The sequence below is a fragment of the Ictidomys tridecemlineatus genome, chromosome 2, assembly GCF_052094955.1.
Source record: "Ictidomys tridecemlineatus isolate mIctTri1 chromosome 2, mIctTri1.hap1, whole genome shotgun sequence".
NCBI lineage: Eukaryota > Metazoa > Chordata > Mammalia > Rodentia > Sciuridae > Ictidomys > Ictidomys tridecemlineatus.
Window position 1 is genome coordinate 183,158,886 of NC_135478.1, and position 144,179 is coordinate 183,303,064.

A 144,179-nucleotide genomic window follows, 5' to 3' on the forward strand; every position below is an offset into this window, starting at 1 on the left:
AGTAACTGATGCAAAAGGAACAATGGTGTCAAACCAAACAAGACCTTAGGTGAGCAATCTTCTTTAACTGCTTGGTTCACAGGAGATCTGGCTGAGTCTTGGGAGAGAAATTCATTCAGACAGGAAGCTAGAGTACTGAGGAATCTCACTGGTGATTTTCTTTGGGGTAGAAACAATAAATATATGGGTGAGAAATTCAAAAAAAGGCCTTGACAAGATGAAAAGTCTGATTGGAGTCTGAAAGAGTTAGTTCCAGGCTGGAGAATTAAAACTAGTTTAGAATGGACTTCTAAATCTCAACGGGGAGCAGTGTAACAGTGGATGCTCTTGTATTTTGTTTAATAGAGAAAGTTAGGATGTCTCTCTGGTTTGTTGATTCTCCTGGATTTGTGCATTGGTATCCATATCATCTGCCTGGATGCTCTGTTCTTTACCAACCATTATGAACTCAAAGTGTTCAAGTGCTGAGTTTCATGAGTTTGGGGGACCCATTTAAATCACAGCAGTGACTTTGCATCAGTCAGATCGGTAGATTTATTTACTTGGACACAGAATAAATATTTCATTACAAATAAAAATACCTCAAAAGGTCTATTTTGCTTTTAATGACAAAGAAAGAAAGCTGGACATATTTCTGCAAAAAGCTAGTAGGAAAACATAAGATTGCCGTCTCTTATTTTCTTATGATAGATCTGCAAAGCCTTTTGCTTCACAGAAAGCTTTTACTAGCCCTTAGGGCAGCACAGATTGTGGGGAGGAAAATTTCTCCCCTTGGTTTTGCGGTGATGACAAGAAATAGAATTGGGGCTGAGACAAAGGCCGCTCTTCATTTTCTCTTGTTTTTGTTGTTTTGATGGTGGTGGGGTTGGTGTCAAGGAAGAATGAAGGTGTGGGAAGAAGGAAGGCATTTTTTTTATTCCAAAATAAATTACTAATTAAAATAAAGTGGCCTTTTGACATTGTGAAGTAGGTCAATGTAAGAGAGGAAAAAAAAATCATTTGTTTTCCTTTTGCTTTTGGCATTGTAAATGAATACCCCTTTAGGAAAATTGTATATGGAGTCTCACAAAATTCATTGCTCTATTTATTCAACGTGACAGGAATGAAAATGAATCTACAGAAAATAAAGCAGAATGAATTGACTTTATTTTTAAATGTTTATATCAATTTTTTTCAATGCCAGCCTGTATTTATTACAAATATTTATTAGCAAATATTTATTTAGCCCTCATTGTGTTTTGTGCTTAAAGAAAGGATGGCGGGGGGTGGGGTGGGGGTGGGGGAGAGGTAGAACTAGTAAGACCTGTTTGTTATCTAAGATTAATGTGTGTTTCTACCTAACTGGAGAGTATATGGCAGTACCTTTTTTTTCTAGAATCTGGTATTGACCATCAAAGAGACAGCTAATCGCACAATAAAAACAACAACAACAAAAAATACAGGAGGAATACAAACATATGATATACATGTATGGATGTTTCTAGACAATAGCACATGTGAATGATGACAGATATGTGGACCTTCCTGTACTGTCTGTCCCCAGTATACCTGTCCTCACCATACCATTCCCAAGATAATTTGTGCAAAGAATTTACTTATATATATAGGCATGCAAAGACAGTTACCCATTATAGGAATACCAGTGAGTAAATAGCAATTAGCAATTGCTGATTGTAGAATTAATTAATAATTTGGCATTATAATTGATGCTGGATAATAAAATTATAAGAAATATTATGTTCTCACCAGCTGTTTAGCATTTATATATTTAAAACCAATTTGGGAAAGGAAGGGAACAGTGCTATTAAATTGGACTTTTGGGAAATGACATGCTAGAGTGAAATTACTCTCTGGTTTTAAGTGAGAAAACACAGAACTATGGTGGTCCTAGCACAAATATTACAGCATCTCCTTTAACTCTCAAAAATTTGGATTAAAAATCCATCCCTACTGAAACAGTATTGATTTGCAAAAAGTGGATTATTTGCATTCCAACTGAGTTGTGTTTACTGTGTAACCACTATCAACTTGTTAATAATAATAACAATGAGTCATTTTAACTGGTAATTTTTATTTTGTGATTACTATGTTCTAGTAATCAAATCTATTATGTAATATATTGAGCATTTTACTGCATTAGTTCATTTAATTTTCACATTCTTACAGGGTAAATACTTTCATTATTGCCATTATGTAAACTTATTTAAGAAGAAGGAAAAAAACTGGGAATACAGAGTTGTTAAGTAACTTGACAAAGGACACACAGTACGTGCTGAAATCAGTGTTCAAACAGAAACATTTTTATGCCAGCTTATTTTGTTCTATGATCAAAAATCTTATAGATGAGGAAGTAGAACATAAGCACATGAGTTGATAACATAGTATAATTATTAAGAAAAAAATAAATTACATTACTTATTCTTGGTGTCCCCCCCCATCTGTTGTACATAGTTATAACAAAGAGTTCAAAAAGTTATGTAAAGGGTCTGAGGGTGTGGTTCAGTGGTAGAACATGAGGCACTGGGTTCCATCCTCAGCACCACATTTAAAAAAAAATAAAATAAAGGTATTGTGTCCACCTACAACTAAAAAAATATAAAAAATAGTTATGTAAAATATAAAACATTGTCTATATGTTGAATGATATGTTTTCTATCCCTTCTTCTGCTATACTTTTGTAATTAAATTATACCTTAAATCAAAGGAGTAGAGAATTAAAAGCAGTTTCTTTTCCCAATCCAAAGATATTTTTCTTGAAACCCCGTGACTTTCAAGTTTCATTTTGTGGCCATAGGCAAGGAAAATACCAGGAAATCAATAAAAGCTAGGAAAATGAATTGCAAAGCAGCAGCAAGATCCCAGTTGAGGTTGGGAAGAGATGAGCAAATGTATATATAATTCTGCATAGGGCTTTAGGTCTTCCCAGCTGATGGATGATTTCTCAGTAGCACTCTGGGCTAGAAGATAGAAGCAGACAGGGCTGGCAGTGCATGATTAAGGGCTGGAATACCAGAAGTGTGGTGAGTGTGGTATGATGCTGAGAACAGCATTGGAGAAGCCAACCGTGGAGGAATACATCCACAGGGAGTGGGTAAAGTTAAAATATGAGTGGATAGAAGGATGAAGAGATTGAAAATGCAGACTCACAAATATGTTAAGGAAAAAAAAAACTAGATAAAGATTTAATGGCAGCCCAAGTGGGGAAACTGTCAAATTCAGGAATGAAACTGGCAGGATGTAACACTTAGCTGGAGTGGCAAATGGTGGATGTAGCAACTTTATACTATCCAGAGGCAGTAAGTGGTATTGCTTCATAGTGGTACTGGGGAATCAAATACCTGGAAGTATTTAGCATGGGATCAGACACATAGTAAATGTTTAATAACGTGTAAGTATTTAATACAGTCTTAGAAACTTAGTAAGTGCTTAATACGTGATTGTTCAACAAATGTTCCTGCAAATTGTTATACTCGTTAATATTAGGGTGTTAGATTTGATGATTAATTTTACATGTAAAATTGACTGGGCTAGTTGTTTCTTGGAGAGCTGATAAAACTATTTCTGGGTCTGTCTGTGTGGGTGTTTCTGGAAGACTTCATCTTTTGAATCAGTGAACTGAGTAAAGAAGATCTACCCTGGCCAACATGGACAGGCATCATTCCATCTGTTAAAGGCCCAAATGAGACAAAAAAGACTGAGGAAGAGCAAATTCTCCCTTCTCCGGTGGAGCTGGGACATCCAGCTTCTCTAATCCTTGGACGTCTGAGATCCTGGTTCTTGAGCCTTTGGACTGCAAAACTTACACCAGCATCTCCTTCCCAGCCCAGTGGTTCTCGGGTCTTTGGCATCAGAAGGGAGTGACATCATTGGCACCCCTGGCTCACAGACCTTTGGACTCAGAATAAATTGCACCAATGGCCTTTCTGGTTCCCTTACTTCGGGAAAACCTAAATAAGCCATGTAGCTTCACTTACTTTTTGTTGAGTTAAAAATCACTAATTTTGGAGATCACACAGCTGAGTGATATACATTATTAGTCTCCCACTAGCTTTGCTGTAGGTAACACTCTGCCATCTGGGTTTAGGGATAACAGTTGCTAGGTTACATTTAAGGGACTTGAAGGTTGAACACACTCACTCTTCTCTCAGGTCTGCAGATGGCTAATGGGTGGTTGGAATGGAATGGAAAGGTTTGGCATCTCTCCTTGATATTGTGTCTGTTCCCTTGCTGCCTTTAGCCTTTGGGTCAGACTTTACAGAGCTTTGGATGTAAACATGTTGATCATTTAAACTTTGTCCAGAATCGTAACAAGGGGTTAACTTAACCTGGACTTGCCTCATCACTCTCCCCACCTTCAAGTCTACCAGAATCATGACCAGAAATACCAGACCCTGAAAGGAATAGAAAGAGGTGACACGTGAGTTCCTGGAAGATCTCCAGCTGCCTCCAGAGAAGACATGAACATTACCTCCTGTTGTTGGTCTCTTTCTCCCTCAATATTCCTATACTGTATCTATAACTTCTCAGCTGCCTGGGAGTTGGAAAGATATTTGTGAGCAGAGCTCCCATTTTTCCATTCTTTAGCCACTGAATAGAGCATCCCCCCTGTTATTACTTTGCCTTTGGCTTTATTAAGTGGCAGCAAAATTGGACTTTTTCTCATTTACAGTTCTTCAGCTTGCAGGTGACATTCTGGGAGATTCTTGGCTTCTGTAATCAAGTAAGCCAATTTCCATAATAGATTGCTTCTTATACATCTCTATCTAAATATTTATCTCTCTATCTATAGATAGATCTTCTGGTTCTGTTTCTCTGAATAACCTTGACTAAGGCAGCATGAAGCTAGGCAAGTAATTCCAGTGACTTGGGTGTATAAGGGTAGGGGGATGGCAAGTTCAAGGTCAACTTGGGCAACTTAATGAGACCCTTTCAAAAATTAAAAATTTAAAAAATGTAGGCATGGTTCTGGAAGTGTAGGTCAGTGGTAGAGTTAAAACTTTGTCCAGAATCCAAAGAGTTCCATTCTTATTCCAACAAGAACATTAATTGTTCTATTCTTGCATTGTATCTAGTGCTACATTGTATCTAGTGCTATGGGTTCAATCTACGATACCACTACAAAACAAACAACAACAACAACAACAAAAAGAAAAAATAGAGCATGGAACTTAGAGGTGTGATAGTGAATTGGGAAGGTAAAGAGGAAAAATATACATGAGGGGTTTTTGTTTGGTTGGTTGCTATTTTTTTTTTTTTTTTTTTTTTTAGTGCTGGGGATTGAACTCAGGAGCACTCAACCATTGAACCACATCCCCAGCCCTATTTTGTATTTTGTTTAGATACAGGGTCTTACTGAGTTGCTTAGTGCCTTGCTTTTGTTGGGAATGTCTTTGAACTTTTCCTGCCTCAGCCTCTGGAGCTGCTAGGATTACAGACATGCACCACCACCGTTCCTGGCCATGTTTTTGAAGTATCATAGAAGACATAAGTAGGTCTAGCAGCACAGAGTAGCAGAGCTGGAAGGAAAGAGGAAATGGTGTGATAGTAGCAATTAGGAAGGAAGAATTAAAACAAGTAGTTGCTTAAAAAAGAGAGCAAACCCCTCCCAAGCTCTCACGGGATCTTTTACGTAGTTTCCTTCCTTCTTTTCTGCTATTGTTGCAATTTATTCTCACATTCGTTCATTTAAAGCCAAGTTTTCTATGTGTGGAATTATATATACTAAAAGACAAATTATGAGAGCATTTATAATTCAGTCTAAGAAGGAGGTGGTTTTCATTCATACATATTCTTCATCGATTTCTGAATGCTTATGCTCATTCTCTGTTCTCTTTGCCACATCCTTAATTATCATCAGAATGAAGAAGGAGTTTCATATCACAGGTGTTGACAGCAAACAAATCTGCAGCTTCGGAGAAGGAAGTCCTAGTCTGAAAGCAAACAAATGTTTGCAAAAACAGAGTAGATATTGCATTTATAGACAGAATAGCTTGTCAAAGCTCTGGAGTCTAGGTTCAGCACATTTGATACAAGGGATGGCTTCCATTCTTATTCCAACAAGAACATTAATTGTTCTATTCTAGCATTGTATCTAGTGCTACAGCACAAACCTCACTCCCTTAATTAGCTTTCCAAGGATTCAGAAAAGGGTCCACTCCTTATCTGAATTGTTTCCCTTGGTGATATTATTAAGTTTCATTTCAGCACCTTGGAGGCAAAACCCATCAACCAATCAGCAAGTTTATAAGGCATCCCTACTATGAGGTTGGCTTTGTGTTAGAAGCCCTCTAGGAGCGTGCTCTTGAATTGAGGAGGCAAAACCTATACACATGCAATGGTAAGAGAATAATGAGGGCCAAACTGGGCAGAACTGACTCTAAGACAATAGAAATTCAGAGAAAGGAAAAATCAGTGTGGGCTAAATAGCCAACATTTATAAATTGTTATTATCAATTACTATCATTATAACAACAATGGCCAGCATTTATTGAGTATTAAGTGCTCTCCATATGCCAAGGTACTGTGCAAAGCGCTTTGTGAGCCTCCTCTGATTTAATCCTCATAATAACTCTCCTATTATTCCTACTTATAAAGAGAAAACAATATACTCCTATTATCCCCATTTTATAAATGAGGATACTGAGTCTTAAAGTGGTTATATAATTCAACAATAGTTACAAAGTCAGCAAAACCAGAATTCATATTTTAACATAGGTTTGTCTGACTCCAAATAACTGTGAACATAACACATATAAAACCTTACATCCAATCAGGTGGCCCAGAGCCTGAGGATCACAGGAGTCAGAGCAATGGAATGAGTTTAAGCATAGCAGGTCATGCATTTATTCACTTCCTCTTTCATCCATTCGGAATGGTGTTTGAGCATCTACTACATTCAAAACATCACACTAGGAGATGTGAGGACTATAGAAAAAACACAGCATTCCTTCTCTCAAGCTGTGTGCAGCCTAGTCAGAGGTGACTTGAGCTGGGGTGAGAACGTATGAGAAGCAGGAGAAGGTGGAGAGTGGGAAGTTCTTTGAAGAAAGAACTTCTATGTGGATTTAAGGCTCCAAGTGCACTAAAAGCCTTAGGTCATAATTTCTTCATGAATTGATTCAGTTACTTTTGCACACAGTTTTGCTAGGAGCCCAGGAAAAATGGAGATTCCTCAGAAAACTTAGTTGTGGGCTAAAGATACTAATATGGAAATGAATTGAGATTGTGGAAGAAATAGGAATTAACCAGATGTCCCAGCAAGCAAAATAAAAGGAATTCCTGAAAGTTGTGTTTGGGGTAAAGGCTGGTACCTATAAAGAACTGAAGACCAGTCAGGTAAAATGTAGGTGTTTTTTCCTTGACATCTTCCTCTTCCTAACTCCTATATCCAATGTGTTACCAAGTCTTTCTGGTTTTATTTACTAGTGAATATTTGTTGATCTGTTTAGATCTCTAAACTAGTAACACTCAGCACCATTCTATCTTAAACCAGCACTAGGCTTTCCCTGCTTGTTGGGCTTTCTGGATTCACTTTTGCAGCTTCCCATTCTTTCTTTACATTATTGCAAATCTGATCCATCTCTGCCCTCTCTCCCTCTTGACTGGCTTTCCCTTGCCCCAAATGTTAAAGCACAGTGATGGGTGTGTAGCAGAGCACTGTGAGGAAGATAAGCACCCGTCCATCCAGCTGCCACTGGACAAAGCATCCTGAGGTATGGAGGTGCTGCTCGTCCAGCTGGTCACCACTCATAATTCTGGCAAAGCACCAAAGGCACCAGGAGAAATGGAAGTGCTACTTGTTGAATCCACTGCCACTGGACATTCCTCATAAGCATTTTTTCAATAAACCTATGTCTCAGCCCATTTTGGGGTGTCTTCTTTTGGTCTCTTAGCAACCCATCCCACTGCCGTAGCACAATTGGGCTGTGGATGATACAAGTGTTCAACACTATGAGGTGGTTGTCCTTTCATTTAATTATATTCTACACTAGGTACTTACAGTTTCTGAATCTGGATTAAAGGATAAAACAGATAGAGAACCTTCAAACAAAGGCATCTATGAACATGAAGGTGATATAGAAAGCAGTTATATATTTAAATTAGCACAATGAAAAATAATACAGTTCTTTATGGGTCAAATAACATTAAACAATATAGGTCAGGTTGTAGTCTAAGCACATTAAGTCACCGAGTTCTTGCAATGAACTACAAATTAAGAAAAACTGTCATATTTATTTTTGACTGCAAAGGTGAATGACCTGTCTGAGGTCATATGAGCATAATTGGATGGACTAGAAAGTGAACCCAAGAAATTCAAAGTAAAGATCTGACCTTTACTCACGGCTGCAATACACCGTACACTTGTGGTACCTCTGACCTGTGCACCAGGAGTCACACAGGTGTGAATGCCTACTAGGTACAGAAGCCAAACAACTTGAAAAGAGTGACAATGGAAAACAAAGAAGGAACTGATAGAGGTAAACCAAGCAGGAAATCCAGTGTGGCTTCCACATCTGGGAAGTGAGCAGAGAGGGAGACAGAGGTGGCAAAAGATGGGGATTCTCTTCCATGTTTTTCAGGTAGGGGGATATGAAAAGGCAATAGTGAAAAGATAAGATTGTCAGGGGATAAGGAAGAAGTGGAAACTGAGAAATAAGAGAGTAAAAATACTGTTCTGAGACGTTTGAGAACAATATAATGTTAATGTGAAAGTTTACTGAATGGAGACTTGATTTAACTACCCTGATTTGATCATTATAGACTGTATACATGCATTGAATTATTCCACCGTACCCCCTAAATATGTATAATTAAAATAATAAAGAATAAAAATGTAAAAATAGATTTATTTTTCTCACATTGGGATACTGTGCCATTTACATACTTTTGCCTTTAAAATATTCTTCCTTATTCCATCCTTTAAAAAGCACATATAGGCTTTTCTCTAAATTAATTGAGCAGCCTAATACCTAGCATCTCCCTCTCTTTTTCCCTTTAGAGTTGGGCATTTTACTGACTTCATTACTCTTTCCCATTCACCTTTTAACTCACTGAAGTCCAAATTCTACCTGTACTTCCCCAGGAAAATTCTCTCTCATGAGGTCACTCATGACCTCCATCCAAGGACTAGTTCTTTTGTAATTCACCCCTTCCTTGAGCCTGTTCTCTCTAGATGAATCTTCTCTTATTTTTCTGATGGACTCATATCATTTTCACTCACAAGCTCTTATTCCATCTGCCTGGTGAAAACTACTGTCCCCTGGGGTTCTCTTACAGATCATGACCTGAAACATTCTGTATATATTAGATACATAATCCAAAAGAACTGAGCTTGAAGATTCTGAATATGTGATCAGGAAATAAATGTCAAAGAAGAGAGTTGAGATGGTACAAATTCGGAGAATTCTAAATCAAATGAGTTATGTTTAAACTGAATGGCCATGAGGGATAAAATTGTAACATTAAGACAGAGGGAGGCAGGATGACTCATGATCACTGTGTGACTGAAGTGAGACTGTGCTGAGAGTGCTAGGTCTACTTAGTCTGGATCAGAAGACCAAGCATGTACTTGGTTCACATCAGGCTGACAATACCACAAAGTTTAATAGGGGCCACAAACTCCCTGTAGTAGTGACTCTTTTTTTGAAAATGGATTTGTGAAAGATTGATGAAATTTATGCGCTGTCCTCCCTAGGAAAAGGTATATATTCACATAAATATGAGTTCAACAGGTTTATATAACCCTACTCTAAAACATGGAAAGCTCCAATCTTTTGCAAGCCAGCAGAACACCCCATGCGTTAAACAATTAATTCATACTTTGTCCCAAAGTCCATACTGATTAAAGCAGGGTGGTTCTTGGCAAATAATTTTTGGGTGAACTGCACTTTTTTTTTCTCTATCTCCTGTCTTATTTTGTGGATCTATATTGGGTATTTAAAAGAAGACACAATGATTGTTCTACTAACATATGTTTGTCTTTTTTGTGAAACTCTTGTACATGTCAGTTTCCATTCATAATAGGCCTGAATCCAATTACTCTCTTCCAACCAAATACTGTTGGAAAACTCTGTATATGATTGAAATATATGTTATTATCCAAGAGGCAACAAGTCGTCTTGAATTTTGTCAATAATCAATCACTATATATTTTTCTCTCTCAATAGAGAATCCCTTCATGTCATAGTTGGATCATGGCCTTCATTAAGGCATTCCTTTATCACCAATATCTGAGGGAAAAGTCACTTGATATTGACCTGTTCTCTCCGTATAACAAACACCCGCCTACCCACTCATTCAAAACATTTCATGAATACTCACCAAAATGCTTAGTTCTATGCCAGATCCAGAGGGCAGGCCAATGAACAAGTCTTTGCAATCAAAGAGTTGGTCTCCTGGCAGAGATAGAATGTAAATTTGATGAAGATATATAGTACAATGTACTCAGTGGTTCTTAACCCTGGCTTTTAGCAGCACCACCAGAAAGATTCTTTTAAAAGATTATATGCAGCACTCCAACCAAGAATGTCTAGTTTGCCTGCTCTGGTGTTGTTCCGGTACTTATTAAGAAAACCCAGGTAAATCTGTTAGCCTCTGTAATGGAGGAAAATTCAAGGCACTATAATGGCATTTAAGAGTTACCTAGGACCTGAAAGAATGTCTGGTGGAAGGGAGATCTGAATTAATTCATTCAGGAAAGAAGAAATACCTAGTTGAAGCAGCGAGAAGCTTCTTCCAATGAAATCTATTGGCATATGCAAAAATATGAAAGTATACAGCAAACGAAATTACTTTACTCCACAAATACTTATTGAATGTCTTCCATAATCCAGGCTCTGAACAAAGACCTGTGAGCAAGATTGTAATCATCAGACAAAAATCACACCTGATCTTATAGAAATTATATTGGTAAATACTGATATTATACCACTAATTATAGAAATGATTGCTTAATTACAATTCTGATAAATACTATACAGCAAAATATACAGCAAAAATACCAAAACTATGAGGATCTACTTGGATCTATATCACTCATGGGTTAGAAGGTTTATCCAAAGAGTGGATAGATGCTGAGATTTGAAGGAGGGACAAGAGGTCGTCAGCAGGCATAGGAGTAGAATATAGAGAGTTGCTGCCAGAGAGACCCGATTTGCAAAGTCTTGATGTGGAGTGCATGTCCAGTGGAAGCCAATCACAGTGACTTAGGGAAGGGTGAAGGAGGGAGAAGGAACAGCGTTTCCTCAGGGTTGAGAGAAACTCAGGACCTCATAGGCAAGCTGGGCCTGAGTATATCACTTTCTTTTTATTCCTATGCTGCATCTATGATGCATCTGTTGGTGCATCTCTTAGAAATTAATAGTATTTCCACCAACATCTCAATGTCCTCAATACAGTCCTGTGTTTTAGATAATGCACAATTGCTAATTATCTCTCCTAATTTAGAGTCTAAAATCAATCAGCAGAGTGAAGATTAGAGCTCAAGACTGATGTTTTAGTCAGTCTTTTCACTGCTGTGACTAAAAGACCTGACAAGAACAATTTTAGGGGAAGAAAAGTTTATGTAGGTCTCATGGTTTCAGAGGTCTTGGTCCACGGATAGCAGTTTCCATTGCTCAGGGCTCCAGGTGCAGCAGAACATGATGGCAAAAGAGTGCAGTGGAGGGAAGTGGCTCACATGATGATCAGGAAGCAGAGAGAGACTTCATTAGATTCAAAATATATACCCCAAAGGCATTCCCCCAATGATTCACCTCCAGCCACATCCTACCTGCCTTCAGTTACTGCTCAGTTAATCCAGTCGGCAGATTAATCCACTGATTTAGTTAAGACTGTCATAAACCCAATCATTTCTCCTCTAAAGCTTCTTGCATTTTCCCACACATGAGCTTTTGGGGGACACCTCACATCCAAACCATAACAATTGACAACACCACGCCAGAGCCTCTTTCCATTGCATCAGAGCTAATATGTCTGTTTATTAGATCATTTATGTCATATGCACCTAAATAAAGATTTCTCTGAAAAATCCAGAATCACTTGTCTATGTTTTATGACAGTACAAAGGTGTCTGGAGCACTTTGTGATTTATTGTTTGTTTTTAGAAGAATGACAGAATCAAAAGATGAAGAGAAGATTTTTAGGCTATATAACAGTAGCTAGGCAGAGATGCTTAGATAAAAAGAATCCATTAAGACAGATCCGGAGGAACCTTATTTATTCGATAACTGCTTTGGAGAGAATATGAGCACTTACATTTCCTAGACCTAAATATAAAGAAAGATTTGTCACTGCCCCAAATCCACTGATGAAAAAAGAGTTAGGTCCCGTCAAACAAAGGTCTTAAGGAACTTGTGAGAGTGGTGAGGAAGTAGGATTATATAGAAAGGACTTGCTCTGCTCCAGGGCCTGCTTCTGTGTATTTGACTGGGGGGGGGGGGCTGGGGAGGCTATGCCTACCAATTAAAGCTACATGCCTCTACATGGCCCAGCACCAAGTTTTCCAGCTGCCAAATTTATGGTGGGGATATATCAGGCCCACTACTGCCTCTCTTTGATACCCCAAGAAATTTAAATAGGCCCTAATTGAGGGGAAAAGATTCATGGTAGGATGGGATGAAAAGCAATTCATCCTTTCGGTATTTTAGACCACAGTTCCACTGGTTTGATTGTAATAGCTATCTATCATCACTCAACAATATAGGGAGAAGTGTTCCCTATAGATACTACATAGGGACACAAACTATGTATTTAAAAAAGTAAGCCACTGAACTGTTGAGTCAGCCATTAACTAGACAGGACTAACTGCCAGGAAAAGTAACATCTCAGGACTTGCTGAAAAGCTCAACTCTAATATTTTTTTGCATGAACATTTCAATTCCTTGAATACAACCAAGTGCTTTATAAATTCAAGATCATTTCACTCGATCAGTGTTGTTGGAAGACAAAAGAGTCAAAAAGCAAATTTCTTCATCATGAAAAGCAAATCTTTTAAAAGCCTCCATTCCCATTTTTTTTAAAAAAGTCTCCATCCTTTAACATAATCACTTTATTTTTTCCCAGTTCCAGTAAGATTCTCCCTGTCCCTCAAGATAGGCCCACAATCCCATTTTTTCTCAAGAACTCTTATCAAATATTTCGTCTGTTCCATAGACTCCACCTCCTGAACGTTCAGATGTTGATGTCTCTTCTCCAGTCCCACTGTTGGCTTCAGAGTTCACACTTCACCTGAATTATTGCAGAATGTTTTGAACTCTTCTCAGGTTAGCCTGCCATTAGCTCCATTGCCAGGTGAGTTGCCGTCTGCCATAACAGTGCAGCACTTTGGGGCTATATGTACTATCTCTTGGAAAGATTTTGACACATGAACCACTCTGCCTTTCTAGGGTAGAAACCAGATATCTATGGGCTCTGGCTTGTGCCCATTTTCCCTTCTAGTAAGGGCCCAATCATGAGACCTGGATTCAATCGATGATGCTACTCATGCAGCATTTAGATTCAGAAGTGAGGTGATAGAGGAAGCAGACTCCTTGTGGACCTACCTTGTTGGTGACTGTTGTAGAAGGTTTCATAATCTGGTATTTATAAGCCATCCTCCTTCAGGTTCCATGGACTTCACCAACCTCTCCCTAGAGCATTCATCCATAGAGAGACTATAATCCAAGCATGATGAGCAACACATGAAACCCTGTATGTGGCTTTTTTTTTTTTTATCTTTTGCTTGGATTACCTGTAACTCTACTCCCATCCACCCAGTAAGATGCCCACTTCTTCATGTCTCAGATTAAGCCTGACCTTTATTCTCTACCTGCCCTGTGGCAGAGTGATGCAATTTTCCCTCTAGATTCTCACAATGTGTCCTGCAAGTCACTGTTTTGATACCTATCACATTGTGGGAATAAGATTTGTTTATACTGCCCACACCCAGCTGTGAGTTTCTCAGAGGTAAGCACTATGTATTCTTCATCTTTGTAGTCCCTAGTACAGTTCCTGGTGCTAGGTATAAACTGTATACCTCATGAACAAATGCCTTTACCTTTTAAAAAATTCATCCAGCCTCACTTCTTTCAGTTTATCACTCTAACCCCCACCTACTTCAGCAAATGCTTCTTTAATCACCCTATGAATCCCCCGACCTGGGTCTACCCTTGGCTGTAAACGCCTTCCTCCAGGTGTTCACCTGGAAATATCTACTTGGATAATAAGTTTTAATTACCTCCTTTGCTTTGAGCATTTGCCCTCCATGGTCTTACACCTGTTGTAAATACCAAAGTGCCGCAAGAAATCAGACACGTGTTCACAAGTGGGTGAGCAAAGCAAACTTTTACTTCTGACAGAAGGGCAGTGCTGCAGAACATGGTTAGCCAGAGTGCCTGGACTGGCCGACCGCCTGTTTGTATCTCCAATACAGCGCTGCCCTTTGCCCTGATTGGAGGACTCAGGGGTACAATCTATGCGATTGGCTAATTTTAAAATTTGGGTTAGCAAAGGGGAGGGCTGTCATTAAAATGGCTACAATTAGATTCGATTAAGGCTGAATACTATCTCCTGAAAATGTCCCTACAGCCTTTCTGTTTCTCATACACCAGTATATTTAACCATCCCTTTTTTGTGTCCAAACTCTCCCCTAAATGGTTTAGATCAATCTCTCAGTTTCTTTTTTCTTGTTCACATATTGTTTTTCTTTACTATATCACAAACTTTTTGAGGGTGGTGATCATGTCTTAAAATCCTTCTTATATCCCTAGCACTAAACCAACACATAATAAATTAAATTTAAAATATTATAAATTATTTGAATGTAACTATCACCTGTATTTCTGGTGAAAGCAGTAACTTGGACTTTTTTTTTCTGGTCTTCCATCTCTTCCTCTCCTCTTATCCCTTCCCCTAACTATTCTTTTACTAAAAGGGAATATTTTCAAAGGAAGTGAGATTTAAAATTCAGGTTTTTAAAGGGAATGAGGTGGATGTTATTGGGATAAACACAAGTTGGAGCCTAGGAAGATTTCTTGTTCCTGGTGTGAGATAAGAGGTACTCTAAGGAATGTGAAACACAGGATAAGGAAATAGGCTACTTCCCTGTCTCTATAATCTTTAGGTGGAGATCAAAGCAGAGTGATTTTGGTTGTAAAATAAAGGAATGTGCTCATAAGAAATCCATCTGGCCAGGCACATGGTGCATGCCTGTAATCCCAGTGACTCGGGAGGCTGATGCAGGAGGATTGCAAGTTTAAACTTAGCCTCAGCTACTTGGCGAGGCCTTGAACAACTCAGAAAGACCCTGTCTCTAATAAAATATAAAAAGGAGTTGGGGATCTGGCTCAGTGGTTAAGCGCTTCTGAGTTCAATCCCTGGTTTTAAAAAAAGAAAAGAAAAGAAAAGGGGAAAAAAAAAAAGAAAGCAAGAAATTCATCTACACAGAATTTCTACCCGTTTGTAGGCACCATGTGGCTCTCATTGCAGCCTGGCCTATCTCTGCCAAGGGACATGTGAGTAATAAAATGTCCAAACACTCTCTGTTGAGTCCTCCAAGTTTTTCTGTAGGATCAGTAAACAATATGCTGGGGCTTTTGCTGCTCTGGGGATGAACAGATGGCTGGATAAATGATAGATTTATAGATGAGATTAAAAAATAAATGATATAATAAAACAAAATACTACTTTAAAAATTATGAGGAAGACTGTAAACTGATGCAGCCATATGGAAAACAGTCAAAGTTTCCTCAGCAAATTAAAAATCAAACTCCTGTGTGATCCAGCAATCCCATTTCTGTTTATGTATTTGTCCCTTTTGTTACTATATTAAAATACCTGAGGCAGGCTATTTTTTTATAAATAAAAGAGTTCTATTCAATGTATAGATTCAGAGGTTCAAAAATCTGAGAATGGAAAGGCCTCATTGGTTTTGTTTCTGATGAACTCATCATGGTGGGAAAGTGTGTGAGAAAGAAACAAAACAGGGAACCAGACAACAATTCAGGGGTTGGGCAACAACTTGCTCTTGTGAGAGTTCAGGAGGCCTAGGAGATTTACCTTCATTCTTTCCAAGGGCACATCCACTACGGCCTAAGGACATCCTATGAGGCCCCGCTCCTAAAAGGTTCTACCACTTCCCACATTGCCATATTGGGGACCACACATGATTTTAATTCAGATAGCTTATTAAAATCCACTTACTGGAGCAATGGTTCTCTCAAGTTTAAATGTATGAGAATTATTTTAAACCCTTGTTAAACCAGAATTTCCTAGTCTCCTGCTCTCTCCTCCATCTCTGATTTAATATGATTCATGGGTCTTCTAATTTACCTTTTTGACAAGTTCCCAGGTGACACTGATGCCACTGGTCCTAGGGCCATACCTAGAAAACAAGTGATCCTACAAAATCATCATTAATCATCCTCCTTAAAGGGATTAAATATCGATTGACAAACATTGAGCTTCCTTTTGTTCTTTGAATTTGCTGCAGTTCTAGCTTATGTTATTAGGGCAAATGCTAAAAAGAAAGGCAGTCCTGAGGCACAGCAGGCAGCTTGTAGCTTGTAGCTAATGCTTTCCAGGTATAAGATTGTACTGACATGATATTTCATTTAATTGATAAAGCACTGTGGCCTTCTAGAAGTCACTGCTGATCCCCATCAATACTTTCTTTCCAATCACAAAAGGGACTACGTATAGATAATTCCTGTAGGTATTTCATCATCTCATTACAAAAGGTTTTGAAAGATGAAAACAAAATTTATCAAGGGCCAAGTCTTAGAAGAGTGTCCAAAGCAGAATGAAAATCAGATGGAGAAGCTTGTAGGTAAAGAGCACGAGTTTTGGATTGGTTTGGCTTGATCTGGTCTTTTGGAGGGATGGAAGCTATTTTATAGAAAAGAATCTATATTAGCCTGTGAGGCAGGCTAATTTGGGAAGAAGAGGCTGAAGACATAGGCTCGCTTTGAATTCCATAGAACTTTGGAAAATATGTGTGGAGATTGGACTCTCTTCTTTCCAGAGTGGAAATCCATTGCTAGGTATGCACAGGGAAACAAAATGTTCAGTTTTATTTGGGAAGATGCTTATGGTGGCACTGGGGAACATGTGGCTTTGTGCAAGGTGTCAGGAATGGATACAGAGACTTAGTTCATAGTTCCGATAATCATGAGCAATGGTGAGAGTCTGAACGAGAACAGTGGTCAAGGAGTTGAGGAGGCAAGAAAACTTGAGAGCACTGTAGAAGGTAAAATCGAGAGTCCTTGAGGATGATAGAGTGAGCTGTATGATTGAAAGGAAAGCGTCAACATTATCTCCACCTCTTTGGTTAACAGAGGCTGGAAACCTGCTCAATGCTCTGCCAGGCTGACCGTACATTCTGGTTTGCCTGATAATATCCTAATTTTAAATTCAAAGTTCTATGTCCCAGAAATCTCTCCATGCTTATTATACTAGTTCATTCGGTCACCCTGGCCATGACATTGATATCCTGGTCCGTGAGGTGACTACCAAATACTTCCATGGTCACTAACTGCCACCTGCCTCATCTCTGCTAGATTTTCCAAATTACTACACCAGCCTGTTACTGATCCAAGAACAGACTACCCACCTGGTTAGGAACAAGTGCTATGTTCAGGGTGCCATGTAGCATCACCCGACAGGGGCTGCATCTTATCCTCCACATCCTGGCCAGAAACACCAAATTAGACAGGATTTAGAAGTAACTCTAGCCCCTTCTGACTTTAAGTATCCTTAGCATGGGAGTCTGTGTCCTTCTCACTGTTGGCACCTAACTAATGATAGAGTTCACATGAGGTCACAATTAGTAGCTTTAGAGTCCAGCAGGTCTGAATCAGAACTTAAAAGAACTCAAGCAAGGTGCTTAACTACCCCAAGCCTCATCTATAATCATGAGATTGTTGGAGATCACTGATATGACAGATGCAAAAATCTTGATAGCAGTAATTTGAATTTTTTCTCTTTGGGTGTCCATAATTTTAGATAATACCTCCTTCTCCTCAGAGGAGCAATCAGAGCTCAGTTTACTCTCTCTCTCTCTCTCTCTCTCTCTCTCTCTCTCTCTCTCTCTCTCTCTCTCTGACTTTGCCTTTCCCAGTTCTTGCTCTCTGACTCCAGTGGTCTCTACTGAGTTCCCTGAGTGGCTGTTGCTGATACCACCCAGGATATCACATTTCCACAAGAGAAAAAACACAGAACATTGGCCAGGAGGAATACATTAGCATTTCCAGTATTTCCAGGGCAGCTACATATTCAGGTATATTTAGTACTGACAATGTTTCCTTTCTAGAGAATATGTACATTTCTAATTTTAAAAATATTTATTAGATGATAATCCTTCTTTCTTTGGAGATATCAGTGATAAAATCAGAATAATCACTAACTCTTCTTACCCAAACACATATTTAAAAGTACTGAGAAAAAATTAGTTGGTGAAGTTGAGTATAAGTTTTGCCTTAAGGAGGGGAAAAAGGACTATGTCCCTTTAGTATTCTGATGAATGACAAAAATCATGGCAATTTAAAACGTGTACAAATCTAACAAGACAAAGGAAAATTTTGCTATATTTATTTCTATGACAAAATATAGATCACCTAGCTGTCACACATAGAAAAATATTTTGAATATGCATTGGATAGTAAGGTTAAAATGTTTTCTCAATGCAAGGGGGAAATATCAAAAAATTGATTCAATTTAGCTTACATGGCTATGAAAACCATGAACCAGGCAGGTGAGATTCTAGTCCTGGTCCTCACTAACAAACAATCTGAAATAGGACATTTCTGTTCAGGAACCAGAGTGTAAACATAGGGTTGTGGGGTGGGAGGGACTAATGCATGTTCTTCCTCAAAGATGAGTACCAGGATAGTGAAGAGACTTAAAATTTGAGACCTAAGGATTAGTTGAAGCAAATTTAAAAGGTAAAACTTCGTATACATAAAAGATGTCTCATGGAAGATGAGCTGAAGTCTTTCCCCAGTGATCTCAAGTAGAATTAAAACAGTAGCTAAAGGGAGGAGAGGAGATGTTATATCTGGAAGAAAAAATGAGTCATCCATCATTAGAGGAATTCAAGGGTGCCTGGGAAAAAATGATATATGTGTGTGTGTGTGTGTGTGTGTGTGTGTGTGTGTGTGTGTGTGTGTTTGGCATGGATGTTTCACAGGGGCCTAGAACAATTTTTCAAATCAAAAGTATTAGACTCTCAAAAAATCCAGAAAACTGTAGTAGATTAAGGCTTTTGTTATGAGAATTTATAATTAATTGTTTTAGAGACTATGAAAATGGAGATTATGATGCAAAATAACAGAGCAGGTAGAATCAATTGCTCTTCAATACACTCATCTTATGCTCCACCAAACCACTCAGAGTGCTTTGCCAAGTCAGGCTGTCTTCCCTCTGGTAGGCACCAGATCCTATGCACATCAATTCACTTACTAAGAAGACTTAGTTGTGTCCATTTTATATCCTCTGCTATCTGTTGTTATGACAAAATACCTGAGGCCAGGTATTATTTGAAGAGAACAGGTTTATGTTGATGCATAGTTTTGAAGTTCTGCTTGGATTCTGATGAGGGGCTTTTGGTGGGTGGATACTAAGTTCTTGTAGAAGAGAGGTCACATGGCAAGAGAGAGACATAGGAGGGCTGACCTACTTAATAGAAAGCCATTCTCACAGTAACTAATCCAGTCCTGAAGTACCTAAATCCCAGGAGAACTAATCCAGTCTTGAGAGCACTAACATAACCTCATGAGACATTAATCATTCACAAAGGTGGAGCTGCAATGACTTAATCTTCTCCCTCTGAGCACTACTGCCCCTCAATACTGCTACATTGGGGACTAAGCTTTTAGCACTTGAACTTTTGAGGGAAAAACTGGATCTAACATATAGCAGCCTAATTTCTTTTAAAACCTACCCGAATTCAAACTACACCTTACCACAATCATTTGTTCATCCAGGCCAAAAGTATATGTTGAGCTGCAACCTTATGGTCTGTCGATTGATGTGGTTTAACTGCACTATGATAGAAGTTGAAAAGAAAGTGTTATCCTGAAAATGTACCTCTGTGAATCCATTAAAATGAAATTTGTCAACAACTCCAAATAATAAAAGAAGCCAAGTGGTGGAGAGCAGAGAAGGCTGTAGCTATGCCAACAGAAAATTACTGAAAAGAGGGCAGCCTGGCTAACTTCCCACCTTCATGTTAATAACATACTGTGAAATATTCTACACTTAGGTAAAATTTGCTAAAAGAAGACAGGTCAACTTGACAGTAAACTGGATCGGGTCATTGCCATTTATTATACTTAAAATCACCGTTAGGAACTATGTTAATATTTTATCTTTTTATTGTCATTAGAGTAGGAGATATTTCAAAGGGACAGTATTTTTGGTGAAAATATAGTGGTGGAAAATACCAGGGTTTTATATTTTTTTCCCCAAGAGAGAAAAATGGACACATTCGACTTGGAGCAACAATATCTTTATAGCAGAACTGAGACCACCAAGGGAAAGGTTGACCTAACCCACTTCTTTAGATAAGTCTCTCCAGCTCTACTGTGCTAGTCTGCCATTCATTGCTGTGATCAAAATACCCAACTAAAACATGTAGAGGAATAAATGTTTATATTAGCTCACCGTTTCAGAGTCTAGTCCACTGACAGCCGACTCCATTGCCCTGATCCTCAGGAGAGGCAGAACATATGGCAGAAGGATATGGAAGAGAAAAGATATTCAGCTTATAGTGGCTAGGGAGCAGAGAGGGTGAGGAGCCAGGAACAAAATATAAAGTCTACAAGGCACACTCCCAGGGACTTACTTTCTCCAGCCAGATGACCCACTTTCCTACAGTCACTATCTGGATTAACCCAGTAAGTGAATTAACCCACTGATGAGGTTAGGACTCTCATAGTCTATTCATTTTACCTCCTGCATTAAGAAAAGAGTTTGGAGGGGGGGACACCTCATGTCTAACCATAACATATACTCAAAGGCCGTGTCTGACTGACTGAATTTAACTATATAGAAAAGAACCTCTTCAACAAATGGTGCTGGGAAAACTGGAAGTCTATATGCAACAAAATGAAATTAGACCCCTATCTCTCACCATGCACCAAACTCAACTCAAAGTGGATCAAGGACTTAGAATAAAACCAGAGACCCTGCATCTAATAGAAGAAAAAGTAGGCCCTAATCTCCATCATGTGGGATTAGGCCCCAGCCTCCTTGGGCACAAGAATTAAAATCAAGAATCAATAAATGGGATGGACTCAAACTATATAGAGAAGACTTTTGACTTTGCAGGAGGAGTAAATGCAAAGTCAAAAGGCTTCTCTATATGGTTAATCAGATCAGGTGGGATTATGTGGTAGTGACTCTGCATTTCTGAGAGTCCTGGAATCACAGCTGTGTTCTCAGAGCACCTTGACCTCTGTGTGCATTTCCACCCAGGTGCTAATTTAATTTATGCTTCACTCAGGAATCCTGGATACATCTAGGAATGGCCTAAAAGCTTTCACGAGGATTACAATACCGATGCATGTATTAGGAATGGGGGAACACAACTATCAGGAGAGGTGGCTGGCAGGAGAGGAGAGAGTAGCCAGTGCTTGTGTTTACTCAACTTCCTCTTTCTCTCTAATTTCTTTTTCTTTAAGTATTTTAGAATTCTTTTATTTTTTATCATGTCTTTTCCTCTTCATTCACTTACTTATATGTTAGATGTTATTAAATTCCTACTATATGAAAAGTACCCACCCAAAAATGTTTACATTATGTTACTCCTCACAAAAAAGAAAAGCAAACTGGGTAATTGTAAAAGTTCAATATTAAAAAGTCAATTGAAGTTGGGCATGCTGGTGGTGCACACCTGCAATCCCAGTGGCTCAGGAGGCTGAGGCAGAAGGACTGCAAGTTCAAAGCCAGCCTCAGCAACTTAACCAGGCCCTAAGCAACTTAGCAAGACTCTGTCTCATATATATATATGACTGGGAATGTGACTTCGTGTTAAGTGCTCCTGGATTCAATCTTTGCTACCCCCCCCAGAAAAAAAGTTGGTTGAACACAAAATAGGCATTTTTTTCCTATACCAGGAAATAAATCTTACCATAATAAGTAGAAATAAGCACATCATCAGACCACAGACAGTAACCATTCTCTCTCATCCAATTTATAAAAGAAATTGATATTTATTATAATAGACGTCAGAGGTCATTTTGCTTTACCATGCATACTCTTTGGGAGAAAACAGCCTTTTGTAATACTAAACCGTTAGCAAGGATGACATCTCCTGTTTCATGTCAAGTTAGCTCTATAGATGATCTTAATTCTTCAAAGATTAGGTGTGACCCATTGGCATTATTAAATAGCAACACTACAGACTTAGGTAAGTAATAATTAATTGTGTTCATCTGCAAGTCATAAAACCAGAGACCCCAGGGAGAAAATATCACCCTCTATAAATTATGCATACACTTATTTTTACTTATTCTCTAACACAATGGGTTTATAAACTAGCATATTGTTTATTCCCTCTTCTAACAGTGTGCTAATGTTCTGGATTGTTCCTTCTCTTCTTCCTTTTCTCTACACATCTTCACCTCACTCTTTTCCATCCCTGAATATCTGCCTTTCATCTCCTAGAGGACCCAAGTTAAAAATGAACCCAGACGTGGGCAAGAGAAACCATTCCTCCCTTCCCTGGTGACCTGCCGCGCTTTGGTTCAAGTGCAGAGACTCTGGCAGGGCTGTCTTTTCAAGAGCTGGGCCCTCCTCCTCCTCTTTTGGAATTTGCTTTGCTTCTGGCTTCTCGGTTCACAGAAGAACAGGCCCTGGCCTCTGAGGACACAGTTCAATCTTTATCTGTTCAGTCAGTCATTGACTTTATGACACTGGAAGAATGATTATTGAAGCCATGGTTAATAAATGATGCCCATTTAAGTATTTGGGGACTTGTGTCTGAATTTAGAGACTCCAGGGTAGATTATGCTACCTTAGGTAACTAGGTTTTATTTTAGGAAATGAAAAGACAAACTCATAGCTAATTGACCTGGGCCTGGAAAATTTCACGACATACAATTTATCTCTATGTTTTCTTTTCTTTGAGAGGGTTAATCAGCTCTTTCAAGAATAGAGAGATGAATGAACATGAAGAAACTGAGAACATTAAAAAGAGCCCAAGCAAATGGTTACTAGATGCTAGTGAGGCGAAAATAAATCTTCTTGATTTGAATGGTATCTGAAAAACACGGAGGGCTCAGCTCACAAATGGAACTCTGGTATGTATTGTCTAAAGTCTTTGAAATTTATTAATCTAGAGTATATAAATAGAAATTCACCAATAGTGAGTTTCAGAATTAGGAGTTAGTTAAGACTTAACAACCAGTGAATGTCAGGAGAAATCTTGGTTTGCATTCCTTGACCAATAGTCTCAACAATGACAATTAACTATAACTGGCATGTACTTCAAACTCCAAATGCTCTAAGAAGAAAGAACATGGGAATACATGACAGAAGCAAATGCATTGTCCTTTTATACATGAATACACTCAGTTGTTTCTACCAACAAGAAAATCATGTTGACTTTCGTTGTGTGTGTGTGTTTTTTTTTCCTCCTAATAAAAGTGTAAGCCTGACATGGTGGTGCATACCTGTAATCCCAGGGGGTGGGGAGGCTGAGACAGGAGGATTATGAGTTCAAAGACAGCCGTAGCAAAAGCAAGGCACTAAGCAACTCAGTGAGACCCTGTTTTTAAATAAAGTACAAAATAGGGCTGGAAAGTGGCTCAGTGGTTGTGTGCCCCTGAGTTCAATACCTGGTACTCCCCCCCCAAAAAAAAGTATATACTGAGTATACACAATTTTTTAAAAAAAATCTCAGGATGTATGGGGATATTTGCAATGCTGCAAATGTTCCCTGCTGTGAAGCTATATCTTTTTGCAAACCTAAGCATTCTATTGACAGGTTTCTCTTGTAAACCATACCATTTAAGCAATGAAGCTAATTGGTTTCCATGTATTTATACTCATGAGTAAGTTTAGAGAAACTATCCTCTAAGTATTTACTGTTACCCAGAACTTTTCTAAGGATACTAGGATACAAAAGAAGTAAATGAATGGCCTCTGTACTCAAAGAATTAACAATCTTATTAAGGATTTAAGATTTACATGAATTATTAAAATAGTAAATAATGTAAGTCATTCTACTTCCAGGCAAAAATGTATCTTATAGACACAAAATCAATGATTCTCAAGTTTAAGTGTACATAGATATTAGGTAGGAGCCAACTAAACATGAAGATTCCCAAGCCTCATTTTGTCGCAAGTATCTGCATTTTTGTCCAGCATTCTAGGATATTCAGATGCAGTTGGACCAAGGACACCCTGGGTGGGTACATGCAAAGTCAGGGACTAGGAACTTGGGCAAAGAATGGAATTGTCAGGATGATTTATAGAGAGCAGCAGATTTGAGATGAGCCTGGAAAATCAAACTTCAAGGATGAGAGAGAGAAGGGAATTGTATTCTTGGAAGAGGGAGACACTTGAAAAAAAATCACAAATTTGAGAATAAATATGACATAAGAAAGAAACAACCAGAAATGGTTCTGAGAAAAGAATGTGGAATGGGGAATTTCATTCCCCATATGCTGATTGTCTGCGCAACCCAAGCACAGAAGATGATCCAGCTTCTTTAATAAAGATAAGGAACTCTTCTTTCCTTTGTGCCTTAACCAGAGTTTCATACAATTTATGTCCATTCATAATAGTCAATGGCAAACCTCAGAACTGCATCCCTAAATTTATCAATGAGGTGCCTACATACAAATTTCAGATTTGATGATTAGAGTTTAGTATCAAATGAGTAGGCATTATTGTAGACACATAACATAGTACAAAACCTATTTATTTAGGAACCAGAAAGAACTGTATTCAAATCATTATGCTACTTAGTAGTTGGAATATTTTACTTGACCTCTTTGAATTTTGTTTCCAAATGGACAAAATATAAATAGTAATAATACAGATATACAGAACTTATATTGGGTTTTGAATATTAAATGAGGTGGCAAATGTAAACTTTCTGGCACAGAGCAAATAATAATAAATACATCAACAGTATTTGTAATTCTTTATTTTCTTTTTGCAGTATTGGTGATTGAGCCTAGGGTGTTGTGCAAGCAAGGAAGTGCTTTCCCACTGAGCTACAGTCCCAGCAACATATATATACACACGTGCGTATGTGTGTGTGTGTGTGTGTGTGTGTGTGTGTATTTTTTTTTTTTTTTGTAGGTAGGGTCTTGTTAAGTTGCTAAGGCTGGCCTTGAACTTGCACTCCTGCTGCCTCATCCTCCTGAGTAGATGGGATTACAGGCATGTGCCAACACACTGTTTTGTTTTTTTTTTATATTTGTAAAGAATATGTTTTAAATGGTGTAATCCATGATCGTGCAATGGTGTGGTTCAATTTGGATTAAACATAACATAATTTGATATATTAAGAGATTCATGTTTTCTGTAGAAAGAACACATAAAGATTGACAATTGTATCTGATCTGGATTTGGCCTGGAACTGACCAATCACATGACGAAATTTAAAGGAAGTCTGAAGATATGTGCCCAAGAAGCCCCAAGATCTCCTGGAGCTTTATTTCCTAATTAGTGTTGCAGACATCCAACTCCTATTGATCACTCATATTTAATGGAATTATTGTGTCAGTGCTTTTCTCTCTGTGACAGCAGAGAGAAGAAAATCACTGAGGAACAAGAGAATGGCTGGACATTAAACAGAAAGTAGAACCATTCTGTAATCATGGATAGCCACGGAAGACCAAGCTGGTAATTTAACTTCAGTCTCCATAGGAGGGTCCTGAGTCTTCCTCTAGTGAGAAATGGGCACCAGAAGAGAGGCACAGAACAGAGTCGCTAATAAATGTCAAGTGCTTTTCCTTTAGCCTCTGCCTGGTTTAAGTGCCACAGTTCCCTGCATGTATGTATGGGCCTTAATTTCCCTTAAATGTCACAAAAATGCCTTTTTATTTTTTGGTGTCATCTCACTAGGTAAAATCATCTAAGATAAGAAAGTGAAGTTCAAATGGTCTCACCAGGTGGCCTAAAGAAATCTGAGAACAGAAGTGGTTTCTTCAGAATATAGACCAAAAAAAAGCATGCAATGAACAGGACAGGGTGATAATGAAAAAAAAAAAAAAGTATCACAACTCATTTGAGCAATTCAGTTCTTCTAATGTGTTTTTTAAACATTATATTGTTACTATTTATTTATTATTGCTCACTATTTATTACTAGTAAATGTCGTTTCTTTCATCTGAGACATCTGTGATATAATACACCTTTCTGATTTGGAAAGTTATCTTTCTGTTTACTAGTCTGATTTTCCTGAACCACTGCATGTAATTTGTCTAGAAATTTATATTTTTTTAAGAAAGAAAAATGCTGTTTATTTTATATTAATATGGTGAGTGCTGGTAAAGGAAATTATTTCCTTGACAGGAAAAGAAATCAGAGTTACATTCGTGTAGAATTAGAAATAAGGTCTAAATGCTAGTCATAGATTACATAGGACTAAGGTTATTTGTGTCAAGAAAAACTAATGATAAATTAGAGGAGGGCTTGGAGTGTGTTTTCTTTATACCCAAGGCTGAGTGCATAGTAGTTACTTAGTAGAAGTTTAATGCATAATTAATTCACATCACAATGAGAAACTAACTAGAGCCCCTATCTCTAAGGAGTTTCAAAACATAGTTTGGAACAGCTCCTATCTTCACACATACTCACATGCCTGTGTATGCATGTATGTGTATTTGCACACACACAATATATACACCTTGGAATAATCCTAGCATCTCTTCTCTGCAGATTTCCTGATAATTACAAGGTCAACATCAGCAGTGTGTATCAATTCAAGCCTAAGAAGGTCTAAAATCAGAAAGCTTGTGTAAGATTTTATGGTTACTTTTGGTTTCCTAACAAAATGACAATAGGCTCTAAGAGATACACAGAACTTTTCATTCAACCTAGAGAGGAAATTTGCCATTGATTTGTTTATTAGTTTGTATTAATCATATAGATGAGGAGGCTTCATTGTGTCATATTTGTAAATGTATATAACAGGCTTTCATCATTTGCACCCCAATCCTACCCACCCTCCTTTCTCTCTCCTCCTGAGGCTGTCCCCTTCATCTTCACAAAGAAACATAGTAGTGTATGGTTCTTCCATTATTTTTGCAGGAGGCTGCCTCAGTACACAATCTGCAAAGCACCTGGAAAATTCCTCAACACCCAAACTTTCCTTTTTCCACTGACATACACTGAGATACTTACTACTGGAGTTGCCATTTCAATTCAGAAATGGATAATAGACTTTCTTAGAAAGGACACTGGAGACTCCTGTGGAGATGGGCTCATACACCACCACAGTGCGGTGATGACTCCTGTTAGGAGACACTGAGACATCAAAAGGGCAGAGGGGACAGGATGCAGTGTGGGCAAAGGCAGCCAACTTCTCCATTCTGCCTTCCCTGGGCTTCTCAGTCTAGAGTTAACTTGTACGAAGAAAGAAAGGGAAGCACAGTTTTCCTTTTGATTTCTTGCAAACGCTATTGGGCGTATCTCTCTATTCTAATTGTGATAGTAAAACAATAAAAAAGGAGATTTAATTTTAACTAATGTTAGTCTGACTAGGGCAGTGAATGAAGGTGGTGTGCTGGAAAAATATTAATCCAGGTTGGTTATTTAACACCTGCCTTAATTTGAGGAAGATGCTTTCCAACCCACCTGCTCCAGACAATGAAACTCCTCAGTTATATTTTGGCTTATCGACAACTTCTCCTTGTGGTGTTCAGTGTGCTGGTTCTACTGCCGCTTCCTCTCGTCCTCCACGCTAAGGTAAGTAAACCTGGAGACTGCTGGTGGGTTTCCTGATTTATATTAATTGTCCTTTATTCCTGTTGCTTACTTGCTTGGCGCAGAGCGGAATGAGTGGTGATACTTTATGCTTGAAGTCAGGATGGTTTTTCATTGTGTTTGGTCCTTTTCCTCCTTTTTAATGGTTAGGGTTAGTTGATTCTCAGTATGATTAACCAGAGTCATTGAATATCCCAGTCAGTTGGAATTTTTCTCTGTCAACTAGATGAGAAGAAAAACAGATGAAGTTCAGCCCTTGAGATCTTCTGGTTCAAGTTACCCACTCCCAGGGAACATCCCAGCAATGTGACGCTGGAGTAGAGAGCGAGAGGAATAATGGGGAATCTCAGAGTCCAGCTCTGTAGCTTGGTGCAGGTCATAGAACGTCCTGGAAATTTAGTTTCCTTGTGGCATAAGGAGATAGTGAAAGCATGAGGTAATTTTCCTTGTCTAATCAGAAACTTTAATAAATCATTGTATCATGTTATGGTGATTTTAAATTTTATTTTATTATTGCTGCTCTTGGAAGCATTTGTCTTTTTGCTTTAGAAAATAATCAGTGTACTAAGTCCAGAATAATAAACTCAATGCATTTTAATCTCATGGTGAAGTGATTTGAATTAAAAAAAAAAAAAACTTAGTGAGTGAGCACCTTCTCTATGCCAGCCACAAGTGTCACCTAGTGGCAAGAAAACAGGCTTTGGAGCCAGCATCTTTGCCTCAGGTCCCAGATTTAGCACTTGCATGCTGTGTGACAGGAATAAGTTCCATGATTTCTCTGTTCTTCTGTTTTGTTTTATCATATGTAAGTTGGAATGATGGCAGGCTTACTCTGAGGGTCATATGGTAAATGTTCATCAAGCACTTACTTGAAGCAGCTTCTGGCTCTCAGTAAGTGCAGTATCCTGGGCCTCCCAGTTGTTGACTCCACAGCTGGGGCAAGTCCCACCATGCCACGATGTACAACCGCTTCTCTTAGTGGAAGAGAACATTACTGATGTTCTTCTCTAGCAAGCATTATTCAAGATTAACAAAATAAAATCATATTAATTGTAATACCATGCCCCCCCCCCTGTCAGAAGTCTTTGCCTCCTATCTGGGAATCTCTAAGGGAAATCCTTGTGAAGTTATAGAAAGATCTTTTAGACTCTGCTAAGGTCTATTCCACCTACAATGCTGGCAAAGGGACTAGGCCCTGCTTCACAGTGGGAGGTTGCCTGACAGGAGACAACCTACCAGCTGTAGCACCCCAGGGGGAGATCCCTTTTCCTGGGAATAGGCCCCAGTATATACTGGCAGCCACAGCATATGGCAAAACAGAGGCACCAACCCAAGGCTATAGTCTGAATTCCCCCTGCACTCCACAGAGAACTTGATATTCCATCTAATAGGCATGATGCCTTCCCTTTCTATTCCACCCCACCAGGGTCCCATGGTTTTCCCTAGACCTGGGGAAATGAATGAATCATGAATCCTATCATGATTACATCTTTGGTTCATACCTGGCCCCTGCTATAGTTGAATATTTCTGCATTAGTCCAGGCATAAGGTCTTTGCTCGGCAGAGAACACAGGAAATTAAATAATCAAGGCAAATTTAGATCCTGATGGCACATTAACTGTGCTTCTCCTTTGACATATGAACACATGACATTCTATCACCCATAATTTTCAAAAAAAAGTGAATGTAAATTCATTGAAACAAAGAACAAGTAAATAAATAAAAAGCAATGGTTTGAGAGTATGATTTGTTAGCTGGAAAGTACACCATTGCTAAGAAATGCAGCCAGTGATTTCTTTGTTCCAGGATGCTATGGCAAAAATACATTAGGTCTGTGCAAACCCAGGAGCATTAAGATGCATTTGTGAACATGCTCCTCTTTTCTGTCCTTCTAATCAACTCATTTGTTAAAACTCAGTGGATGTTAATAGGAGTTTTTCCCAGTATGATAATATGATTTCAGTTTTTTGGCCACTTTAAATACATATTTAATCATTCCATCAGCTGCTATTTAAACTTCAAGAATATTATTTTAACTCTTTCCTACAATGAAAGCAGTACATCTTTTCCAGGGTATTTGGACCTTTTAAAGGTATGAAATTTAAGTAGAGGTTTACTTTGACTTGGATGCAAATCAATTTACTATTAACTTTTAGGTTACTAACTAGAGAAATCTGTTTGTAGAGACAGTGTAACATGAAGAATTTGAACAAAGCAAAAGCGAAGATTGCCTTTCAAACCCACGATAAATCTACATAATACAGAACCAATGAACAATGAATTATTGACTGATATTTTCATTTTCCTACTCACTGGCCATTGAGTAATTTTTATAGATGGTTCTCCTATCTTAATTCCGCCTCCTGTCAAAAGTGTGTCATTAGTAGAGACCCTGGGAAGATTTTCAAGGTGATGTTGAAAAGGAAGGAGAAAGGACTGGCTTTGCAAAAGAGTGGACTTCTGTTCAGACATTCTGACAACCAAGTTGCCCAAATTGTCTTATTGACCCTTCACTGCAAACCAACAAGTGATTACCTATGTGCTATCATTCTTATTTCACATTGGAAGGCCTCAGTAAAGGCCATCAAGATGCTATAGAAAATGGTTTTGAACTTGGGTTTTGTCAAAACTCAGAAGTCATGGATTAACAGTGATTTTGTTTTAGACTTTTCTATATATTTTGTTTTTGAAGGTTTACTCTCAGTGGTTTTTTAATCATTTATCAGCAACTCAGGTAGTTCTCTTTATCATAGAGTTCCTGACAGGCAGAACAGCAGGAGATCTATCTTAGCCACTTCCTCAATTGACATGATGCCAATCAAAGTCTTTAAGCTAGAGCATTGTAGTGATTCTAATCACTGGAGAGAGGTCTTTGAAAACTGAAGCAAGGGACTACTCAGAAATGTGACAACTGCTCATTGTTCCAGAGTCCCAGCTATACAAGCTGGGCATGTCGGTGCATCAAGATATGATACCACTTACCTTCATACCTGTGTCTAAATGCTTACACCATTAGTTGTGCTATTGGGCTAGTATACTAATTTCTCTAGCTGGCAGGGACCCTGGGACTGTGTTTTTCAGTGTTTTCATGGGAATGATATTTTCTGGCAAAGGAGAACATGCTTCACCCCAGGAGCTTATGGACATAAGTCAAATAGAAGCTCAAATTTAATCTTTATGAATTCTGTATTATTATTATGATCCAAAATGTGCTAATTAGAAAGAAGAGACAAAATCATGTAAGTTGGCTATGCAGAAGTTTTCAATCAACATCTGTCTGACCAGAGCCAGCAATCTTAATTACAACTGAATATGTGTGTCTTTTCAGCTTCCAGGGTAGTAACAAGGGCATTCCTATTGCACTGGCATGGATGTACCTTTCCTAAGGAACTTTTGTTTCCTTATTTATTTATACTGATGCACCACAAATATTTTATAATTGTCACCTAAATATAAAAGTACCCAGTTCTTCCCCTATTAGTAGTTAATGATCAGTAAACAAGCTTATAATATAACTCCTATTTGTTTGTTTAAATGAAATATTTACACTGAACTTTCTCATTTTGGAAAGGAAAGTCCTTAAGAATTTCACAATAAGTTGTAAAAACCAGTCTCAGCTACATGCCATAGTTCTAATGAGGTTCCCTACACAATTGTGATCTTCTATGACTATTTCTATCATTTTGTAAATTTTAGTACTATTTTATTACTTATTTTTCCAGAGCTTGGTTTTTCTCTATATTTCTATTCCTGAAACAAAAAGATGAGACGTAAGGAGAAAATTGAATGACATATTGTATCTGTAAGTGCCTGTCTTCTAGTTATGCCTCACTCCATTCAGTTTATCTACTAATTAGGACTCCTTGCTACAAGGAAAAGACAAGCAGTATTCTCTAGTTGATGGGTTGTAAAATTCAGGAAAGATTTCTGTTTTTCCTCAGGTACTTCTTATGACTTTCTGTAGAAAATATTTTATAACCTAGAAGGACATAAAGAGAGAAGAATTCAAGAATGAGAGAGGAGACATGGAAGGGCATCAGTGCCTGAGACAGCAGGAGCCAGGAGTGTGGACTTGGCTGAGAGGGCCAGCTCCATTTCTGCCCCTAATCTGTGCTGCCTGAATCTCCTTCATGATGTGGTCACTTGAGGCATTGTGACTTTCGATTGGCATATAATGAGCCTTAGTGCTAAATTAAAAAAAAAAACACAATTGATAGATGAGCGAAATATAATGATTATAAGGAAATATAAACCTTAAAGGGACAAAGGGTCTACTAGCAGGGGAGGAAGGAGGTTAGGAGGGCTGTTAAGAAAATGAAAATGAGTGGGAGAGAACTGTAAAAAAGACTAAGTGAAAGGGGAGGTAGGGGAGAAATTACAGGAAATCATAAAGAACTTTTAAAGTGCCAAATTGAACAATTACATATGTTACTAGAACAACTAACATTGTTTTAAATGTTCATTTAAAATGTATGGGTTTAAGACACAGGACATTATGCTATAAACGTAAAGGAAGTGGACATTTTAGATACTAAAGAACATAGAAATGATGTGGGGAAAAAATAGGAAAAACATCATGCTAATAATGATGTGACAGATGAACAAAACCAGAATATCCAAATTTGATATTTTTTATATCATGAATATTTTACATAAACTTTGATCTCCAACTGTTGGGTCAATTAATGGTGTAATATAAGCAAAAATTTAAATTAATATTTCTGCCTTTGAGTACCTTGCAGAATATTGCTGAAAAGTCAACATATACAATTACAAACATTAATCATAAAATAAGGCGATATATAAACACTTGCCAAATTATTAAAAAATAATTTGTGCTGTGAATGTGTAATTGACAGGTGAATAGACTCATCTCTCACCAGCTCCTCCATTTCCCTAACCACTCACAATAGAATTTTTTCTATTCCAGAGACAGCTGCTTCCTTTCACCCTGTTCTCAGGCCTGAAACCTTTATGTCACTTCCATTATCCATTAGTCCCATCACTCAGATTGTGCTTTATCTCCTGCATCTGAATCCTCCTAAATCTCCTCTCTGCCTCACCTGCTCTCTACTCTTCCTTCCTATTGGCACTGCCCTCCTGGAGGATTTCTGCATCTCTATTTTGCATGCATCACATTGCACACTCTCTCCTTCAAAGTCTCCTGCCAGAGTAGTACTTTCAAAATGCCAACCTGGTCCTATTGTATCTCTGGTTAAACTTCTTTGGTGACTTTCTTTCACCATCAGAGGGAAAAATATCTACAGGAAGCACATATACACTGATGGATATTCGAGATTTTGTCATTCATTCTAACAACTTCCCTCAAACCCCCATGCTCAAGTTTCCATGTTAGCATTTGCAGTTCCTAGTATGCCCACAACTCTTTCTACCCTCTGCTTTTGCTCATGTGTGTCTTCCTGCTAGAACATCCTCTCCTTTTGCCCTGTCCTTCTTGGGAAGTTTCAGGCTGTGCTGTGAACTGAGAATGATTCCTCCAGGTCTCAGTGCATGGTAGCTACATCGCCCTTCATTATGGTATGCATTCCATTTGGCTGTTACCTTTGCCTCCCCCTCCAAATGGCAAATAACTAAAGGGCATGGAACGTATTTTACAATTTCTGTCTCTCCAAGTACCAAACTATCTCCCAAAGGAGATAGTCAATAACTAGACTGGATGGATGGATGATTCCCCGTGGCAGAATGACTGCAACTTAAGCTAGAACTTGAGGGAAGGATAGGATGTAGGAGAAAGAAGGCGATGAAAGGAAAAAGCTTCTAACAGATTGAAGAGTGACCCAGAGGCAGAACAAGAATGTAGGTGTAATGAGGAGGTGTCTCTTTCACAAAGCTTAATTTTTCTCCCATTATGGGTTTATTTTTTTTTCATCTTGTTTGGCAACAATAATAAATGTGAATGGTCACAATTATCCTCATAACAACTATTAGAAATAGCAACTATTATATCTATTTTACAGTTCAACAATTATGTTGAGAAATTTATCCAAAGCCCCACAGTCCATAAAGGTAGCAAGAACATTTGAACATAAGTCTGATCTGTGGCCATACTACCCTGAAAGCACCTGGTCTCATCTGAACACAAGTCTGTCTGACTCCCAAGCGCATCAATGACATTGCTCTTTCACAGTGATCTGATCTGTTCATTTCAGATTCTTAAGAGTCATTCTCAGTTTGCCCTACTACCTTGTTCCTGCATTTGCAATCACAAAACACACACTGAGTTGAAGCCTCTCTCAGACTAGAGTACAGAGTAAACTTGACCGTGATGGCAAAGAGACTGAGGGAGTCTCACCACACCATAGCCCCATCTGTCTTTGACTTACCTTATTATGAATATTCAGAATATTAGCATATTCTTGAGTTTTCCAGGTGATTCTGACATATACGTCTGGTGCCCATTTTCTCATCCTTCGAATGAACAAGACTGTCATTTAAGTCTCAAATATCTGTATATCAACTGTCCCAGACTTACCTGAGGTATTTGTGTAACATTTCAAACTCTGGATTTCGGAAGCACAGGAAACTGCATATTTAGAAAAGTCCCTAGATGATTTGAAAATTAATTCATAGACTTCATTTTGGTCCCACCAAAGACACAATCAGTTTGGAGAACTAGATGATCTCTATGGTTATTTCCAGCTCCACTGTGTGTGGGTTTAAAAACCACAGCTGGTGTTGGGTAGGTGCAGAGGTTGAGTGCAAAACAGGTGATTGGCATAGTGGAGCCACCAATTCTTTTCTGCTACCCCATTTGTATAAAAATAAATAAAAAAAAATACTAGCTATTTTTCTTCGACTTTGTAGTTGAGCTCCTTCACACTCTCCATGTCCCAAGATGAGGACATTTCAACATTTTAAGCTTTATAATTAGTATGGATTGAATCTTGAGAAATCACTACCACAGTAGGGGTAAGTATATCATGAACTGTGTAAAGCCTTTCACAGGCTCTGTTAGATAATAATAGTGTTTTTCTTGTAACACAGAGACTTAGAATGCATGGTTTTCATGGTTTCTTAATTGCTTTGTGTTCCCTTTAGAAAACCAATTGCAGTGATTGAGACTTGTGATTGGTCCTGCTTTTTTCAAGCTGTGCTGAGAGAAGATTGTACCCACATAAGTACTAATTCATCAGCCAAATTTCTCCCAGATATTATTAGTAAGTGCATCATTAAAAAAAAGAGAAAAGGAAGAAAAAAAGATTTTTTTAAAGCAGAATTTATATTTTAATCCCATCTGAGGCTATGATTTAAAAGAAAATCAAGGTGATATTTAAATACAAACAGCCTCATTTCCCAAGATAATTTTACAGTCTGAAATTTGTGAGAGGAAAAAAAAATAAAGTTATTACCCCAATTTCCTAGTCAGGACTTTATTTGCCTTTCCTATGTCTTCAGGAAGTCCCCTGGCTCCAGTTAGTTGAGGTAGTTAAGACAAGATATAACTATGACCTGGTTAATGGGGCCCTGGGAAGTGGGAGCATGACAGCTATGGGAATTCGCATCTTTGAGTAAACGTTTTAGCTGCAGTTCTGTTTGTTGGAAAGAAAGATGACAGCTCTGGGAAAAACGGAAAGCCAACCTGCCCACTAGAGTGAGGGTCAAGGTATCCGGTGCCAGGCGAGGAGGGGACAGAAAAAGAAGAGGAACAAAGCAAAGAGAAAGAGGTTCCTATACTACAGAATCTTACACCTCGGATGGATTTAGTGTTTTCTATTGGGATCAAGACATGTGATGACACAGAATAGTAGAACACAGATGAGAAAGTGCGAACCTGTGGTATAAAGTTGCTCCAAATCATTCTGGGGTCAGAATCAATTCAGTGCCAAACTAGAGAATGGTTTTCTTGAAGCTATAAAAGAAAAAAAAAAAGAGTTGGATAAGCACATCATATGGCATTTCATGAGAAGCAGACAAACTGGCCACGCAGCCAGAAGGGGCCTCACCCCAGCTTCCTGTCCCAGACAGAGACCTGTGTCTAGGTTGTCCTGGCAGAAAGGGAACCCCAGCTGGAAAGGAAGACCCAGTCTGGACTGAGAACTAAGAACTGATAGGAGGCAACTGTAAAGCTTCTGGATAAAGAAGGATGAGTACAGAAAGAGAAAGCCCCCAAATAAAACAACTACCACCCAGGATAAATCCAAAAATAAAATTTTAAGATATAATAGGACAGGGCTGGGGATATGGCTCAAGTGGTGGCGAATTCACCTGGCATGCTTGAGGCCCGGGTTCAATCCTCAGCACCACATACAAACAAAGATGTTGTGCCCGCTGAAAACTAAAAAATAAATATTAAAATTCTCTCTCTCTCTCTCTCTCTCTCTCTCTCTCTCTCTCTCTCTCTCTTTAAAAAAAAGATATAAAAGGACAATTAAAAAATTCCAAGTAAACAATAGGGAAATCAGTAAATGAGGAAAGGAAAAAAACCCACAAAAAATAATGTTTTAAAAATGGAAGAATAAAGCAAGAATAGGTGACTATAAAAAGAGTTAGAAATTAAAATAGTAACTGTGAGAGTTAATTTAAAAAAACACACAGAGATGTGCTGTGTTTAGGGTTCCATGTGGTTCTAGTTAACCAGTTTACCCTGGGGCAACTTCTCTATTTTGGTTCAATTCTCAACAAAGATGAATCTTAGATACCAACGAATGCTCCAGCAGTTTCTTCTGATAGCATTCATGTATGAATGGGTTGAACGGCAGCAGCAGGCCATAGCATGGGCCAGACACAGATGATCACTGACCAAGAAGATTATTTTTAGTCTGGGCAATTTTTACCCCTTCTTCATACATCAATTCAGCCTGTGTCAGTTTCCAGTTTCATAAAGGAAGTTTTAAGTTATTCTTGTAAGAGAAAAGTTTGTTCTAACCTGTGCTGAGGTGGCCTTGTCTCTTGAAAACTACAGATTCAGGATTGAAAAGCTCTGGTCTAGGTTCCACTATACTTCCAAGTCACACAAAATATCAGCTTGAAAGATGCCTACATTGGCCTTATGTCTGCCATTAATTTTAGAGTCTCTTGTGTTTTATTACACTCAGGACCCTGACAATGTAGTGGTCAATAATTTAGAGAGTGCCAGGCTTGAAAGTATACCCCATGGTCAGTCAGATGTTAACAAGTAGATCTTCTGAAGGAGGATGAGGAGGAGTCAAATCCAAAGGAATGCAAAGAAGAATAATGGAAGGCCATGGAGAGTTAAATAAGGAGAGTTAAGTGTCCTGGAGGTTGTGGAAGTCAACCAGAAGAATAATCAAAGGACAGAGGAATTTCTTGAATGTGGGTAATGATCTGAGTAATATTGATCTGGGTTTGTTTAAAGTCACAGAGCACCTGAGCTATCTAACGAACAACATCTACCCATCATCTACAGCATTTATTGAACAGGGAACAAAATCTTTCCTGGGAAGCCAAAAGATAGTTGAGAGCAATGGTATTGTCTAAGACCATGGCCCCCAACAGCCAAGGGAGGCAGCAAGAATCTCAAGACCATTGGTTTTCAATTGTAGCTGGTAGTATAGTTCCTTGGCCATGACTAACTGGGCCTCCTGTAGCTGATGTTGACTTTTTTCCCACATAAGAAACATCTACTGCACCAAAATAGCTGCCACAATTGTCCTGCCCCACACTTGTTAAGGGAGGTGGAGGAGGTGTGAACCTGGAACACTAGTGGGATCTCAAGCCACACTAAGGTGCCTATAGAGAATCCAGGGGGTATATAAGTAGACCATAGACGGGGTAAAGGGGATTTACTGGAAAGGGCCACCATGATCCCTCAGGGATGATTGGGTCAGAGGTGCCCATCAAGCCAGTCTAGAGGCTTCAATCAGCATAAAGTTAACCAGTAGAAGAGAATAGTCTATTGAGAGTAAGATGGGAATTGGTTCCATCTTCAGAACAATATGATGGGAATTTAACTCTGTGGTTCACAGGAAAAGATATAGCGGGTCCAGGGTCCTGTTGAGTAATTAGGGGAGATAATGAGAGGGAGGCTCAGCTTTGGATCTGCAACAGACTTGCCAATGATGAAGGAAGTTTGGCTAACAGGTGCTATGATTTGGATATGGTTTTGGTATAACCTGAAGAGTTCATGTAGTGGAAGCTTGGTCCCCAGTGTAATGATGTTTAAAGGTTTTGAAACCTTTAAGACATGGGGCTTAGTAGGATGTAATTAGGTCATTGAAGATGCTGCTTTCTGAAGGGGACTAAAGTATTCTTCTGAGACCCTAATTAGTTTCCATAATAGTTAATTATTATAAAAAGATCCAAGAGTGATCCCTTCCTGATCTCTGGCTTCCTGTTTCACCATGTGACTCCTCTCGCATGCACTCCCTATTCGGATGCCATTCACCATGAGGCCCACATCAGAAGCCAAAGAAAAGGGCCCAATTTGTCTCCAAAGAAAAGGGCCCAATCAGTCTCCAAAACTCTGGGCAACATATACCTCTTTGCATATTATCCATCTCAATATTTTGTTATAGCAATGTAAAACAGACTAATATACTGGGGCATGACTGTAAAGAGGAGGCCAAGGACCAAAGGTCAGGAAGGCATTCCCAGCATAAAAGTTTGATCTTAATTGTTAAAAAAAAAAAAAAGAATAAAAGCTTAAAACTAACAGGGCAAGTTTCAAAGAAATGTAAGATAAGCAACTTGTCATACAAATTATAAACCTTATTGAAGAGCTATATAAATTTAAGAAGTGATAGTATTACAATAAATTATTTTTAAAGAGTAGAAACAGGGGAGGAGGGAGGACCTTTTCATATCATTAGTGCTGATACAAATTAGTACAACTGTCTTGGATAGAAAATGGGCAATAACTAAGAAAGTTCAAATGGATGCTTCCACCACTAAATTTTGCTATTTGCTGTCTATGCCAGCATAGAATATCTCTTTCCTATATCCATGTGGAGCTAAACACTAAGATGCTCAGAACAACTTTCTTGAAAAATTGGGGAGGGGTGGCAAACAGTCACCAGCAGAAACACAAGCAAATAAATGCCTAATATAGTCATAAAAAGGTATGCTATATCCACTTAAAATGAATTGACAATAGTTACACATTTATCAACATGAATTCATTTGAGCCAAATAAATGAATAAAAAGAAACAAAGTTACAAAATGCTATCTAACTATTAAATCAAAATAAATATATAAAATGTATCTTAAAATTATATCAAAATAAGTATATCATATTATCATTAATTCTAAATCCATATGTTGCTTATTAAGATATTAATCTCTACATGTACCAAAATAACACAAGCATGGACAAAAAGGACAAAGTCTACTACCTTCCACACAGTGATTGACATTGTCACGCCCAGAGAAGAAGGTCAGGAGGAGGTGGCACTCATCAGTCTTCTTTCACTGAAATGTTTTGTTTATTTTGAAAAATTCAAGCTAATGTGGAGAAATGTCAATGATTGTTAACTATGATAAGGTATACAAATACATATTACTCTCCATCTGTTTTGAATGTTTTGTAAGTTTTAAAACTCTTTTGAAACTTACAGCTAAAAACCTTTTACTTCTTTGATATTTTAATGTAAAGTAATAGGACCTTCCTGTGACTGATTATCACTCTTACTGTGGCAGAAGCTCCTTGCAGTAGGAAGGATGGAGACGGCTGTGAAAAAGCCAGGGAGGGCCAGAGCACACCCAGAGCAGGCAACAGGGGTTAAGTGGCATTGCCCTGTCTGTGAGCTAATGGAATCTGTGACATCTGTACTCCACACAGCTGCCTGTGCCTGGCTGAACCTGGTTTGTCTGCTGAACTTCTTGATGTAAAATTTTGGAATGGCTAAGGTTTATAGAGGGTTTTGAGCAGACAGACAATGGTCATTTTTATTTTTGAACAAGTTTCCTAAAGATTTTCCTTTGTCCTCTTTCTCCTCCTCTTCCTTCTATTCCTCCTCTTGTTTGTTTCATATATAGGATTTTGAAAAGGAATTATGATTTTAAAAGGTTTTTTTGGTAAGAATTCCAAATCATTTTCATTTATGTGTATTTCTTCACAAGATGAAAGCAGACATTACTTTTGTTTCTGCCACTCGGTTCAAGAATTCATAATACTAAAGTACTTTGCTATCTCTGGGACAAAATTTGATTAAAATGTGTACTTGTTCTGGTTGTAGAGTTAATTATAATAATGATATCAGCTGTATCAGTGACTTCCACTAGACTTGAGTTGAGCAGGGGGATAAAAGATTCACTTTCTCTTTTGTTTGACAATTGGTTCTTTTATTGCTGCTTCAGTATTTTCTCATTGTTCTTTTTTCCCCTTTAATTTTTATTGTGAGAAAACACATGTGACATAAAATTTAGCATTTTAACCATTTCTGAGTGTACACATTTCAGTAATTTCTCATTGCTCTTTTGTGGTAGTAGTGGTGCTGGTAATGGGCATTGGCATTGACAGTGTGTGTTGTTTCTGATCTGGGAGTAAGGGGCCTCTTAAAAAGGTAGAGAGAGAGAAGTAACAACAAAGAAACAAAAAACCCTCCGAACTCTAGAAGAGATCAACAGGAAAAAAAGGATGTTGTAGCTTGAGATAATGGATAAATCTATGAATTTCTAATGACAAAATGGAGCCATTGTATTTTCTACCTCAAAGATGATTCTATGAATTGAATTGCCAGGACCCTTTCTGAGTTGTAACATAGATAACTTCTGAGTTTTCTTCTTCATCAGAAGAATCTGTTTACCCTCATAACAGAAAAAGATAAAATGTTTGCTCTCCTCTGTATTTTGTACTTTTCTTATTCCTGAATGAAAAAACATTCAGAGATCTTTTTTTATTTCAAAGCATACCAATAACCCCATAAATTTTATTTTTATATTATCTTAAGAAAACGTTTGGGATTATTCTTGGATTAGTCTTATGTTATTGAATGCCTAGGGAATATTGAAGAGAAAAGATGCTTTCTTGCCCCCAACTCCAAGAAAAATCATAGAATAAAGAAAGCGAACTGGGTACTGGGGTTGTGGCTCAGTGGTAGAGTGCTTTCCTAGCATGTGTGAAGCACTGGGTTTGATTCTCAGCAACCCCATATAAATAAATAATACAATAAAGGTCCATGACAACAACAACAAGAAATTTTTTTTTTAAAGAAGAAAGAAAGGGAACTGGAGAAAGGAGGAATTCCCGGGGTAGACCCATCAATGGAATGTGTGCATAATTTATCAGCTAAAGAGGGAAACTTTTGAGAATGAAAGGGGATGCTAATAAGAATCACCTGTACAACAGGTATAAACTAGCACTGTCCTGAGAAAACTGGGGCAGATGATCATCCTGCTCATTAAAGATCACTCAAACAATTCTAAAATTTATATGTATCTCTAAAAGACCCTGAATAGCCAATGTAATCTTCAGCAAAAAGAAGAAAGCTAGAGACATCATACTATCTGACTTCAAAATATACTATAAAGCTTTAGTAACCCAAACAGCATGATACTGGCATAAAAATAGACACATAGAGCAATGGAGTGAAAAAGAGATCCAGAAATAAATCCCTGCATTTACAACAAATTTTTTTTCAACCATGGTGCCGAACCCACACGGGAAATGATAGTCTCTTCAATAAATAGTATTGGAAAAACTGGATATCCACATGCAGAAGAATAAAATTAGACCTTTATCTCACATCATGCACAAAAATCAATTCAAAATGGATTAAAGACTTAAAAATACCTGAAACTAATTAAGTCCTAGAAGAAAACATAAGACAAATGCTTCAAGACATTGGAATTGTCAATGATTTTTTTTGGACAAAAAGCATAGGAAACAATAGCAAAACTAGGCAAATGGGATTGTATCAAATTAAAAAGATTCTGCACAACAAAGGAAACAATCCATAGAGTGAAAAGACAACCTAATTAATGGGAGAAAATATTTGCAAACTATGCATCTTATAAAGCATTAATATTCAAAATACATATGAGCTCAAACAACTCATTAGTAAGAAAAAATGAACCAGTAACCAGGGTTTATTATCCTAAGCTCTTTATTAATTAGGGCTTATTATTATTTGTAAGGAGTTGATATCCAAAGTATTTAAAGAGTTCAAAAGATCCAATAGTAAGAAAATAAAGAAATCAGGGCAAAGAGCCTGAATGGACAGTTCTCAAAAGAAGACATACATATGGCCAAAAGATATACTAAAAGTGCTCAGTACTACTAATCATTAGGGAAATGCAAGTTAAAACCACAGCGAGACATCATTTCACTTCTTTTAGACTATTATCAAAAAGACAAAAGATAACAAGCTCTGGATGTAGAGATTAGGGAACTCTTGCACACTATTGGTGGAAATATGACTTAGTGCAGCCACCAGAGAAAACACTATGAAGATTACTCAACAAATTAAAAACAGGACTACAAAATGATGCAGTAATCTTGGCACTGGGTATATATCCAAAGGAAATGGAACTTGTTTATAGAAAAGCTATTTGCATTCTCTTATTTATTACAGCACAATATGCAAGATTAGTAATCAACCTAATATTCAATGAATAAAAACATAAAGAAAATATGATTCTTGGGCTGGGATTGTGGCTCGGTGGTAGAGTGCTTGCCTAGCACGTGTGAGGAGCTGGGGTCGATCCTCAGCACTGCATAAAAATAAACAAATAAAATAAAGGTATTGTGCCCAACTATATCTAAAAATATACTTTAAAAAAGAAAAATATGGTTCATATATACAATAGAATACATCCATTCACAAAAGGGAATTAAATCCTCTTATTTATGAAAATCTGGATGGATCTGGAGGAAATTATGTTAAATGCATTTGATTTAACAATGAAAAAGACCAACACTGCATGATCTCACTCATATATGGAATCTAAAAAAAGTTAATCTCTCATAGAAGTAGAGAAGACTGGGGTGGTTGTTGTAGGGGGGTTGAGACAATGTTGCTCAAAAGATAGGAGGAATAAGGTCAATAGATCTATTGTGCAATATATTGGCTACTGTTAATAACATGCTGTATTTTTGAAAAATGTTATTACAGCATAAGTAAAGTGATCTCATCACAGAAATGATAGTAATGTGAGGTAATGCATATGTTATTTAGCTATATTTAGCCATTCCACTACACACACACACACACACACACACACACACACATCTACATAAAGAAATATACTTCAAAACATCATGGACATAATGAATGCATAGAATTTATGTGTTAATTTAAAAAATAAAAAATAGAGTACTCCCAGGTAACTCTGCTTTCCTCCTTTCTTAGACATTCAGTTTCCTTCAGATATGGAAAAATGGAGTAATTCCCACAATTGTAGGATGATGTAAATACAGTGCTTTAGCCAGATGCCATTATGGTCTCATAGAACTTATATGTAAAGACATGAAATGTGCACCTATGCCTGAGGGAAGCTCTACAGACAGGCATAAATCTGAGCTGCATGTTGAAAGATGGACACATTTTCCAGATGGGTTATATAAATCTAGATATTCAGCTTGGGAAGAAGGGTACTACCTGGAAGCAAGATTCTGGACCCAGAATTAAAGATGAGAGGGAAGACTAGATAAGCATGTAGCCCCGTGCTTCTCAAACTTTAACATAGACAAAAATCACATGGGGAATTGACATGCTGATCTTGGTTCCATACTTGTAGGAAAGGGCCCGATACTCTGTATTTGTCAAGCTCCTGGATCAGGCTGATGTTGCTGATTCATGAACCACATAAGCATTACTCAAGGTACCTAGTGAGCAATAAGTGTTGATTCTGGGATGGTGAGATAAGGTTTTACAGGAAGAGCAGAGATTTCACTCCTGTGCTGACAAAAGCCAAGAAGGGAAGAGAATGTATGAAGTGGCGTGGTGCTGCTCTGTAAAACTGGAGAACACTGCCAGCCTCTCAGGAGTAAGCTCTCCTTGGGTCAGGAGAATTGTCACCATGGAAGAAGATGATCTCGGTGTTAACTGAATCTCTCCATTTCTAAAAAGAAGCCATAAATTCACCTTATTCTTAATATAAAATCTACTGGTTTGTAAATACATACACACATATACAAATAAAACATTCTGAGTCAAACAAATATAATTTTCTTGCTATATTTACAACTACTTTATCCAAGTAGTAAGAAAAGGTCAAAGGGTTTAGAATATGGGCAGAAACCAGCAGAAGCTAGCATAGAAGGGAATCTGAAGGTTTACTGTATAGTTGAACATTTGAGTTAGAGTTCGAAGTTTGCATGACAAAGAGCAGGAATCAGAACCCAAGTATAAAAAAAGGTGTGTAAAGAACTCAAAAAGCTAAACAACAAAAAAATAAAAAGAAAAGAAAACCCAATCAATAAATAGGCCAAGGACCTGAACAGACACTTCTCAGAAGATGATATACAGTCAATCAACAAATATATGAAAAAAAATGTTCATCATCGCTAGCAATTAGAGAAATGCAAAGTAAATCAAAACTAATATTTCATCTCACTTCAGTCAGAATGGCTGCTATTAGGAATACAAACAACAATAAGTGTTGACGAGGATGAGGGGGGAAGGTACATTAATACACTGCTGGTGGGACTGCAAATTGGTTCAGCCAATATGGAAAGCAGTATGGAGATTCCTTGGAAAATTGGGAATGGAACCACCATTTGACCCAACTATCCCTCTCTTCAGTATATTTCCAAAGGACTTAAAAACAGCATACTACAGGGACACAGCCACATCCATGTTTATTTTATAGCAGCACGATTCACAATAGTTAAACTGTGGAACCAACCTAGATACCCTTCAATAGATGAATGGATTAAAAAATATGGCATATATACACAATGGAATATTACTCAGCAATAAAAGAGAATAAAATCGTGGCATTTGCCAGTAAATGGATGAAGTTAGAGAAGACAATGCTAAGTGAAGTTAGTCAATCCCAAAAACCCAAATGCTGAATGTTTTCTCTGATATAAAGAGGCTGATTCATAGTGGTAGTTGGATGGGGAGCATGATAGGAATAGAGGAACTCTAGATAGGGCAGAGGGGTGGGAGGGGAAGAGAAGGGGCATGGGGTTAAAAATGATGGTGGAATGTGATGGACATCATTATTCAAAGTACATGCATGAAGACACTAATTGGTGTGAATATACTTTGTATGCAACCAGAGATCTGAAAAATTCATGCTTTATATTTGTAATAAAAATTGTAATGCATTCTGTTGTCATATGTAAGTAAAAAATTAATAAAAATATAAGCATAGGAAAATAAAAGAAGGCTCCTTAGAAATAGAGTGTTGGTGTTGATAAGTATTGATATAAGTCTTGTTAGAGTAGAGAAGACTGAATGCAAGATGAGGATTTTGAATTGTTTTCAAAAATAACTGAAAGTCACAGACTATGTTTTTATGTCAGCTCTGTGCTAGCTAAAATCTAAAGTAGTCCAGGATAGCTAATAATTTAATGATTTTAATTTTGCTTTTTATTCTGTCATTAAGCTGTCCCATCACAGCATTTGAGGACTTCCTTGCTGAAGGAAACGCAGGTTGACATGAAGTTTCAACCCCTATTGTAGAGGTTATATGTGGGATCAGAATTAGCTAGTCTTATGTGTTCTGTTTATTTCTCTGATATTATGGCAAACCTGTAGAGACTGGTGTTCCAGAGAGTGAGTGGTATGGTCAGTCCTTAATCTGGCTGTATGTAAGGGAATGACAAAGTCAAAATGGATCCTTGCAGAATGATCCCATTTCAGAACAGCATTGCTCAGGGTGCAGGAATTGGATGGAGGTGGAGGTTCAGATTTAATACATAAAATAACAGGGGAATAACTACTTATTATTAATAATACTTATTATTAATAACTACTTATTAGTAGTACCAGGGGGCTGGTTCATTGTAATGAGGGAGCAAGACAGTAAAAGGGTCAATTTTATCTTTGAAATCCAAGTTCTTTGCAAGTATGATAGAAAACAAAGTTGTAAGAACCAATTTTGGGTTATCTATGAGTTCTCATTACAAGAAAATGCACAGCCTTTCTTCTACACAGGCATTTAAAATCAAACTAGCATTCACAAATTCTTTTAAGAGCATCTTAGGAAGACACAGTCAAGGCTCAGTGTTGCTTTGCTGTTTTATTGTTTGTCAAGACGATAGACGCTGACTCTGTAAGAAACTGTCAACATCAAAACACTTTTATTCTTTCTTTAAAAAGATAGCACAATAAAGAAATGACACAATCCTGGCTTATTAAGAATCTCTTAGAAACCCACTGGAAGTGTAGGAATGTTGGGGGGGATTAACACCAAGCCCAAAGGACTCAGACTGAGGTAGGTGAAACAGAGGGCATCAGAGCTAGAAATTGTATAAGCTTTAAATAAAAGACCTTGTTAAACCCATGTAACATTTTTTTTTTGTAAATTTTTCAAATGCAACTCAGAATTTTCAGAGAGCAAGCAGTGTAAGAGCAAAACAAAGCCATATAATAGATATCAGCTTTTATGGATCCCTTAGTACATTCCAAGTGATTGTTTATCAAAATTATATAAGTCAAACATGATGATGAATTTTAACCACTTCTTATCAGTGCCCTAAAACAGAAACGTACAGTTATATACCAACCAAAGCAACCGATTCTATTAAGTCACATTCCTGTTGAGTCTCTCTAGGATGATGGGTGTCTTTCTCAAAAAGCAGAATAGAAAGTTCTTTGCCTCTAGGTTCATGTCACTTAGAAGATGGTTTCAGGCTTATCCATATCACCATTCATTATCATTGTTCTTCCTTTGAGATCAAGTACAGCAAAAAATTTCCCTAGGATGTTTTCCCTCTTTTAGTTAGAAAGGGCGAGGGGTACGGGTACATCAGTCCTACCTGAGCATGAACCAGGCATGCAATTAAGAGGCAGGTGTCCTGCCCCAAGGGAAAGGGTATTACATGGCTATTGCTCAGCAGTATTGAGAATGCATTTTAGAGGCCAAAGGAAGGTGAGTACAAATATCCAAATGCACAAACATGAACCCAGAAAATTAACCAGATGGTGTTCTGTTCTGATGGAAAAATGAAAGAAATGAGGGTTATTTTTTCTGTCTTTATTTTTTCATGTATATTAAATGCTGTCCCTTGAAACCCCTAAAAATTATTTTCTGGTAACTCTAAGATGCAGAGATCTTCCGAGAGTCTTACTTTTTCTGTGATTTGGCAAATGTGGTTTTGGTTTGAATGATGATTTCTCCAGGCTGGTGATTTCATTTTGGGTTTTGCCTCTGTTCTTTCCAGGAAGCAGAATGTGCCTACGTACTCTTCGTTGTAGCCATATTTTGGATCACAGAAGCTCTACCTCTGTCAGTCACAGCTTTGCTGCCTGGTTTAATGTTCCCCATGTTTGGGATCATGCGTTCTACACACGTAAGTTCTTCTGCAAATGTTGTCATGATTAGATTCCTTATTTTGTGCTTTTTTTTTTTTTTTTTAGAAAAGTTGCTTTTAAAGGGAGCAGTAATTCTGTTGATAAAGTTTCCCTGTAAGTCCCTTCAAACTTCCAGTTGTTCCTTTCCTCTGGGATTCTGCCTATGTGTCCCTCCCTAGGGAACAAACATAAGTTTCAAATTCTGGAATCACATGTATCTGTAGGAAAATTGTAAGTCTCATCTTCTCTTTAGGACATCTATTCTTGGCGCCTCCCTCCCAACAAAAGGGGAGACTCATTCACATCCTGCAGGAGTTAGTTGTTCTATTCACCAGAATTTGGTCTCACCGTGTTGGAGAATAATTTTTGTTTTTAATGAAGAGAAAGCTTCCTCATTTTCTTTCTCTGAAAACTGCCATTTCAAAAGATAAAGGCAAATCAACTTTCATGTGTATTTATTTCTATTTTGTTCTTGCTGAGAAGAGTTTACTCATGCTGAGAGCTGTTTCTTACCTTTATACAATCTAAGGGTACCCATCTGAAGAAAATGGATTCAGTTTTGCATTAAAAGCATGAATCGCACTGAAACCAGAACATCTATCTCCATGCTGTCTTCTGACACCCAGAAAACAACTGTGTAAACCACAGCTGAGGGGCTGAGGATATAGCTCAGTTGGTTAAGAGCTTGCCTCGCTTGTACAAGGCCCTGGGTTCAATCTCAGAACCACAAAAATAAAATAAAATAATAAAAATAAACCACAGCTGAAACATTCTCAGGTAAAAGGTCAAGTTCAAGTTGCCAGTCAGTGCAATTTATCACCTTTGGACTTTTGTCTTCTTCCTGGGTTCAACACTGCTCTCTTGAGGCAAGCTTGTGTTTAATGTGGGTGAAGATTTTTTTTTTTTTTTAACTAACCCTGATTACAGTTTTTCTGGAGAGACAATCTGTTCCCTTCTTGATTGATTGATTGATTCCCTTCTTGTCATTCTTCTCCATTTTCGACTCCAAACCATTTTGCATTTCTGATCCTTCCTGCTCTTCTTTTCCTACTGTGTTTCTTCCTCCTTCTAACCACGGCTCTTTTCTTTCTAATTAACATTGGTTAGGAGGACAGCATGGCTAGGACTGTACTTCAGTTTCTCTTATCCCCATATTGACATTCTGCTACCATAGAATCAGATAAAAAAAAAATGAGTGTCTTAAATGTTCCAATGTGCTGCCTCTTTGTGGTATTCAAGGGCCACAGACTTCAAACTTACAGGTACCAATATTAGTTATATCTCTGTAGCTGAGGAAACCTGCCCAAGAGTCCTTTATCACCAAAGATGCCAGCCAGCCTCATACTAACTTAACAGTCCCAGAATCTTAGATCTGGGAGAGAATTCTGGATCCACTATCACCTGTGGCAGGGATCTCTTCCACAATATCTCTTATAGATCCTTCAGTTTTTAAAAGTTATCTGAGTCATGGGCCTCAACTAACCCATATCACTTTTAATAATCATATCATTTTTAAATAATTTTAACTTTGAAACAATTTCGCTTTATTGATCTCAAGTCTGAAATTTAGTCACTTTCATTTGTTAAATTATGTACCATCTAAGAGTCTACAAATAAACCTTATCTTTTGTTTGCATGACAATATTGCTTAGATTTTTAAAATTAATATGATTTCCTCTATACATTCCACCTCTAGTCTTTAAGATTTCTAGACCACAACTTCCATCCTCAAATTGAACACCCCCAACTAAATCACCACCATCATTTTATTTCCCAGAACTAACTCTAGTTTGTCAACCATACTTCAGACTTAAATTAGTCAATAAATGTGAAGTTTTTACAAAATAAGTGTTCACTATATATTTGCAAATATTTAGATACTGGAGAAAAAAATGAATAGATCACTCTGAAAACATTCAGATTGCTGTAAAAGTAAATTATCATCTCCACTCTGATATTTCAGCCTAAGTTTGTTTTAAACTTTATGTGACTTTCTGTACCTAGAAAGCTTAACAGTGATCAAAACAGTTAGGAATTTTAGTGGAGAAGGCAGTTTTTCAGTCTTGTGATCCTTTATCAAGACAGGTCAATGACGTTAATTCATTAATAGTTGACCAAAGCTTCAGGGTATTCTGGGAAGAGCTAGAGATTAAGTTTAAAGGCCTTAGCTTAAAACTCAATATTTGTTCTAATTACTGTACAATCCTTAACATGTCATTTTAATCATCTAAAAGTGGGACATGATAAAGCAACACAACTCCACCATTTTTGTAACATATGTGAAACAATGATACCCCATGGTTGTATCAGTCTCAACAGTTGTTGTAAATTGATGGGAAACAATGATACAAACAATATCATGAGCATTATTAACAATTTTAATATTCAGTTTTGAGAGTATTGAACTATCATTGCATCCTATTTCAGCATCTTTGAATATCAAACCTGTCATTGAATAGGACAATGTGTCATTAATGTCCTCCTCTAAGTTCAGAATCCTAAATACCTCTCTCTTTGGCCACCATAGTTCTAACCCTAGTTTACCGATTTAGCAAGCCAATGTTAAACACTTATATCTCATTGAGCACATCACTCTAGTTGAAGAATATCGACCAATACTGAACTCTTCTCATATCTGTTGAATTAAACCTGAAATTCAAAGCATTTGTGGTGTGCCCAATTTGATATTCCATAAGAAGTATCAATATTATTATTATTATTGAAAATACGTTTATAGATAAATTGTATATATAAATGTGAAATATGTACACATTTGTATATGTAAATATGAGTAATGATATACATATAAATGTTATGTTACATATTTACTTAGTAAATATTTATGTGGTAGAAATTTCCAGCCACTTGGAAAAAACATCAACAAGTAGAAACAGACAAAAGATCCCTAACTTTTTAGGGGGACAAAAAGAAAAACAAGATATCTGATTAATAGATGAATTAAACATTGAGTTAGAAAGATAGTTAATGCTAAGTAAAAATGCAAAATATTACTGAAGAACAGAGGGAATAGCCGTTTTATATTGGCTGGGGTGGATCTCATGGAGATGGTGACACTGGACAAAGATTTACAGGAGATGAAGAAGTTAGCCATTTGAGTATCTGGAGAAAGACCACTGCAGAAGGGGGGACATCCAGGGCAAAGGGCTTCAGGCAGGTCAAGTCTGCAGTATGACTGGAGCAGAATGAGTAAAGGTAGGAATGAGAGAAGATGTCAAGGAGGTAATGTGAGGAGGGACTGGACCAAATAGGGCCAAAGGAAGTCATTGTTAGGTTTTTACCTCTTAATGAAGTGAAACCTTCAGGGGAGTTTGAGAGAAAAATGACATGATTACTCAGACTTTGATTTTTTTCCTCATATTTATTATTGTTGCATAATAATTACACATAATGTGGGATTTATTGTTAAATATTCATACATGCACACAATAATTTGGCCATTGTCATTTCTCAGTATTTCCCTTTCCCTCCTCTCACCCTTCCCTCTGGTCCCTTTTCTCTCTTCTACTTATCTCCCTTCAGTGTTCATGAGATCCCCCATCTTCCTTTTTCCTTTTTCCTCAGTAGCTTTCACCTCTGAGTGAAAACATACAACCCTTGACTTTCTGAGTTTAGTTTGTTTCACTTAACATAATGTTCTTAAGTTCCATTCGGTTTCTTGCAAATGGCAAAATTTCATTCTTCTTTATGGTTGAATAAAACTCCATTGTGTATATGCACCACATTTTCTTAACTAATTCATCCATTGACAGACACCTAGTCTGGTTTCATAGTTTGGCAATTGTGTGAGTTGTGCCGCTATAAACTTGGGTATGCATGTATGGCTAGGATATAACAACCTAAATTCTTTAAAGTTAATGAGGAGTGATATATCTGGGTCGTATTGGTGTTTCTATTCCCAGTCTTTTTTTAAATATCTTTATTTATTTTTATGTGGTTCTGAGTATCGAACCCAGCACCTCATACATGTGAGGCAGGTGCTCTACCACTGAGCTATAGCCACAGCCCTATTCCCAGTCTTCTGAGGAAAATGAATACTGATTTCCATAGTGGTTGTACTAATATATATATTCCCTCCAAAATGTGTAAGTGTTCCTTTTTTTCCTACATCTTCTTTAGCATTTATTATTGTTTGTATTCTTGATGACTGCCATTCTGACTGGAGCTAATTTCATTGTAGGTTTCATTTGCATTTCCTTAATAACTAACCATGTTGAACATTTTTTTTTTCATATATTTGTTGGCCACGTGTATTTATTCTTTTGTTAGTTCATTTGCCCACTGATTAATTGGGCTCTTTGGTTTTTAGTGTTATAGTTGTTGAGTTCTTTATGTATTCTAGACATTAATCCTCTATCAGAAAAGTAGCTAGCAGCCAGCTACACCTGTAATCTTGGAGGCTCAGCAGGCTGAGGCCTGATGATATGATAGGATTATATCATCCTGATCACAAGTTTAAAGCCAGCTTTAAGCAAGTTAATAATGCCCTGAGCAACATCATAGCAAAACCCAGTCTCAAGATAAAAATAAAACAAACAAAAAGGGCTGGGGATGTGAGTTACTGATTAAGTGACCCTGGGTTCAATCCCTATATCAAAAGAAGAGTAGCTAGCAAAGATTTTCTCCCACATTTCTTTACATTTTCAATTGTTTTCTTTGCTATGCAGAAGCTTTTTAATTTGATGCCATCCCATTTCTCAATTTTTGATATTATTTCCTGAGCTTTAGGAGTTCTCTTGAAAAAGTTATTACCTGTACCTATATATTGGAGTGTTGACCTTACATTTTCTTCCAAGAGTTATACAGTTTCTGTTCTAATTTCTAGGTGTTTGATCAATATTGAGTCGATTTTTGTGCAGGGTGAGAGATGAGGATTTAGTGTCATTCTACGTATGGATAACAGTTTTCCAAGCACCATTTGTTAAAAGTGCTGCCTTTTTTTGTAGAGTATGATTTTGGCCCTATTGTCTAGGTTCAGATGATTGTAACTGTAGAGTTTCTTTTTGTGTCTTCTATTCTGTTCTATCGGTCAATGTGTTTGTTTTATAACACTACCATGAAGTTTTTGTTACTTTAGGTCTATAGTGAAATTTGAAGTAAGGTATTGTGATATCTCTAGCATTGATTTTTTTTTTTTTTGCTTAGAATTGCTTTGGTTATTCTGGGACTTTTATACTTTCCAATGAATTTTAGGACTTTTTTTTTTCTAGTTCTGTGAGGAATGTTTGGTACATTGGTAGGGATTGCATTGAATCTGTATGTTGCTTTTGGCAGTATAGCCATATAAACAATATTAATCCTGCCTATCTATGAACATTGGAGGTTTTTCCATCTTCTTGTGTCTTTTTCTATTTCATTCTTCAAACTTTTCACCTCCTTGGTAAGATTTATTCTTAGTTATATTTTTGAGGATTTCATGAATAGGATTATTTTCCTAATTTCTTTCTCAGCAGATTTATTGGTGTTTAGAAAAGATATTTGAATTTTGGATGTTTATTGTGTAATATGCTATTTTGATAAATCTGTTTTTTATTAGTTATAGCAGTCTTCTAGTGGAGCTTTTTGGATTGTCTTAGTATAGGATCATATCGTCTGTAAACAATGATAAGTTGACTTCTTCCTTTCCTATTTTTATTCTTCTTATTTCCTTTTTGTGTCTAATTGCTCTGGCTATAATTTATAGTACTATATTGAATAGGAGTTGTGAGAGTGAACATCCTTGTCTTTAGATTTCCCTCATTCACTATGATGTCAGCTTTGGGTTTATAATAGATAGCCTTTATAACATTGATATAAGCTCCTTTTATCACTCATTTCTTCAGTGTTTTTATAATTAATAAATGCTGAATTTTGTTGATGTATTCTCTGCATCTATTGAGATGACTATGTGATTTTGTCTTTAATTGTCTTCATGTGGTGAATTAGATTTATCAATTTGTGTATGCCTAACCATCCTGGCAACCCTACAATAATATATACTCTATCATGATGTACAATCTTAATATTTTGTTGAATATAATTTACTAATATTTTATTAAGAATTTTGACATCTAATTTCATCAGGAATATTGGACTGTGGTTTTCTTTACTTGATGTGCCCTTATCTGGTTTTTGTATCTAGGTGATGCTGGCTTCATAGAATGAATTTGGAAGTGTTTTACCCCTTTCTATTTCACGAAATAATTTGAGGAACATTGAAATTAACTCTTCTTTAAAGCTCTTGTAGACATCAGAAATTGTAAAAATCAGTTGACAATCAATCTGGTCTAGGTTTTTCTTTGTTGGAAGACTTTTTATTATTGATTCCATCTCAATGCTAGTTATTAGTCTGTTTAGATTTTCCACATCCTCTTGCGTCAATTTAGGCAGGACAGGTCATATCTATGGAGAGCAATGTACCCATTTCTTTTAAGTTTTGCAATTTATTGGAGAACAAATTTTCAAAGTAGTGCCTAATGATCCTCTGCATTTCTGTGATGTCTGTGGTGATTTCTTCTTCTTCATCTCTAATTATACTAACTTCAGGCTTGTCTCACTCTCTCTGCTGCTCCCGCCCCTGTTATTTTGGATAAGGGCTTATCAATCTTGTTTATCTTTTCAAAGAGCCAACCCTTCATTTCACTGATCCTTTGTATTATTGTTATTAAGTTCTCAATTGCATTGATTTTGACTCTGATTTTAGTTATTTTCTTCCTTCAACTGGTTTTGTAATTGTTTTATTTTTCTTTTTCAATTTTCTTGAGTTGCATCATTAGTTTGTGTATTTGGAATATTTCTGATTTTCTTATATAGACACTCACAAATATAAAATTTCCTCTTAGAATGGCCTTCATAGTGCCAAAGAGTGTATCTCTATTTCCATTTGATTCTAAAAAATTTAAATTTCTCCCCTGATTTCTTCTATTACCCATTCATCATTCAAAAGTATATTGTTCAATCTCCATATGATTATATAATTTCTGTGGAGTATTTTGATGCTGATCTCTAATTTCTTTTCATTATGATCTGATAAGATACAAGGAATTATATTATTATTTTGTATTTTATAAAAGTTGTTTTGTAGTCTAAAATATAATCTATTTTGGTAAAAGTTCCATTTTTGGTAAAACTTTTAGCAAAGAAGAAAGTATACTCAGCCATTGAATAAAATATTCTATAGATGCCTGTTAAGTACATTTTATTTATAATATTTTCATATCTGAAAAGTCTTTACTGATTTTATGTCTGAATTACCTATCTGATGGAAAAAAATGTGTGTTGAAATTATCCAATATTGGTCTGGGATTGTGGTTCAGTGGTAGAGCACTTCCCTAGCATGGGTGGGACCCGGGTTCGATCCTCAGAACCACATAAAAATAAAGGCATTGTGGTGTGTCCATCTACACCTAAAAATAAATAAATATTTTAAAAAAGGAAATCACCCAGTATCATTGTACTAGTCTATCTGAAGCTTTAGTTCAAGTGGCGTCTTTTTTTGTGGTTAGGTATGCCAATGTTTAGGGCGTAATTATGATTGTTACAACTTCTTGTTGGATATTTTTTCCCTTAGACTATGACATGACCTTTTGATCTCTTCTGATTAATTGTGGCTTGTGTTCTGCTTTGTTGGATATAACAGTAGCTACTCCTTGTTTTTAACCTCCATTTACATTTCTTTTAATTCACTAACTTGATATAAGATGCTATTTAATGTTTACAACTTATTGATTTGTACAAAGGTTGCCCAACTGATAAGTTATGTGACTAAGAGAAGCCAGGTGCTATGATTGCAAAAGTCCATGTTTGTTTTATAAAATACCATTTGAGGATAAAAATATAACCATGTCAATCTTGCAAATAGATTTCAAATATCATGTATTTTACTTGACATGTCAATTTTGTCCTGAAAATAGTTTTATTTATCAGTGTCATTTATGAATCAACAGCATCTTCTTCTATTAACTCCTGGAAAATACAAACACACACATCTGTCTGTAGTTTATGTTCTTCCTCAAATATTCTGACTCTGTTGAAAACTAAAAAGAATGGTTAATACAATGGAAAAGAGAATATTCTTCCTTAGGCTTAACTACTGATTTCATTTGGTTTAGGTTATATTTGTTTACATGGTCTATCAAGGAAAATATAGGGAATATATAGGCCTGAGGACCAAATCAAGCCTGGTGACTAATTTTAATTTAAGAAAAAATAGTCTTATTAAACATATTCAAGACCATTTATTTATTTATTGTCTTTGGCTCTTTGCTGTTATATGAGAAAATTGACTAATTGCAATAGAAACCATAAAGTCTAAAATATTTACTATCTATGGGGTCTGGCTTGTGGCTCAACGGTGGAGCACTCACCTAGCACACACCATGCACTGGGTTGGATCCTCAGCACCTCATAAAAATAAATAAATAAAATAAAGATATTGTGTCTAACTAAAGCTAAAAAAAAATAAAATAAAAAAGTGATTCTGCATTTATTCTTTCATTAAATTCTGGACATTTTACAATGTCTGATCATTCTCATATAGGCTAAATAGATTACCAGATGTTATGGTTTAGATGGGAGGTGTCCCCCAAAAGCTCATGGTATGAGGCAATGCAAGATTAGAGGAGAAATGATTGGGTTGTGAGAGTCTTAACACAATCAGTGAATTAATCCCCTGATAGTATTAACTGAGTGGTAATGGAAGTCGTAGAGTGTGGCTGGAGGAAGTGGGAATTGGGCTTTCAGGTATATATTTGTATGTGGCAAGTGGAGACTGCTCTCTCTGCTTTCTGATCATTATATGAGGGGCTTCCCTCTGCCACATGCTTCCGCCATGACTTTCTGCCTCACAACTAGCCCCAAGGAGCAGAGCAGGTCTTCTATGGACTAAAATCTCTGAAACTGTGAGCCCTCGAATGAACTTTTCCTCTTCTACAATTGTGCTCATCAGGTCTTTTAGTTACAGCAGCAAAAAAATATGACCAAAACACCAGAGGAATATCACATGGCCCTTAAGTTAGTCCTATGTTTAATCACTTACTGATACAATAGTTACCCCTTATCTGCTGGGAAAATATATACAATATTTGTAATAAATGCCTGAAATTGCAGATAGTAGTGAAACCAATACGTAATTATATATATATATATATATATATATATATGTGTGTGTGTGTGTGTGTGTGTGTGTGTGTGTGTGTTTCCTTATTTGCTCTATATTGTTGCCACATAGTTCCAAAGTTAAACTGTTCTTCCATGTTTTATGCCCTGGAGTATGCAGTACACTCATGCTTTGGGGCAATAATTAAGTAACAGAAGGATTACTGGAACAGAATCACAGTGACATCATAACAGTTGATCTGGTAACTGAGAAAGCTACCAAGTGACTAACATTCAGGTAATATATAAGGCATGGATACACTGGATAAATTAACAATTTAAATCCTGGGCAAAATAGAGTGAGACAGTATGAGATTTCATCAAACAACTCATAATAGTGTGCAATTTTAAAATTATGAATTATTTATATCTGAAATTTTCCATTTAATATTACAGTTGACAATACTTTCTGAAATTACAGTAAGTGAAACTATAGATATGGAGGGACCAGTGGTTTGCTTCTCAGTGTTCCTTTGTATTTTTAAAAGTGATTCTGCAGGAGCTGGCTTGTGGCTCAACAAGATTGAGGCTCAACAAGTGGAGCACTCGCCTAGCACACTCGAGGTGCTGAGTTCGATCTTCAGCACCTCATAAAAATAAATAAATAAAATAAAGGTATTTTGTCCAACTACAACTAAAAAAATTAAAAATAAAAAAGTTATTCTGCATTTATTCTTTCATTAAATTCTGACTATTGCTAAAATAAAGTCAGTGTCATTGGTCCATTCAGACTGCTAAAACAAACTACATTAAACTAGGTATTTTAAACAACAAAAATTTGTTGAAGCTGGGAAGTCCAAGATCAAGGTATCAGTAAATTTGGTGTGCGGTAAGAATTCACTTTCTGCTCCAAAGGCATTGCCTTATTGCTGCATCATCTTGTGGTGAATGGTACAAGGAGCACCCTCAAGCCTCTTCTTTTATAAGAGTGGAGCCAAGGTTAGGTTCACATTGGGTTACAACATGTGAATTGGTAGTGGGGGATACTAACCAATATTCAGACCATACCAGTCAGTGGGACTTATTTACATGAGCAAATTTCAAAAGAGATAAAGGCAGAGGAATATCTCTTCGTCTTTCAAAAGTAATCTTGAGTGTCAGGCCTTGGTAAAAGACTTTCCAGTTCCGTAGGAAAAAGTGTTTATTTACTCCACTTATTCTGACGCTCAACCATGCCCTGGAGAGATATCTCTCATGCACCTATGATATTTCCTTGCTCTGTTTATTAACTTGCTTTTCCTGTCTAATAACATGTGTCTTAAGTTGTGAAGTGTATTAATTAAGCATCTATTTAATGACAGCATGTGCCAGACATGTGCTATGTCCATAAATACAATAATCAAGAAAACATACATTCTTCCTTCAAACTAATGTAGTCCAATGAAGGAATGGTTAAATTAATAAATCATTACCATATAGATTAAAATGTGTTATGACCAAGGGAATACTATCCAGCCAAATGTAGAGTCTCAAAGAAGCTGAGTCTTGGAAGAACTGACATCTGATTTCATCCATAAAGGAAGATTAGGAGTAGCCAAGACTGGGGGAAGGCTCATTCAGGTTAAATTACAAGCTAATATTAAACCATTTCTGTTTGAGGAACTATATAAAAGAAATCAAGTGAAATAGAGAATATGCTGGAAGGAGCAAGTGGGACCACATTTGGGTGGTTTTTGTAGGACATGTAAAAAATACTGGATTTGGTTTTAGAAGCCAAGGAATTTACTAAAAAAGTATCGAAAGGTCAATCATGTGTTTAGATTTTTTCCTTTAGAAAAGTGATAGTGACAGTATCTTGGATGAATTAGAAAAGGACAGATCATGTAACAGCAAGGTGAGAAATGATGAGGATCTTAATAATGAAGTAATATGTTTTTAGAGAAAGTTGAACAAATTTTTAAAGATATGAAGGACCTAGAAATAATTGCACCTGGTGACGAATACATACATATTGGACGTAAAAAGGGAATCACTGAAGTTTCTGATTTAGGCAACTGAGCAGATGGAAGTGTTATCACTATAAAAGGGGCAGGAGTGAAAGAACATGTTTGAACGATAGGGAGGAAATAAAAAGTATCGCTTTGAATATGTTCAGTATTTAGATATTTTGGGGAAATTCAACTGGAAGTATCTAGATGGACTTATCATTTTGGAACTCAGAAGACTTACCTGCCAGGATATAAAGATTGTGGTATCCTCAAATCCATTTAACAGATATTAATTGAATGCCTACTGTACACCTGCAAGACATTATTTTAGTCAGAGACAGAATTGAATCTAAGGTTTGGTAATCAAATGCATAAAACTAGAAGACTATAAAGAATCTTGTAGAATAGCAGCATTTATGAGAAGGGCAGATGAAAGCTGATTCAAAGTAGACCAAGAAGAAAAGCTCAAAGGGACAGAATGAACCAGGTTAGCAAGGCATAGAATAGGGTCAGCAAGTCTAGAAACCAGAGTAAATTAATAAATGGAAATACTTATGGAAAATAAAAGGGTAGAGAAGGCTAGGAGGATAGAAGCCTGGGACAGACATGGACAATCAGAATCTAGGCTCTCTGAGACCATAGATTAGTCCTCATCTCTTTCCTGCCCTCTCTCCCTAATTTGTTAGCATTATTTACTGAATTCCTATTCTGTGCTAGAACTGTGCTAGGTGACCAATATGTGATGGTTTGCAAAACAGAGTTTTGTTCCCCAAGGAACATATAGTAAAATAGGAAACACAGGTAGTGGGCAAGTCAGCAAATAGTATTTCCATAATGCAATATGTTAAGGAGAAAAGAAACATGACTTGGAAAGAAAATGGATTATATTTAAAAAGGCACATTTGAGCTTGAAGAAGTGCAAGTTGAGAAAATCCCTTTAGGAAAATTTTCTTGTTTTTAATAGACATAATATTGTATGTATTTATAGAATTGCCTGATATTTCAACACATGTATGTGTAATGACCAAATCAGGATAATTCACATTTTTATCTGCTTAAATAGTTATCGTTTCTTTGTGTTTGGAAACTTCTAATTCATTTCTTCTAGTTATTTATAAAATATGGAATAAATCCTTGTGAACTATAGGTAGCCTGTGGTGCTATAGAGCATTAAAACTTATAGAACATATTTCTCCATCTCTAATTGTACTTAGTACCTGTTAACTAACTTGCCTCTCTCCACTGCCTTCCTACTTCTAGTGACCACTGTTCTTCTCTACATCTATGAAATCAATATTCTTAATTTCCACTTGAGTGAGCACTTGTGAATTTTGTCTCTCTGTGCCTGACAATTTTTATTTTATTTTTTTGTACCAGGGATTGAGCCCAGAAGTGCTTAAACATTGAGCCTTATCTCCAACCTTTTTATCTTTATTCTGAGACAGGGCCTCACTAAGTTGCTGATCCACCTGCCTCAGCCTCCCTACTCACTGGGATTACAGGCACTGAGCTGTGCCTGACTTATTTCAGTTAATTTCCTCCAATTCCATCCCTGTTTTCTGGCATTTATTTCTGTATCCTATGCTTTTACATTTTTTTGTTGTCTGGCAAATACATTTTTAATGTTGAAGTAATAAATAAATAATTTTAAAGTTAAATAGAATTATGTGTTTTCTATTACCCAGTTGCTATAAAATGTAAATGTATATGTATATGTGTGTGTATATATACATATATTTTCAAAGTATATATATACTTTGAAAATCATCAAAATTGACATTCCATAAAATGTAAAGAATATGTCCACTTGTCTATTTTAAATTCTAAAGAGTAATCAGCAATTTTTGCTCTTGGTTGAAACCAAGTCAGCTATACAGATACAATTAAAAATAGCAAAATTAACACCAGAATTGATTTTCCTTTGTGGTTTCTATCACTAGAACTCTCTCATTTCTTCTACTAGACATCATTAAATTTTTTAAGGGTTCTTTTCTCCAGCAATCCTCTTCTTTCAGCATAGCTTTGTGCTTCAGTGCTGCCAAGCATCTCCTGAAATCAGTTCTTTTGAACACCAGCCCCTTGAGTTTCTTCAACTAAAAGTTTTAAAATAAATTTATTATAATTAAATAAGTTCAAAAAACTATGTGTCATACAATAGCCCATTCATTGAAAGGTCTACAGAAAAGAAAACTGTGGTTTGTTAAAATTCTATATTTTTTTAAAACACAATTCTTGAAAAAAAAATCATATACCTAACGTGTTTGGGGGCATTGCTACAAATGGTTGCTCAAAGAGTCTGCAGGTATTGCTAAACTCTGAATGATGTTGTAAAGGTCAGGCAAGCATCGGAGGAAGAGACCACCAAGAGACTGTCTCATGCAACAGCAAAGGGTTTATTGGGGTCCAGCATGCTGGGGCTCAGAGCTCACTTGAATAGAGCAAAGAGCCCTGAGAACAGCTTAAGAAGAGCTTATATACTTTCCTTGGAGAGGGCAGGGAGGGAAGTTTATTGACGGGTCAGGGCGAGTGGGCGGTTTGCCTGCAACCGGGTGAGGGAATACATTCTGCAGTTTGTCAGTTGGGGACAGCACATTCTGGGAACAAGATTAGCAAACAGTTCTCAAGATTATTAACCTTTCATTTCCCACTTTTTTTTGGGTTACTTTTAATCATAAAAGTGATCATTGGGGGGTGTCACATTTTATGTCTGTTAGTGGGGTATATTGTTGTCTGATTACCATAAGTTTGACTTGTCCAATTTGAGCTTGAAGAAAGGAAACTACACGGTTGAGCAAACAGGGTCCTAGAGTTAGCAACAATATAAGGATTATTAAAGGCCCGCCAGGGCTGATAAAAGCGTAGTTAACCAGGGGGACTGTGTGAACCAAGACTCATACCACCCTTTTTGGGTTTTTCTCTCTCGTTGATGCTCTTAAAGTCATCTTTTTAATTTATTTATAGATTTTTTTTATAACTTTAGTATGTTGGCATAAAAACAACATTTTTTTAAATGTAGTACAAAGGTTTTTTTTTTTTTTCATGAAGAAGAGGTCCAACCCTCGCCTGTTCTGTAAAACAACTTGAGAGAGAGAGAGGTTAAAGATTTCTGTAAAGCTGTGATGGAGGTTTTTTAATATCTTTAAGTTTTGGTCCATTGTTGTTTTTAATTGGGTCATTTGTTGTGTCCCACGGACCAGGGCAGTGGTTTTTGTGTCCACCCCTGCAGCAACTCCTATTCCTAATAGGATGGCTAAAGTGAGGGATACAGGTTCCCGGCAGAACCGGGTTGTATGTCCCCTTATTTGATCTTTAAATGATCCTGCGTCATGATAGAGCACTCTGGGAAACATCTGCACCATTACATAATTAATTACATCTGTTGACCATTTTATGAAAACATAAATAACGTTTAAGTATATAGAATTATACTGTTGTAGGGACGGACAAGGCAAGGCACCTAAGATAGCACCGAAGACAGGGAAACAGTCCTATTTGGTTGTAACCGGATTTAGAGGGCATTGTTTTTGTTGTAATCAATTAATCCCCTGAACCCCAAGTTTAGGTAGTTTCAGAATTTTGTACTTAACATGTAAGGGAAGGGGCTCAGAAGTTTACAGTCTGCAGAAGTTTACAAAAAGCAGTTTTTGTTTCTATTTTATTTCTCTGTTCTGGGCAAGTTAACTTTTTAAGGACACCTGGGAGGGGGAGAACTTTTTTTTTTCCCTGCCAGCTGTTACCCTGGAGCCCAGTTGATAACTTTTTTTTATCTTAAAAATGTAGCCATCTCTGTGAAGCCCCAGCTTAAGGCCAGAGGCCTTGTTCACATATTTTGTGAAAAACTAGTAAGGGGGTATCTAGCTTAGGAGTGTTGATTTTTCCAGCCAGTGGCCAAGTAGAACAGGGCAACATGAAAAGAGGAAGTTTATCTATACTGAACTCTTTTATAGGGACTCTTTTGCTGAAAGTCCTAAAGTCAGCCATGGTGAAGACTTCTGGAGAAGGTCAGTTAAGACTTTCCTGTGGGCCTGGTACAGAGGGGGAGGACGGGGAAGGCGGTGCTGAGAGCAGCTCCATGGATCTGAGAATGAGGAAGGAGAGATGTAAAAGAATAATGGGAAAGGGGTTTGGGATTTTTCTAGCAACAAAAGCTTGAGTAGTAGAACAGGTAGAGCAGAGGGGAAGACTGGAGTGAGTATCCCAAAAAGCCTGTGAGGGACTTTAAATTCTTAGTAACCTGTTTTTAGTGATGACAAAGTAACTTTAAAGGCCATTTTTATTATATCTTGGATAGGGGTCTGAGGGCTTTCTTCAGCTGATTTGAGCTTTGGGTTAGCTGGTAAGAGGACCTGGTGGGACCCGGTGTGGGCACTGATAGGAGAAGAGAGGAGTGAATGGGTGGAGAGATACCTTAGTACCTGCTACCTCAGCAAGGGGGCAATGGTCTGAGAACCGGCGGAGGTTTGGGTTCCATCAGGTAGCCCCTGTATGTTTACATTCTTATGACTTACAGAAGAAGTCGGTTTTTCCCCCACACAGCCGTGACTGTTTGTGGCTTTGATAGTCCGCCGGGCAAACATAGTAATCTAGGTTAGCCAACCTGCATCTGGCTTGCGTGTCCCTACATCTATAATGTCTGTTTCCATTATCTATGGTACAGAAGGGATTTAATGGAATTTTAGTGGGATTTTTTATCAGGGATATCCCAATAGGAAAGACCTATAGCCAGCTGACAAATATCTGGGTGGAGAGATGGCCATCAGGTCCCTAAGGGGGCTGTATGTGAGATAGATCATACTTTTTGTCCAGTTAGGATTTGTGATTAGCCATTGCTTCTGAACGGGCTGATGAGGGTTAGGACTACTGATGGTCAAGGGGATAGTCCATAGTCTTATCCACATGGCGAATACGCAATTTGAGAGGGTTACCAGTCTTTTTAAATTTTCAGTCAGAGTCTGGACAGGGCGCAGGCTTGAGATGAGAGGCATGGATCCAGGAAGTGATTTCGTTTACCTTTACCGCTGTAGGTGTTATAAGTAGCACCTGGTATGGTCCTTTCCAGCGGGGTTCCAGGGATGACACCTGATGTCGTCTTACGTAGATGAAGTTTCCCACTTGATATCAGTGTGGAGTTCTTTCGTTCCCACGTTGGTAGGCAGTGGCCAGCTGTTTCCACAGGTATCACTGAGTTTTTTCAAGAGCTTTAAGTCTGTCAAGCAAGGGGGTGTGGAAGGGATTGTTAGGTCTTAGAGTTGGGGTCAGGTCCCTTACTGGAGGAGGGGCACCATAGAGAATTTCATAGGGGGTGAGGTTACACAAAGAAACAGAGGGAGTATTTTTTGTATGAAACAGTGTATAAGCAGGAGCATAGTCCAATCTTTTATGCCGGTCTCTAAGCTTAATTTCGTTAATGTTTCTTTAATAGTTTTATTTATTTTTTTTTACCTGTCCTGAGCTCTGGGGTCTATAAGCACAATGTAACTTTTAATTAATCCCCATGGTCCTGGTTAACCCCTGACTTACCTGGGCCACGAACGCTGGTCCATTATCAGACCCTATTACCTTAGGCAGGCTGTATCTTGGAAAAATATCTTTTAGGATTTTCTTGACCACCATTTGTGCTGGTTTTTCTTTCTTTTTTTTTTTTTTTTTGTGTGTGTGTGGGGAAGGCTTTAATCCATCTTGAAAATGTATCTATAAAGATTAGGAGATATTTAAGTCCATATCTTGCTGGCTTAATTTCAGTAAAGTCCACTTCCCAAAATTGTCCTGGTCTGGTTCCTCGAAGGCGCCTTCCTGCAGGAAGCTTGGAGGGGTAAGCATTAACCAATTGATAGACCCGACAGGCTTTTGTTACCCGATCAGCTATTTCCTTTCACTGTGAGCCGGTTAGTGGAAAACTCTGTTCTTGATCCTTCAGGAATGCCTGCAATTTCTTTGAACCAAGGTGAGTGAGTTGATGTACATTTTTAATGTAGTGTAGGGCTTTCTGAAATTGCAGGCTGGGCTCAGTAAAGTCAAGGAGTTCAGTGTCAGTGTTCTTATGTTCCCCCGGTGTGGAAAGTGTTAACATGGTTTCTCCGTTTAGGGCTGTCAATTTAGTCTCTTCATTTGCCCTCTTGTTAGATGGGGGTGGTATCTGCACAACGGTTTGTTTTCTGGGCTCAGTGAGCCGTCGTTTACCGCCCCTAAGGGAATAGTCCAGGAAGATTACTTCTTGCTGGCAAATTTGGGCCTTTTTGGCAGAAGCTCTATACCCGAGTTGAGCAAGCTCGGATAATAGTGCTTGGGTCCCAGACTCACAGTTTTCCTTGGTATCGGCTGCCAGTAGCAGGTCATCCACATATTGAAGCAGGGTGACCTTGGGGTTGCGTAGTTCTGAAGTTGTTGAGATCTCTGTGGAGGGCTTTATCAAAGAGAGTGGGGGAGTTTTTGAACCCCTGTGGGAGTGTGGTCCAAGTTAGTTGATCAGACATTTCGGTTTCTGGGTTTACCCACTCGAAAGCAAACAGCAACTGACTATCTTTATGCAGAGGCAAGCAAAAGAAAGCATCTTTTAAGTCTAGAACAGTATACCATTTTCGCTCAGGGTTTAGGGTGCTAAGCAGATTGTACGGATTAGGTACTGTGGGGTGAATGTCCTGCACTCTGTTGTTGGTCTTTCTTAGGTCTTGAACGGGGCAATAGTCCCCGGTTCCTGGCTTTTTTACTGGTAGCAGGGGAGTGTTCCAGGCCGATTGACAGGGCCTTAGGACCCCTAAGGCCAGATATTTTTGAATATGGGGCCTTATCTCATCTTTAGTTTTTTTGTTCAGAGGATATTGTTTAATATTAATTAGGGAGGCTGAGGTTTTTAACTCTACTGTTATTGGAGGTTGTTTTACAGCTAGGCCTAACTTAGCAGTTTCTGCCCAGGCATCTGGGTAATCTGTTATTCATTTCTGGGATAGCTTGCCTCTTTGATCATTCTTGGGGGGTGTGAAGAGTTGATGTTTATCTTTTACTGACATAGTTAAAGCCATGACTATAGGAGTTTTTACTGAAGGATTTAGAAATTTCATTTGGGGGCCTTTAGGGTTAAAAGTTATTTTGGCCTGGAGCTTGTTGAGCAGATCTCTGCCCATCAATGGGGCCGGGCATTCTAGGATCACTAGGAAGGAGTGATGGACTTTTCCTTTCCCCAGGTCCATGGTCCTCTTAGTTGTCCAAGCCCGATATTTACTGCCATTAGCCCCTTGAACTAGAGACCTTTTAGTTGATAGAGGGCCCAATGGGGCCTTAAGGGCTGAGTATACTGCCCCTGTATCCACTTTAAAGTTTACTGGGGTCCCCTCCACTTCAAAAGTTACCCTGAGCTTGGGGAGGGGATCCGAGCCCCGACTTTCCTAGTCATCCTCCAAAGTTAGAATGGCTGGCTGCCGTGGCTGTTTCTTTCTAGGGCACTCTTTGGCCCAGTGTCCTTTTTCTCTACAGTAGGCACATTGGTCTGAGGCCAGGGGTGGCTTCTGGCATGGGCCCAGGTATCCCTTTCTGTCTCCCTGTCTCTTAATTTCTGGCCTATTTGTTGTTGTGACCAGGACCTTAGTCAATGTCTTAGTCTGTCTTTTGTTTCTTTCATCCTCCCTTTGCTCCCTTTCTTTCTCCCTCCTTTGTTCCTTCTCTTCCTCAGTTTCTCTCTTATAGTATACCTTCTCGGCTTCTCTGACTAAATCTCTCAAAGTTATATCTTGGAATTCATCTAAGCATTGTTAATTTTTTTTAATATCTAGGGCAGCTTGCCCAATAAAGGCCATCGTGACAGATGCCTTTTGATCCTCTGCCTGAGGATCGAAAGAAGTGTATCTCCTATATGTCTCCATAATTCTCTCTAGAAACATAGAGGGAGATTTATCAGGCCCTTGAATAATCTCTCTTACCTTGGCCAAATTAGTTTGTCACCTAGCGGCCGCTCGGACACCTACTATTAGAACCTGGCGATAAGTGGACAGATGTTCCCTACCTTTAAAGGTGTTGGGGTCCCAGTTGGGTTGGTTCAAGGGGAAGTTGTGTCGGTCGCCCATCTGGTCCGAGGATATTTTTTTTCTAGCTTCCAGGAGGATTCTCTTTTGTTTCTCTGTCATGAAGAGAGTCCCTAGGAGTTGTTGGCAGTCATCCCAAGTAGGCTGGTGTGAAAATGCTGGCGAGTTCTTTGAGTTCTTTTAGTTGGGCCAGTTTCCTCCAGGGGAGGAGGGGCTGTGTGTGCCGTGGGGGAGTCATCTGGAGGGCACTGGGCCGGCTTAGCTTCCTCCAATGGTGGAGAGGCTGAGTCAGCAGCAGGGGAATCACTTAGAGGGTGTTGGGGGTTGGGGGACAAGGGCAGGGGATAAGGAGGGGGAGGAGAGTCCAGTAGAGTCAAATCTTGATATTTAGGGAGAACCGAGGGTGGAGGAGGAGGAGGAGGAGCAGAGGGTTTGAGAGACAGAACCATGGGCGAAGGAGTAGGAGCAGGGTCAGGTACAAGGAAAGGCTTCACCCATGGAGGAGGAGATTTGCAGAGGTCCTGTCAAGTTAAGATATATGGCTGTTGATCTGGATGGCTATGTGGTACCGGCTGAAAGACAGAGACAATATCTCTGACTTTTTAAATTAGTGGGAAGTAGAAAGATCCTTCTGGGGGCCATCCGACTCCAAAAGTGGGCCATTCTGAGGCACAGAGAGTCTGCCAGGTCCAGCATGTTACTGAAAAAGAAAGATTTTAAGCCCTTAAGCGGACTTTGGTCCAGTGATCAAGGGTCAGGGACAGAGGCGTTGAAGTGCTCTGTCCCATAATGAAAGATACACAAACAGTGAAAGCAAGGACACATGACACAGACGATAAAGACAGACAGTAAACGTTTAACACTGAGACAGGACTGAGTAGCCGGCAAAACCTGATGGGCTGGCAAACCGAATCTGAAGCAGAATACTGCAGAATACTGAGTCGAGGAAACTACTGTTCCTCGATTTTCAGAGTCCTCTGGGGCGTCCCCCAGGGACGTGGCCTGTGGCTCTGTGACATGTCTGTTAGCCACTGTCGGAGAGAGCTCACACTCTTCACCAACAGCCACTTTGCCAGCCCTAACCTGAAACCAGAAACCTGAAACCTGGAACCAGAAACCTGAAACCTGGAACCAGAAACCTGAAACCTAGAACCAGAAACCTGAAACCAGAAAGAAGAAACCAGAAAGAGGCGCCTTACTTACCTCGAGAGGGGCCCATTGGGGGTCTTTTGTCCGCCACTGCCGGATCTCGGTGGAACCTCCAAATGTAAAGGTCAGGCGAGTGTCGGAGGAAGAGACCACCAAGAGACTGTCTCATGCAACAGCAAAGGGTTTATTGGGGTCCAGCATGCTGGGGCTCAGAGCTCACTTGAATAGAGCAAAGAGCCCTAAGAACAGCTTAAGCAGAGCTTATATACTTTCCTTGGAGAGGGCAGGGAGGGAAGTTTATTGACAGGTCAGGGCGAGTGGGCGGTTTGCCTGCAACCGGGTGAGGGAATACGTTCTGCAGTTTGTCAGTTGGGGACAGCACATTCTGGGAACAAGATTAGCAAACAGTTCTCAAGATTATTAACCTTTCAATGTTACCTGAGAGTATCTTAAAATATTGGCCTTCATTTCAGGGTGTTTATTTTGTAATGAATAATTTTGAAGTTCAAATCGTTCATAATGTGAAGGAAGGACTCTGTAGTTATGACATAGTGGGTGATGGTGAGGACATTTGGAGCTGGGCATGGGGATACATGACTGTAATCCCAGCACCTAGGGAGGCTGAGGCAAGAGGATCCCAAATTAGAGGCCAGTCTCAGCATCTTAGTGAGGAACTATCTCCAAATAAATAAATAAATAAATAAAACCTGACTAGGGATGTGGTAAAGCATCCCCAGTACCAAGCAAACATAAGAGGATATTTGCAGTTTGGTGGTGATTCAGGGATATGTAGGTGGGAGCTTGATTCAGGACTTTCCCAAGTCTTAGTCATTGTCACTATACTATAAACATAAAAAATTAACTCCAGATTATAGATGGAGAAATAAATAGAAGCACTTGCATATGTTTTTTTCTGTATATTTTTCTTGACAGAATTATTAATGGGTAAGAATGTAGAAGATATTTACATTTGTATTCAAACACATGGACATGTCTCAACAAAATAGAAAACTATTATTTGAAGGTCAACGGAGCATCCCAACAATGGCTTTCTTGTGCAATGTTATTTTTCCCCCCCACCAATATTAATAATCATGAATTTAATTGTAATTTCAGGCGGCATCTGCTTATTTCAAAGACTTTCACCTGCTGCTAATTGGAGTCATCTGTTTAGCAACATCAATAGAAAAATGGAATTTGCACAAGAGGATTGCTCTGAGGATGGTGATGATGGTGGGTGTGAACCCAGCACGGTAAGTACCGTGTTTACTCCTTCCAGTTCAACATTCTGAACAGACAATTTCATGCAGATGACCAAATAAGTAATGCACATCCAGTCTGGCTTATGGGTTTTTTTCCTCTGCAAATATAAAAGTGATATAAAGTGTGCTTGAGTTGTAGGAGGGGGAGAAATCAACAACTCTCCTGTCACTGCAGGTCTAATTACAGTGAGCTTGGGATAAATGCACAAGACTCTCTCACCTTAATGCACCATTGGAGTCAAAGATGAGAGAAGCCTTGAACTTCAACAGGCAAGATTGATAGACTTCAGAGGAGATTTTATTCCTATCTTGTTTATTTGTGATTACACATTCAGAACTTGTTCAAGAGCATCTTTTATCAACAGGGAGGATGTTATAAACAAAGACAAAGACATTACTGACAAAATACAAATGTGTGCTGAAAAATTCCAAGGTGAACATTTTTTCTTTTAAAATCAACTATTGTAAAGTGAAACAATCAATTAAGAACATCCATCTATAGAATGCAAAATCACTCCTTTGACTGATTTTAGCCTCACTGAAATGACTGGTTTTTTAATTAAATGAATTAGCTATTTTTATTTTATTCCATCTCCTCTTAAGCACATGAACATAGACTAACGAAAATTTCCAGTGTCAGAATTATTTGCATAGTGATATTTTGCCTTAGGTGATATTTTTCCTTTTCATCTTTCTTTGGAAAATAAGAAAGTTTTATTGACTTCAGTTGCATAATTCCTTCAAGGGCATAGCTGCATCTGTGTTTATTATTTATGAAATAAATTATTTTGCAAAATACAATGGATATACATATGTATATGTATATGTAATGCATATGTATATATATATGACTCATAGCAAACAATTTGGAAAAAGTTACTTAAAAATTGTATAATATATATATATGAAATGGTGGTTCATACCTCTTAGGTACTAAGAGGTGCATCTTTTCTGGTCATTGCCCCATATCTGGGTAAAATGTACTGCACAATAGGACAAAGGTCTTGTCCATTATGTCACTAAGTGGCTTTTCAATTTAAGGTGTTTTCATCAGAAGCTATTCCTCATATCAACTTTTTTTTAAAATAGGAAGATTGCACATCTAATAGATACCATGAATTAAAAATACTTCTATTGTTTTTTTAATCATTTCTTATTTAAGTATATTTCTAAAAGTTTTTTTCACTTTTTCTTTGATAAAGTAAAATAAATAGAAACACAGAAAACATTCATTATGCCTGAGTCGGAAGCATAGCACCTAATTGTTCTTGTAAATCTATTTTAAAAGAAAGTCAGAGAACATTATAAATGGGTTCTGAATGAATTTTTAAGGCTTCCTACTCAAAGGAGATCATGTTTTTTCCCAAGTGTGATGGTTTAAAATTCTAAAGTCTTAGGTATGTTATAGTGAAGGATCAACTACTCTAAAAGAGAATATAATAAAGTCTGTTGCTGACAACAGGAAGGAATGCCAATTCAGGAAAACTAAGTAACAGAATCTACAGAAAATTCTGCAACCTCATTTTAGCAAGTGACTTAACTATTTTCTCTATCATATATCATTGAACCAGAAGAGTAAACAAGGAAAGAGATATTGTATAAATATCTCTCTCCTTGTTCTTGTACCGCCTTGGCACACATACTAATAAAAAGATATATGCCCAAAAGATAAAAAGTAAGGGGCCCTAAATTCAAAACTTGATTGCAATTCCATCTTACTTGTATCTGAAGGTGTCATCTGAAAAGAGTATTCATGTATTAGTGTAAAATTACAAGCTGTTAGGCACATACCAACTTGCAGTTTGGTGTAAGTTTAGTGATTTTTTTTTCTGTTTTTCAAAGGAAGAATTTTTATAGTTCCCTAGGAGATAGATCCCTTGAAAACTCCACTTTAACATGTGTTACTTTGATTTCTACCTATGTATGACTGTACTCAGCATTCACCCTCTGGGAGGAACCTTAACTTTCCATGTTTTGAAAAATTTAACTCCTAACTCAACTACTCTCTTACAATTAACTAAGAGCCTCTGGAGACAGAGCTGAGATCCATGTGACACTCTCTCCTTGCAGACTGACGCTGGGGTTCATGAGCAGCACTGCCCTCCTATCCATGTGGCTTAGCAACACCTCTACTACTGCCATGGTGATGCCCATTGTGGAAGCTGTGGCACAGCAGATCATCAGGGCTGAAGCAGAGGCCGAGGCCACTCAGATGACTTATTACAATGAATCTGCCAACCATGTCCTGGAAGTTGATGGTATCATGTTGATATGGCTGTAGTGGGGTCTAGTCATTTGGGCAACAGGCATAAAAAATTCAAGAACCATGGGTTATATTTTGAATTAACTATCCATATATGCACAGTGTGAATTTAATCTTCCTCCTTCTATAGTCCCTAATATCTCTACAAATAAATTACATTATGCAAATATTTTACCTTCAACTATTTGTTGAATTACTACTTTCTGGCAAAAAGAGGAAGAATGCCTTTTCTACTCTCCAGTCAATTCAATGAAACATTCTGTTATGTCTCTCTCAGGAGACTTCCAGGTTATTTTTTTTTCCTTTCCTAAAATTACTTTACTGCTCAATATTGGCAGTCTTTAATTCCTACATTCTATTTGTATACAACAGCAAATATGACTGTGGCTATTTCTGGCTCTGATGAACTGCTTTTATGCAATGAAAAATGTAGGGAATGTTTGTGTTTCTAAAATACTTTTTAAGATGAATGCTATATCAATATAAGGTAAATTTGTTCATTTGTAATTTCTAGTAATAATTCCATTTTCTCATACACACACATGCGCACATGCGTGCGCAGACACATACACACACACACACACACACATACACACGAAAACCCAATGATAAACCCTCATTTAAATTGTTTTCCTTTTACTTAATGTTTTGCAGAAACTGTTATTGGACAAGAAACAAATAAGAAGAAAGAGAAAACAAAACCAAAGTAAAGAACATTGACATTTTGATGAGGATTTTTTCCAAATTATATTTTAATAAAATTATAAACAGGTCCAATTTATTTTTCAGATACAGTAATGATGCAGAGAAAGTTTCAAGCAAGATGGATATGGAAAAGGTATATGAATTTTGGTTCTTTCTAAATAATTATATATGAAATTACATTAGAGCTGTAGTTGTATAAAACATGTATTTTAAAACATAGTACTTGCTTCTTTCCCCCCAAAATACTTTGCCTGACTAAGTCAAAGTGTGATCTGATGATTTGGTAAGGCTTCAAGGATAGACTGAAATCATCATACAGATAGGAACCACTTTAGGCTCTGAAAATTAGCATCATTATTTTCTCTTTCTACTAGAATCAAAATGATGGCAGTTAGCAATGCAGTTTAAAGAAATAAAATTCTAGTCTCAGAATTTGTTTCATTTTCTTATGAAAATATTGTTGACCCAATAACCTGATTTTCATAAGGAGCATTCTCATTGTTCCAGGTTATAAATTTTGAGCACTTCTGTTCATATAATTATAAATGATCACATAGTTTTAGTGTCTCCATTGCCACTAAAAAATTCAACACAGAACTCATGAGTTTTTTCTGTCAAATAAAGATGAAAGAGTCATACCCATTCTAGATATTAAACTTTGTAAACTATCCCATAGAATTTCTTTCCCAGAATAAATCAATATGAAAGTAGGATACTAGGTTGCACTGGGAGCAATATATCTTGAGACCACTGCAAAATAATCCTGCATAGAAATAGTCCTACGGTAACCATGGCATTAGGAATAGAAGAGTGGGGCATATGTTTCATCCTCAGGCTATCATGCATTATCATGCAGCTCAATAGGGAAAAATCAAAAACAAAAACAAACAAACAAACAAAACCCCACTCTCCTAGTTTACAGAAATCTTCAAGGAAAGAGCAATTTCTATATAAAGAGAAAATACACACAAAGATTAGTTTTAAGCCATTAGTTACATGTAGATTAAGGATTTTTAAAGAGGCAAATTGCAAATATACTTATTAAAACATTGTTATAATTAGGGATAGAGGTAATTTTTTAAAAATAATTAAAAAATCAATAGTTAGCCAGGTATGTCTCAAAATAACGCAATGGAAGTGCACTTCAAAAACTATCCTGTAAATTGGCAAGCCTGACCAGAAAGAATATTTATGCACTCTGTAACTTTCTTGTGGTCACTCTTTTGAAAGCTAGTTTTCTGGCAGGACACTTAAACTTTGAGTCAAAGTCTTTTAAATGTGATTTCATATTCAATTTTGTCCAGAGAATTGTAGGATGGTTTACTGATGAAAAGACCCACTCTATTGTAAGCAGCTAAGGATCTAGTGGCAAATATGGGCTTCCAAAACAAGTCGGACATAAATACCACAACAGAGACTTGCACAGAGGCCAAGCCTGTCAGAAGCAGGAGAATCAGTTCAATCTGAGCACACTGTGAAGACCCGGGGTCTGAGAAGATGATAGTGTGTGCAAGCGGAGGAATGCAAACCCCATGAGAACAGGCACATGGCTACTTTGCACTGTGGTAGACCCTAGTATATTCTATTGCCTGACACAGAGAAGGTACTCAATAGGTATTTACCAATGAATTATTAAGTGAATGCAAAACATGAGGAAAGGAATTGACATTCTAATCAGAGGGTACACCTCATTCAAAGACCCAACTCTGTAGATAGCTGGCTTTCCAGACACCTCTTCTACATGGGTACTAGAGGTGATTAGCTGCTGTGCTGAGTGCAGTGATTAAATAGATTGGCCAGATTAAGGATCGCTCTTCATGCAATGCAAAGAAGTTTTACAGCTCATTTTATGGGAAATAGTTAGCCTGGGAGATGGTGGGCAGCATACAACATCTGCCTTAGGGAATTTCACTCTGCTAACACTGTTCACAGCAAGGGAATATGAGCTTTTTGATTAATTAGGCACTGGGGATGAGAAAGAGAAAGGTGTTGGAGATGCCTCCATTGTTCTAATGGAGACTAACTTTTCCATGGAGAATGGTAAGATAATTTGGGTGCATTTTAGGTAATGAAGATTTGATATCCAAGTTAAGGGGTGGAAACCAAAACTAAATGCTGATCCTACAGTTTTTCTAGTACCCAGTATTTAAAAATTAAGCTTTATATAAAAGGAAAATTAAAGAACTTTTTCTTTTTGCTCTAGAAAACTGGTTTTAAGAAATTGAACAAAAGGACTATTTTATATATAGTACTTTAAGATATGTCTTGATGTCTTTGCAATTATAACTCTCTTTTAAGAATAAACATATATGGTTATATTATGATTATAATGAACTGCACTGTTCTCTGCTAGGTTTACTAGGTAATTAAACACTATGAGATTATATGGAAGAAACTACAATTCATCTAACTATAAAATATAACGGACATTTACATTTATACGTTTGGTCTTCTGTCATCTTGGAGTAGGTAGGTTAGCAAAATAAAATCTCTGTAGTTTCACTTTGAACTTGACCTACAGGCCAAAGAAGATCTAAATATTACTTCCTGTTGGGGGTGAGTGATTTAAAGTATATTTCAACAATGAGATACAATATGTAAAGCTTAGATTTATTTTTTTAAAATAATTTGCACCATTTTGCCATGTTCCTTCCGAAAAAGATGAATTTGATTTCTAATGAAAACTATAATTATTAATTGAATCCCTATTTGTTTAGTACAAAATTAAGAATATTTCTTTAATCCAAATCCCTGAACAAATCCAATTAAAGAAACCCAAGATGACCAGTAATCTTACTTCATTTTTTAAAGCTATATTTCCTTCCAAGGAAAATGGTCCATATGAAATTTGTTATGTAGTAAATAGGAAGTTCCTAATGAGTTCAAAAAAATTAATAATTGCTCCCAAATAAATTTTAAGTCTATAATAACAATAATATTGGTGAAAAATATATACATTTAACATTTGCTCAAGTGCTTCCTTGTCAACAAGGCCTGCTCTAACTTCCCTGTTTCACTGTAATTGCTATATCTGACACCCCTCCTCCTAATCCTCTGACTCCCTTCTTTTTCTAAAGCATGAATCCATACCCTTCTTATAAAATGTATAATTTGCTTAATTTTTATTTATTTTTTAATTTACTGTTTTCTTCACCAAAACACAAGATTTATAGTGGTAGTGAATTTGTTTATTTATTATGTATCTCAAATATCTGGAAAAGTACATGACATAAATAAACTTTTAGTAAATAATTGCTTAGTAAGTCATTAATTTTAGATATTTTCTTTAATTTCAATTAACCATGCAAAATATATATATATGTATATATATACATATATATATGTATATATATACATACATATACACACATACATATATATATATATGTATATATATATATAATAAGAAAAGAAGTAAATAGATAAAGGCTTAAAGATAAAATTATGGCATGAGCCACAATTAATTTCATTGTAGGTGGAAAGATAAAAAATGGTTTGGAGCTAAAATTTGTCTCCCTGAAAATTCTTGTTAATAGAGCTACAGAGTTCTCATGTAGATGATAGAGGTGATAATTTGCTGCCACTTTTACTGCTAATGGTGGTAATGATCATGTGTTACTGTTGAAGATGATAGATATTCAGTAGTCCCTCAGATTCCTGGAAGTGATTTAGGAGAATTCCTATCTAAGAATTACATTCCTATGCTGCACATAAAAAGAGGTATTTTCCAGGACCCACCAACTTCTCTCACTATAGGACATGGCATCAACATTAACAGGACTCCCTACTGGTATCTAAAATAAAAGTGGTGGGTAGATATAGATGCATTGTCCATCAATCCTATATTACTCTCTGAACATAGCTGAAATGTTTTTAGAGAGGAAAAGGAACTGGGAAAGGAAAGGATGACCTCAAAAGGACACTAACTGTACCTGGGGGAATCTATTTGTCAGGTTCCAATGGGCAGCTAGATCAACCATCATTCTTATGGTTTCCATGAGAAATGAGCCCTAGGTATCAAAAATCAATTAGCAGTTACAAAAAAAGGAATCGAGTTACTAGTTCTTTCCCTCACAAATAAGTCTTAGTATTATTCAAAAAGACACCTCAGAATTTTACTCTAGATCAATGTCTAAACCTCCAGGCATCTTCAAATGAAACAACCTGGAAAATCAGTATGCTTTTAATGAAAAATATGAGATAATTATTTTTCATTCATTTAATATAACTTGCTGTTCCTCAAAGGGAAAAGTTCAAAGAAAAAAAATTCTTACAACAAATTTCAGCTTGTTTTAAATTAAGTGTTGTTTATTAGGGAGTGAAAATGCTTATTGCAAGAATTCAAAGGGTCTGGTAAGTACAGCAGTGAACATGTTTCTTAATATTAAGAATGAGAGACATTAGTTTCACCAAATAAGGAGACAGCAATTCTAGAACATCAGACCCTTAGAACAAATATGAAAAAGAAAATTTTATCTTGGATTACAGAGGTACTATAGGCATTTTTTTTCCTGATTACTCTTCCTGTTTCCTAGATTGGGTAAAATTCAGTGGCAAAGTCAGTGTTAGTGCCACTCAGTCTTCACCTGACACTCTTTAGATGTCCTCTTTTACTCATCTAAATCCTGTTGTTCAGAGACAGTGTTTATAGAGGAGATAATCCAGAAAGGGAAGTTGACTCCCCGACACTTTTAGGAAGCACAGCAGCAGTCCACAGATGAGACCTCTTTTCAAATTTCTATTTTGACTGAAGTCAAAGTTCTAATTCCATTGATGTCAATACTTCATTGTGTTACCACAACAATTTTTATTAAAGAAATTATTGACTGTTGATAATATTTTTTTCTCTCATGTATCTTTAGTTTTATGAATTACAAAAATGTAGTTCTTCACATCCTATGTTGTTGAAATATTATCTAGCCAATAGCATGAGCATATTGGAAGCATTCATACTTTGATTTATCTATACTATAAACATCCCACCTTACATAATTTGTTTGAATACTTTATGTCATTTCTTGAAAACCTCACCAGTGTGTTCCTATGCATCTTCCAGAGGTGTTTTTTTTTAAAGGAATATATTTATTTTGTTCCCAAATTTTTATGTACTTTTATTATGAAATATTTCATAACTATGCACATTGTAAAATATTACAGTATTTTTAAAAAGCATAGTGAATGAAATGGTTATATACCACAATTTAGTTTAAGAAATAGAACATAACAATTTTTAGAAATCTCCATGAGCCTTTATCTGATTCCATTTCCTTCCACACACAATCACCTCCACACCCTTGTAAAGACAGCCACCGTACAAAATTTTGCATTAATTATTCTGCTTTTTTTTTTTTGGTTTGTTATTAAGGGTGTGGATTTTACCATGGCAACAAATACCCAAAAGATCAAGAGTATCAAATAGCTAGAAATAGACTGGTTCCATAATCTGGAATACCGTAGCTCTTTCTGTTTGTACTCTACAATCCTCACTATTGAACCCTTTGGTCCAAGGTGGTTGTGCTATCTCTCTCCATCTATTTAGTATTACAGCTAATAGAACCAGCAAAGATGAAAGTACAGAGCATATATAGTTATAATTTATTTTATTATTCATCTGGTTTTAGGAATATTCAGATTTTCTACTTCTATTTGAATTAGTTGCAATTTTCTAGGAATTCATGCAAAAATACCTGGTTATTTCTTATATCTACTTATTTATTTAATATCTTTAGTACTGATGTATTATTTTTACTTGTGCTTCTAAACATTTTATTCAAGTAATCTTTCCAAAAATATTTTTATTTTATTAATCTTACAAGTCTTGTCCAAGAGCCAGAATGTACTTCAAGAGTATCTTTTGATGTTAAACTCTTAAGATTTTGGCTAATAGAAAGGTCTTTATGATTTAAAAAAAAAATTTTGTGTGGTTATGAAGTGCTAGGTTGCCTAATATTTTCTTTCTACATTGAGATATATTCCCATTGGGTTTTTTTCTTTTGTGAAAAAATCAGCAAGCTATCAGTTAAAGAATTACTCCTTTGTAAGCAATCTTTTCTCATTGATTAAAGAGTTATGTGGTGTGTGCTCTAGAATTTCATTTTGACATACTTAAAAATACATTCCTTCTGACTCTGTTTATTGATCTCTTCCAATAATTCTTAAGAAGTCTCAAGTATCATTTTTCAATATTCAATTTTCTGGTTTTCCTTATTCCTTCCCTCTAGTTTCCAATTAAATCCATATTAAGTTTTCTCACTTTATCTTCTAAGATTACTGACATCTCTTTTTATTTTCCTTCTCTTTGTCTTGCTGGATTGAATTATGGATAATAACTTAGATTTATCTTCCAGCTCAGTAATTCTACTTCTATTTCATTTTGAGTATTCACTGAGTGTTTAAATTCCATTTGCCTCTTTTTAAGATGTGCTTGATTATTTCACAATCTCTTTCTCTATGCTAATATTTTCAATCCCTTCTCCAAATTAATTAGTAATAGATTATTTACTTATGTTCTGCATCTAGTACCTTTAGCAACCAGTGTCCTCATTGGTTTCTCTCTTTGGTCATTTTTATTTTCTTATCATTTTCATTTTGTTGTCTTATTTTCTTGAATGTTTTGTGCTAGTTGAAATGCTAGGATTTTTAAAAATTTCTATGGAAATTATTGAAGTTTGGGATTGCAACTGCTTATAAAAGTTCAAATTATATTATTATTTTTTTCTTTGAAGACACAAGTGATGCCACTTTATGCTAAAAGCCATGCCCATATTTAGGAATTTTCAGAGGACTTCATATTTTTCCTTAACTCAGTCTGGCATTTTATTGCTCTCTATTTCTACAAGGGATGGCAACTTTGTGAATGTTTTCCCATATGATTCCTCCCCACTCAGTTGACCTTGGGCATTATCTTCCATTGCAATTTTTTTTTGCAACAATATAAACTGAAGCCCTCACATGTAAACCTGACTTATTACTCCTTTATTTTAAATTGCCTAGTTGTACTTTATTTGTAGTCAATACAGATTCCTTACTTTTGTATTAGTTCAGTGATGCATTTTAGGAAATTATTTTAATGTTTTAAATAGCATTTTGTTTAACAAGGAATTTGATTTGTCATATGACGAATCAACAAATCTGCTATATTGTCTATATTAAACCATTTCAGTCAGTTTTACCACTATACAAATAACAAGGTTTTTTTGAATGTGTGTGTGTGTGTGTGTGCGCGCACGCGTGCACGCAAGCACTTACGCACTTAGTCAAGAAACTGCAAAGGAAGCTTCTAAATAGTTAACATTTAGGGTAATACCATTTTGTAAATCAATCCTTGATTTAATGATTTTTCATCACTGATGAAAGAAATAATACTTTTTATGAAGAGTTTTTATGCCTTGAATGCTAAATTTTAAATATCTTAGTTTATCCTACTCTTACTATATAAGCTGTTATCCCAATTCACCATATTTCACATAGTTCTTTAATAACTAAAATAACTAAAAATATAAAATATAAAATAAATAACATGATATACAAATATAAAAAAGTCAAGATAAAATAGATGTAAATCCTATCCCAAAGAGTGTCCTTGATCATTTAAATTTTATTACAGCTCCTCTGTGTTGTTCAGGTTAGTACTGAACAGATCTCCACTGGATCTTCACGAAGAGCTCACACAAGAGTAAGGGAAGAATCCTCTCTTAGGTTTTCTCACACTTCAGTTATGTATTAATTTCATTCTGTGGTTTTTTCAGAGAAAGTATGTCCTTATAGAAATTATTTGCAAGCCTTATGCATTTTATGGGAAGACTGATTTAATTAGAAGTAATTAACATAATCTGATATCCACTTAACTGAGCACATGGAAATTCAATATTGCAAACAAGGGAGACAGGACCTCAATGTCTCAATATCTGTGCACTATGGAGCTCTATGCATTCCTCCCTTTATTCTTGACATCATCCACCAACATGTGAATCTACCATAAAGACACCAAGGTCAATCTGTGCATTAATTATTAGTAAAGATTTAGTCAACTTCTTGTTTTTTAAATAAAATATACATGTTGCATTTTCCATTAAGATGGTTAATTAAACAGGCCCATTTACCTCCACTTTATTCTGAGTCTCCATTAATATAAGAACAAATAGACTGTTTTAAGTTACAATCACAATTATATAAATATCAAGAGAAGAGATGGCAACGAAATCATTTTGGAAATTAAAAAGTAAAAATATGGGTGAAAAAATATTCAGTTATCCAGGAACATAAATACTAGATCAGTAGTAAAGAAACCCAATAAATAATCCAGTTTACATAGAAGCTGCTTTCAAAGTTTAGAAAATTTGCTTATGAAGCAGTTAAATCCCTACATGTCTTCCTAAATTCCACATGGATACCACTTCTCCTCCTCCACCAAACAAAAGTCTAATCTTTAGACGTTACAAAAAAGGGTAAGGAGAAGCAGACAGAGTTCTAGGTCCAGGAAGGATGTCACAGTAACACATGGGGCTCTGAGTGAGGGCTCATTTGCTGAATGTCATGAACCCTATCTTCTACTTCACTACTCCTGGTAGCAGGTCAATGCCCTCAAGGTGTTGGCAGGCAGCACACCAGAAGAGTCTTCCCTGAGGAATGCACTCAGCACCAGAGAAATAATGAAAACATACTGACATTAGAATTTTTCAAAAAACAGTCCAGTCAGACAATACCACAGTGAAGTTTATAGCCAACAAATCCCAAAACACATGTGCAGTGTCTCAAAGCGACTTTTCACTGCCTTAAATATGGGCGAAAATTCTTGGATACCTGAGAAAAAGCCTCAGGCATGAAAGATAGAGTCCCAAACAAACAAAAAGGAAACAACTACTTGCAGGAAATCTATGCAAGAAGATGAACACTTGAGAAAAGAAAATATCATTATTCCATGCAGAGAAGTAAACAAAGAAATTGCTATCATAAAATACAAATAGCATTCTACAAAAGAAACAAGAAGACAAAAATATAAAATAAATAACAAGATATAGAAATATTAAAAAGATGTAAAAATCATAAGTGGAAAATTCAGTAGACAAAATAGGGAGAAATAAGATTAAGAGAATAATAGGAGTTTTAGGTAAAGAACAGAGAAAATAGAAGATAGATTGAAAATGCATGAAATTTTCCACTATAAAGAATATAAATTTTATCATTAAAGGCCTACTGGGTGTCTGCAGCATGCCTGAAATGGACTCACACAGGGGAAGGTGTAATTGAACTTTGAACTTTCAGAATACTATGGGTAGAGAGAAGATCCTAAAAACTTTAAAAAGAGGGGAAAAAACTGATTCCTTTAAAAAGATTAAAAATACAAATGGCTGAATACTTCTCTGCCCAACACTGGAAAATCAGAGACAATAGGAAAAAAAGCCTTTAAAATCCTGAGTTACATTTATTTCCAGCCTATAATCAATATGCAGCTAAAGTAGCTACCATCTACGTAGGTTTTTGCTATTCTTGGGGGTGGCAAGAGGGAGAAATGACAAACTTTAGGCAATGCATGGAAACTCTGGAAGGAATGTTGCCCAGTCAATGAAATTTATAGACTATTTGATGTGGTTAAAGTAACCTATCACCTGATTGCTTTCAGAGAAATCTAAACAACAAGGGAATGTCTGGGACTGATCTAGTGGTATGCACTTAAAAAACTAAGGAAGTGAGGGAGAGAACAGGAAAATTTACACAAACAAGCACAAACAATATTACTTGTGGATTTTAATAGCACTCTAGACAACACACTGAAGCACTGTACTCTGCTGTAAGCAAAAATCATGATACTGCTATAATGTTCGGAAGATGGACATATAAAAATTCATTCAGTGAAGGAAGCTCTGAAAGAATGTAAATTCTCACCATCGAAGATAGTGGAAAATTGTTATGCTGCAACTGAGAAATGAAGATATGTCACATGTGAATACTATTAAAGTCAATGCAAATAAATATCCAAAAATATCAAGAAGCTAATTTTGGCAAGGAGAAAATAGTTATCAGGAACTTATGTCTTTTCCAATTATTCCTTCATAATTATTTAAACTATAACTAGAAGCCTTAATGTTTTCATATTACACTCACCCCAGAGAATTATATTTTATAGCCCCATGGAGACTACTTATTTTGCCCATGCTGATTCACATATGCATTTTTAGCACCAAGGTTGGAAATGTGTAACTTGCCACTGAAATCTGCAATTATGGCCACCAGGTGGCAAAAGTGAGTTATAACTGGGCCTGCGGGATTTCTGTTCTGACATATCTGTGTGATGATGTCATAGGATCTGCATTTGGTCATGTCCTAGTCGAAATATTTTCAGTTACTTGGAAAATGTGGAAGGCATACTTGAAAAGTCTTGAATGTCGCATATTTGCACGGAAGAATTAAAGAGTGGTGGTATTGGAATTGAATTAAAACACAGTAGGTTACGATTGTGGTAAATAAATATAAAATGTGGTTACCTGCAAAGTCTTACAAGTAGAGTTTAAAACTTACATAAGTAAAGAGTCTTCTAGAAGGCAAAATAGTAGCAGAGAAAAATCACTGAGAGGGAACTCATAAACAGGAACTTTGGCTTCAAATGTGGAATAACTAGTCTCATATCATTCTCCTGAAAACTTAGTTTTTTGTACCAGGTCTTCTCTAAATACCTATCTACTGTAAAGTCTGTGATTCTTTTACATGTTGATAAACGCTTTTTTATGGTTGTACAAGATACAAAATAGATCAAGATCAAATACTCATTGCATGATTAAGAAATAACTATTGGAGCCCAGTGTAGTAGCACAGGCCTATAATCCCAGAGGCTCAGAAAGCTGAGACAAGTAGATTGCAAGTTCAAAGCCAGTCTCAGCAATTTAGTGAGGTACTTAGCAACTCAGTGAGATTCTGTCTCTCAATAAAATATTTAAAAAGCGCTGAGGATGTTGCTTGGTGGTTAAGCATCCCTGGGTTCAATCCCCGGTACCAAAAAAAAAAAAAAAAAAAAAAAAAGAAAAGAAAATAAATAACTATTGGAAATATTTTGACATATATGTTTCGTTTTAGCCTTATTTCTGGTATGTGGATATATTTTTGTCTTTAAAAAATTACATTTTGTATATTTAATTTCTCAAAAGTCTCCTTACAGATTGCATGAACACTTTTCCTTTCATAATATACCTATGGCAATGTCCTTCTAGGACAAAATGCATACATTCACACACACCATCACACACACATACACAGATGCACAACAGATTCCTTCTCTACTTCCCAAGAAATGTAGTGACTATTTTATTTCCTGGTATCTGCCTACATGTGTCCTCATAGTCAGGGTCTAAGTTTCTACTCCAAAAGATTGATTCCAACCTGTTCTTGGGATAGGGCAAAACCCTTTGTCTTAGGTCAAAACCCCTGTCCAGCAGAACACTAAAGACTAATTTGCTGTAAAACTTTACCTCTTTTTTTTTCTCATAATTTCTGCATCACTAGCTACTCAAATAGTGGCTCATTTCAGGCTTTCCTGAAAGCTGTATTTTTTTGGTTCGTTGCTCTTTACTACTATTCTCAATCTTTACCCTTTGTTTCATTGTCATCTCTTCAACTAGTTCAACTCAGCAATCACATGTCCTTGGCAAATATAATAAATTCAAATGTAAGAGGCTTGTGTTTATTGCCAACATATTCAACTGTTCATCTCCAATTCCACCTCAAAAACACCTTCTCTTAACCTTAAATTTGCATTATTATCTTTTAATGTTTCCATTTACTATGGAATTTGAATTTACTCTACATTTTAATGCCTGCCTTAATCATACATATTTGCATAAGCATCAATTCATGTGCAGTAGCATTAATGTGCATTAATCATGTATTAAAGATGTTTTTATAGAAAAAAGTATGGTAAATTCATAAGGAATTAATTATTTTCTGTTTTGATTTGTTTTGTATCTGTCATTTTAATCATTTTTCGTGTGTGTATGCATGCAAATATTTGCAGCTATGCTTTTATATTAAATTCAATTTTTCTTTAACTGTATTTTTATAAGTTATAATATGTCAATGAGAAATTATATACACATTACCTTTTAAATGTCTTTTTTTATCAATTCAATAATGTTCAAATTATGCATCACTTTCTGATTTATGATTGATGTCTTTCCTATAGCAAAATATTTAATATGTAAGTGTTAAATTTCATTTGTCATATTGTATCACTCATAAAAAATTTTTAAACTAATTTTGCCATTCTATTTACATACCAGCTTTGCAAGTTTTTAATGGAAATTTGTATCACATGGCAAATATAAATCATTCCCATGTAGAAAATATAAGGCAAATGTAGACATTAGTAAATTTATTCCTTTTGGATAAAGAGTAGATACCTTTGGGGGTTGACCTTTAAGTTAATTAAAAAGTAAATTACAATCCAAAGTACCATACCCTGTAATGCTAAATGCCATTCCCACACCCATGATGACTTTTAGGGAGTAGTAATTTTTTCCTTATTGTGATTTTGCCAAAAGATTTTACTGTGAAAATGTTGCAGACACATGCTTATCTATATGGAGCAGAGCAGTGATTCTGTGCATCCTCCAGAAAAGAGAAACTTTCACTCCTTTGGCAGGCATGTAAATTGGTGTGGTTATTATGAAAAATACTATAAATCTTCCTCAAAATATTAAAAATAGTATTACCATATGGTCCAGCAATACCACTTCTGGATATCCAAGAGAAATGAAATCAATATTGCAAAGAAATATCTGCAGTTCACATTCTTTACAGTACTATTCTCAATAGCCAAGATATGGAAACAACTTCTTAACTGATGAATGGCTGAAGAGAGAGAATGTGGTCTGGGTTAGTGTGACAGCCTCCTCCTTATGGGTTTCCTTGTCCCAGGTCTTGCACACTTCAGACATTTTCTTCACACTACAGCCTTAAAATGTATTTAAAGTACATATTAACACCCACATACACACATGCACAAGACAACAAGTGTTCATAAATTTCTTAATGACATTTTGTATTTTTGCAAGGTTGTAGTATGTGAAGCAGGTCTGAAATAGGTAAAGATTCATGCAAGAAGTCTCATAAAGACCTTACTTGAGTAACCTAGGTCAGGTAGCAGTAGAAATAGAGAAAACTAGACAGAGTCCCTACATATTTACGCAGATAAAATTGACAGAAACTAGTGAGATGAGGAAGTGAATGTTTTTAAGGAGAACAAGAAATGCAGCAGAGTGACTGAAAGTATGGACTCCAAAGCAAGACTACATGGTTTCCAGGTCCAAGCCTGCCATTTTAGGCACTGTGATCCTGGGCAATTAATTCAACTTCTCTGTGCCTCTTGTCATTTGTAATGTGGTGTACTGATATTACCCACTTCAGTGTGTTGTAAGAATTGAAATGTTTATCTTATTTTAATATAGACCAGTGTTTATAACATGCTAAGAACAGTGTAAATGCTTGTTACTATGGTGATGGTGATACCATTGGCTAAATTCAAAGAACTGAGTTTGAGGAAGGAATTCATGAGTTTGGTTTTGAACACTTTTGAATTGGAGTTTCAATAAAGACATTCAAATTATGTTGAACAGTCAATTGGATATATGGGTCTAGAAGGAGTCTGGGCTAAAGACAGAGTTTGATGGTCTAGTATATCACTAAATCAATGAAAATATGATTTTTAAAGTAAAAATACTAAAGTGAGAAAGACAAATGATTATAACAGGTTTCTGAAAACAGTTTTAAGGAAGGATAAAGAAAAAGGAATTGTCATAGGAGACAAAGTAATAATCAGAGATCCAGAACAAAAACCAGTAGAGTGAGATTTCACAGAAACCCAAAGATTTCAGTAGGAAGAAGCTGTTGAGAGATCTGCAAAGATGATCCTGAAAAGTACCTATGGAGTTTAGCAATGTTGAGCTTACTGATGATCATAGGAAGCATATTTGGGGTGGAATGGAGAGACAGACTGAAGAGGTTAAAGAAATAAAGTCAATGAATGTGGACCTTAGTGATTTGGCTGTGAAAATGGAGATGAGGTAGGGCAGTATTTAATTGAGAATAAGTTAAGATGGACTTCTTTTATGCTCTTTTGTAAAGATGTCTTGAAAATTATTAAATGTTGATAAAAATTCCAATAGTCTATAGAGGAAGGTTTCTAAGATGACCCAAGAGATGGTTTGGAGGAGAGACATTGACACCAGTATGTTTGTAGAGAAGGAGGAGAGGTGAGGCAGAAGCAGATAGTTCTCTAGATTTCTAGGCAATACCATTGTCTGCTGGTTTCTGTTTACTCTGTGAAAGTAGGTGGCAAAACTACTTGGGAAGAGTAAGAAAGAGCATTAAGAGAATTGATAAGAGAACAGAGGAGTTTTTAAATTTCCTGGTGGAGACAAGTAACTTAGAGAAACACAGTAGATAAGGGTCAGTGTGATATAGCAGTAGTCACGTATGATCATGAATTTAGGAAATGCAGTCTTCTGTACTGTATGAACAATTTTCACCAACAATGGTTAGCTCTTCAGTGGAAGACATGATGTAGAGAGAACAAAAGTTGAAGTTTTGATAAATAACTTCTGTTCAAAGGAAGTTAAAGCAAAGTTTAGAATTTTTAAAAGAAGGTTACTTAACTGGCTTACCATGGAATCTAAGCTGAGTATGGAGGGAAGTTTAAAAAGGAGCAAACCAATCCACTGGGTGGGAATAACTAGATGCTTCTGTGACTAAATTTGCCAGTGGTGTTGGAGAACTGTAAGCATGGTAGTAATTCAATACGAGGAAGAAAGAAGAAGCTTTGGTAAATCAGCTGATTTCTTAGTGAATGGAGTAGTTAAATGAGTCATTACAATATCAAGAATGCACATTATGTTCCAACATTCCAAATACATAAGACTTGAGAACAAGAAAACAAAAAGAAAAATAAAAAAAAGTTTTATACTTTTAACCTGAGAGTTAAAAATGAAGAAGGCTATTGATGGAGAATTTTGGAGTACTTCTCTATCTTTGACCTCCATACCATCAAGAAAGAGAAAAGGGAAGAATCTCACACTTAGCCTGGTGAGATAGATTCTCAGAAAACACCTTCTTGAGAACTTGATGTCTGCCCCCTAGACTCAGAAGGGGTCAATGGATTTGTGTTTAATACACTCTTGGAAAATTTGAAAATAAAAGGTCATGGTTGACTCTCCTTACTTAGTGGAGTTTTAGCTATATTATCACTGACAACAGAACAGATATGCCAGTTTCTCCTGGACCAATTATAAGGAACTTGGAGGAAAAATGGTATTTGGTGTCATTTGAAAGACAAATTCTTCCAAAAGGGTTTGGCAACAGGATAAAATGAGATCCATTAGCGACAAAGAAAAAGGAACAATTTGATATTTTTCTTTTTCTTTTTTTCCTGTGTGTGTGTGTTGAGGGGTGGCAGTGTTGAGTTAAAACCCAGGACTTCATGCAGGCAAGGCAAGCACTCTCCCACAAGTCACATCCCAGCACCAGTTACATCTGGTGATAAGAGCCTCTCAAAAACTTGTAACAGTGCTTGTGAGATGGAGTCATTTTGAACATCCCCCAAGCCTGGAGAGCTCTAAAGACTAAAGCCATATCTTAACTCATATACCACTCAAATAAGACCTTAAAATATCGCCCTCTCCTCATCCTGCCTATCCCTGCCACTCTAAATGCAGAAGATTTAGAATTGAATCCAGCAAGTGGTGGAAGTCAGAAGAAAGACACCAAAAACCCAGCTCCCAGCTTTCTTTTATCTGTGAGCTTTCATTTAGGGTTGACTCAGGGTAGGAGAGAAGGTTTACCTAAATTGGGGCTTTTGTTTTTATTTATTTATTTTTAATGTTTTAAAAATTTGTTTATTCTAATTGGGCATATATGACAGCATAATGCATTTTGATTCATTGTACACATTGCAGCACAACGTTTCATTTCTCTATTTGTACACCATGTAGCGTCATACACTATGTGTACATTATGGGCAGTCATACAGGTACATAGGATAATGATGTCCATCACACTTCACTACCTTTCTGGCCCCCATGCTTCCTCTCCTCCTCTCCCTTTGCCTAATCACAGTTTCTGCATTTTTCCCATGACATCCCCATTATGGATCGGCATCCACTTATCAGAGTGAACATTTGGCCTTTGGTTTTTTGGGATTGGGTTACTTTGCTTAGCAAAGTATTCTCCAACTCCATCCATTTATGTGCAAATGACATAATTTTATTCTCTTTTAATGCTGAGTAGTATTTCACTGTGTATATGTACCACAGTTTCTGTATCCATTCATCTATTGAAGAGCATCTAGGTTGCTTCCAGGTTGATGTCTGCCCCCTAGACTCAAAAGGGGTCAATGGAGTTAAGCTGCTGTAAGCATTGATGTGGCTGTGTTACTTATAGTATGCTTATTTTAAGTCCTTTGGATATAGACCCCGGAGTGGGATAGCTGGGTCAAATGGTGATTCCATTCCAAGTTTTCTAAAGAGTTTCCATACTGCTTTCCAGACTGGTTGCACCAATTTGCAGTCCCACCAGCAATGTATGAGTGTGCCTTTTCCCCCCACATCCTTGCCAACACTTATTGTTGTTTGTATTTTTGTTAACTGCCACTCTGAATGGCATGAGATGAAATCTTAGATTAGTTTAGGGGGGATTTTGTTTTTAAATGAGGCTTTGTTCATCTAAACTACTGAAATGATGCTGGTTTTTTGACTAAATTGACTGAAAAATTGCTGAATGAAAAAACCAGAAGAGTTACTGATTTTTCCCTACATTTCAACCTATGTTGAAATAGGCCACAAGAATCAAAGCAACACAGTGGGCCATGGGTGAGAACAAAAATGAAGTTGGTATGGCTTGCACCCAAGGGAGTCCTAAACAACACACTTAAATGTGTAGTAAGGATTTCCTGGTGGAATCAGTTGAAGACATGCACTATCCAAGGTGTAACTATAGGAAAGGGTAACTGAGACAAAGCAGAATTGTAGGTCTTTGAAAAATGAGATGAAAAATCTGTGAAGCTAGGAGATTTTAAGGGTTATTCATGAAAGTGATAGTCATCCAGATGCTGATGGGATATAAAGTAGGGAAGATAATTATGGTGTTAGGTGAAAATGTAATGTAAGATAGTTCCCAGTGCCTAAAAGATCAGAATATTGTAGTCAAATAAATGAGGAAAGAGATAGCCAAATTACATGATCCTTAAAGAAAAGGAATTTCATTTTTGTGTGATATAGGATAGAAAGAAATAATGGGAAACAAAGAAGACATGACATCAAAAGTATTCATTTTCTGGAGTGATAGTGGTATCTTTTGGAGATCAGCCAGTAAAGCACCAAGGTGGGGGAACTCCCAAAAAAGAGTTTGAGAATTTTGCTGACCATGAGAAATTTACTGACCCATAATAGCAGAAAAGTGGTGAAAAATCATGGTTAAAAGGAAAGAGATGAAGGATCATTTGATTCAGATATAAAAATGAAGGATTAGGGAATACAGTTATGTATGTCAAATATTTTTGGTGTCAGGTATCACTTTAAATACTTTTTATTGTAACATTTTTATGGATGGAAAGATATATATACTATTCATTCAAGCTGTCATAACAAAATATCAAAGATTGGGTGGCTTAATGAGCAAAAAATATTTCTCAAGTACTAGAATAAAGATCTGGCAAGGTTAGTGTCTGGTGAGCTCTCATTCCTGGAGTTGCAGAAGGCCAACTTCTCACTGTATCTTTACATGGGGGGGGGAGGGAGGGAGGGAGGGAGGGAGGAGAGAGAGAGAGAGAGAGAGAGAGAGAGAGAGAGAGAGAGAGAGAGAGAGAGAGAGAGAGAATTTTCTGCTGCCTCTTAAAAGGACCAGGCCAGGGCCCATCCTCTTGACCTCATCTAACTATAATTATTCTCAACAGGTCCCATGTCCAAATGACATCAAAGATATTAATTAAACGGGATCAAGACACAGTCATTTCATTAAAAAAAATGTTATTACTTCTTGTTATGACCTCAAAGGGAGCTGTTCTCATAGTACATTTTCTATTTGAACAGAACTCAGTCACAGGAGCAAAATATCGGTCAAAGAAGGATCACATGATGTGTAAACTTATGTGTTTGTCTATTGCTTACTCTTCTACCATTGGTGGACTGACAACAACTACTGGTACCTCCACAAACTTGATCTTCACTGAGCATTTCAACACGTAAGTAAAATTGTTAAACTGGTAATTTAACAAATAGACAACACATAAACTATAAAATCTATTCTCACCTGGTTCAGAGAATCCACGGACAGAGATGCTAAGCTGAATTAACTTACCTTTTTTTCCTATTAGGACAGTCATAGGTCTAGAGATCTCCCTCTGGATTGACAGTTAAATATGCAGGATCTGGTGAATTAAATTATGCCTGCAGATTCCTCAGGTCAGCTGAGAAGAAATAACTCTTGGCTGACCACTCTGGTGGGTACATTTTTTTCATGGCAAATAATTCTGCAAATGGTAATTAGCAAAAGTGAAAAAGAATCATTTGCATGGGACAGTTTATGTAGGCTCTGGGGACTGAACTTAAGTGATGAATGGTGAACAGAGGTAATGATTACAAAAGGCCTGGATTTTGAAATAAAATATTTAAAAGATTGGGTAGTAAGACAATAGTTTGGAAGCCCATGCTTTATAAAGGAGCCCAAATTGATAATACAGCCAAGGTTTATTTTAAGTACTAAGAGGACATACAATTGTCAAAGTTCTAAGAAGGTTAACAGCACTGAGGAAGTCCAGAAACAGGATTTAGTCTTTTCACAGAAAAAGATTGAAGATTCAGAACCAAGAAAGCTATACTCTAGGAAACAGAGCCAACAGACTCTACAAACTCTCTGAAATTATTTGCAATATGTTGTGCATACATATTTTCTCCAAAAAGGCAAGACTCAAAGAATGCCAATCTGCATTCTATGAAAGATTATATACAAAAAACAGAGGTAGAGAAGTTTAGATTCAGTATTGTCCATATCTCCATGTATACTAATTGTTTTATGACCATTCAACCACATTAGGAAGGAGTCTTTGAAAAGCATTTGGTTTATAAGTGGAAAACATGAAATTCACAGTATCAGAGAAGACATATTCAATATATACCCTAGGCAGGAGGTGGACCTGATCCCTTTCTGAGTGCTAAACTGATATCCTTGATCATGAATTCCCCAAGTAAAGAGATTTAACATCTTGACCCTCTCTGCAAAGTCCATTTTCTAACATTTAGACCAAATTCTAATTGTTTTATCCTTGTTGGAGTTAGAGAACTGCTGATTTAGACTATTTCTGCACAATGAATCAACCAACTTTTTTCTATCATCTGATTTTTCTCTTAACTCTTTGAATGCATTAATCTATTTGTAGTAAAAGATTAAGAGCATTGCAGTATTTTGAGCAAAATGTTTTGCTAACCATTTTTCCTAATTGTCTGTTGTAATTCGCCTAATCATAGAAAATTGAGAAAAATTTCCTTTAAACTTAGAAAATATTTAAAATATATTGTGAAATTTAGTGCTTTTTCTTCAAAATGATGTCTTTACCTTAGGAATTATGTGACAATAATAACTAGGAAAAAGCTCAAAGAATTAGGAGAAAAATCAAAGTATCCCCTTTTGGTAGAAAATACCAGTATAAATGGGAAGTGAGAATAACCATATGTGAAAAATGCAAGTTTGATTAAACAAACTTGGTATTTAATGAACGTTTTCTTAAATGCTGACCTTACACAATACAACAAAATCCCAAAGTTACAATGGGACAGTATGTACTCAATTTTGTTAGAAATGCTATAGAAACTTAAAACTATCCTCAAAATTATATTATTTGTTCAGGTGTTTGGGGCTGGAGAAAAATTGCCTTTATTTACAAATGCACTCTGATAATGTCATCTTTTCCTTTTGACACTGCTTGCCATCTTTTTGAGCAAAACCAATTATCATTTTGTACATATGTGCAAAATACACATTTTTTATGAAAGAGATGTATAAGAGTGATTAAAATCTTAGGCTCTGGGTTTAAAATGACTGGGTTCAATACCAGCTCTTCCACTCACCAGCTAGGTAACTTTGGACAAATTATGTAAACTCTCTGAATTCACTATCTTTTCAGAAATAGCAGGAAAACAGTTTGATATCTCTCTCTCTCTCTCTCTCTCTCTCTCTCTCTCTCTCTCTCTCTCTCTCTCTCTCTCTCTCTTTCTCCGCCCCACCACCCCCCCCTGCATTGAGTTTTATTCAAAATCAATAGCACTTCAAGCAGTGCTGGCACAGAGTGTGTACATGTGCTCAACAAATGTTGGTTATTATTATTACTATTGTTGAGAACATTGAAATTCAGCTTAGCAGTTTGAGGACCAAACCAAGGTCAGACAGACTTCCAAAACTGCCTCCTTAAAAAGTTATTTTTCCCCTAAGATACCTAAAGATGTGTCATAAAAGAAGACTGCAGTTATGTACAATATCTTTGATCACTAGAAAAAAATCTGTCCACACAGTTTGTAACAATCTTAAGATGGTTTGTAATAATAAAAATAATAAAATGAGAGCAAATAATTCATAAAATCAAAGTACCAAACACCTGAAACAGATTTTTTTTTTTGTAAAGGGTGAATAGTCTGTGTATGTTTTACATAGTTTGGTGTAGCAGTATTCAGATTGATTGGTATTCCAGGAGTCTGGAGACAGGAAACCAATTAGGAGTCTATTACCAAAGTACTGACAAATGATGAAAGGCTAGTTGTGAAGTGACAGGAAGATTTAGATTCAAGACACTGCATAATCACTAGGTCATTAGTCATTAAGTGTGATTCCTTTAGAGGAAGGGAGGGCTAGATGTTTGTTTATATGACTGCCAGATAGAGAACTTCTAGAGAAGTCACATAAACTTCTGGAGAAAAATGGGGAGAGTCAGTCTCACTGGAGACATTAGTAAATTTAATCTGGACACACTGACATGGCATATCCACAAGGAGATTTTTAGCAGACATTTGTAAACACATTACTTGAGTTAGTTATAAATTGGGGGTATGGTAGTCAGCTTTTTCACCAATGTAATTTAAGTATCTGAGGAGAACAACTTAGAGGAAGAAAAGTTTATTTTATGGTCATGGTTTCAAAAGTTCAGTTCATGGTCAGCCAACATTATTCTGGGCCTGAGATGAGGCAGAACATCATGGCAGAAAGGTGTGGTGAAGGAAAGATGCTCAGCTCAAGGCAGCTAGCAAGCAGAGAGAGCAAGTTAGGCACCAGGGACAAAACAGAAACCTCAAGGCATGCCCCCAGTGACCTACTTCCTTTAACCACAACTTAGCTGTTTATAGTTGGCACAGAGTAAAGTGTTCCTCTCAATTATTAATCCAGCAAATGGATTAATCCATCAGTTAGGTAACAGCTTTCATAATCTGATCATCTCACCTCTGAACAAGAGAAAGCAGAAATTTTAAATCCTATATAGACACCTTCACTGCTTGTCTCACACACAAATTTAGGGGGGGGGCATATCATATTCAAAACATAACATTCCACCCCTGATCCCAAAAACTCATATCCATCTCATGATGAAAAATGCACTTATTCCATCTCCAAGAATCCTTGTAGTCTTAACAGTTCCCGCATTGTCCAAAAGCTCAAGTCCAAAGTTTTATCTGAGACTCCAGGTAAACTCTTCATTGTAAGCCTCTGTCAAAATAAAAAAGTTACATAAAAATAAAACAAGTTACATACATCCTAAACCAAAATGGCACAGAATAAACATACCCATTCCAAAAGGGAGAAATAGGGGCATAGAAATCAAAACTAGAACCCAGATGGTCAAACAAGTCTTATAGCTCCATGTCTAGTATCTGTGTGTGGCACGTGGCCTTGAGATACAATTTCCAAAGGAATTGGACAGCCTTGACCTTATGGCCTTGTCACTTATAGCCAACATAGCTTCTCTCTTAGACTGCTTCTGTCTGCAGCCAACTGCTTTCCTCAGCAGCCATACCATGTTACTAGCATTTCTTAATCCAGGGTGTCTCCACTGCAGCTTTGGCTTCCTTCTTACAGCTTCATGAATCACCCTCTGGGCAGCCTGTGGGGATTTCAACCCTGCTACATTTTGCTTGGCTTCGCAGGCCTTCCCTTGAAATCTTATCTATAAAAAACAAACATGAAATTCTTAAAATGGTCACATGGGGCTGGGTGAGTTAAAAGACTCCAGTCAGACTCTTAGGAAAAAACATTGATAAGAAAGAAGGTGAGAAAAGTTAATCAGGTAGGAGGAAACTTAGGAGTATGCAATGATTTGAAAGCCAGAAAGGGGAGATCATTTTCAAAATGGAGAAAGAATTGGGGCTATTATGGTGATAGAGGAGAGTCATGGAGGTTGATGGCTAAGAAAAAACTTCCAGTTCTCTCTGTTGTCCTCTGCAGTGTGAGCAGGTTCAGTGGAATAAAAGGCAGTGGGTGTACAATTCAGATGAGCTGAAGAAGAAGTATGTAGTGAAGAGGAGAAGCCAACAAGTTAAGTGACTCTTTCAAGTGCAACAAAGAACAGAACATGCAGAGTATGGCCAAAGGCAAAGTGTTCTTTTAGAACAAGGGTGGGAGGTCAGTTTGGGTTTACATTAGGGGAAGGAAACTAAAAATAGATACATAAAGTTTTGAAGGAAAAAGCAAAAAAAAAACAGAAGAAAGCATATTTGTCAGAATACAGAGTCAGGTGGGAACAGGTGGGAATTGAATAGACTTAAAAACAAAGATGGAAATATTAGTCTTGGGAAAGAAGGGTATTTTCTCCTTGGTGATAACAGGAAGAATGAGGAGAACAAGAGAAAGCAGAAATTTTAAATTCTATATAGACATCCTCACTCTATACATGAGGATGCTGAGGCTTATATTTTAAGTGATGGTTACAAGTCTTCCAAGGGCCTGGGAGGTAGAAACACACAAAATGCCTCTTTTATTCCTTTTTTTAAAGTTAACACAAAATTTGCATATTTATGGAGTACCATGTAATGTTTGATACCCATATACACTTATGTAACATTCAAATTAGGATAAGCAACTATATGTCCTCAAATGTCTATCATTTATTTGTGGGGAAAACCTTAAAATTAATTTTTCCTGGCTTTTTTGTTTTTGAAGTACACAGAACATTTTCATTATTTAAAGTCATTCTTAATCTTATAATCTAATATCTGTGGCACCTAAATCCTGAAAATCCTAAGCTTCCCTGTAATTAGTTCACTATTCACCTTGTCAAATCCTTAGAAATATTCTTTATCCTACTCACTCCTGTTGTAATCTTATAGGTTTTTATTGGCTCTTTCATTAGGAAAATCCTACTTGGTCAATGATCTACCCTGATCTGTTCCTTTCCTAACACTGTTATTAATAAGTGCCAGGATGTAATTAGCCCATTTCTTCCTGCTCTGATTCTTGAAAGACCAGCCAATTATGTCAACATATCTCTTTCATTGTGTGATTATCATACCATTTGAAACTGTGCAATTACTCTTTAGCCACTAGTCCTCTCTCCTCTTATCAAAATATATATTATATCATATATTATATTATTATATTATATCATATATTATTATATCATAATATAGATTAAATATAGTTTACATCTCTATAAACTTGTCTCATAAGCACCACCATCTTCCTTGATAATGACAACCTTATAAAGGCTGAATGCATCATTGTCTTCTCCTGTTAGCACACAAAGGGTACAGCAGGTGATCAATAAATACTGGTTGAGATGAACTCTATCAAGACATACAGGGAATACACAAAGTACTGATTGTACTTGGAAATTATCTAAGCAATTGAATAACACTTTTCTATCAAAATAAACTTAGGAAGAACAATATATTATTATGGACAATAACTACTTTCATGGTACAGAAGTTCCAATGCACCAGTATTATCCAACAAGTACAACTTCTATAATTGAATACACACAAGAAGAGATCTATTGGATAAAGAATGGAAGACTATAGCAAGTAATATTTCATAGCTTCAGGTTATCAAAGTATGTTATTCAGTTTATAGTTGTCATTTGTGAAATCATGGGTATAGAAAGCAGCTTAGAAGAAAGTTGTGTTACCAACTATTAGCACAGTCACGATTACTATGTGTTAAATAACAATAATCCCCCTTTATCCACAAGGGGTATGTTCCAAGACTCTCAGTGGATGCACCAAACTACAGATAGTACCAAACCATACAGATAATGTTTTTTCCTACTCAAAAATGCTTATGATAAAGTTAAATTATAAATTTAGCACAATTGGAGATTGACAACATGAACAAATAACAAAATAGGGCCATTGTAACAGTACTATCACTATTATAATAAAAATTGGATGAATGTAATTTCTGTCCTGAAAGAGTAAAAAAAAATTAATTAATTTAATAATTAATTAAATTTTTTGGTTCATGATTGACCATGGATAACTGAAATTATGGAAAGCAGAGCCACAGGTATGTGGAAGATTATACCATAGGTTCATAATGTAGGAGTGCTAATGGAAACCCATTTATGCTTGCCCTAATTCAAAGCCCATCTGCCCACCCTGTACTCTTTACTAAATAAAGGGAGGAGATAAACCAATTACCTAACAATAGCCATCTTCAAAGGTTACCAGGATTTTCCCTTCATAAGCTTAAATTTTTCAGAAATAATTTCTCTGTAAAATACTGTAGAAGACATTTGAACATTATAGAATTTGTATTTAAACTTTGGCTCAGATTTCAAGCCTGCTGTACATTAGTTGTACCTTGTGAAGGTCAGTTTCCTCCTGTGTAAAATGAGGGCAATACTAAAACTTCTTATTGTAAGTATTTAAAGACATAGTGCACATGTGACTGTAATAGAGAGCCTGTCACACAGGACAACTTGTCAGCAATGGTAGCTACTATTATTGCTGCTGCACCTACTTCTGTTATCGCTGTTAGAAATCGAAGCCTGGCTTCTGAATAATGAGCAGTTAATATTTAAAAAAACCCTCTGGAAGCAGACAAATCCAAAACTAAAAAGTGGCTTTGTCTCAGAAATAATCAAAACAGTCATTAATCAATGGAACTATAATCAGTGTAGACACTAGCTTATTATGGGGCTTAATGGCCAAAATCTGTTACAAGGTTGTAAATTTCCATGACTACATCCATACTTTCAAAGCCATTTCTTTGTGTTTCATTGGTGTTTCTGGGTATTTCATTGATCATAAGAACTGCGATGACAATGTTATCTTCCTAGGTATCAAAATTTAAGCACACATATGCTTTAGGTCAAAGCATGCCTCTGTGTTATGGTGCAGTCATTTCTAAAGTTTGTTTATAAATTTCCTTAGAAACTTAAAGTTGCATTCTGGCTATGGGTACTTCATAACATATATGGAAATTTCGATCTTGATGGGATTCGAGAACACAGTGCTTTAATGAAAAGAGGTGGTTGTGTTTTTAAAATAAAACTCTCTCATGGGTTGAAAAATACAGCTTAACTACATGATCGGTGACCTTGAGCACTTCACTTAACCCCTTGGGACTTGATTTCTTCCTGTGTACAATGGAAACATAAAGCCCTGATCACAGGATTTTCATCAGAATTAAATGTGCTTAGCTCATCTGCTCATTCCTAAACCTCTGCCTTTCCTTGACAACTCAGCATGCATCAAAGCTCACTGTATCACATCCATTTCCATGTCTTTATAATACCACCTACACACTGATGATTGCCAGTTTCATATCTCTATCCCTGCCTTTTCCTCTGAATTCTAGACTCACTTATCTAGCTGCATATCCAAAATGGTCACTTAGTAAACTAAAGCCATCTCAAGTTAACATTCCCAGAGGAAATTTTGAGCAGCCGTCACTCCCTTTCCTAGTCCTCTGCCCACCTGTCTTGACCCAGATTTCACCATTTCAATATGTGACCTTTTCCCTCCATTTCTCAAATTTTATTCCAAATGTATCAAAAAACTATTGCCTTCTCTTCATCTTCACCACCAAACTTCTTAAGCTAACACATAAAACTTGTACATCTTTATGGGGTATCAGGTGCTATTTCAAAATACATTGGATAATATTCAAGTAATGGCTTTAAGCATCCATATCTCTTCAAACAACCATCATTTCTTCATAGTGAACATTCAAAATCCTATCTTTTAGCTTTTTTGAAACATTTAGTGCATTATTATCTATAGTGATCCTACTGTGCAATGGAACACGAGATTGTATTTCTCCTACCCAACTGTAGCTTGGTACTTATTGATTAACTTTTTCCATCCTGCCTTCCAGACAATTGTCCCCAGCCTCTGATTATGATCTTTTTACTCTCAACATCAATGACATGAACTTTATTTAGATTCCACCTGAATGACATCATGTGTCATTTGTCTATCCCTAGCTTAATTTACACAACACACATCTTCCAGGTCCATTCATGTTAACAAAAATTACATGACTTCATCTTTTATACAATTGAATAACATTCCATTTTGTGTATGTGTACTACATTTCTTGGCCCATTCATCAGTTGATGGACCATTAGGTTGTATCTGTTTCTTGGTTATTGTGAATACTGTTGGAATAAGCATAGGAGAGCAGATATCTCCTCAACATAGTTATTTCATTTCATTTCATTTGGAAATATATATATACACACACACACACACACACACACACAGAGGAGTGGGATTTCTGGATCATATGGAAGTATTTTTTTTCTTAATTTTTAGGAGCATCCAGTGCTTTCCATAAAGCTGTACATATAATTTACAAGGTAACAATGTGCAATGGTTTCCTTTTATCCACATTCTTGCCAATCCTTGTTTTTCCTTTCTCCTTCTTACAATTTATATCTCATCTTGAGTTTCACCTTCTCTGATCGTACTATATAAATTCTCTTCTTTCTTCTAATAGCTTTTTATTACATTATTCTGTTTAATTTTCTTTTTCAGAATTTGCTTCTCTGTTTATTTTCTGCATACATTATTTTAGTATAAGGTTCTTGAGAATCTGGACCAAATCCCTCTCATTTACTATTGGATCCTCAATAGTTAGAAGAGTACCTATCATGAATACTCCTGGATCGAACATGAGTAGACACCCAAAACAGTGTTGGATAAATGAAAAGAACTTTATCAGAATTGACTTTCTTAACATAACTTATGATAGAAAAGATCAGTGTTGCTTTAGGCACACATTTGCAGTCACTTCACTTGTAGAATATAAAAAAAAAAACATGGGAAAAGGCCATCAGAGCAAAGAGAATGCAATTCAGAATATTCATTCCAAGTATGTGTTAAGACTCTGATCAAAAGGTCACAATTCTGTGTGGCTGTTTATATATTTCCTTACTTCTCAAGGAAAAAAAAATTCATCTTTTTCAAGCTTTCTTATTCTTAAACTATCCATTCAGGCAAAAATTCTGAAGAGCCCATATTTGCTAAACATATTTGCAGGGTTCTGTCCAGCAGGTGGGAGAGCAGTACAGGTATGATGTATAGAGAATGAAAAATGAGGCCTTGTTCTGAACCGAAACGATGTAGTATTTCCAAGTATCTCTAGGCTGAACAGAATCACAAAGGTCATCTTGTAAATCCAAGTCTAATAAAATCGATGGAAAATCAGTTTAAGCCTTTTCCCCATATTTTGTTTTCCAACTAAAGAAAAAGTTTTTTCAAAAATGAGCAATTTTCAAGAGCCTTCTGAACATAATAAAGCGTTCATCTAATTCAATGAATTTTCTAACATTTCTTTTTATCGTTTATCATTTTCTAGTTTCAAAAAAAATAAACTAATCCTTGGATCACTACAACATAGATAAAAAATTATCCTCAAGTTGATAAAGATAACTCAAGGGCCCCAGAAAGATTAGTAACTTTTTATAAGCTCAACAAAAATTGCAGAAAACTTTAGAAATCTTTAATTTTGAATACCTACTATGAGTTTTTAAGTTATTCATCACTTAGAAACCCTCATAAAGTATAAGGAACTTTCTAAAGTACATAGATTTGCTACATAAATGTAATATGAAACACTGCATTTATTTATATGGTCTTTGTAAGTAATAAAATGAAAGGTGTAATTTAAATAGAACTAAACTGAAAATATATATTTATATAAAGTTTTTTGTACTTAGTGATTTCAAAAATATTAAAGCATGTTAGTGATATTTTCATTACTTATGTATATTTTCCATATTGTTCAGATTTCCAACACTGTGTTGTTGCTTTAAAAAATGTTAAAGAGACAATTTCTTAAATTTCCTGTTGTTTTTCTGTATTTGTAAAATAGATAACTAGATGAGAATTTATTGGTATTTACATTTTTAAATAATGAATGTGAGGTCAGCAAAGAAACTGTTGTTTTGCTATTATGTGAGTTAAAAAGTTGATAGCAACTAGAAGAAATAAAGAAGATGTTGATGCTTTCCCAAGAACATCTTTACTTTTCTCATCTGGCCCAGATTTATTTCATTTGACTGAGTCCCAAAGCATCATCTGGATCTAGGAAGAAAGGGCTACTGAGGCTCTAGGATGACTGTGGTTTGAGACAGAAGAATCAGGGAAAAGCAAACAGCCATGAGAGGCAGTACAGGATAGATCAGAGCCCCCGCCTAAGAATAAAGGAAACCCTCTTCCAAAGTGAAATGGTAACACATACTTCTGTTAATTTTCACCAGTTCCCAAGTCTGATAATTTGTCTTTCTTTACTTCTATTCTGATTTGAGTAGTAACAAAAAAACACACTCTCCCCGTGCACACCCATTTCTTATGCATTTAATGAATGTCAGTACAGTGCTACAGATTGAACTAAGGGAAAAGAGATCAAAACATACCCCCTCTTGCTTTTATGGGATGCAGCAATAATTACAAATTTGCAGAATCAAGAAAGGAGACAAGGAGTACAACTAACTACTGTGCTTAATGGTAAATACATGGCGGAACTTCCTTCTTGTCCAGCAGCACAAGAAATGTGGACCACTGCTTCCCAGTGACTATCGGAAGGGATTTCACTCATGCCTCTTCTGAATGCTTCTCTGTATTTCCATACAGACGATATCCTGATTGTGATTGCCTCAACTTTGGATCATGGTTTTTGTTTTCCTTCCCAATTGCTATTATTCTTCTACTCTTATCCTGGATCTGGCTTCAATGGCTTTTCCTAGGATTCAAGTAAGTCAACATTTTTTTTTTTTTACTTTTTTTTTACTTGTAGGTAGACACAATATCTTTGCTTTATTTATTTATTTTATGTGGTGCTGAAGATTGAACTCAGTGACTCACACATGCGAGACAAACACTCAACCACTAAGCTACAACCCCAGCCCCATAAGTCAACTTTTTATGTTAATAAAATAAATAAAGGTGTACAGGTTCCGAGTTGTCTGGTGCTTTTCCATCTTTTTACTACCCCAAAAACTGCATGAATAAATAGCATGAATAAATTTTAAAGGTAAGCTAGAATCTCATTTAAGAAATGTTGGCTGTGGAAGAGTCTATAAGGCAAATCCATCCAGGTGTTAAAGCTTTGAGTCCTAATTCACTACAATATGCATAAGCCAGAAGGGTCTAAGGAACTCATTATGAAGAGGACTCAATCCAACTTGTCAAAGTGGAGTTTTTAGAAGTTTTGGCCTTCTACTTGACTCAATGTCATTGACTTCAGCAGGTAGGCATCAGTTGGGAGAGGCTTTGGGTTACTAAGTTACTTTCAACCAAAGCACACAGGGCTTCCTGCTTTTTGCTAGCACCGAAATTGAAACAGGCTCTAACATATAAAGTAAATTGAATATCTAAGAATATTCTCTATTATCTCAGGGATTGGGCAAACAGGGATAACACTGTGGCCTCTCAGAGGCCAGATGAGTGATCTTTGCAAGTCCTGACCCAGTCCCAAGTCTCAGTTCTTCAACTGTAAAAAGTTAGAATTCACAAAGATGGATTCCAACACTGTGATTCTAACACACACAGGTACAAGTCGAATACATAGTACTCGAGATGAGATACACGGATCAATAAAGAATTGCTGATGCCAATAAAATCTCTCTCTCTCTCTCTCATATTATTTTGGCTAGGATTAAATCTCATAAGCAGCAATGAGTTATACGACTTAGACGACAGCTGACACTGAAAATTAAGAAGGGCTTCTCAGGAAAACCTAAAATGCAGCCTATGTTTTCAATTCACTTAGTAATACTCCAAAAAGAAAAAAGAAAGAGAAAAAGAAAATAATTCAAATTCATTTTTGTGGAGTTTTATTTAAATAATTTCCAGGACCTATAAATAAAACAGCATATTATTCACATAGACATGAGGCTGAAGTCAGCTATTTGTACTTCTTTTGAAAAGCAAAATAGTATGGTGGGTGTGGTTTCCTGCCTGTGCCCACGTTTTCCAAGCCTAGTAACATAAGGACTGACATGCTCCTCTCTCAATTCTTCCTGATTTTTCTCCAGAACTGCCCAATGGTTTTAGTAGTGGAAAGATGTTACTAATGATTTAACAAAAATAATCCTGTCCAGATTGTGGGAGCAGCATGTGGCAGTCCTCCTGCTGAAGCGAATGTGTGGGATGTCACTGACTTCAGCAGGTGGGCATCAGTGGGGAGAGGCCAGCTGATACTCCGTGCCCCTCCCAGGAAACCCAAGCCTTTGGGCCTCCCCAGTTGTATAGGTAGCAATGTCAGACAAGGGGACTGGAGTCCAGCACCAAGGGAGAAAAGATCCGGTCACAGGCCCCCAGCTGTTTTGCTCTGTTGCTACATATAAAAACTTTACAAAATATATGTGCAACCACTGTCATTATTTTAATACAACTCAGAAAAGAGAAATAAATAAGATAAAGGAAGAAAAAAAATCTTGTGAAGTGCATACATTAGGCAAAACCCATAAATCATGGTGAGTGGCAGGTTTGAACAGTCCCCTTTCTGTCCACTACTGGTTACACACAGCATAGCTTCATGTTCTGGCTAATTTTTCAGTGTCCTTTTCAGTCTGCCAGGATGTTCACCTCCAGAGGTTTTACCTCCAGAGGTTTTAGATCAACAGAAATTATGAGCCCCTCCCCTGGCAGGCTATCATACATTCTGATTAGTGTGTTGACTGTTAACATAGTTAATCCACCCATTATAAATGTTCCATTATACTTGGGAAGTGTAGCTCATCTATCAGGGCCTTGGAACTGATTTAAATGTAGAGGTTGGGGTTGATGCATTGGCACATGCTTCATCATTTCCTTCATGAAGGAACTAACCTTCATTTGTAGCAAAGCCAATTGGCTTTGACTTAACTATTTACTATCTGCAACCAAGGGGACCGAGTATATATGTAGTGCACTGGGTGGAGAGCAGCTTCTAAGAGAGGTTATCTTTTTCATTAGCTATACTTTTCCAGTGAGTATTCTCAAGGTGGCTTATGGATTTGTTTCTTATAATAGTGCTATTTATGTTGTGAAAAAGGAATATTGTCTGGAGATTGGCACTATTCAATAACATAATTGAAACTGTAAAATATGATTATTCCCTCATTGATAGGACAACAACAATATCCATCTAATTATTTTCATGGGTTAGGGTTTACCCATGAGGATAATTATAAATGTACAGAACAGATAGCTTAAGAATTGAGGAAATTCTGCTCCTTCAAAGGGAATCACACTCCAAACAAGGCTGAATAGTGCAAATGTGTGGGGGGGAAATAGATTAAATCATCATGTACCTTGGTGAGAAAACTACCATCTCATAATCCTAGTCTTTCTACTTGGTCTCTCATAAGTACATATGTGTGACCCAAAGTCTACAGAAGAAAATGTGTCCACTTTCTCTAACTACACGTAACTTAAGCTAAGCTACCCAAGAATATTCTAAGAGATAATCTCTAAGAAATTAGCCATCTCCCCATTTTTCTTCTGCCTCTGGGGGGATTTATAAAAACAAACTAACCAAAAGAAAAAATAATCCATATAGAGCAGTGTTCCACAAAAACTCTTTAAAGTTTTGAAAACCCTGGAATTTAGGACAGAAAAATTATGTCACAGGGACCTATGGTCAAGAAAATAAGTAACTAAAAGCAATAAAGAGTAGCAGTTACTCCTGGAAATAAATTGGAAGATCTACTAGGTGCTGTTAGGACACAAGTGTGCAGAAACTTACAGAAAAAAAATCAATATTGTTGGTTTTACTTTTGAGAATAGATCTAGTTTAAATTCTGACCAGGATCTATCTATGTGCCTTTCCTGTTCTAGTGTAAAAACTCAAATTGAGCATTTTGTGAAAATTGATGGACCTGACAGCCACTGTCTCATAAATTTGCCAAAGGTACTGTTCAGTTGATGAGTCAGGTATTTACTGTGTATGTCAGTGGTAAGAGATATGGGGCCAAAGAAAACATGTATGACACTGTCACTGTCCCTGCCCTCAAATTATTTATCTAACTACTGGGATAAAACTTACATGTGTATATCAAACAAGATTTATAATAAATATGTTTTTAAATGTAATATAATGATGGAGCATATAAAAAAGTTTTAGACAGATGAGTGGCACATGACACCAAAGGACTTGGAAAATTATGAGATTGGTGGAAGACATCATGGAAAATATGCAACAATAATTAAGCATTGAGGAGTGAGTCAGCCAGGTAAAAACAGAGAAGACAATCAAAAATAGAGGGGAAGAATATTTGGAAAGCAGAGATTTCTGTTCTTAGCAGTGAGTTTCATATCATAAAAGGTTATCAGAAAAATATCTTCTGTAAAGGAGGGCAGTGGTGAAAGAACCCTTTGCTTAAGAGTTTCTACTTCTTTTTCAGTTTTAAGGAGTTGTTCAAATGTGGCAAAACCAAAACTGTCAAAGAAAAAGCTTGTGCTGAGGTGATCAAGCAAGAATACAAGAAACTTGGCCCAATGAGGTAAGCTACACACACACACACACACACACACACACACGGATTGCAAGTAGTTGTTTAAAAGCAAATAAAATAAGCACATAATTGTCCACAAGGTGTAATATTCGATTCACACACGAAATTTGCTAAATTTTATGATAAACATGATAAAATACATGCCACTGTTGAACTAGAATTTTCCAGTATAGAATGACAAGAAGCTGAGAGAGCCCGCCAAGGAGGGAGAGCTTTATCCAGCTGTATGATGCTCTCAAATCATTGACATATCCAGTTCTTACAGAGTTTAGTGCTCTGCTAAAATTATTCTTGACAATAGCTCAGAGAGTTTTCACAAATATCCTGACAGAGAAACAAAGAAATGACTGGAGCCTTTCCACAGGTATCAAGAAATCGTGACCTTGATTCTCTTCATTATAATGGCCCTTTTATGGTTTAGCCGAGATCCTGGCTTTGTCCCTGGTTGGTCTGAACTTTTTTCAGAGTAAGTATTACATGCTAGGCTTGTCAGAACTTCCCTGTCTTATACTGGACTTCTCTCCTACGTAATTCCTGTATCTTGAAAAGATAGTATGAGATTCTTTTCTTTCTTTCTTTTGAAAAGATATTATTTTTTTATTTCTAATCTTTTCAGGAAAAAAATAATTATAAGAAATAAAACCTAAGGTTAAGAAAGGATAACCATACTATCCTATAATAGAACACCAGGGAACATTAAGCAAGACTATATCCTCCTTACAAAATTGGAAATATCATCTGCAGAAAAGTTGCCGTCTGTAGAGGTCAGGAGTATGGACGTCAGAGCCACACGGCCTGGGTTCCACTCCTGGGCTCTTCCACTTACTCTAGGCAAGTCACTGAACTGCCTCTTCATCTTCATCTTTAAAATGCAGACAATAATATCACTCAGAAGAGTGCTGCTCCTTTTCCTGTAGAAAGTGCTATACTAATGCTTATTGCATGAAAAAGAGATGCCACTCAATGCCTCTGAATAATCTGACATAAATTTATCCAACTTACTATTATTATGATATTCTTTCCCTCTATGGAAGTCTATTGATTGGACTTGTTATTCTTTCCATGTATGTATTTTTGGGGACTAGTTCACTACAAATTCAGCCCAACCTCCACTTCAAAGATAAGAATTTCCTGTGTTAGTAATAAGACTAATTTTAAAAGCTAATGCTAGAAGCCTGGCAGAGTTAATTTTATCTCTCAGAGTCTTCTATACCAGCAGTCATTGCTGAGTCATGTGAAGTGAAGGGGGAAATTATGACAAGATTTTCCATCCTACGTGTCAATATGAATAATTTGGCTTTGAGATTTGTGTTTCCAACCTACCTTTCAATGGAGTACTCTCATTCCTAAATTCAGGAGATTTCTGACTTGGACTTCCTGTTTTACAGTCCCCAGCAATAACCCATATAGTTTGGAGACAGAAACCAAAATTGTTTTGAGTCAGATGTATGCTGGCCACATGGAATAAAGAAACTCTTCTATCTCTGACTCAGAGCCTTCTGGTGTAGAGTCATTGCCACCATTATCTAAAAGGTGCAAAGTCTGAATCCAAATTTCTGCTGACCCCACAAGTCAAACAATATGACATGGTAGCATTTTATAAAAGATGGGCTTCCCTTAGGAGTAATGCTTTTCATTTTGAGAGGTCTCAACAAAAAGCAACATCTAATTATTCAAAGAAAGTTATTATTAAATAGTTGATTAGCACTTTGTGGTTTTGTAATAGAATATAGACCAACATAAACTTTCTAAAATCTGACTCCTATCATCCAAGGTAGGGGAAATCTTTCTCTTAATACTAGCATGTAAGAACTAAATGAAACCAGACAATAGCTAATAAAAACCAGGCAAAAATCCCAATAGGAAATTCAGTTTAATCAGTTTCTAAGTGTTACTCCTTAGGGAATGATAATGTAATTCAGGAGATGCTTTGTTTGTAGCAGGAAAACAGTGCATTTGTTATGGGCAGGTGCTCCTGTCACCTAGAATTTGGAGGAAAAAAAAAAACAATAGGAAAGAGAACAAAGGTTTGAGAGAGGATGAAAAATATAAATCTAATTGTCAGACACAAAGCAAATGAAATGTGTATAAGCTTAATATTTTATAATATTGAGGCAACCTAATCCATAATGAGCTAAAAATAAAAGTCATAATCAAATAATAATAGTTCTAAAAGTCTTTCAAAAATAGATTATTCAATATTTATGATTTGATTTTATTTGAAATATATATTCTGTTGAATATATTTGTTACTCAGAGGTTTTAGACTTTTAGAATTTCTAACCCAGCCTGATATATTAAGATTTATAGCTACCACCTAATGTTTTCATTCCATCTGTTTGAACCTGGACAGAATTCAATGTGTCTTTTCATATAAAGCAAATTGCAGTTACATGATGCCTGGCCCAAGTTGGCAAAAATTCAACTAAAAATTATAACTAAAATAAAAAATAAGAAAGTAAATTATTAGTGTGATCAAGTTTATAGAACAAATTATGCTGTCATAGGCTTTGATTCAAAATGAAAGAAAATAAGTCTAAGGAAAACAGAACCTGTTAAAAATTTGTTAGATTGGGAAAGATGCTGCATTTCTTTGATTTTTCAGATCTTTCAAGCAAATTATGAGAGTTGAGAAGCTTTTAAAATATAAAAATTATTGAGTTACAATACAGAAAATTAATCCTTATGGTATATGCATTTCTTCTCAGGCTATGAAAATGCACTCAGTTAGTATTACTGACTTTTGAAACTATATTCTAATTATCTATGCCCTGTTTCATTTATTTCTGGTTTCCAGGTGCTTTTTAACTGTTGAGGCTTTGGGGAACCTGTCTTATTTGCTGGAATGGCCTGGTGATTCTAAGACCCCCATCTGTTCCTGAGTCACTCTTAATTTGTACAGTGATAATTTATGAGCATCTCATAAACCATCCCAGGAATTAATATTCTTGACTGAGTTTCATGGAGTGCAAAGAATTAAATGTGTTGGTTTTATTTGTCTGACATGGCTAGAACATAAAACTGCAGAAGCCGGTGTTATGTCTTAGAAAACAGATCAGTGCCTTTTCATGGTTTATAGAAGAGTTTGAGAAGACTCTATCATTATTATGTTTTGTCATAGTTCAAGAGAAGGATGTTATGGGCTTTTGCCCATTACATAAATTGTTTTAACCTCAATTTTCTGCAAATATAATTAAAAGAAACAAATCAAACAAGAAATTGATTCACAAATCTGCAAGCTTACCTAAAAGGGAAATTTGGCCAGTTGACCTAATATGTCAGCATCTGTAAATGTGATATTGAAAATAAGAAGAACTATATGAGAGCAATGGGAATGTGTTCTGATGATGTTCTCACGATAGGTTCTAAGGAGTTGTGTCATCTGGATGGAAATCCATAGATTTTAGAGCAGATTATATGGAGTAAATAAGCTATGCCACCTGTTAAATAAGTACTATCGGCATAATCAATTGATGTTTTAACTCACTAGTTCTTAATGCCATTTTTTAATGCACATTTTTTTTTTCAGGAACCCTGGTTTTGTTACAGACTCAACTGTTGCCTTAATTGTAGGACTCCTTTTTTTTATAATTCCAGCTAAAACACTGACGAAAACTACACCTACAGGAGAAATTGGTTAAGTACCATTTATAACTAACTTTAATTGAATTTGACAAAAGAGCAAAAAATTACAAAATTCCATCAGTTTCAGTTAGCACTTAGAATAGAAGGAATGTCCGTGCTGACTCAGCTCCTGGCTTAGCATGCCCTATTTACACATTGTATTGTCTATCTAGCCAACACTTGTCCTACACCCACAAGAGAGATCACCTAACATGCAGAAGTTAACAATAGGCTTTCTTAGAACCATAGTTAGGATTCTGCTGTGTATGAACAGTACTACATGACCTATAATAAACCAACTGCCCTGTCATAATCAGAATTAATCTTAATATCAGCAAACAGAGACAAAAACTTGCAAGTCATTGCTTCCTAATGAGAACTTGATAGTAAATGCTGAGGATATGAAAATGTGATGTGAATTTCAAAAGAAAGAGCATTTACATCCTCACAGTACTTATGGAAGAAAAGAAACTCAATCCCCCATAGCCATAACCTAAGGATGGTATTCATTCAAAAGGAATGGTATTCAGTGGGAGCATTTACTGTATTTACAACCCATGGATAAACAGGCATGTGCATTTACATGGGCACACACTCTCTCACAGTTGCACTCCTTAGACCTAGGATTCATTTGTGTCTGTACTTTATAGTAACACAGCATGTTTTAAGTAGTCAGAATCCTATATTGTCAATGAGTTGACACATGACAAATAATTTGTAAGTTTGGAAATAGAGTCGTAGATATGTACAGTTTTTGTTGTTTTGTTTGTTGTTTGTTTTTACTGGAAAGAAACTGTGTTTTGTGCCATGGGATTGACCCATCTGACTCTTTGCATCACTTTCCATAAACAATTAATGTATCAGATATTCAGGACATGATATGTGTGAAGATCATTATGTAGAAATAAATAATGTATTTTGCTATTCACTTGAGATTAGGATTATTCTTGATGTGTGTTAAGGAATAGTGGAATATTTAGCATTGATTCTTGTGAGATCCTGAAGACTCTAAGCACAGCAATCAAAGCCCTAAATACCAACAAGGACAAGCACTGAGGGACCAATGTGGTAAGCTCTAGCTTCCCTGGTTCCTAGATCTGAATCCTTCTCTCAAAAAGTTGTCCCTATCCACCCTTCATGGAACCCTCATCATTTAACACATTTTTAAAATGGCAGATAAGACATATTCTGTTAAATTTAAGTAAAAGGTCATTTCAGAGATGTTTCATTTTGAAAGAATATATGGCCTTAATCCAATTAAGGAATTCTGTAGCAAAATTTCAGTCACCAGTGAAGGTTGGTTTGGTTCCAGTTTAGGGGAAGGAGATAAAAAGTAGGTTGAAAAGCAACCTTATAATCTCATCATATGGAAGGCTGCCTCTTGCACAAAGATGTTAAATGATAATTTGCTCCTAAATGAACTTATTTATCAACAAATAAATGGAAAGCTCAGAACCCAAATATCAGGAGATATCTTTGTGATAATTGCTTTCATTTTCACAAATACAATTTTAATTTTTTAATCTGAGTTTTGGATTACCTTTAAAATGGAATCCTGACGAATTTGTCACGATTCTCCTGACTTAAAAAATAATAAAGTACCCAAATAAATTTTAGTGAAGAATAATTAAAATTGTACAGTGATTCTACTAGAGCCAATGAAATGTTAATATTCTACATTACAAAGAAATGTCTAGTCTAATTCACTGTGTTATTAGTAGGAGTCGTGGAATGGTTAAATGATTGAATGAATGAATGAATGAATAGCATTATAAGTGACAGTGTTATAATCTACTTAAACGTATTTTAAAATATCGCCAAAGGATTTTTTCCAAGTTATAGAAATTTTAGTAATAATAAAAATCTTTTTTAAAGCAATATAGAAATTTTACAAACTTCCTATTAGATGACTATGTAGAATACTGATAAAAACATGGAATAGTGGCACATTCTAAGCACTATTTAAATGTAGCTTTTTTTTTTTTTTTCAGTTGCTTTTGGTTACTCTCCACTGATTACTTGGAAAGAATTCCAGTCATTCATGCCTTGGGATATAGCCATTCTTGTTGGTGGAGGGTTTGCCCTGGCAGATGGCTGTGAGGTAATACTCTGTAAGATATTTAACAATTAACTAGACTGTTGAAAAGAAGAACACAGAAACATTCAAACTTTTGACATATTCAGCTTTACTATATCATTTTAATGATGCAGATTTCAGTAACCATGCAGTGAGTGTACCACACTGATGAAGTGAGTTCAGAGTTCAATATTTTTTATAGGCTGCAAGTATAAAACAGTTTTTATGGTGTTCTACTATGTCAAAAAAGATAATTCAAAGGAGATTAAAATTCTTAATCCATACAATAATATTAGAAGACTAGCTTGGTAAGAAAAAATACAAAAAAAATTGATATTTAAAGTGATACCTTGTGAAACATACTTTTGTTTGTTTATACTTTTACCTTATTTCATGATAAACTTGAGTCGTTCTTGGATTTCAATATGTCATAGTCCTATTGTCAAAAAAGTAGAATTAGAAATAAAATTAGTATCAAATTATATAATAAGTGTTTACTGACTGAAGCCCAGAGAGAATTTCATGCAGGTATCTAATATTCTATTATGTCAAGCCTTAGAAAGAAGTCAAAACACCATGGGGAAGACACTCAGCTGTTGCTTTGACCTATCCAGACATTATAAAGCAGTGTTGGTCCCTTTTAATTGCCCTGGTCACTGTAAGGTTGCTGGAAGAAAAATCTCTTCTCTAAAATTTTTTTTAAAATGTTTTACGACTTAAAAACTACTTATGTCTGGATTTCATAGACTTTTGTGCAATACTCAAAGCTTATGGTAGCTCCATTTCCTTACTCAATCATCAAACTGAAGGAAATGGGGTGATAGGAAGGTCAAGCCTTTGGATTTCTAAGAGGTTAACTTTTTATATTTCTCAAAACACATACTTCTCTCTTCTCTCCTTGGTAAACTATTGGGAGTCTGTTCACTGCTTCTAAGGTTTTGTTTGTTTTTTTGTGTCAATTTTCTGCATAGTATATAGATACTGAGTTTTTAGAAAGGATTTAGTCACAAATAAAAGTCTTGGAAATTGTCTCAATTCTGAGTGCATTTTACAAAACTATTTTAGGTCTAGACATGGCTTTTCTCATAGATGACTCAAAAAGAAATGGTAGAAATATGAGACGATTTCACTTTTCTACTATTTCAACAATAATGAGCTCTGAATTCTCAGAATAAATAATTTCCATTCCTATGTCTGCCCATTTGAACTGTAAGGAAATCAGAATGGGAAAATCTGACACTAATACATCTTTTGCTCACTTCTCCTCCCCAGAATATGTCCAGACTGGATCCTAGAAATTTAAAATAGCCTTGAAAGTATAAACTAGACCCTTGAGCAAAAATATCTGAAGTAGAAAGGTGTGGATTTAGTCTGATGCACTAGGCTCTCTCAGCAGGAGACTTAGGGAAGCCATGGAGGGAGGTCTGATTTAGTATAAAAATCCTAGTATTCAGAATCAAATTCCTACAAGAATACCCAGAATAACCCTATCCTAAAGTGGCCAGATTTAAGCCAAAAATATGGCTGTAGGCATATGCCTGTAGACACTGGTTTTACAAACAATTTGGGAACAGTTAATTTTTAAACATTTTTTCTTCAAAATTCTAAGTAGTTTGGCAATCATCCAGAGCCAAAAAACCCTTCTAGTTGAAAACAGGGTGAGACAGAATGGCTACAACATTGGTTTTGCTGCTATATATCTCTCTTAAATGCCCCTTGATTTTCTTTTCCTTTAGTATGGGGGATTGAATTCAGAAATACTTTACCTCTGAGCTACATACCCAGTCTTATTTTTTATTGTTTTTATTTTGAGACAAGTTCTCACTAAGTAGCCCAGGCTAACCTCAAACTTCCAATCCTCCTGCCTCATTCTCTAGAGTCTCTGGGATTACAGGTGGGCACCATCATGCCCTGGCTCCCTTGATTTGTTTTAACATGACTTCTTACAAACTGGTAAACACTTTCAAATTCTTATGCAGGAATAACTCATACTCCTCCCTTTTCACACATTCCTCAAAAGTTTCCCCCCAAATAAACATGGAAGATTAAACACTGTTTTCTCACATCTCCTCCAAACTGGAAAGAACAAAACAAAAAGGCATTAATTCAAAAAGACAAAAACCATCTGTATGACTGGGTCAGGACAGACAAGAGACAATGAAAAGTTTAGAAGATGGAAAGAGGACATTTGAGGACATTTGGCACTATCCAGATAGAAGGAAATGAAAGATGAAATTTGCAGGCCGACAAAAGCAAGAGTAAAGGGAAACAAGGGGCTTTATCCATGAGATCCTGGAAGAGCCAGAAAGAGCTGGCTGCAGATGACACTGAAAGGTGAGGTGAAAACTGAGGTACAAGCCAGAGCCGAATACTAAGGATGGTTTCATTTTATTTTTAAATTTTTATTATTTATTTATTTATTAATAATTATTGATTTATTTGTTATTTGTTCACTTGTCTATTTATTATACTGAGGATGACTTTAAAGTCTAAAAGGGGCTCTGAGCCTCTCGGACACTTTCCCTAGTCCTGAATAGCCAGGCTGCTGTTCTTTCTCCCTGCTTACTGAAAATTAAAGTTTACTCTTCTACCAATGAGATAATGACCCAGGCTCAGTTGCCTATGATAAAGTTTTTCTTTCAGCTGTTCTTGCCTGGCACAAAGAGCTTCCAATCACCAATTTATTCTCTCTTTTAGAATGAATGGTAGTCAAGAATCACTACACTAATGTGCACTGACACATTACCCAGAAACAAAAGATAAAATGCGAAAACAAAGAAAAAATAAACAGAAAAAATTAAGAAAAATAAATGTGTGAAGCAATACACACACACACACACACACACACACACAAACACACATATTTGCTTCTGATGCCTCTAAGAGATGCTGGAAATATTAAAGATGTGAAACAGAACGCTATTTTTTTTTAAGGAATTGGCATAAAACGAAAAAGAGCCCCTTAAAGATGAGAAATATAACAGCAAAAATTAAAAAAAAATGGTAGCAGTGTTAAAAAATAAAATTTGAACATACACCAGAAATACAATTAAAAAGTAAAAGAAAGGAAATGTTCAAAATGAGAGATAAGAATATGGGAGCATCATTCGGGCTAGGGATATAGCTCCATTGGCAGAGTGCTTGCTTCACATGCACAAGACCCTGGGTTCAATCCCCAGCACCACAAAAAACAGACAAACAAAAACAAATAGCAGAGCATCAATAAAAAAATATATAAACCAATGTAAACCAATAAAAAATGTAGGAAATCAATAGAAATGTTAGAAAGAGAGAAAAATTAAGAGAAAGAACATTCCCCCCCAAAAAAATAATATAAGAAATTTCTCATAGATAAAGATATAGAGATTCTATACTGAGAGAGCTATTAAGAGCCCAAGTGCTTCATTTAGAATTTCAGAAACCCTGGGGATAGAGATGGTGTCATCTTTTCCATGTCTAATTGCACATAGATAAAACCCATTCTTAAAGTCTGTGTGCTCTAGGATGAATTTTAGTCACATAAATAGTAGTATTTTTCCATTTAAAAGTAATAGACAAAAACAAACAAAAATATAAATAAAACCCACAAATAACAAGGGATATCTGGTACCCACATCTGTGATATTGTGCCAGTTTTTGAACTGAGAGTATGCTGCTCATACTTCATGCATTTCTGATGCCAATCCTAGTTTGTCATAAGCATATTATATAGTAGCCCATTGAAATTGTCTCACAAAGTAGGTTTTCCATTCCATTTAGAATAGAAAAACAGGATAATATACCTGCTAATCTGGGTGCAGCCAGTTTTTTGGACATATGTGATTAGGTCAAAGAGCCCAACTGAAATCTGCAAGAAATGGTCCAGTAATTTAAATACGCAGCATGTCAGTTATTTCAAATCTCAAATTTTAAAAATGCTGAACTATAAAAATTATATAAAAATAAAATTTAAAAGGTTTTCAGGTGTACGAAGATTCCCCAAAACTTACCTTCAATGCACCAGTTCTCAAGAAGTAATAGAAGACTGTTTGCCCCCAGCATAACACATAAATAAGGAAGGATTCCCATAGCTGGAGGGAGAAGGGAACTCACAGGAGCAAATGGAAGTCCTGGAATATTATTTGAGTAGATTTAAAGACCATCTAGTCCAGATGGAGTAGGAGGAGGAAATATTACAGAATAGATATCTTCAAGGGAGGAAATGGGAAGAGAAAAAAATTATCTCATAAGAGTAACTGTTTGGGGGAGAATTTTCCAGTTTTATTGGAGAATATAATGCATTGGTGATAGATACTTGGAAAACTAAGCAAACAAAAGAATGAAGCATTATTTCCTGGGAAAACAATCAAAGAAAAGTAAATATTATCCTAGAATGCCAAGTGGCTCAGCTAGGAAAAATGTTTGTACAATAATACTGGTAAGCATTAAATCATGATTTAACAATAATTATTGATTGTTGATTTAACAATAATTATTGATTATTGATTTAACAATAATTATTGATGTATGATTGTGGAGGAATGAAGAGACAATATATGTATGGTGGATGGTGTAAGAAAATTAAATCCTCATGTAATATATTAGAAAGTCAGTAAATAATGTCTACTTTTGAAAATTAGGAAAAAATACATAATTAGAATATTACTTTGAAGGATAACTATACTAGTCTCTAAATGTAGCTATAAATAACCAATAAGAATTGAATGTTGCTGCCTCTAACACAATTTAGGAGTAGGGAGAGATGAGCTAGAGGGACTGTTCTTTTCTTAAAATCACATAGTACTAAGTGAGTTATGAAAATACCCACACATATTAGTATATAAAATTAAAATGTCATTAAAACAAAGTGGGAAGATAATTTAAACTTTCTCAAACATGTTGATAATGTTGAAATAAGACTTATCAGTCCTCCACACCAAAGCCATCCAGAGGTTCTATACCATAAAAAATGTTACAGAATTAAAAATTATATTTTGGAAACTAAGTTCTCAGCCAATAATGCTTTACATGTGTGTAAATTCTGTCCAATTAAAATGAATTATTAATGAATAAATATTGAAAATTTGTCTTATAGGTATCAGGACTATCTAAGTGGATAGGAAATAAATTGTCTCCTCTAGGTTCATTACCAGTATGGCTAATAATTCTGATATCTTCTTTGATGGTCACATCTTTAACAGAGGTAGCCAGTAACCCAGCTACCATCACCATCCTCTTCCCAATATTAGCTCCACTGGTGAGTATCTTATTTATCCCATTTATGTTCTCTTCTTTCAAAAAGTAGTGTTCATTGGACTGCTTATTTGAATATTGTGGTGTGGAATCTTTGTTGACCTAAGTAGGCCTCCTAGAAGTAATTTATAGGGACTTTGTATTAATGCTTCCTTCGGTGACCTTGACTCAAAAGAACTATTTTCCATGTTCAAATAGCATAATTTTAAGTGAACCATTTATCTTCTTTCTGACCAGGTTTTGTTTTCATTTACACATAAATGAGAGAGCCATTCTCAATCCTTTCCAGCTATAAGGAGGACTCAGTGTTTCCTGGCAACTTTAGGATTTAAACATCTCATGTTGACACTTCTCCTTCCAGAATATTGTTCACAGAAGTAATAAAGTTTGTGGTATAATTAGAAGCTTTGGAGTCAGAGGAACCTGAGACCTTACCAAACCTCTCCTGCTCACTAGATGCATGTTTAGAGAAGTTGCTGTAGCCTCTCTGGACTTCAGTGTATTCATGTGTTATTTGGGGTTATAGTTGCCATCTCATAAAAATTTTAAATATATATGCAAGTGCATTGCATTTATTATATTATATATTATGTATAACTATATTGTATATGAAAACAATTAGCACAGTGGCTATCACTATATAATAATCTAAGGTTGATATTTTTATTTAGTGTCTGGAATAAATGATATCTTATTTTCTAAATTAACTGGACTATAATATTTAAATAATCATTTTAAATATGTGTATAATTTTATGCCTTCAGGTTTCAACTTCCTTCTGGGAAAGCTAATTATAATAAATGTGCTTGTTTTGATGCAAGGTGCCCACTCTCAAAATTTTCCTTTAACTCTTTTTACCTTTTTATCTTTCACAATAGTCTGAAGCCATTCGTGTAAACCCTCTTCATATTTTGCTGCCTTCTACTCTGTGTACTTCATTTGCATTCCTTCTACCAGTAGCAAATCCACCCAATGCCATTGTTTTCTCATATGGCCATCTGAAAGTCATAGACATGGTGAGTTAGCAAAAAAAAAAAAAATGCTACCATATCCAATACACATTATTATGTGCATGTAATATCTTGAATAAGCTCTCCTTTTAGACACTAAACAACCATCAGGAAAAGAGCAGTCTAAGTTCTGCTTCCGAAGGTGTACACATGACTTGTTTTTAACAGTGATCATCAGTAGTGAACATGGCATTAGAATTTGTACTTGCAAATAAAGATATAAGGAACACATCAGGAGTGGTTGGGGGGAAAGGAGAAAAATAGAATTGCTTAACACAACTTAAACTTCACGTGTCAAGATCAGAATCCACCTCGACCAAGGCAAAAGGAAAAAATAGGGTTAACACCATCCACTAACTGGGTTGCTATCACGAATATTGATGCAACGACATTTTTCCTAAATAAGACATTGGGTTTAGTGCCTGACAGATAAAAAGGCATCTTTCTTGTTCTAATTCATGAGCAAGTAAAATGGTAAATTTAAGTGATAAAATACGCATATTTCTGCCAAATGCAAAACTAGTGTCAGTTAAGAACTTCTTTGAGAATATTCCAGACAGCCCAATTTTCATCAACAACTTTCAAACCTATACAAACAAGAGTATAACCAATGTCCCTTGGTGAGCTTGTTATTCAAATCCATTTCCAAGGTAAGTTCTTGATCCCTTCCTTCGACCTAGATTGCTGTGTCTAAATCCCTGCAACATAAAAATTCTGGAAATGTTTCTATGCAGAAGTCATATAATATCTTTCTAGTAAAAAAAATGGTGCTTCATATAATATATGTGATGCTGTGTGTGTGTTTGTGTGTTGAGATTAATAAAAATAAGATTCTGAAATATGACTGGCTTAGATAGAGAGAGAAGGAGACCTCAATAATAGTCATTGATAAGTGTCCCTCTTTTACTTTGGGGATTCATGTTTTATGCAGAAAATTCAGGAGTGAGCAAACATTCTCTGTAATATGTAAGGCTTTGTGGGCCATACTGTCAGTTCTTACAAATACTCAATTCTGTCTTTAGATCATGAAAGCAGCCAGAGACAATATGTAAGCAAATGTGCATAGTTATGGTCTGGTAACACTGTACTAACAAAGACAGATCAAGAGCAGGAGTTTGGCAATCTCTATTTTAATGAAAATAAGTGAAATTGTTTAATGGACACCATAATTATGATGTAAGAGAGAAAAATGGGAACACTAAGAAAAATGAGTACAGATACAGATACATTCTAAAATTCCAATTACAGAATGTTTCTGGGTAAATTAATAATAATAATTAAATGAAGATGAAAGATAGTTATCATGTGGTATCCTGAAATTCATCAACTGAAATATAAAACCACAAAACTTGAATTCTGCTGTAATATGCCAGGTCAGATTTTCTCAAGGGTTTTTTTGTTTTGCTTTGTTTCTCTATTCCGAATGACTTGTGCTCTTTCCTGTTCAAGGTTAAAGCTGGACTTGGTGTTAATATTTTGGGTGTTGCAGTGGTGATGCTCGGCATGTTCACCTGGATTGAACCCATGTTTGACCTCAACACTTACCCTTCTTGGGCTCCTGCAATTGTTAATGACACCATGCCATGACAAGCACAACATTTCTTACCATTTCATGGCGACTTTGAAGAACCATTAAGAATCCACTATAAGATGCGGTTGTATAACTAAGGACTCATTTAAATCATTCATAGTGTAGCCACTACTATTTCAATGAATACTCAAGGCCTGCTGTCATAACTTGAAGTTCATATTGCTTTTGAGATGCAACCAGAGTGTCTGCGTGCTTCATCAAGAACCCTGGGGTTGAGATTTTGCTCGTAGGCTATCTGCATCTTGCTTCATCATAGGAATAATTTATAGTTTGACCTTTAAGAGGGTAGGTCGTTTGCTTCATCTTACAGTTAAAGTTCAGTATAACATTTCAAATATCAATGTATTATTTCAGAAATTTCCCATCAAACTAAAAACAGAAAATAAAGCATAACAGTTAATTAGGTACTTAGATAAATCATTTCTGTGCTGTTTAAAAGGAAATTTGCTGAAAAACAAAAAGCCAGGGCCATCTGGTGTTAGAGAAAAGTTTAATCAAAATGAAATTCCTCACTTAAAAAATCCAATTGGATAAATTTTAATATATATATATATCATATGAAAATAGAAATTTGAAGTAGTACATAATTCCAAAGTTATAAGCTGAATCCACTAAAATAACAGAGAACTCATAAAGATTAATTTCTATTTGACCCTCTTTACAAATTAATATTTCATACTTTATTATGATCTTTGCACTTAGAAAGCATTTTGGATATCTATGTATAGAACTTTTAAGATTTTCACTAACCAGCACAGCATAGTAAGAAAGGAAACCTAAACATTATAAAACTATTAATATATTTATGCAAGTATACAACATGCAAAAGTTTTCATCTTATTTTAGAAATGTCATATTAAAATAGGAGATATAGAAATCTAAATGAATTATCACTGTGTATATGAAACTAAAAAAATGTCATGTAACTTCATTATATCAAAATTGAAAGGAGATATCAAAGGGAAAATGAAAAATTAAAATGACATATTTAAAAGAGAAAAATAAAATATTTATGGATACACCAAAAGGAAAATAAGGGGAAAAACCCTTAGTGCTCAGACAAACAAAAAATAAAGAAGACATAAAAACCATAAGGTCAATTGGCATTACAAAATTGGACTACAGGAAATGAAATAGCAATCAAAACAAAATAATGTGCACAATTAGGAAAATATGGAGATGTTAGATCACAGAATTCTTATGCTAAAAATAAAATAGAAGACAAAGTCAAAAGCACACCTTTTCTATTTTTCATATTCATAGGCACCTTTATAGATGTTAAAGAACTAGTTTAGACCGTTGAAAATAAAATTATTTTTGAAATTCAACATAGTTTTAAAAATATTTCTTTTTAAACAATATATGATACATTTTCCATGTTTATTGTTTCTCTTTATTAGTCAATACAAAATAAATTTTTTTAAAAAAAAATTTGTGCTTCTAAATCTTAAAATATAATATTGGTACTTTGTGAAAATTATTTGTTCTTTCTATTTGCTTGTTTCTTTCCTACTATATGTTACACATATATTTATGATCCATAGTACTGATCATTTTTCTGGTCTTTTCTAGTCATTCAGTTTATTATAGCTGAATTATATTCTATGATGGATACATTTTCACTGTGAAAAAATAAAATGACTTTTCAAATTATAGTAAGTTTGGGTCTCAAGAAAATAATACAAACATTTCAGCTTGAATAATTTTAATGAATTATTTCCAACAGCTGTCAGCTAAATACAAGAAAGGTAATACTTAAGTCAAAATTGTCTAATTGAGGACTACATTCTCCTGTCACATCTTCGTGTTTGGCTGATATTTCGAAAATGACTTCTGCATTCCACATTTGTCTCATTTACATCAAAGTTCTCAAGCTCTTTTAGTTTGAGGGTTACATACTGTCTCTGAAAGTTTCTAAAAGACAGTCCAAAACAGATGATCAAACAAATCTCTGTCCTCCCACTCCACAGTAGATAGTGTTTTTGTTATTATCTTGAACATCACTTAAAGGTTAACTAGAAATCTTTGTCACTTTAAATTCCAGTATCTTACTTAGGATTGGATCTTGTCTAGATAATAGTAGCAATTTCACTAACTATCTATTCTCTATTAGTGCAGGCTCCTGGAAGCCTCCTCTGCCATGTGTACCTTTCACTCACCCCAGCTGCTGCCATTCCTGTTGACTTCTCTAGGTTCACAGCTCCTCTCACTCAAATGTGTCCAGTACTTTCACCTTCCTTACTATCCCTGTCTTTGTTCTCTCCTTTTTAGTCTGGGAGGTAGTGAAGCACACTTTTAACCAATTATACCAAATAGCACTATTGGCAACAATTTTCAAAACCATATCATGGCAACTTTTCAGTCCTAATATGGGCACCTCGTCTTATTATGTGGAAAAGATTATTATTAAATACATTTTTATATGTCAGCCACAGCCAAGTATTCCATAAGAAGCTTTGTGTAACAGCTTTGTTCCAAAATTATATTGGTTTCTTTAATGAATTGCTTTTACTCGAGTATGTAGATTTTACCAAATTAGATTTTTTTTCTTATTTTTAGTAGGGAGTGTGTTGTTCTAAGGAATGAAAGAGTAAAAGTGAGCACATAGTTTCAGTTTTATTATTCTAACATAATCTAAAAAGGGAAGTAGTTAAAATTGTTACTGCAGGGCAGCATTAGCCATGTCATTCCCAAGTGAAGCACTTTAATTCAGTAAAAATTTCCTAGGAAGTTTTAGAAATGCAAATATCCAACATAGGCCCCCACTGCAGAGACAAGCCTCAGTAATCTGGAGTAAACAATAAAAATAGCATGTAACCAAGACAGAAATTCAAAGGTTTTTTTTCCAAAGACGAGAGTCTTTGTCTATCTGGGAAATCTTGAGGTCAAATAATAGAAATTATTGTATAATATATATCACTGTGTCTGTAAGAAAACAATGGACATCATCAAAGAAAGCATAAGCAAGAATCCAAAGATTCACAAACATAGGAGTAGAGGGGGGACATAGAGTTAAGATCCCAAGGACTATATTCTCAGTCAAAGCATGAGATAGGGGGAAAAAACTCACCTTCTGGAGGGGATTTCTGTGTTTTGGCCAATGTGGGCAAAATCTCTCTTGGAGATTCATAGGTCTAAAGTCACAAGTGTAAGTACCCGTAAGTGAGAAAAACATAATCTGAAACTTTATTCTAAAACTATTCTCAAATATCTAGCAAAAGGTATATGCTATTCAACTGGGCACTCAAAAATTGCTAAGGTTAAGTTTCATGTGATATTTTAAGTAAGACTCATAAAATAATAAAACTAGACAAATTTATCAGCCAATTTTGTGAACCTTTTAGAACAGAATTTTAGTTCTGTGTAAACTGTTTCAGAGACCGGAAAAGATAAAAAAAAAAAAAAAAAAACTCCCCAATTAATTTGATGAGCTATCAAAGCCAGACAATAATGGTACAAGATGGGGAAATTATGGACTAATTTTCTCTCCTGTTTGATTTTGTTGTTGGTGATGGTGATGGTGATGATGGTGGTGCTAGGGATGCAACCTGGGGCCTTGTGCATGCTATGCAAGTGTTCTACCACTGAGTTATAACCCAGCCCCAAAATATATTTTTAAAGAATCTTTAAAAATAGGAATTAGGAAACCGAATCTGAAAACATAATATCTTATGTGTGTGCTAATTCAATTTGAGTTTAATGTTGAAATTCCATAAATGTCATGCATATTATCAGTCAATTGAAAGTTTTATATTGAAAAGTAATTTAATGGGATTCTTCACATTAACATAGTGAGAAGAAAATCTGACAATTATTTCAATATAGGAAGAAAACAATGTTCAGTGGATTTAAAAATCCATTTACAATTTAAAAATCATTTGAAAGGAAACTACCAAAGACTAACAACAATAACAGAAAGAGTATAATACATAACCTGTAATAAACATCAAACTTAATAGTGTATCCACCAGTTCAAAGTTAATTTTCAAAACCAGAATAAAGTAAGATTAACATTTAAAATTGGGGTTAGGATTAAAGCTTTTCCTTTATCATGAAGAATTAAACAAAAATGTCTGCTAACACCTCGTCCACTGAACCAGAAACTCTCGGAAATGAAGTAAAGCAAAAGAAGAGGCAAAATAATTAGAGTGTAAATTAGGAAACAATTTTTTCTTACATGTGATATGGTTTTCTACAGAGAAAGCCAAAATTACTGTTTTGATGAAGCATCTGTATACAAAATCACTATACAAAAATTAATTATATTCCCATACCATAGTAACAAACTAGTAGAAAATTAAGAATTTAAAAGGAAAAGGTACTGTCGTGCCTAGGATTAAATCTAACAATGTCAGCAAAAATTGATATATTTAGAGATAAGGAGACGCTAATTGTACAAGTATTAATTCCCTCCAATTATCTGTCAATTCAAAGTAATTGCAATCAAAACCCCTCCTGATTTGGAAGGTAGATTTGAATGTGACAAGTTGTTTGAAATATTTTTAAAAGGAAAAGACCCAGAATAGCCCGAACACTACTAAAGAACAACTTCAAATATTTTTCCCCTTTTTCCTGATCTGAAGGCATAACACCAGAAGTTCTAGTAAAATTTTTGTCATGATAACCCTTCCAGTAGACAATAAGTAGTCTAATATCCTTTCAGATAACATATTCTCTGCTTCTGTCTCTAGACTTTTAGCTCAAGTCCTTCCTCCACATTTTGCTAGAAGGTGGAAACAAAAATAGAGTTTATATATATATATATATATATATATATATATATATATATATATATATATTTGTTTCCCAATTTGTCTTTTATATCTCCAAATTTTTTAAAAAAGCTTTTAGACAGATACGGTGGTATGCACCTATAATCCCAGCAACTCAGGACACTGAAACAGAAGAATCATGAGTTCAAAGCCAGTTTGAGCAATTTAGTGAGGCCCTAAACAACTTAGCAAGACCCTGACTCAAAATAAAACATAAAAAAGTCTGGGGATGTGGCTCAGTGCTTAAGCGCTCTGGGGTTCAATCCCTAGTAACCAAAAAAAAAAAAAAGAAGCTTTTGAGAATCTATGCATCATCACTGAGAAATACTTTTTAAGAAAATATACAAAGACTCTAATTCATAATCACATCAAATACTTTCATTTTGTATTTTTCAAGAGTCTAATAATCAATAACTGAATCATAAATGATGTTTCCTAACCTTTATGTTGTACTTCTTAAAAATTAATTTAGCTGATTGATATTTTTTTGTGAACTTAGGACAAAAACAATCATGCTTTTCTAAAACTTTTGTTAGTTCTTCAAAAGTGATGGTTCTTCTGTTAAATATTTCATCACTGGCTTCCATATGATAATATGGAAATAATATATAATCCATATATAATATATAATCCATGAGTAATATTGTGTTAAATTGTTTCCTTAATCTAAGTCTATATGTAAGAATACGTTACTCTTTTCCTGGTCCAATTCTTTCATCTTTATTCTCATACTGCCAAATGTGAACAGTAACTCAAGAATAATTTTAAAGCCCTGTTTATTCTTTCTTTTTAACCAGTTATAAATTGATATGGTGATATTTCCCCCCCCCCAACTCTACTTTCATACCCAAAATTACCAGAGAAGAGGGGGAAATTGGAGCTGAATGTAGTTGAAGTGGGCTTTTTTCTCATACAACAGTTGTTCAAGAATCTGTACATCTCACTTCACTGAACTTGTCATCTGACCATGATGCTGATGAATGACATCCCCCACAGACTCACAAATCTCTCTTTTAGCCTGCCCCCAATATATCCAAGGATATATACTAGGTTTTTCACTCAAAACATGGGGTCAAGATTAAAGAAATCCAGGAGATAAAATCCAAAGTGATGACCATGAAAGAATGTTAAAATGTTAACAAATTAATAGTTCCTCTTTCTTACTCCTTTGATTTTTTCGGTAGGGCTCATCATCAAATAATAGAAATAAATGTGGTCCAAATGAAAGTATGCAGACTTGGATCTGGAACACAAGGACTCAAGTTCAAACTCCATCATTTATTAGCAGTAAGACACTGAGTTAATAACTTTTCCCAGACTCATTTATCACATTCGTTATAATGAAGACTATAATAATATCTTCTGTACCCAGTATTCTACCCTATCTTGCCCACCACAAAAAGTAAATACCATACACAGTCATCATTACTGTGTATTAAAATTTAAGTGCATATGGTATAATTTTACAGCCTTCTGCTTGCATGTGCTTGGTATAATTTAATTCTCAAGCTTTAAGTTTTCTTATTTTAGAACAATTAATCTAACCAAATCAAAGTAAATTTAGTCATTTCAGTGTTTTAATCATGATTTCAGAGTTTAACTTAGTCAACTTAGTTTTTTGCTTCTCTTTAATTTCCTTTTTCTTTGAGTTTTAATCTAGGTTCTGTGGATCCATAGCTCTCACTGGATCTAGTCTTTGCGATTAGTACTCACTCAATGTAGCCTCCTCTGAGACACACTGAAATTTTCTTAAGTGAGCTACTAATAGCATAAGACTATTTCCCTACTATCATGAGGATTAAATAAATTTATAAATATAAAGCATTTTGAGCAGTGACTAATCATAATAAAACTAAATACTAGATACTAGTATTATTCCTCAGCACAACACGCAGAAGTAAATGTTCACACACAATCACTAGGCTTCAGAAGACTTTTTAGCCAGAATCTAATTGAAAGCACAAAAAGAAAATCTTGTTAAGTCAGAAAGGTTATTCATAGTTTATAACCCCCAAGCAGAAATTTTCAGAGGAATATTCAATTTTTACACAACCAGTCCTTGGTTGAGAGAACATTGGAAGTAAAAGAGCAAACAGTGTGTGTATTTAAAAAGTAAATTTCCATTTACAAGATTCAACATACAAAAAATGGAAGAAAATTAAGACTCTGGGTATAATGCTGAAGAAAAAGCTCACTGTCTTATTGGAACAATGCAACATGTTAATTTAGAATGAGCCTCTCCATTAAATGATCTTCATCATTAGTTTTCACTTCAGGGATTTTTAGATAATTCAAAATCCCTCATGTTGTTAGAGGTCCCTGGAGTGTTACCTGTAGGGTCATAGATGAATCTGGGCAGCTGTAGTTCCTTACACCCACTGTACTGAACTAGCCCTTGGACCTCTCCTCAGCAACAAGTCTGACAGGACCACTGAGTCAGCTCTGTGCCTTTGTAGTTATTGTTGTATAACAAATATGTCTCAAAGACTATCAAAATACCAAAAATGTTTCACATCCTTTACTTTATTCAAAGAAAATTGATGTGTTATTGAATCCTTATATAATAGCCAATATTTCTATTTTTTTTTTCATTTTTTTATGTTTAACTAAAACACAAAAATAAACAGTATAAATATTGATGGAGTGCCATGGAATGTTTGATACATGAATACATTGAATAAGACTTAAATCAGATTAAACATATTAAACATAACTTCTCCAATGTTTACCATTTAAAAACTCAAAATCCTTTCTTCCAGCTTTTTGAAGAGTACAGTATAAAATTGTTATCTGTAGTGCTTTTGTCACTGTGACCAAAACATCTGACAAAAACAACTTAAGGACCAAGGATTTATTCTGGACTACAGTTTCAGAGGATTTAGTTCATAGTTGGCCAACTCCACGGTAGAAACACCATAGGCATGGTAGAGAAAAGCATTGAGCTCATGGCAGTCAGGAAACAGAAAGAAAGCAGGTGAGCAAGTGGGTAGGGACAGATAGAGAACCCAAGGCCATGTCTCCAGTAACCTACTTCTTCCAGCCATATACCACCTGTTTGCCTATGGTTATCACCTAGTAGTCCATTCAAATTATTACTTTATCAAGTGGATTAATCCATTGATGAGGTTGGATTCCTCATAATTCAATCATTGTATTCCTGAACACAGGTGCATTTTCTATTATATGAACTCTTGGGGGACATTCCAGACACAAACCATAATATGTAATTATCATATTGTGCAATACTACCCCAGAGCTGCTTGCTACTACCTAACTGAAATTATGATCCATTTATCAATATGTCCCTATCCCCCCACGTGCTATCCCCAGCATCTGGTAAAACCATTCTCTTCTCAACTTTTATGAGATCAACTTTTTCATATTCCATATATGAGATTATGTGGTATGTGTCTTTCTTTGCCTGACTTCCTTTATTTAAAATAATGATCTCTGTTCTAACTGTGTTGTCACAAATGTAGAATTTCATTTCATTTTTATCACAGAATAGTATTTCATTGTGTATACCACATTTTCTTGATTTATTAATTAGATAATAGACACTTAAATTGTCTCCACTTCTTGGCTATTGTGAATATTGTTACAATGAACATGGTATTTCTGATTTCTCTTCAACATACCCATCTCATTTCCTTTGGATATATACCCAATAATAATATTGCTGGAACATGTGGCAGTTCGATTTTTAATTTTTTCAGGAACCTGCTTTCCACATTAGCTCTACTAATTTACATTCCCCACATTAGCTCTACTAATTTACATTCCCCACAATAGTGTGCAAGGGTTTCTGCCACATCCTTGTCTACATTAGTTTTTTCTCTTTAGTCTTTCTGATGTTACCCATTTTTACTGGGATGAAATAATATATCATTGTGTTCTTGATTTGCATTTCCCTGATGATTAGTGATGTTGAACATTTTTTTTAATGTAGCTGTTGGGCATCTGTATGTCTTCTTTTGAGAGATGTCTATTTAGATCTAGCACCCATTTTTTTAACCAGGGTACTTTGGTTCTGCTATTGAGTTTTTGGAGTGTCTTATGTATTCTGATTGCAACCCCTTGTCAGATGTATACATTGCAAATATATTCTACTGTTCTGCAGTTTGTCTCTGCACTCTGTTGAGTATTTCCTTTTCTATGCAGAAACTTTTTAGTTTTATGTAATACCATTTGTCTATTTTTGCTTTAATTTGCTGGACCTTGGGGATCTTTTTCCAAAACATTTTTCTACTATTCCAATGTCCTGAAGCATTTTCCCTATGTTTTCTTCTAGTAGTTTCATAGTGTCAGGTTTTTCATTTAAATCTTTAATCCATTTCAAGCTGATCTTTGTAACTAGCTTCATTCTTTTGCATGTAGACATCCAATTTTCTCAACCTCATTTATCAAACAGACTCCTTTCTCTAATAATGTTTTCCAGCACCTTTGTGGAAACTGAGTTAGCTATAGATGCATGGGTTAACTTCTAGGCTCCCTATTCTATTCCTGTGTGTTTATGCGAATACTGTTCTACTTTTCTTACTATAGTTTATAGCATGTTTTGAAGCCAGATCACATAATGCCTCTTGCTTTGTTCTTTTTTGCTCAAAATGACTTTGCCTATTCAGGGCAATTTGTACTTTCGTATAAATTTTAGGATTGTTTTTTCTAGTTCTGTGAAGAATACCATTGACATTTTGATGGAAATTGCATTGAATCTGTAAATCGCCCTGGGTAGAATGAACATTTTAAGAATATTGATTCTTCCTATCCACAAATGGGGAATGTCTTCTCATTTGTTGTGTCCTTTTCAATATCTTTTACCAACATTTTATAATTTTCATTGTACAGATTTTTCCACATCTTTGGTTAAAGTCCTAGATTTTTTTGCAGCTATTGTAATTGGAATTGTTTTCATTTTGTACTTGTATAATTCACTATCAACATATAACAACATCCTAATTTTGTATTTTTGTGCCTTTGCTGAATCTGTTTATTAGTTCTAATAACTTTTTGTGAAGTTTTGGGAATTTCCTTTGTATAATATCGTGTCAGCTTCAAATAGTGACAATTTGACTTCTTCCTTTCTAACTTGGATACCCTTTATTTCTCTATCTTTCCAAATTGCTCTGATTAGGACTCCCAGCACTGTACTGAATAAAAGTGATGAAAGTGAACATCTCTGTTATATTCCAGATCTTAGAAAGAAAGTTTTCTGCTTTTTCTTATTCAATATAATGTTAGCTGTCGGCTTATTATAAATCCTTTTATTAAGATGAGGTACATTTCTTGTAAGCCTAAGTTGTTCAGTATTTTTATCTTAAAAAGATGTTAAATTTTACTGAAAGACTATTCTGCATCAATTGAGATGATCATATGGTTTTCATCCTTCATTCTGTTGAGATGGTGTATTGTATTTATTAATTTGCATATGTTGAATCATCCATTCATTTAGAACATTCTAAATTTGTTATATAAATACTCTAAGTTTTATACCTTCTATGTCTTCTTCTTAGTCACTAACATCTCTTTTTTTCAGTTTGAGGAAGTTTTTTTTTTAGCATTTATTGTAGAACAGGTTTGATGGAGATGTATTATCTCAGCCTTTGTTTAGGAAAATTTATCCCTCTTTCATTTATAAAGGATAACTTTACAAGTACAGAATCTTTGGTTGACAATAGTTTTTTATTACTTTGTTTTCCTCAGTACTATGAAAATCTCATGCCACTCTATACTGACCTGTAAGGTTTTCATTGAGAAGTCAGCTGTCAGTCAAACTGGGACACCCCTATGTGTTGATTCTTTTCTCTCCGACCCTTGAGAGTCTTCTTATTATTTTTCATGTGACTGGTAACTTTGCCTTTCCTGCAGCTGGATTTATTCATTTTTCTCTAGGTTTAGGAAGTTTTCTATCATATCTTTGTGTTATGGTTTGGATGTGAGGTGTCCCCCCAAATCTCCTGTTAATACAGAGATATTCACTGGTGAAATAATTGGACTGTGAGAGCTGTAATCAGTTAATCCTAGTTTAAATGGACTGCGTGGGTTGTGAGGCAGGCACAGCAGGCTGGGGAGGTGGGTCACTGGGGGCACACCCAGCAGTGCCCCTCTCCCTATCCAGGAGCTCCCTTGCTTTTTTGCAATCTCTCTCTCTCTCTCTCTCTCTCTCTCTCTCTCTCTCTCTCTCTCTCTCTCTCTCTCTTCTGACCCCTCCACAAACTAGGCAGCTTTCCTCTGCTGGACACTTCCCAGATGATGAGCCAATTCACCTTGGGCAATGGAATCAGCTATCTACGGACAGAGACCTCTGGAACCATGAGCACCAAATAAATTATCCTCCAACATGTTCTTTTCTGGTATTTTGATTACAGTGATGAAAAAACTGACTAAATAAGGTATTTTGCCCCTCTGGCATTTTCCAGTTTCTCTTCAAATGAATAACCCAAATATTTGCTCTTTTAATCCTGTCTCAAAGTTTCCATAAGCTTTCTTCATTCTTCACTATTTTCCCCTCCAACTAAGCTGTCTTTGAGTTCATTGTTTCTTGTTTCATCTAGCCTGTTAGTGATACCTCCAAGTTCATATTTAATTTCTCTAAATGTATTTTTCAGCTCAAGAATTTCTGCTCGTTTTTTTAAAATTTTTTGTATCTCATTGTTAAGATTTTAAATTAGAATATTGAAATATTTCTCTCTTCATTGAGTTTCCTTAAAACAACTACCTTAAATTCTCTGCCTGAGAATTGTCCCATATTGATTACTGCCTGCTTAGTTTCTGGCACCTTATTTTGAGTACTAGGTGATTACATAACTTCCTAAAGCTCTTAATTTTGTTGTGCATTGTAATCTGAGCATTGAATGTATTTATTCTAGTTTCCCTAATCTGCTTTTGTCTGTGCCTGTCTTCCCAGAAATTCTAAGCAGGATGCTTATTTTCTCTAAGCCTATAGTCATTTCTACTGTTTCAATACTAGATGTTTCCTATGTTCAGATTTTCTAGGAGTCTGCTGTTAAATATATTGCTTCTGTTTCAGTACTAGAGGGCAATCCAAGACCAAGTTTGTCCCAAATACTTTATTGGTGCTCTATGCAGAAAGAAGCAGGGAGTACTTAGGGAAAATAGCCTGTCCCTGAAGACTCCTGCCTGAATGCCACACAAGACCAGATGCCTATCCACAGTTATTGGCTAAGAAAAGACACTGCAGGATTTTTCCCAGCTCTGGACAGTCACCATGGATGGGCTAGCACCAGATGCCTATGATATATGTGTGACTACCAAGCCACCAACCTATTTGTACACCCTGAACTCATAGCACACTAATATAGCATAATGTTGGGTTGGGACCAAGGCTCACACTTCTGTGGACAGACAATTGCTAAAGTGGACTCACAACTTAAAACAGTTGCATCTAGCCATATGTGATGCTAACTAGAATAGAAATCTGATAGACTGGAGCTAGATGTCTTCCCCTGGCACTGGAACAGTTCCAGAAGTTCCATCCACTTGCTGACTTGGAGTTGTTAGAGTCTGCCCAATATTGAGTTTTACTAATCCAATATAAAACCCAGGGTAAAATTTCTGCTTTTTGCATTCAATGAGTGGGGTCTTGTACCATACTATGCTGCCCCAAATTAAGGTAGTATCGGTGAAGACACCCCGTTATCCACCAGGACTGATGCTAAGCTGGGCTGTACCGGATTCTCATAGCTACAAGGACCTGTATGGACTCAGGGATGCAGAAAGGTCCATGCCACAGCTAGAAGTGAAGTAAGCTAAACACATGAGTTTATTCCCCTGTAGTGTAGTTCTCTGCCAGGGTAGTTCTATAGCTCCATCTCTGAGCATTGGCCTTCATAGCTGTGCTGCCTAAAGTTGGGGGTTGGGTGGTGCAGATACTCCCTTGGGTGACAAAGTTGGTACTTGCTTTAGTCAGCTTTTCTGCTGCTGTGACTAAAGGACCTGACCAGAATAACTATAAAGGAGGAAAGGTTTATTTGAGGGCTCATGGTTTCAGAGGTCTTAGTCCATAGACAGTCAAGTATATTCCTCATGGCTCAAGGTGAGGCTGAACATCGTGGTGGAAGAGTATGTCAAAGAGAAGCAGTTCACATGATAATCAGATGGAGAAGGAGAGAGACTCTACCTGCCAAATACAAACCTACACTCCAAAGCCCCTAATTTCCACCTCCTCCAGCCACACCCTACCACTTCAGTTACCATTCAGTTAACCCCTATCATGGGATTAATTCACTGACAGGATTAAGACTCTCACAATCCAATCATTTCTCCTCTGAACCTTCTTGCATTGTCTCACATGTGAGCTTTTGCAGGACACCTCACATCCAAACCATAACAGTACTAAACTGGGTTGTATCTGAGTCCCAGCCTTAGGGACCTGCACATTCTCAGGAGAATGGTGGATAATTTCCCAGGCCCACGTCAAGCTGGGACTGATAAATCTGAAATTCAAGTCTCTGACTGATGCTGGATCTGGTCTAGAGGCTCTTTCTCTGCACTCTGGCTTGTGTACAGGACCCTTAGTTTCTAGAGGTACTTGGTTTTGCCATGGTTTTGCACAGGGCTCTAAGAAAAAGATCTCTGCTAGTTTTTGTGCCCTGCTCCTCAGTGGGTGGAGTCCTGCTTCTAGTTCTGCTGCCCAGGTGGGATCAGGGGTCATAAAAACAGTCTCTTTGTCACCTGGCCTGCCTAACACAATTCTAGTAGCTCAATCCACAAGTTTTAGCCTGGCTATAGGGAGTCTTGGGCTTTGCCCAGCACTAGGTTTCAACCAAAGCAAGTCTGATATTGAGTTTCAAGTCTAAGGCCAGGATTTCATTCTTTCTCTTCCCCTGAGTAAAAGGCATTTCTTTTCTCCTGGCTGCTTAGAGTTCAGAGAAGGATTATGTAATGTGTCTTATCGTTTTGCTCTACTAAAAACAGGTACTCCCATCTCTCACCTGATTTCCTTAGCTCTGGAGCTGATAGCTGGCTGCATGAATAGTTGTTTGACTTGGAGTGTCTATGGGGAGACTCTTGCCAGAACATCTTACTGGGCTGCCATTTTGCTCTATGCTCTATTATTTTTCTTATTTACTCTAATTGCCTTATTCTACTATTTTTTATTTAGCTCATCTTCTTTCTTGACACATTGTCTTTTTTTTTTTGAAGACCTGCAAATGTGTTGTACTCTCCAGAAGAATTAGATGTCTGTTTCAGAATCTGTGTCTAAGAATAATGGCTTCTTACAACCCTCCTACATAAAGAAATTACAAATATCTGTTTTTCTACCTCTCCTGGGAATACATTTTAAAATAAAGCTTGAATATGAAGTTCAAGTCTTATTGTCCATGCAATACTTTTCAAATTATTGTTCATGCAATGTTCTTTCAAGTCATCCTGAAAGAGGGTGGAGAGAATGTTGTTGGAAGCAGCTTTGAGAGAAGGTAAAGCTGCCCCTAAGAAAGGCTTTTTGATCAACTTTAACATGACTGCCTTGAAATCTGCTTTTACTCTGAAGAAAGACTTCACAGTTCTGCTAACAAAGTTTATATATTAGATGTTGGGTCTTGAGACAGATTTCCAGGGTTTCTCCTTACTTGGCACTTCTTGAGAGAATTTATAGATTTTTACTATTATAGAAAATCTAAAGTAAACTATATTGCAGATGTAAAAATATCTGAGACCAGAATAGAAACCTAATGAACTCTAGTCATAATCAATAAAAATCAAGTTGGGGATTATTGACATCATATAAAAAACTGAGTCTCCTGATCCATAAATCATACCAAATCTCTCTATATGCTTAGATATTTCATTTCTCTGAGAATTGTTACATAGTTTTCTGCATCTAAACATATTTATCCCTATGTATTTCATTTTTGATGCTATTACATTTCATTGTTCAATATATTATAAGTGGTATTTGAGCTTCAATGTATGATTGATTATTTCTAGAATTTAGAAATACATTTATATTAATTCACTTTGAGTCCTGCACCCTCAATAAATTTACTTATTAGATCTAGATTACTTATTAGATCTAGTTGCTTTTAATCTAAGTTTCGTATGATTCTCTATATAAGTAATGAGGTTGCTGAATAAGTTAGTGATTATTTATTTCTTTCCAATCTGGATACTTTTATTTTTTTATTCTAGTATTACAATATCTATGTTTTTTTTCTTTCAGTGGCAAAGCATTTTTTACTATTAATTATGAATGGTAGCAGCAGAACTTTCATATAGGCTGTTTATCAGATTGAAGAATGTAATCAATTGTTAGTTTGCTGAGGGTTCTCATCAGAAATGGATGTTAGAGTTTGTCAAATCTTTCTTTTTTACCTTGTGAGATAATGTTATAGTTCTTTATCTTGTTTAATAATATTCTGAATTATATTGAACTAAAATAACTCTGGGCATGATACTTTGAACTATGAATATTTCTTATACAATGCTATGTTATGTTTGCTAAAATTTTAAGAAATTTTACATTACATTGTTTAAGTGTTAGTCTAAGGTTTTATGTAACTTAGGTCAACATTACTGGTCCAAATTTATGCTAATTAGGTCTTGGAAAGTATCAATGTTACTGGTGAGTAGTCCTTGCTTCCCAGATGCTGAAGTTTAACACCAGAGAAGCACGTAGAGGCAAGTGTAGAGTGGAAAGTTGAAGCTTTATTAAAGGGCAGCAGAAAAGACTTCTCCCTGGAGGAAGAAGGGGACCCAAGAGGTGGAATCCGTGGAAGAGCCATGTCTTCCCCCTTTTATAGCTAAAGCCTTCTTTCAGCTTTCCCACGTTCCTGTGGCATTCCTGTCCTTAGTTCTGTTATCTTGCAGTGATGGAATGTAGGTGGGAAGGCCCAAAGGATGGGGAACAGGTGGGCTGAAGAAGTAATCTGGGCAGGAAGGACTTTTGGATTGGCATCTCCACGTTTGTTGGGAGCTGGACTCCATTCTCAATATGGCCTTCATTCTTGATATTAGACCAGATTTACCTAACAACACTAACTACCTATCTGTAAATCTGGTTTCAACAATACTATTGGTTCAAGTTTATGCTAATCATGTGTTGGAAAGTATCAACACTATTCATTAGCCCTTGAGTCTGAATTTTCTGGTATGCCCCCACTTCCATTTTCCCATAGCTCATGGGCTAGGCCAACACCAGAGAATGACAGAAAGGCATGCCCTGGCTTGCCTGAGCCCTGACTTGCTATGCTTCAGACCTATGTGGCATGGTTGCCTCTGGCACAGCTGTGGCCTCTCCTCACGGCCCATGCTCCAGCCTTCCCAGGCCACCAGTTGCACCCGTCCACAATATTTCTCACCAGAGTTTAGTGGGCTGGCTATGTGGCTCAGTGGCTAAGGAGCCATGTCACTATTTGTTATGAGTATCATTTCCCTTTAGTATTACCTTCTTTTGAATTGACTGTTTTATTATTTATCTTATTTCACTTGTTGACTTATTTGCTTCTTGTGGTTATTTATGGGTTGTAGTATGCAACTTTAAATTATCACAGTTTTCTTTAAGTGATATTAGACTACTTCATGCATAAGATTTTTATAATATTGTTCTGCATATCTTCCTTATAACTTTGTGCTATTCCCACAGATTTTATTCCTACATATATCATAAACCCAAAATACTGTGCTATTATTTTGTGCCTTACTCAATTATCTTTTACAATTATTTTAAAACACACACACACAAAAAAAAATTGAAAAGACTTGCTTAATTCAGTCTTTCTTCCTTCCTTTCCTAATGTCTTATAATTTATATGTCCACTTTGTAAAATTCTCATTCTTTTACTTTTTTAGGTTTGAAAACAATCTCAATTTTGCCTTTATTTTTAAAGGATATTTTCATTGAAAATAAAACTCCACACTGGCAATGTTTTTCTCTCATGGAATTTAAAGATGTTTGTCCTTAGTCTCCTGGGTTTAAGAAAAGTGTTTTTATGACTTGTTTTGTTCATACACACACACACACACACACACACATTTATATATATATATATAATCTCTTTATATATATATATAAAATCTCTTTATATATATATAAAATCTCTTTTTTTCCTCTGACACTTTTTCAATTCATCTTTCATTACTAATTTTGAGCAATTTATTTGGGAGGTAGCTTGATGTAATTTTCTTTGTTTCTATGTGTTTGAGATTCATTAAACTTCAATGTAATGAAGCCAGATTTAAAGTTAGGTAGTCAGTGTAGTTAGATAAATCAGGTCTAATACCGAGTGAAATCTAAAATGGAGGCCATGCTGAGAATGATTCAGAAATGCAGGACAACTCATGGAATGTTAATGAAGTCCGAAAAGGCCCTAGGCCAAAGTCCACCTCAAAGAAGTGTTAATGAACAGCCCCCAGCAAACTTAAAGATAGCCCATCTCAAAGAAGTGTCCCACCCCTCGGGCCTTCCAACCTACATTCCATCACCAAAACTATAAAAAGGGGAGACAACCGCACTTCCATGGATTCCACCTCTTGGGTCCCCTTCTTCCTCGGGAGAAGTCTTTTCTTCTGTCCTTTAATAAACTTCTAATTTCTACTCTGACCTTGCCTCGGCGTGCTTTTTTGGTGTTATTCTTTAACATTGGGGAAGCAAGGACTCGTCACTGGTCAACAGCGGTAACAGTAATGTACTTACAGATTTTTAAAAATCATATTTGGAAGAACACTTCATCCATTATTCCTTAAAACATTCTCTCTCCACCCACTTTCCTTCAGGGACTACTACAATTATGCACATATTTGCTATCTGAAGTTGTCCCAAAGAACATTGTACCTGTTTGTGGGGTATTTTTTTCCTCAGTCATTTTCTATCAAAATTATCAAAATGTTCATTTTAGATAGCTTCTATTACTTTTCTTTAAGCTCAATAATTTCATAGTTCTACTTTGCTCTTACTTGTAAAAAAAAAAAGTGTTCAACTTTAGAAATTGAGCCAGGCATGATGACTCACACCCATAATCCCAGCAGCTCCAGAGGCTGAGACAGGAGGATCACAAGTTCAAAGCCAGCCTCAGTGATGGCAAGACACTAAGCAACTCAGTGAGACAGTTTCTAAATAAAATACAAAGTAAGAATTGGGATGTGGCTCAATGGTGAGTGTCTCTGAGTTCAATCCCCAGTACTAAGGAAAAAGGAAATTGGATTTTAGTTTTTATGTATTTTTCATGTCCCTAATTATCAAGCTCTTTTTGTAGTCTGCATTCGTGAATAAATACAATACTATTTTAATGTTTGTTTTGATGTTCTTGTCTACTAATTCTGTCATCTGTAGAGCCGCATTATATGTGCAGTCATACATGAACCTAGAGTAATAATGTCCATCTCATTCCACCATCTTTCCTGCCCCCATCCTCCCACCCCTTTCTTCCCGCCCCTTTGCCCAATCAAAGTTCCTCCATTCTTCCCATGCACCCCCCCCCCATTGTGGTTCAGCATCCACTTATCAGAGAGAATATTCTGTCTTTGTTTTTTTTTTTTTGAGATTGGCTTATTTCAATTAGCATGATATTCTCCAACTCCATCCATTCATCTGCAAATGCCATAATTTTATTCTCTTTTAATGCTGAGTAATATTCCATAGTGTATATATACCACAGTTTCATAAAGTACATTTTAAGAAAGAGAATTTTTAAACAACAATCTCAAATACTGCATGTCTCCTGGAAAAACTTACATGGAAAGCAGAGATAATAACTACACATCTAAGTGTTAGTTGCTGTAATTTACTGTTGTATCTTAGTAAACCCTCTCTGAATCTATTCTCCAAATGTTGCATATACTGAAACAGTCATGAGGGTGGTTCTAGAAACAATAAAAACTCTCAAGTAAGTTGAGAATATAAATTCAGACAGAGACAGTAATGAAGAGTCTACCTAACTTAAAGCTATAGCAATCAAGCCTGCATGGTATTGGGGAAGGCACAGACACATACATCAATGACAGAATAACCCAGAAATAGTCCTGCATAATTATGCTTAATTGATTCTTGAGGAAGGTAGAAAAGCACTTTAATGTCAGAAAGATGACCTTTTCAACAAACAGTGCTGGAGTAAGTGGGCATGTATAGTCAAAAGTATAAAAAGAAAAAAGAACTTCAACTCACATGGCAAAAACAAAAAAAAAATACATGGGTTTGGATGTAAAATATAAAATTACACTTTTAGAAAAAAAATTGGAAAAAAATCATTAGGATATAGGACTTGGCTAAGAGTTTTAGATTTGACAATCAAAGCACAGTCCATGGAAGAAAATATTAAGTTGGACATCCTCAAAATTAAAAACTTCCTCATCAAAAGACCTTGTCAAGAAAATAAAGACAAGTTACTGGATGGAAGAAAATAATTTCAAACCACATATTTGACATAGATCAATATCTATGATAGATAAAGAACTATGAAATTTCAGCAAACAATCTAATTAAAAATGGGCAAAAGACATGAAGAGACATTTCACCAAGAAGGAAATACAGATATCAAATAAACACGAAAAGGTGTTTGATATCAACCGTTATGGAAATACAAATTAAAACCACAGTGGGATGTTTCTACTCACTTATCAGAATGGCTAAAATAGGAAACTATGAGAACACCAAGGGCTGTCAAGGATAAAGAGAAAATTACTCAGTGTGAGTGAGAGTAGGAAAGTCACACCCATTCTGGGAAGCCTATTGGTAGTTTCTAGAAGTGAAACCACCATTTGACCCAGGAATTGTACTCCTGAGAAATGAAATTTTTTGTTGATACAAAAATTACATATGAATATTTATCACAGCTTATAATTTTTTTAAAAAAAAATTGTAAACAATCTGAATTCCCTTAATGTGTCAATAGTTAAGAAGAACTTGGTACATCCACATCGTGGAATAAGACTCCACATTTCAAAAGAGCATACTATTGGGTTGGGGTTGTGGCTCAATGGTAAAGCACTTGCTTTGCATGCATGGGGCAGTGTGTTTGATCCTCAGCACTACATAAATTAATAAAATAAAGATATTGTGTGCATCTACAACTAAAAAAATTTTAAGTTTTTAAAAAAGAGCATGCTATTAGTACACGTAAAAACTTGGATGCATCTCTAGATAATTATAATGAATAAAAAAAATCTATCTTTCAAGGTTACATACTATATGATTCCAGTTATAAAAAAAATGGAAAAGCAAACTAGTGGTTGTCAGGAGGGTGTGGACAGAATACAGTGGATATGGCTATAGAAAGGAAACAGGGCTCTTTGTGGTGGTGGAACCCTTCTGCTTCATCTATGTCTCAATGTTGATATCCTGGTTGGGATAGTTTGTTATAGTTTTACAAGACTTTACCCTTAGAGGAATTAGGCACACCATACAGATCCTCCTGTATTATTTCCTAAAACTGCATGTGAATCTATAATTATATTGAAATAATATATTTAACTTAAAAAATGTTTTTGAGTGGCCAGACAAGACACAAAAAGAAAAATTATAACTGTTTGTGTTTAAAATGTTACTTCCAGTTCTTCCTGAAGTAACAGTATGTCTAATCTCCTTAAAGATTCTAAGACTGCAAACATTTAATGTAACCTTTAATTTTGTCTATATCAAAGGGAAAAAAAATAAAAGGAATTTTACACAGCTTGAAGGTTTGCAGAAAATTTCCTGGGTGATCAGTCTTATTCAACTTTACTCAATTAATAATCACAAATTATTATCCTCTGTGTTTACTTTTCACTGAGAAGGGCTCTTTTAAGAACTCAGATCTAATCAAATTCTTAAAGTGTTTCTGATCACATGTTGACCAGGCATGTCCTGAATATCTCTTTGGGGTCAGTGTTGTTTTACATTATTGATGTAGGAAAAGTTTTGTGGGGAGGAGCGATAAGTTTTGTGCAGGAGTGATATTGATTCTCATTTTTATGTCCCTAATTTATTCTTCACAGTTCATCTATTTTTCATTCCTATTATCTAAATGGCTGATGTAGTACCTTTTAGAAACACTTAGAATGTCAGTGTGTGGATTGAAAAATGTATCATACCATAATCATATATTCGCAAAGAATTTTCATAGTGTTCATTTTCATCAGAGTCTGATTAAGTGCCTCCTAAGAGGCAAAGTGACAGTATCTGAATTACTAAGTAGATATTACCAGCATTATTTTTCTAAGTCTTCTCCATAAAGTAATGTCAGTTTGTGAATTATGAGATTTTTCCAAAAATTATTTGTTGACATTTTCTAATCCCTCTTTTAATTCTCTTAGGAAAAAATGATGATTTAATAGTGCTCTCTGCCTTTCAATTATTGCTCTGAATTCCTTCAAGAGTGTGTTTAAGAATTCTCAAGAGAGTTGGATGATCAGCTATTCTTTCTCATGCTGAGGTTGGGATTAGTCACAGGCTGATTCCATCCACTGTGCAAAGCATTATTTAAAACAAGAGTCTGATGGGCTTTAGTTCTTCATGAAAATGCACCAGTATAATGAAATACTTCTATCACTAGAGGAAAAAAGTAATAAAAATTGCCATTGGTCTACTGAGAAAGCCATTTAGTCCATATTTTTACTTTATGAATGAATATAAATGAATAAAGATATTTAATTATAAAAAGCTTACAGGTCAGTTGATTTTAAAGAAGATGTGAACAAATTGTTGTTTTCTTTCTTTAGTGTTCTGTAGTTTTCATTGTAGAAGTCTTTTACCTCTTTTGTTATATTGATTACCTATTTTTTTAAGGCTATCATGAATGGAATAGTTGTTCTCTTTCAGTTGATTCATCACTGATATATGGGAATGCATTTGATTTATGGGTGTTAATTTTATATCCTGCTAATTTGTTGAATTCATTTATTAGTTCTATAAGTTTTCTGGTGGAATTTTTGGATCTTCTAAATATAGAATCATGTTGTTGGCAAATACTGATATTTCAAATTCTTTTACTATTAGTATCCCTTTAATTTCTTTCTTCTGTCTAATTGCTCTGGATAGAATTTTGAGGACAATGTTGAATAAAAGTGGTGAAAGAGGGCATCCTGTCTTATTCCAGTTCCTAGAGAGAATGCTTCAGTGTTTCTCTGTTTAGAATGATGTTGGCTTTGGTTATAGCATAGATTGATTTTACAATGTTGAGGTTTGCTCCTACTATCCCTAGTTTTTCTAGTGTTTTGAACAAGAAGCTGTGCTGTATTTTGTCAAATTCTTTTTCTGCATCTATTGAGATGATCATATGATTCTTGTCTTTAAATCTATTGTGATGAATTACATTTATTGATTTTCATATGTTGAACCAAACTTGTATCCTTAAGACGAACCCCACTTGATCCTAGTGCATTATTTTTAATATGTTTTTGTATATGATTTGCCAGAATTTTTGTATTTATGTTCATCAGGGATACTGGTCTGAAGTTTTCTTTCCTTGATGTGTCTTTGTTTGGTATTGCTATCAGAGTGATACTAGCTTCAGGAAATGATTTTCGAAGGGTTCCTTCCTTTTCTATTTCATGGTATATATGAGAAGCATTGGTGCTAATTCATCTTTGAAAGTAATGTAGAACTCGGCTGAGAATCTGTCTGGTTCTGGGCTTTTCTTAGTTGGAAGGGTTTTGATGGCATCTTCTATTTAATTGTTTCAGATTGATCCATTCAAATTGTGTATGTCCTCCTGATTCAGTTTGGGTAGATCATATGTCTCTAGAAATTTATCGATGTCTTCAAGATTTTCTATTTTATTGGAGTGTAAATTTTCAAAAGTTTTTAATTATCCTCTGTTTCAGTAGTGTCTGTCATCATATTTCCTTTTCTATCATGAATTTTAGAAATTTGAGTTTTCTCTCTTTTTCTTCATTAGTGTGGCTAAGAATTTACAAATTTCATTTATTTTTTCAAAGAGCCAACATTTTGTTTTGTAAAATTTTTGAATTTTTTTTGTTTAAATTTTATTTATTTTAGCTCCTGTCTTCCACTAGTTTTAATTATTTCAATTATTTCCTGTCTTCTACTGCTTTTAGTGTTGATTTGTTCTTCTTTTTCTAGGGCTTTGAGATATAATGTTAGGTTATTTATTTGTTGACTTTCTATTCTTTTAAAGAATAAGCTCAATGCAATGAACTTTCCTCTTAGCACTGCCTTCATGGTGTCTCAAAGACTTTGATATGTTGTGTTGCTATTTCCATTATTTCTAAGTATTCTTTTTTAAAATATATATTTCAGTTGTAGATGGACACAATATCTTTATTTATTTATCTTTAGGTGGTGCTGAGGATTGAACCCAGATTATCATGCATGCTAGGCAAGTGCCACAACCTCAGCCACAACCTCAGCCCTATTTCTAAGTATTCTTTTATTTCTTCCCTGATTTCTTCTGCTACCCATTGGTCATTCAGTATTGTATTATTAGTCTTCAGTTGTTAGAGTAGCTTCTGTTTTTAATTTTATCATTGGTTTCTAATTTTATTCCATTATGATCTGATAGAATGCAGGTATTATCTCTGGGTTTTGGGTGTTTTTTTTTTTTGTATTTTCTAAAAGTTGCTTTGTGGCATAAGATATGGTCTAATTTTTTAGAGAGATCCCTGTGCTGCTGAAAAGAAAGTGTATTTGTCATTGATGGATGCAATATTCAATATGTGTCTGTTAAGTCTAAATTATTGATTGTATTATTGATTTCTATAGTTCCTTTGTTTAGTTTTTATTTGGAGGATCTATCCTGTGGTGAGGAAGGTGTGTTAATGTCACCCAGTATTATTGTCTTGTGTTCTATTTGATTCTTGAAATGGAGAAGGATTTTTTTTTGATGTACATAGATGCTCCATTGTTTGAGGCATAAATATTTATGATTTTTATGTTTTGCTGATGTATAATTCCACTAAACAGAATGAAATGTCCTTCTTTGTCCCTTCTAATTAAATTTTGCTTGAAGTCAACTTTATATGATATGATGATAGAAACCCCTGCTTGTTTATGCAATCCTTATGAGTGATATGTCTTTTCCCATCCTTCACCTTCAGTCTGTGGATGTCTTTGACTAGGAGGTGTGTCTCTTGGAGAGAGAACATTGTTGGATATTGTTTTTTAATCCAATATGCCAGTCTATATCTTTGACTGATCAGTTTAGGCCATTTACATTCAAGATTATTATTGAGATATGATTTGTATTTCCAGTCAATTTGGTTTATTTCTGGTTTTTAATTTGAATTAGTTTCTCCTTTGACCATTCCTTTCATGTAGTTCCTCCCTTTGCTAGTTTTCACATTTTCTTTTCTTTATTTCATCTTCATGGAATAGTTTGTTAAGAATTTTCTGTACTGTAGGCTTTCTAGTTGTAAATTTTTTTAACTTTTGTTTATCATTGTTTATTTATCTTCAAATCTAAAGCCTAGTTTTGCTAGATATATAGTTCTTGGTTGGAATCTATTTTCTTTCAGAGCTTGGTATATATTATTCCGAGACCTCCTAGCTTTGAGGGTCTGAGTAGAGAAAACAGCTGAGATCCAAATTGGTCTCTCACTAAATGTAATCTAATATTTTTTTCTCATAGCCTTTAAAATTCTATCCTTATTCTGTGCACTAGGCATTTTCATTATCATGTGTGTTGGTGTGCGTCTGTTGTGATTTTGTACATTTGGGATCCTGTAAGCCTCTAGTATTTGGTTTTCCATTTCATTCTTTAGGTTTGGGAAATTTTCTGATATTATTTCATTGAAAAGATTGTTCATTTTTTTAGTTTATACCTCTGTGCCTTCATCTATCATGATAAATCTTAAATTTGATCTTTTCATGTTATCCCATAGTTCTTGGAAGTTCTGGTCATGGTTTCTTAACATAATTTCTTCATGGTCAACTTTATTTTCAAGATTATATATTTTGTCTTCATTGCTTGAGATTCTAGCTTCCAAGTGGTCTAGTCTGTTGGTGGTGATTTCTGTTGAATTTTTAATTTGGTTTATTGATTTATTCATTTCAAGGATTTCTGCTTGATTTCTTTTTAAAATCTCTGTATCTTTATTGAAGTAACCTTTTACCTCTTGAATTTTATCTCTGATATCACTCTTTAAATAATTTTTTATGTCAAAATCAGTCTATCTATGTGCATCTTTCTCTGTCATTTTTTTCTACTGTATTGTCAATGAGTTTTATTATTGAAGTATCAAAGTTTGTTTGAGATGATTTGTACCCTTGTTTTTGCATGTTGTTTGTGTGTCTACCCATCTAGCAATATGGATCTGAGGCAGTTCACTTTATACCCTGTAGACTTATAGTGTCCTTGAAGGTTTCCAGTACCTCGATTATAAGGAAAGACAAATAATAACAGAACCAAATGCAAACAATATACAGCCTTAAATCAAATAGTTCCTATTAAGACATCTATAGTTTTGCTGCAATACACAGGAAAGATGTGTTTAATTATTGTCTACAATATACAATATAAACAGTGAGTTTTCAAAAGAGTTTACAATTTCAAATTGTGAACAAAGAGAGAACAGAAGCGGTGTAGGATTTGATGCTTATGAGAAAGGAGGAGAAAAGACAGAACTAAAAACTATAGGAAGAATAAAAGAGGGATTAATAGAGATTGGCTGTTAGCAGAAGAAAAGAAAGAGAATCTAGGGAAGTAGGTGAGAGGAAAAATACATATAATGTAAATTTTTTAATTAAAAATAGAGAAAAATAAAAATAAAAGAATACACAAAAAAAGCCTGTAACATACTACTCAGAAATTCTAGTTCTGAATATACGAATAAATGAAAAATACGTGGTTTCAAAAATGTACAAATGTGAGAGAAAGGAAAAAGAAAAACAACCCTAAAAAATCAAACACTTATTTCCATTGGAGTTCAAATGTCTCTCAGCTTCCCTTCTCAAGAGGTAGGTGGGGTTGTTTGGTATATGATGCAAGCTCCACCCTCAGGATGAGTGGGGTTGCTAGCCTGAGAGAATCAGTCCTGGAGGTGGAACTCTTGGAGGTGGGGTGTAAGCCTAGGCATGCTCTGGTTTCTTTGCTGGGTGCTAATTGTTCTGGAGATTTTAAGTCAACATACCCCCAGGACCCAGTACAATTTCCAGTACACACTGAAAAGAGTGTGCCTCAGGAATCTCCTTTGTATTACATTTGAATGGTGTAGGAGCCAGTTGTTAGTGCACTATTTTGCCTG

At 36.0% G+C, this 144,179-nt stretch overlaps 1 protein-coding gene and 1 long non-coding RNA gene across 2 annotated transcripts; one reads left to right on the top strand and one right to left on the bottom strand.

Annotated features, from left to right (window-relative positions):
* Positions 1–2,054: 2,054 nt before the first annotated feature.
* Positions 2,055–28,262, bottom strand: LOC144375425 (uncharacterized). Its single transcript, XR_013435260.1, has 3 exons — positions 27,337–28,262; positions 10,321–10,394; positions 2,055–5,930 (listed from the first exon to the last, which is right to left on the bottom strand). It is a non-coding gene; the product is annotated as an uncharacterized LOC144375425 (long non-coding RNA).
* Slc13a1 (solute carrier family 13 member 1) lies at positions 27,744–119,600 on the top strand. Its single transcript, XM_040291609.2, has 15 exons — positions 27,744–27,900; positions 47,175–47,303; positions 68,666–68,802; positions 70,882–71,069; positions 71,729–71,780; positions 71,864–71,912; positions 89,848–89,999; positions 100,873–100,992; positions 104,628–104,726; positions 105,103–105,204; positions 108,268–108,374; positions 110,354–110,463; positions 115,514–115,675; positions 116,550–116,687; positions 118,131–119,600. The coding sequence occupies exons 1-15, from the start codon at positions 27,802–27,804 to the stop codon at positions 118,266–118,268; spliced, it is 1,782 nt and encodes a 593-aa protein (XP_040147543.1). The 5' UTR covers positions 27,744–27,801; the 3' UTR covers positions 118,269–119,600.
* The last annotated feature ends 24,579 nt before the right edge of the window (positions 119,601–144,179 follow it).

Bases quoted from the DNA above. Each gene is read 5' to 3' on its own strand.
- Slc13a1 (XM_040291609.2), top strand. From the start codon at position 27,802: ATGAAACTCCTCAGTTATATTTTGGCTTATCGACAACTTCTCCTTGTG. The intron at 27,901-47,174 runs GTAAGTAAACCT...TGTTCTTTCCAG, and splicing joins CTCTCGTCCTCCACGCTAAG to GAAGCAGAATGTGCCTACGT. The intron at 71,070-71,728 runs GTATCATGTTGA...AATGTTTTGCAG, and splicing joins CCATGTCCTGGAAGTTGATG to AAACTGTTATTGGACAAGAA.